Source organism: Trachinotus anak, unplaced genomic scaffold, assembly GCF_046630095.1.
Source record: "Trachinotus anak isolate AG129_WGS33_773 ecotype Australia unplaced genomic scaffold, CSIRO_AGI_Tana_v1 ptg000024l, whole genome shotgun sequence".
Lineage (NCBI taxonomy): Eukaryota > Metazoa > Chordata > Actinopteri > Carangiformes > Carangidae > Trachinotus > Trachinotus anak.
In genome coordinates this window covers 6,553,987-6,686,966 of record NW_027273875.1, presented here as the reverse complement: position 1 = coordinate 6,686,966, position 132,980 = coordinate 6,553,987, and the positions used below count along the sequence as shown (strand labels likewise).

The window sequence follows — 132,980 nt, the reverse complement described above, 5'->3', positions numbered from 1 at the left end:
TTGTGAAATTAGTTTTCCTGACAACTATGAGATGCAGATTTTGTTTTGTGGACACAAATTTATGTGAACATTGTGTTCATCTGCCATGAAAAGATTTTGTGACGATGCCATAAATTGAACTTTATGATAATAGTACATTTATAAGCTAAGGGCCAATCCAATTTTATTGACCATATAGGCTATAGCTGCTGTGACATGGATCATTGAATCTGTGCTGTACTGAGTAGTTTTCAGTGATGTCAGCATGAAGTTGGCTGCTGTGTGTGGAAGGTTCTTACTAATAATCCAGGATGTCTTGATGCCTCTCTACGGGAAAGAACAGAGTGGCTTTTAGGTCTCGATGTATTAACACAGTCAAAGATAAGTGATCATGGGCACATGACTTTAATTAAGTGCTTTGAGACTTCTAACTTCTAACAGAAAGGAAGGACTGACGTGAGAACAGGTTTCATACAGATGGATCATTCTCCACAGCTCCATCCAGCTGATGTCCTCACAGTTCAGTATCTGACCCTGCTTCGCTTAAGAGCCTGTGCTGACAAGCCTGGCTGCCCCCCCTCGTATTTGTTCCATCACCATTTCTTTTCCCCGATGGTCCTTTGGCCCATGTTGCACCTGCCCTACAACATCCCATCATGTCTGAGCTCTGACTGTGCCCGTTGGCTGCTGCTCTACAGTTTCATTTGCATCCCGCTGTAAAACTCCTGCAGCTCTGACTGTTAAATCTTTAGACTTTGACACTGTCAGTTTCATTTTACATTTTACCTTCACAGACTTTAAATTTTCAATTAGTTTGGATAGGTTTATCTCCCCTGCCAGTACAAAGCCACGCTAGGAAGGCTTTAACTTCTGAATCTGCTGTTTAGTATTTAAGGCTGTACTTTGTAATCTCCTTGAACGCTTCTGCAATGAAGACATCCAAATGACAGTGACAATCTAAATCTATTTAGACCTCTTCAGTTAGAAACTTGACTTATACACTGAGCGAGCAGGCAGCAAAACGTACATTTGATTACATTCATTGATTCTGAATTTACATTTAGTTTCCTCTGTGCTGAGTATGCGCTCTCTCTTTTTCTTCTTTTTTTACAAGAAACCAATCTGTCATACATACAAATTTGGTTTTTAGAAGTACTGGAGCTTTCTTTTTAAATTTTCTCTCCACATTTAGGCTGAGTGCTACATCCTTGGATTTTTATTGGTATGTCCACAATTTACCAAAAATAGTGGAATAGGATTGATCCTTTTATTTATTTGAACATTGCACCACCAGTGCTAAATGTCCAGTATGATAATGCTGCAAGTGCAGACCATGTTCTGGATTGGTCACTTCAGCAATATGGACAGCTGACAGGCATTAGTGCTCACATTGACTAAATAAGGACCAAATCTGTCCTCAACACTTCTGTCAAAATCAAATACCTCAGGTGACATTTTAGACACCACTGCTCTGATTTTGATGAGGGGCGAAGCATCATTAGAATCTGTGGTGTCCTTGTGAAGCCGCTCCAACTCAGTGAAGTGGGCCCTGGTCCCCTGACACATGCACACACACATACACACACACACACAATCCTGAATAACCAGTTCATTCAGTTATTCTCCTGTGTTGTTTATTTTGTGTGTGAACATAAAACAGCCAAGAGGCTTTTCACTAGCTCGCCCATTCAGCTGCTGTAACACAAAGGTTTTATAACAAATAAATGACATTATTACTTTATATTCTATGCAAAACGTAGAGCTCTCACTCCTGCCAAAGCAGCATAAACAGCTTTGAGCGAATCCATTAGCATTTCATGTTGAAGAAGCTATTATGAAATAATACAAAGGGGGAAAGGATTGAAACTTTTGTTTGATTTTAACAAACTGTTAGAAAACTAAATGATGTTGCAAGAGACAAAAGTTTTGGGAGTGACTATAGATGACGAATTATGCTGGAAAACACATGAAAATGATGTCCAAGAAAAAAATGTTAAAATCCATTGTAATCCTGTGTAGAGTTTAATATTTACTAAATCAAGATTCATTATACACTTTGTTTTGTTCGCTTACACTTCCATTTATTTGCTACTGTGTGGATGTAAGGGGTAAAACTAATACAAATGCAGTTTTTATACTTTATTATAAAGATAGATATATTAAATGGAGGATAAAGTTTTTATTCAGTCAAAAGCTCTATAATTCAGAATCCTGGTATATTAAAACTGTACAAATAAAAGAATTCCACTTTATACCCAATTTGTTCTGGGAAACATCTTCATTACATAACTCTTCTGGTAATGGCAATCATAAAATTTTATGAGAAAGAGCTTGTGCAGCAGATATAATCGCTCAGTTATGTTTGACACATTGCAAAACTGGTGCAAATAAGTTTAGACAGAATTTTTGCCACAAAACATAACTACATATATTTGGCCTTCAACAGTCTCCGCTGTGCACATTTTGTTACGATGACACTTTATTATTAGTGACATGTTTCCCGACCTAAGTTCAAATGTGGCTGGAGGATTGTCAAAGCAAAAATGTTAAAATCAATTCCAGTGATGCATAAAGTGAAGGATTTACTAAATCAAGATTCATTATACACATTGTTTCCAGTTATTGCTTACCCTGTGGATGTATAGGGTAAAATAATACAAATCCAGTTTTTAGACTATATTATAAAGATAGCTTCGTCAAATGTGAACAAAGCAGTTTTTATTAAATCCAAGACTATAATTCAGATAGTAAATATTAAAACCAATGTCAAGTACAGTACATATGCCAATGGAAAAGAAAGACATAGATCAGCAGAGAGGTGGTGATAAACTGATATAATGAACTGAAATATTAAACATACTTCAGTGAATTTTGATTTAGCTTGATGATTAGAGTGGTGCAAGGAGGAAAAGGTCTCGTCATCTGATGAGGGGGGTGGAGGTTTGCTATAGAAAAACAATTAGAGTTAGACTCTTAGAAGTAATCCAAGCTTTGAAGCTTGACCTGTTGCATTGACCACACTGAGGCGTTTGTATGCAAAAATGATAGCTGGGGGTAGAGGAAATCTCAGGGTACTAGGCAGAGAGAGGAAGAGAGAGAGGGGAGATGAGCCTCAGCCAAAACACAGCTGCTGGCTGAATAAGTAAAGCCACCTACAGGAGGAACAGAATGATGAGAGGAAGCAAGAGAGCGGAGCAATTCCCACAGACTCTATCAAACACAAAGACTGAAAAAAAAAAAAACAGGCGTATGGGAGAATGTGCGAAAGCTGCAACAGACACCATCGCTTTTTTTTTTCCCACAGTCACAGACTAAATTCAGGAGTTAGAAGCCAATGCACACAGGACAAGGGTAATCTAATGCCTTAGTTTATTTTCTGCCAAATACAGGCCGGTGATATTGCAAATCGTGTAGGCACAAAGCAAGAGGGAGAGGGATTGAGAGGACACGGAGTAGCAGCTTTTTGAGTGGGGGCGGGGTCGGGGTCGGGGAAATGTTTCAGTGAGAGAGCACATAGTGAGAGACATGAGGCAACAGATGGAGAGAAGAGGTCCACAGAGGCTGACAGCAGTGATACTCCAGAGAGAGAAGGTGGTGGGGGTTGAAGCCCTGCGTCCGATAAATAACTATCACAGCCTTATTAGGGAGAAGCAATAATGTGGTTCAAAATTAGACCTGAGCCAATCTATTGATATGCATGAGTCTATTAAGCTTGAGGTGGTGATTGCATGTGTGCTGGCACAGAAAGAATGATCATTTTCATTTAATATCCAAACAGCAATGGTAATTTTTTAAACCTATGATTGCATTTGCCCTTAGTACCAAGATAGTGTATGTCATTATGCCTCATCATCCAAATTGCACACTCCACAACAATGTACAGGCATAATATGTCCGCTTGTAGAGAGGGGAGATAGAGAGAGTGAGGGAGGAGGACAAGGAGGAGGAGGCGGAGGAGCACGAGGAGGAGGAGGAAGAAAATGAAGATGAAATGTTTGATGTATGTCTTGAGAGCAAGAGTGGCCTTAATGATAAAACACTGCCAATGAATAAGTCTGCCAGTGGACAGGGTGGGCCTGTCAGCGTAAGCATAAAAGGTGATGAGTGAGAGCTTTGCTCTGTTAAACCTTCATGCTCCAGGATGCACAAGGCTCAAGAAGAGGCCTGTGAATATAAAACATGGCTCTAGGCTAATTAAGTGCTGGCATAAAAGTGGCAGCACCCACTCTGTTTTGAAACAAATCAAAAAATAAAATAAAAAAGATACAACAAACATGATTTGCTCCTGAATCAGAAACCTCAGTTTGAGTAAATTGTTTGCAGCGTGCAGGATGTGACCAGAATCAAAGACTTCTTGACAAAGTCTGTCAACGAAAGTCAGCGTTTAATCTCTGTTCATCATTTTACCACATATATGAATTAACCTGTAAACAACCTGAAGGGCAACAAAAATAACTCAGGTGTAGACATGACTCAGCTGTATGGAGGTACACATAGCTATTTTTATTTTATTTGTTTTTTGTTTTTCTTTGTTTTGTTTTGTTTTTTTTTTTTTGCTTTACATGGGCCTTAATAAATCAGCATCAGAATCAGACATTGTTTCATGTATTAACTACAAAACCTCTTCAAACTGTCACTGCACATCAGTCTGTTTACAGGTCTTGCGGATAAGTGAAAAAAGTTGTATAAAGACTTTTGTGGCTCCAGAGGATGCTGTGTGACGTCTGATAGGTTGCCTCAAGTGATGTCACGTGAGTCAGTGTCTGTTGGGTCTGAAGACTTCATGTTTTAAAGATGAAAAAAAAAAAAAAAACATCTTGAGGTTAGCTAGAAGTGAGTTTACCAGACCTCAGAGATTTCATCTCTGCTTGAGGTTAGTGGCCAAAGTGTTGGCAGTGGAGTTTTGACAAGTGTGTTGAATAATAAAAGATGATATCTCTGATTCTGTTGAATTGATTTTGATCCTGTTCATCGTAAATAATCAGCAATTAGCAATTACAGCTCAGGCTGGACTAAGTCTTCAGGGAATGAATGTAAGTGAACTGAATGTCCTCAGGTGGTATATCATAGGTTCAGCAATCTACACTGACATTATAAACTACTCCGTCTTCAAAATTATATGACTCATGTTCACTACAACTAATCACCATCAGCTTGAAGCCACAATGTCATAAATAGTTCAAATCAAAAGTTGAACCACTGCTGATGAATGAGAATCTTCAGCCCCAAAAAAAAAAAAATTGTTTGCATGTACAGAATATTTCACACTCACATGATTTTTATTCTGCACCACTGTTGCCATATCTTCAAGTTATCAAAACAAGTTCCCCTTTTAGCCAACAGGCACTTTTATCAGATACCTGAAAACCTGCTTTGAATAGATTACCATGCATGATGAAGTCTGCATGATGAAGTCTGAAGATAACTTGTTTTGCATTTGGTCTTAAATTCATTTTCACTGCTTTGTAAACACCTGTTGGCAAAGAAAATCCCAAATTCAACCCAACAGGAGCACATCAGAATATCTCTGATATCTCAGTACAATTTTAATGAAAACAGAGTTTATGAAAAAAAAAAATCAAGGTTTTTGTTCATGTTTGTTTATCGTACACTTTGTACTTTTGCTGCTCCATCCAGGTACATACTTGAATTTATTATGTGTGATGTTAAAATAAAACTTGCTGTGCTGTCCAGTGAGGCTACTGAAGAGATTCTTAAAGTCTTGTGTCCTCTTTGTTCAATTGTGACAGTCACATTGTCATTGTGAGCGTGTTAGCATTTAGCTTAAAGCACGGCCTCACAGAGCTGCTAGTGCGGCTGTACTCTCACGTTGCTGTATTTCACCTTAAGGTTTAAAATCAACCTTGAGATTTGAGTTGCTTCTATCCATACACCATTTTACACACACGCATAAACATGCACACACATCAATGGACACACACGCGACACTGAAAAAACAAACACACTGCCACAATTACCCTTCCATACACACAAAATGCAACTGTTATGACATTATAAATGCCAGCCAGAGTGTGTGTCTCTGATGACATCACTGCACTTACTTCTGTTCGACCGACATGACAGCCCTTTGTTCTCCCAAATATATTGGCACAATTACTTCACAGTCGGATCCACAAAATCGTACTGTAAATAGGCGCAGCCAAGACACTTATCAACATGTCCATAAAAAAAAAACATTTAAAGAAATTTACATTTAAATGCATTTTTATTCATAGTGGTTTGTGATTTTCTCATTTAATATTATAAAAGTCACTTCAGGGCAGATGTCAGCTGATTTCCAACTGGCTTTTTAGCCCTTTGAGTAGAGCAGGGCCAGTGGTTGGACCTTTAAAGCCTACAGTCCGGTAGGGTGAGGTTTACACAAAAGCACTTCCTCTCTATTGAAACATGTACAATGGCAGAGGCCCTTTTTGAGACTTTTGCTTTGCGGGTAAATTATGCAACTTAATGGATTCATCTCCTGAGATGGATGGGATGGAGAGAACACAGCGATGTCTGGGAATGTGGAGAATTACAGGGGGATGAAGGGATATAAAATGGGGGCAAAAGAGAGGAAGGAAAAGGGGAGGTGGGATATCTCAGAGGTAAAGATATAACCAAGGGGTTTAAAGCTGTAAATCCTCCTTTCTTGAAGAGATGCGGTTTTTTATTCTTCCTTCTCCCACTTACTCGCCCCCGACCCCTGATCATACGGATATAAACAGAGACACAACATAAATGCACAAATGCACTCCCACAGACTTTAGACTGCACTATCCATAAAATCCAGCCATTTATATGGAATAGCCTGAAGTATAAGAACAGAAGAAAATATGCTCTCACACTGCAGACAAGTGAATGGTAGAGGGAACTCTGCTTTAACAACAGGAAATGATCATCTGAATTACCTGTGAGCTAGTGTCTTTCTCCTTCTGCATCATTCAATTTCCTCACTATTGATCTCCCTTCAGTGACAATGCTGCTTTCATTATAAATGCTAATTCAGACTGTTCCGGTCACTCAGAGAAAACTAATATTAATCTCCTCCAAACTGCATAAACGTGTTGCAACACTGTTCCCACTTGCAAAGCTGAAACACCCCCTGGCACTGTCAGGATAAGGCATTTTTATTTTCCAGTGTTAATATAATGTTTGCTCATTGCATTTTTTTACATTGTATTTTTCTAATATTTACAAGTCATGGATCTATGACCCATGCACGAGACCTGCAAGACATTTTTTACATATAAATCTTTATCTTCAGTCTGAAACCAAACAATACCTCCAAGTGTATCATATGCGACATTCATACAAGTGTGAGTGAGTGTAGTCAGAAACACCTTGCACAGAATTTTTAAGGTTTTACCAACACAGAAAGATGCAAGTAAGAAAGATGTGGCTGCTGAACCAGGAAAGAACATGACAGGGCAGTGCAACAGAAAATAGAAAACTTTCTTTCATGTACTTTGTGAAAAGGTCGCTTAAAATTCTTACTTTGTATATATGTACATAAATGTGAGGATTTTATTAATATGCAAATTAGCACATGACGTCATGTGCTAGCTGAACAGCCAATAGCTTATGTCATTGGACGACAGCTGGCAACTTCGTGAGAAACAGTCGAGGTGACAAAACTAATTTTCCACCATGAATAATATGAAAGTGAAATATTTCCAAAATAAACAAGCCAAGTAATCAACCTTAATGGCTGTAGTGACACTGAATATTAGACTAAATGATGTGCATGTAAATTAAGTGACACTGTGACTGTGCATTTTGGTTTGTGTTTACTATAAAATTTATGATCATATCCAGTAAAAATAGCAAGCAAAGGGAGGATTTCAGTGAACTTCCTAAAAAAAATAACCTTAAATCTGAAAGCTATACAAGCCAACATAAGGATAATGATTTTTATGTCTGGACAGAAGATGAAGACGTCTGCAACCAGTGTTTGAGAGACTGGAGGAGATGTGAAACTGTTGTGAGACAGTTGTTCAGTAGATAAAAACGCAGGAAAATGTGTCAGCCAAACATCAGTGATGTTGAAGCCTTCAGAGCAGAGATGAGGTGAAGAAAGTGGACGTCTCTACATGTGTGATGGAAAGACACAAGCTGCAGAAAAGAAGAGAAGTGATGGAAGAATGAGTGGTCAACCTGTCTCCTGTTTATTAAATGAAACTGGCATTGGATCAAGACGTTGGGTGAGAGCAGATAGAGGGAGTTGGAGAGGATTAAGAGTAGTATTAATTCTGACCCATAATCTCTCTGCCTCTGTAATTGAGGTCGCACATCAGGGGAGGCTGAGTTTGGATAGCGACCGGCTTCCTGCTTTACTAAGCTCCAAGGAGGGAGCAAACAGACACAGAAATGAACTGAGGTGATGTGATCCTTCCCAGACCTCCTGACTGTAGAGTTTGTGTTTAGAAACAAAGTGAAGGGAGACAGCCAGGGACACACAGAGGACGACCTCAGTAAAATCCTACACACCTAAAGTCTGGTCAAATTAAACACAAGACTAAGGTCTGGTCAGAGTGAAGTCTTATTTGAGATACAAAGATCAATATATATAGTGAATTTTAATGATTGTTATATGGTTAAAATGTTAGTTTGACTTTAACATAGACCACAAACCCCAAACATAATACTAGAAAAAGACAGCACCAGAAAAACAAAACAAAGCCATACAAACATTTCCCCCTGTGGAGAAAGCCACACTTTGCACTAACCCCTCCTGGTGAGCCACTTCCCATGACAAAGACCTCAGAACAAGAAAAAAAAAACCTGCCTGCCTCTATTATAGCTATACCAAACTTAGCTTAGAGTGCTTATATGTGGCCCCGACCCACTGATTCTTCTCGCTGCCTTTGCTTTTAGTTTCGCAGCCTAAGAAACTTCACTCCTCTATTCACTCTGTTCTTCTGCATCTGTCTGAGATCAATATTGTAATAACTGGAGAGGAGGCAGCCCCATCATAATCAATAAGAGCAATGTATAGCTAGGCAGAGGTAGACAGAGAGAAATCATTCTGCCCAGCAGCAGAGCTGAATGTTTCTGACACCTCATTCATTACACTATTGAATAATCCATTGGCTCTGTCACAGCCACAGAAGAACAGAATAAGCTCCGGTGCGAGCACATCTGCAGGCGCTCGCAGCGGGAAGAAACCTACAGAGAGCTTCATATTTCCTTTGATTACACAGAAGATTCATATGAGTTTAAGAACATATTAATGTATCCACAGGAGGCCGGAGCAAGTCTCAAACAAGTCTCAGGACTGTCAGAGCAAAGTCTCAAGTCAATTCCCAAGTCTAAACTGGAAGTCAATGCTGCAAGTAGGGTTCAGCATTTTAAAGCAGCTGATAAAGCTAGTGAGACACAACACATTGCTGTGCTGTCTTATTTATCGCTCACTGTTTGGGAATTTTACCTTGAGACTTCAATATTGCCTTACCTGCCTTTCCTAGACCTTCCAGTCTAGTATAAAGTAAGTCAAGTCTCAGAGCCATCATGTTCAATCAACCATTTCCTCTGACTGAAGTCTCAAATCTCAAGTTTACAGCTCCATAAAAAACCAACTCTAGAAAACTAGAGTTTAAAAATTTTTTATAGTTTCTTAATATATAGTATTAAAGTGGCACAATCAGAGATTTCCATTTAAATAAATGTACTAATTATCACTATCTATTGCACAATTACATAACACAATGGTGATTAAGCCCATGGCCCACTGATGAAAGCATTACAATATCTATGTGTTTTCAGTATTATGAACTGGGCATCTGTGGTGACATCCCCAGAAAAAAACCAAACATTTCCTGCTGCATCAGCTGCACATGAAACACATTCACCTGGAGAAAGTCAAGTTGATTTTTATCATGAAGTAGTCACAGCAAATGCAATGTGTTTGTCAGTGAGCTCAGCGCTTACAGCTATTGTTGCATCTACAAAACAAGACATCAGTCCCGTTCTGCATTTTCTGACAGCGGATTCGTTTTAGATATTACAGTGGTGATGGAACAAGAAGGAGAAGTCACAGTGAGCTGTTAGATGAAGAGCTGCACACCTCAAACTCAGCCAGGTAACCAGCTACTTTCACTGTGCCCTGCTGTTTGCAGACTCATGCTGTGTTCAGCATAAAATCAGATCATGCTTGCTCACAGAATGATGGCAAAAGGCCAATTATTGACTGATTTCTTTATTAAAACAACAATAAATTGTTTTGTTGCTCCCACAATTAAACCGTATTTACTGCTGTGATCAGTAGCTAAAGTCACTGCCAAATTAACTAGGACACAAAAACTTCTTGATGGCCACTTTAATATATGTGCGGGGTAGAATACTGCAAAACATGAAAACTAGTGCATTTTCTCTGTTTGGAGACTGTACACAATAAAGATAGTTCAAAATAGTGAGAGGACAGTACTATTGATTCTATATGTCCATTATGGCCATTATTAGGGTATTAATACCTCCTGGCATCTCTTCGCTCACATCTTTCAGGTATCATTCAGTGGCTGATTCTAATGAGGACCCCCTGGAAAATGAGAGGCAGCAAGCTTCTGTTAAACCCCCCCCGACAACAACTCTGCAGATATTTGCTGCAGTTCATCATTTCAGTCACCGCTCACAGCTTGAGACAGTGACAACATGCTGGGGAGTCAAGGTTTGGAGCCTCGACTTTCTAGATAGGTATTTCATTCTTTACAAGTTTATCCATTGACAGCGAAATCAGTTCACTAAACCCCGAGGAATGAAAAAATCCATGCACATTAGTGGCTTATTACTTGCCACCAAAACACTATAACCTGGGTCTATAGTTTCTGGGGACGAGAAGGACATTAACTGATGATGTGATGTTATCAAAGTGGCTCTGGGAACATTTTTTTTTTTTTTTTTTGCTTGATCCTCAGTTTTGATCAAAGTGGGTCTTGCTTGGGTCAAAATTGTTGCAGCTGCCACACATGCATCTGACAAAATCATTACACCTTGAGCACAGACGCCAAGGTCGGAGGAGAAACACACAAGATGCAAAGTCACCACCAGCTCTGACCGACACGTCTGACAGACAGAATGAAACACTTCTTAAGAATTGCTCTTGGAGAGCCTGTCAGTTGACTTTGGTGTGCTTTAAACTCGGGGCTAATAAGAATGTGCTGTTGGGAATTTGTGTGCATGACAGCTAAGCAGAAAGAGAGGCTTTGATTAGCTACGGGGCACATGCAAAGGAATCACAGCACAGAGACCAGTGGTAGACCTGAACTGAAGGGAAGAAAGGTTCAAATACTGCAGAGGTTCAAGAGGGTTTAAGCAAATTATAGTGTACAAGCGGCATCTTCTCTGACTAGTGCATTTTAAATGCATTTTAAGGTCAAAGGGACAGAAAATCTCAAAGTCAAAGATTTTACTCATGTATAGCTAACATGTCAGTGACAGTTGTAGCAAACACATCAGCAGTGTGATCGTGTCAAACACGGACAGATACCTTGATGACATTTCAGCCAATCAGAACATGTGAAATCAATTGAGGATGTCAAACAGGACTGTGGTGCAGAACGAAACGCAAGTGATTATTGTCGGAGTAACATGGGATCAGTGTGTACCTCTATCTGTAAACAAGCTTTGACAGTACAGAGGAGAATGTCCTCACTTATAAAAACAACCTTAACACATGAAATGTGGCAGAGAATGATTAGAAAACATCAGGGAGTCTCAATAGGGGTCCTGGTCTGGTCCGGTGGGTGTTGTTTTCAGTCTATTTCACACTAAGTGGAACTCATTAAGAGACTGCGATTCATTGTGATTGGTGGTTGCGAAAATTATACTGTGACCATTTGGGGAAAAAAAAAAAAAACCCAGCAATAACAGCAGTTCAGAGCTGAAATTATTTATCGGCTATCTGTAATCTATTCAGACATGAACACCATCGGTTTTAGAGTTAGTTTAGTTAATTGATACATGAACAATATTCCACAATATTCAGGCCACAAACACAGTGATGATTTTTTTGGCTTGTAACACATATTTCAGAGAAGTATAAACACACAGTATTGAATAAAACAATGAAAATGACACTTTCACTGAGTGAAAGTGTCATTTCAGAGCACTAATATCCCTGCAATTATCATGCCAGTAGCTTTGGTGGAGGAAAATGTTCTTATCTCTTTGTGTTTTCCTGAGCATGAAAATTGAGTTTATCATTTTTTTGCTCAGTCTGTCTCACTTGAAATGTTACAATTTCTTGCCATTTTCTTTGTCAATTTCTTTCTTTTTTCCAGGATTACATTGCATCTTAAGTAGTAATAAGTGCTAGTTTAGCATCTTCCATAGAGAAGCTGCTTTTGTCATTGTTTGCTACAAAAGCTGCTTTTCAGTGTTTGATTGAACTGGTTTCCTTTTACTAACTGACATAAACAGTCTTGACTTAGAAGATTACTAATGTGGCTCTATGTGAGTGAATACAGCACAGATGAATAATGTGATATGAGCGGAAGGAAACAACAAAATAACAGCGCTAGCATGCTGACTTTATTATGTGTAATTAAATATATAATAACATTAGAGAAACATGGTAATACATCAGACAGCAGTCACTCAGACCTCGCCTCTTTTATCCAGCTGAACTCCTTCTTCTGTGGATTCAACATGACTGACCTCAAGGGAGACTGGACTGCAGCCTCCTCCAATCACAGCACAGGACAGGAGGATGGCCTTCATCATGTCACACTCACTGGCTGGGAGCTCTGGGAATGTGCAGCCCAGCAGGAGGATGTGTTGACACAGACGCTCCAGCTGTTTGTTCACCCCAGATTCGTACTTGAGGGCGGCAGGTGACTGCATGCCTTAGTCGTGGGTGATTCTGAAGGCTCTGAAAACGTTTTCTTCAATCAGCTTCTTAGTATGTGCGATGGTGCCCTACTTGTTCACAACAACCAAAGTTTTGGTTCTTTCACGGAGATTCTTTTTTTTTTGTTCGTCCTGATTTAGCAACATTTGATTCAAATGTGAACTTTGGTTGATTGCTGATGTCGCCAGACAACTGTCAATCAAATCTGATGAAACCACATTCACATGGCCCTGCTGAAACAGATAAGCTGAGGTTTTGTGTGTTGAACTATAATGTGGTGCCATAACATTCAGCCACCAATACAGGATTATAGACACATCTTGTTTTATGGAGTTGGAAGTTTTCGCATATATTCATGAAAGCCTATAAATCATACAATACCAGTTCTTTGCCTTCTCCTCCATTCACTTCTCTATTTACATCAGATCATGTCCAGTCAAGTTAACATAATAAGTATTTCCTCTATCTTCCTGAAGTGCTTATATGGTTTCTTGAAAGCGCATATCTTAAAACAACTTTTATCCATTTAATCTGTCTAAGAACAACTAACACTGAATCTAACAAGAATAAAGTGTGGTTCCAAGATCTGGATGCAGCATTCATGCCTTATTAGACAGCGAGAAGAGGAGAGAGTGAGGACTTTTGGGAGAGAATTAGGGTGGAGACAGGTGTTATAAAGGTCATGTTTTGGATTTAAATCAATAGTTTGCACCTGGTTGATTTCTACCTTTTTCTTCTTCTTCTTTTTCTTCTTCTTCTTCCTCCTCCTCCTCACATCTGTGTCAATTAATCTTACTAAGGAAAAGGTAATTTGTTTTTGTTTTTTTTCTTTCATGCATGCAGTCTAGCGTGACTTAAGAGCTCCTGACAGAGCAAGTGACAAGATGACAGTCTGGGGAAGGAGCGGAAAGGCAGTGAGAGATTCTTCTGGACAGCTTCATATTACTTGTTATTCCCCTAATGCATAATGATTCTCAAACTGTTTACTCCCTGAGCCTTAATTGGCACAGCTCATGTAGATGTGCAATGATTTACAATAAGGATCAAGAATGCAAATAAAGTCAAATGGGGACATATTTCAAAAGCCACTTTGTTCCCCTGATTCCCCACCACAGCTACCAGTGCTGAAATTTCATTAAAACTAAAAGCATAGCATGCAATTTGAGTTTTGTAACACTGCTTTTATCACGTAGCAATAACGAATAACTGACTCTATTGTCATGGAAAATATATCTTTAAGCAGCAGTCAGTCAAAAATTCTTTCAGAGTCTTCCTGCCGCAACTGGTCTGTTACCTTAAAAACAGCTGAGAAACTTCAGTGTACTGCGGGGATGAAAAAAAGTCAGAGGATAGAGAAATTTAGAGAGCAGCTGTGATTTTGCCCCACAAAATTGTGGAGAAAATGTACAAATAATACAAGATCAGCCAGGCCAGTGAGTGCAGACAGATGGCAACATCTCAAGGCAAAGCAAAATGAGAGGAGGAAATATGAGTGCAAGTTCGCCAAAGAAAGATGATGCAATAAGAATCTGACACTACAGAGAAAGATGGAAGTAGAAGAAGGAGATGGATGGACAGAGGGTGAAATAAACTAGAAATCTGTGAAAAAAAATGTTTCCAAAAAAAAAAAAAAAAAAGCTGGGTGGCAGGCGGCCGTTCGTAACCGCGCGTTTACCGGAGATGGAAACATGGAGCAGCAGAAGAAGAGAAAGTAGGCGCAGAGAAGTGGGTGGGTGGCCATCAGTGCACAAGCCCGAAGCAATGAAACATTACGCCGGGATAATGAAGATGGTTCTGCTCGGTCACACTCCACATTAGCCCAGAGTCAGGCCGACCCCAAAGTGTCAACAAGTTAATAGACTGGGTATCACTGACTCTTTCGCACTGCTGCTCCCCACCACAAACTCCAATTATTTACAGGAATTTTGTGGATAAATAAACATAGATACCTCTACATGGAAATTGATACTACAGCCTCAGCCTGAGGTACAGTCAAGTGTGTGAGCATTAATGAGTCTGTAGAATTGTTTATTGCTGTGTGGAGTGTGTGGCCACTGGTGTGATGACACTATTAGTGTTTTGTGGTATTTCTGTGTAGGTGAAAGGCAAAGGAAGAGATGATGTTAGCTGTGGGTCCAGGTACATGTTTGTCAAACTGGGCAATAATTATTTGTTTATAGTCACAGTAGGAAGCACAGTATGAAAAAAAGCATGTTGTTATTTTGTTATGTTAATTTTATGTAAATTCTTCTGATGTTCAGGATGTTGGGATAGGAAATAAAGTTGTGAGTGATTATTCTAAAATGAAAATCAGTGGGTTGTCATGTGGTGATAGAAAGGCAATTTATATTGATGTATAAGTATGTGAAGCTTTGGAGCTGTCAAAAATCGGTTTGATTTTCTGATACTGGTGCTGCATGAACGCCAATCTAAAACACACAGTTTACAATGTAAAACATTTTGATATAGCATAGGTAGAATAGAATATAGATGTCTATAATAGAATATAGATTATATGTAACAAATATGGTGAAGAAGTCGCTTTTACATTTTATATGAGATTCACTGAAGCTGTCTTATTTTCTTATTGTTGTTTTTTTCTTTGCATAAATATACCAGCATTTGATATGGTGGAGCGCTGGCTAACTTAATTACCAAGTCAATTTATTTATCCATTAATTATTGAGTGTCCTTTCAAAATCTCTCTGGGATCTGTTAATTAATGTAGTTTTATGACATTTAAAACATTCAATAGTTTTCCTTCTACAAAAGCATCTTATAACAACAACAACAAACAAGGCAATCTACAGTCATGCTAGCAGCTCCATAGACAGTGTTGCTATTGCTACATAGCCAATATTAGCATAAACAGCTGTTTACTTAGCAGTCTAGAAGAAATGTTGTGAGTTCAGCATCAAACTTAATTCATTTGCTCAACATGACCTGTTTCCAGCTGTGAAAAGCAACGGTCTTGTTTTGCTTCTATTTCTATCACATCTTTTCATCTACTGAAGTTAGCATGCTAACCAGCTAGATCTGGCACAGTCAGCAGCATCCAATCTGCCCTGTGCATCATACCCACTTGTATTGAAAATGCAAGATGAAGCTGAAGCTCTTTGCAAGACTGGTGAGTAAACAGCTGTTAATGCTAATCTTCGCTATGTAGCAATAGCAAAACTTACTAACTTACTTTGCCCAACACTCAGTTAGTGTTGGACAAAGTGAAATTTTGATCTGATGGTGGTACTGTTTGGAGACTGTATCACCAAATTTTATAGGAACCTATTCAATAGTTTTCAAATGAACTTCAGTCAGTAGGATACATCCTATGTGAACCATGAATGTAGTTTAAAACAACTAATATGTAGTTCTGAATCTCAGTTTGTGAGCTGTTGGCGGAGGTAGACAAAGTCCACAGCTCCATTACTTGAGTCACTGTAAAGATACCCCCGGTCAAATATCACTCCAACACAAGTGAAAGTCAAATTCTTACTTGAGTTTAAGTCCTGAAATACTTGCTTTGAAAATATTTTTTGAAGCATTCAAAAGTACATTTTTTTTGTCAACACATTGTTGTATTGTTCCTCATTTAATTCAATTCAATTCAATTCAATTCAATTTTATTTGTATAGCGCCAAATCATAATATACATTATCTCAAGGCACTTTACAGGGTAAGGTCAAGACCTTACTTTGTTACAGAATAAACCCAACAGTTCCCACAAAGAGCAAGCGCTTGGCGACGGGGGAGGAAAAACTCCCTTTTAACAGGAAGAAACCTCCTCCATTTACAGAACCTAATGGCTCTGAAACAACTTCCTGAATGACTGGCTCACTGCAGAACCTGGAGAATAAACAGACTGTAGAATATCATAAAAAAATGATAAAAATAGACATAAAAATACAACTGATTCAACAACCTGGCAGCCACATTACTTTTGCTGTGTTTGTCTTTTAAGTGCAGTGGAGTAAAGTCATAACTTTCCAAAAAAATAATGCTCAGGTAAAGTACAGATACTGAAAAAATATAATGAAGTACAGTACTCAAGTGAACGTACTTCGTTACTGTCCCCCCTGGCTGTTGGTGACTCCAACCATGGAAGTGTGTGGTTAGAAGTCATTCATTGTTTTAGGCTGAACAGCACTTTCCTACCAATCTCCCATGATTCATTGCATGACTCTACACAATAAGAGCGATTTATCGTGATGCATTCCAATGACATTACGATGAAGACTAGCTAGACTAGCTCTGTCCTTTAAGGCACTTTTAACCCAAGGCCTTGAAGCCATGAATTTTAATTCAAATCACTGATGAATATACCATTCTTTTGGCCTAAATACTTTAGACATCACACAACCAACACTTGAACAGTGTGTGATCTTGAATAGAGCTGAGAGCTATGTAACATTCCTGTGGCATATTTATGAATCCTGAACTGATTCTTATCTTGACTCAGGAAGTGTTTCTGTAATGTTTAAGTAACATGTGCTGAAATACTGTCGAGATATGAAATTAAATCATAACAGCAAGTGAGTCTTGGGTGTACAAAACTAAGGCGCTCTAAATCTTTGTTTATTTCGGTTCACAGTACAGTAAACATTGAAAGGAGGCAGCCACAAACAAACCAAGCATCTCCAAGTTTTTATTTGAGCAAGATTAAGTAGAGGGGGAGCACTTAAAGACTATTTGCAACCCTCTATCTCAAGCAATTAGGTGAAGATGGGATTGACAGCAGCAGAAAGCAGATGCAGAAATGTGACAGGCAGCCAGGCGCTCTCCAGTGTGGTACACCCAATGCGCCTGATACTTTGGCTTGTAGATAACTTTACAGATCAGCTATGATTATGTTGCTTATTAATTCAATCAGTCAGCTCCGGCTGGCTGCTCTTTTATTAGTGCAGTCTTTTACTAATTTACTCTACAAAGGCAGATGTTGAGTGATGCAAGGAAAGGGAAAGAAAGAGAGGGAGAGAGAGAGAAAGAGGGAAGACAGAGGAGACCTTTGGCAAACTCTGCAGTAATTGCCTTGAGCCATTTAAAAAAGGGTTTTGAGGATGAAAAATTGATCCATAGATCTATTTAATCAAGAGCTGACTCAAGAGTTGTCCTTTAGAGCAGACAAGACTTAAATAAAATGGGACGCTAGGTTTTAGATTTTACAATTCTGACATTCAGAGTAGCTCCACATTAATTGACCATATCAGAGGCCTCTGCCTCTCTCAGCAGGTTTCTGAGGATTCAGCATCACCGTGTCATCAAGACCAAACACGTCCTCTGACAGCCACCAGAGACCCAGCTGAGTATTCCTTTTTTCTTTTCTTTTTAGGCATAACAGATTATGGTAAGAACCAGCTTCATCTTTTTTGCAATATCACACTTAAAGCCTTAATCTTAAAAAAAAAAAACTTAAATCCTAAAATCATTTTTACTGTGAATCGTAATTACATCAAATGACAAAAGCTTCATGAGGCTGTCATAGTGAGAATGGTTCAAGGCTTTTAAGGAAATGAATTTATTTATCACTTTGAGCTACATATTTCTTTTGCTTCTGACACATGAGAAAGACACTGTAATCACATCACAGTTGCATCAGAAAATGACATGCTGCACAAAACTGTATTTAGACTATGTTGTGGTGTGTGTGTGTGTGTGTGTGCAGATTTGCAACGCAGTGTGTTGCTATAATATTCTAGTGTGTTTTATTTTTACTGGTTTGTAAAACAAAAGCACTGTCAAATGTACTCACTTCCCAGTGTTTACACATGAACAATTGATTTCTTGTCCTCCTCCTCTCCCTCTCTCAGTCTCCCTTTGTAAGTGTGAATACATCATATTGACTTAAGGATGTTCTGCTATAATGCACATCAACTTAAATAACATAGACTGATTCATGGATTTGGCTGTTTTCTCACACACATAAAAGTTTTGCATCACTTCACTCTGTGGCCTCCATGAGATGTTTGGAAGACGCTGGGAAGCAGCTCTTCATTTTCCACTGGAGAATCAATTTTTAATCATTTCTTGACATTTTGATGGTAAAGAAATTCACATACAACACATGTTGCTTCATTCTTGTGGAATAATGTAACAATAGACACTGTAGCCCCAAAATCTGTTTCTGAATATGTGTGAGTGACAGGTACTGTATTAATAATTTAACTATTAAATTCAATACCTCTTTCTCTGTTCACCACCAGAGCCTGTAAGCCATTCATGTAAAACAATTAGATTAGAATTGAAAACAAAAGCTCAGTCATACGCTGTTGATTGAGCTTCAGTAACAATAACACATCCCAACCACAGAAAACAAAAACAGGAGAATAGGCATCCCCCCCTCTGAAGGTACAGCATATGTGGTCTATCTTACATAATAACCTTGAAAATATAAAACCCCATATTTATGAAGAATAGCTGTAGCTAGTTTTACCTTATCCAATATATAAAAATGTCACTCAAAATTAAAAATATCACTTGATATGCAGTCGTACGTTGCACAAAGCAATGAGTCTTTTTTGAAATTAGCTGTCTAACCATCTTAATGATTCTTTTGTCCTTGTTCAGCATCATTTTTTTAATTATTCTGCTTAGTTGTTAATTAATTTTGTTTCAAGGCCACTGTGTGTATTCAAAAGCTTGAAACAAAGACAGAGACAGAGAGAGAAGGAGGAAGGGAAGTTTTTTTGGTTTTCGAATGAATATATCTTCCTCAGCCTTTAAAAGCTCAAAGTGTTTTCGCCATGTACGAGCATGAATAACGCCAACAGCAGTCTGAATCGGGGGGATAAAATAGTGGCATAATGGGGACTCAGTGATGTTTCGCATTTCTTCAAGACTTGATTAGGTTTCCAACATGCTGCTTCTTCTGGGCCTTGATCTCAAAAAAGAGCAGTTCACTGTCAGCCGTTGAGATGGTGCACATATCTTCACACACAACGATGCACTGTGTGATGTCCTCGTGTCAGCGAGTTCATCAAAAGGGTCCCGAGCTGCTGCAAACATCACACTTGAAACACTCCCTGAGAGGAGCAGCACGACATGGTCATACAGCCCCAGCAGAGCCTGTAGAGGCAGGCGGTAAGCGTCAGTGTTTGACATGAAACTCTGCTCGGGTGTTTTGTCCACAGGGGCATGACATCTGTTGCTTGTTGTTCAGGACCTCAAAAAGCAGCTTGTTGTGGTAAATGGTACCAAACGCGGCAACAGTGCAAAGCGTGGGAACCTTCCATTGAGAAGGTGAGGTGATCATTTCACAAAAGAAGGCAGCTCTCTATCAGGATGTAAATATTGGTCGCAACAATGGAAATGAACTCTCCACAGACTAAGACTTGGACTCTGTGTGAGTCGCTGCTGAGGTGAACAAAACTGTTAAATGTTGCGGATGTGGAGATGTGGCACCAGCAGTGCATAACCATGAAGCAAGCAACCTCACCTTTACATTGAAAGGGTATTTCAGTTTGATCTATCAGCAAGAAAAATAGTGTGGTCTGGAGGGGTCATTTCAAGCTCTGGAACAGAGGAATATTTTTGGTCTGAAAGTTTGCAGGAATTTATTTTACAGCTGACTAGTTTGATATTTAAAACCTCTTAACATAGAATTTTGGTCCACTCTTGCTGCTCTCATAGTTTTTTGTTTTTTTTTTGGCTGTAGCAGACCACTGTATTCAGCAAAAACGGCTCTAAAACCCCACTGCACACTCCCTGCTCATCACCAAACAGCTGGTAGACACAGTTAGCAACTATCTGGTGAACACAGTGGTGCAGTTAGCAGCTAAAGTGTAAGATATTTCCCTTAGGAGTTGTGGAGGCCAAAAACAAAACTTATAAGCTTAAAAGGTGATGATATGTCCATTTTCTGGATGTTTTTGCATCATTTCATACACAATTCTTAATGTTCAGCCTCACATAGTTGGTGTTTTTAGAAACGCTGGGATCAAAACCAGAATTTGAAATAAGCATTTGAGCAATGTTTGGCTTCACAGTGTGGGTTTGTAATGACTGACCCAGCAGCAGATCAAACTAGCAGTGCCAGTTACTGAAGCTGGAGAGGTCAAAACTTTAACCTCAGTGTTGATTTTTAGAGGTCTGAACGCCTAAGGAGGGAGACAGCCTTAAAAAAAAAAGTCTATGCACGTTGTCACTGTTGTTTATGAGTTCCAAATAAACCAATATGAGAAGTTGGTTTTTATATCACATTTACATTGATCTTGGATATCATCATCACCGGTCTCTTTTCCAACAGTGGCCAAGAAACACTTTGTTTTCTGATACTTATAAAACATTTTTGCCAATTAATTTTGGGACCATTCCATTAAAAAATTATTCAACTTACAATACAAGATGAGGTGGAATGGGAGTAATGGCAACATTGTTGATCCCTTTGATTAATTGGCCTGAGAGCATCACACCTTTTGTTGGAGGGAGCAGAGAACATGTAGTCATATTATACATTTGTAACATTTCTCAGGAAAAAGAATTGATGCCAGAATTCATGTATAAAGTCATGAATCATAAAATATTAAATAATGTATTTACATTTCCTTGAGTGCAGCAACCTATCATCCACATCCACACTCTGTGCTGCCATTTCTGACCTGAATTACATCTGTTGATAATTAATGTTCGACTGGCTTATTACATGTTTAAATTCATCCGTGCAGCATAACTCCTGCAGTTGTCCAGGGACCCCGTGGTCTGAAATGATTAAAAAGCTGCACTCAGTGAAACCCAGGGGATTTTCATTTTTTTGTGTTTCAGTTTAAATGTGATGCAGTGCCTGCTTCAAATCAAGGGTGACTCCGACTGACTTAGTATAATTTGTTATGAGCAGCTGGCCACATGAGTGCTACCAGCAAAATCCATATTCCTCACAGAAAACCAAGAGTAAGAAGGGTATTATGTTACAGGAAATAATAACAGTGGTGTAAAAGCATATTGCTGACAGAGATTTTCCATATGAATTAGATAGTTACATGTTCCCAGTGTCCTGTGGAGTTGGGTATAGAGGGGTGGGGGTTCAGGAGGGGGATGGCAGGGGGTTGCATGTAACATTAGATTTATTGTGTCTGCTCCCGCTCCTTTCAGCACCTGTCCCAAAAGGCAAATTAATCCCTTACCTCTCTCCCCCTCAGTGCACAGACATGACACATCTGTCTCAGCCATTATCCACCGCCTGACATGTTTCTGGGACACATCACATGCCACCTTGACATGGAGGATGTGGTTACTGCACGGCTCTGCCCGACTGAGAACAACTTAAATGTAGTGCTTTTTTCTTTTTCTTTTCTTTCTTTCTTTCTTTTTTTGTTTATTGCAGATTCCCCCACCCTCTCTTCTTCTCCTCTCTCCTCATATAACCTCAATCAAAACACTTTCTTCATGGTAGAGAACAGACAACAGTAGAGTAGAAAAATGTCAGATTACCCTGCAGGGGACAGCCTATCTCTACACATTGAGGTGGAAAGGAAAGAGAAATTGCTTCAGCATCATGACTGAAGAGTATGCTTCCCTTTCTTTTAGGGGAATGTATATATTTTACTCTTTCATGATGATACAAAAAAGGCCATAAATAAGGCCATGAATATGATCCAGTACAGACCAGTGCATGACTGTGTCTCTGTGAAGGCAGTGTGGTGCAGTGCCCAGTGCTCAGGTGGTGGCTGCCCTGATGAGACATGGCTGTTGGCTGTTTGCAGTCCATGTAAACAACGTCATCAACAGCCAATCACAGGGTCATGCACTGGGCCCTGATCAAAACCACAGGGACAGGGCACGCCTGTAAAAGCTGCTTTTTCACGCTTATTTACACAAACGTAACAGATGTACAGAAATGTTTTTGCTATAAGGAGAGAATATTTTCTGCTTTTTTTTTTTTTTCTGAAACATGTTTTCTATTTCAGCCATTTTGTTATTTTCAAATTCTATGTTTCTATCTTCCCCAGCCATACCAGTGGACTCTAACCTCCTCTGCCATCTAATGCTGCTTTGATATACGGCTACAAAGAGAAATAAGAGGGGGGAAAAAAGAAGAAAAAAAAAAAACAGAAAGTAACAGTATCCAGGCTTCTTTTCTGATAATGAGAATGTCCTGAAACAGATAAAAACTCAACTACATTAAGCTCATTTAAACCTTTGATCTCTACCTTTGAAGAGATAAATTGAGCAGCTGCCTATTCGCTTTTATTATTTATACACAGAGAATCTGTACTCATCACATGCACAGACATTATTGGAATATTTTTGTAATAAAAAAACCAGCAAATCAAAATGACGTATATAATAGGTTATATAATTATGCATTATATTGATTTTTACAAACAGCTTTGAGTCGCAAAGTGAAACCGTATAGGCACACACACACACACACAGAAAAATACATACACACACACACACACACACACACACACACACACAAGCACATTGTTGGCACATTTTCCCTTTCAATTACACAGCTGTCTCAAAATACTGTCTCAGCAGCTCCATCACGCACTTTACTGCCCTATACCTGCAGGAGGTGTGTGTGTGTGTGTGTGTGTGTGTGTGTGTGTGTGTGTGTGTGTGTGTGTGTGTGTGTGTGTGTGTGTTTGAAATGTTTAAGTGAGGAACTACAGAGGCAAGGGAAAAAAGTCATCAGAAATGTGTGTCTGCGACTGTGTATGTGTAAGGAAGAGAGGAAGGGCTGAGTGAAAGGGATGGACTATATGGCCCATCTCTGCACCTCTTTCAACCTGCTCAGTGAGCCATGTGCTCAGCCTTGTAAACTGCATTGCTACTTGATTACTTTGTCAGTCTTCTTAAGTGGCTTTTGCTCTGTGGAGAAAAAAAGGGGGACATGTCTGACAGAGGATGTCCAACAAAGACATGGGGGGCGGTGAGTGGAGATGCTGCATCCAAATGAAGGGAAATTATATTCTGTTTTTTTTTTTTTTTTTTTTGTGAGAGAATATCATCAGGCATATCAAGTTTTTTGACATGGTGGATTTTATGTGTCGTATCAAACCAAACAACCAAAACTTCAGTATCAGGCAGCACTGCTGTAGAGGACCCGTCCTCTCTCTGCTGTGAACACACAGTGGAAAACTATTCTGTGTCATCCTCACTTCCTCTTAAGGAGACCCTGGGGGACCAGAGACAATTAATTTCTCCTACTAAATTCCCAGATCAGTTCTTTGGATAAAATTCAAGCAATTACGAAGGACATTTCAGACACCCTACTCCTAAGGTAACTTTGAAAGAAAGGGAAGGAAGGATGTTAATGGTCATTGTAGTCCAGCACTTTCAAGAAGACCACATTATCAAAATGTTTTGTTTTGTACAAATGATATGATCTACCAAATGATAGAAAGTTCTTAATAATAGTTTTTGATCTGTTATACTGTTCATGCATTGGACTACATATTTTCTTGCTTCTATCCTGGTGAATCCACTGACACAGTGCCACCTTGTGGCAATATTAGGTACTCGGGTTTTTGATACAATCCGTCCCCTTCTGCCAAATGTGTACTCACTGCTTATGCTTTCTGCTAAGTGACACCTTCTGCAGAGAAATGAAAAACAATAATACAGACAATTATGAAAGTCAACAATAAGAGGAAGTAAAGTTACGCTCCACATTCACTTAAAGAATGTGACTTAATTTCAGTTAATAAGACAGCTACTAAACGGCTCCATTTAATCCTGAAAAAAATACCATATTGTTTTCAAAGCTTTTTCTGTTTTATTATTATTCTACGGTATGAAAGAATAGATTGTATAACAACATCATTTCACACTAGATAATTGTAGTCTTAGTTTAATTATTTAAATGATGAGCTAAGACAGTAGTTTCCTCATGAATGTGCAAAGGAAGTTTTCGTAGGAAAATGCACTGCATTCTATTTCCTCTCAAATCTTACCAAGCTCATATGTCAGTGATTCATGAGAGCTGATGGATCTTTCATTGCCCACTTACATACCTTTTGTTCTGTTGCTCTAATGATGGATAATCCAACTGTGGACATCAGGTCGGTGATCAAAAAACACTTTGTGCTATCTGTGGTCTCTGTGTGTATGAAAGAGAGGACATGTTTCAAGTGAAACATCTTGGCTAAACAATACTTTAAGAATTTACGTTCTCTAGGATCAAAGTTCACTTAGCAGTTGTCATGTGGGTTTTAGTTCCAGCTCAGCATGTGAACACCTGTTAGTCTACTGTTTCAAGGGTGCGTGCTGGTCCTGGATTTATTTATCATTATCTTCACAAACATTTGAGCCTTTGGAAGTGTTGGGCTTATGGTTGAAAACTCCAAAGGGTGAACCTTATGCCATTTTCATTTCATGAAGGTCTACATTACTTTACCTAAATATGACATATACATTTTAATACTACACCAAGGGAAAAAGTGCAAATTTGAATTGTATCCCTAAAGAAGCATTTCTTCTACTTCTATGCAATGCTGCTGATTTTGACAGACAGGAACATGATGAGTCCTGTCAGCTCTGCGCCAGTGAAGCAGGGCCAAGCACAGAGGCCAGTGGCAGGAGCTGGGCAGGCAATCAACTAAGACACATTACTATACAAGAAAGGATCATAATGTCCCTGCTCTTTCACAACTCACTACTGAGTTAGGTATTGATAAAATAATTCACGGCCGTTTCTGTGCAAGCAAATGCAGATAATATTGACAGAACACTGGCTGGGTTTAGCAGAGCAATAAAGAGCCTTTCTAAAGACATAAATAATGACTGACTGACAGCTCTTAATATATGGTGCATTTTCGGACTTCAGGCTTACATCTTCAACAAGGCTTTAGTCATTAATTGTTGTTAAGAGGGTTGGATAGATATGGTATATTTGAACCATGGTGTATTCTGTTATATCGCCTTGCTTATATGCTTGTAATATTTCTTTTGTAACATTTCATACAACAAATATGATGATCTGAGAAGTTGCTGAAAGTGTTATTGTCTGTAAAGTACATCAAAATCAGATTAACCCCATTCTATCCTTTACAAACATATTGTTACGTCCCTTTGGTGGAGTCTAGGGGTGAACAGGGACAGTAAACAGGACAATCAAGGTTTTTTAATGAGCCAGAGGGTAGTTTGATTATTTATTGTACAAACGTAAAACTTTAACACAAAACGCCAAGCGGGGTTAACAAATGTGGGGGGAGAGAGGTGAAGGTGGTGTGCCAAAGGAATGAAAACCAATAAAACAGAATGAGGCCTACCCCTAACTGCTGACTGAAACAAAATACACAAAAGAAAACCTGTCAAATCTAATCTAAACCAAAAACACGGGGTGGCACCCACCACTAACCTAGTGTTTTTAGACAACACAAAACTACGTGGTGGAAATGTAAAGGGTACCCCCAACTTACCTATCCTTTCTCCCCCACACAAACCTTGAAATAACAATCGTAGTCAACACGACACAACACAGGCAGTCTGGTAGGGCAATCAAGGGAAAATGCGAGCGAGATCTCCTCATCCAGGCTCCCCTTTATGTCAACTCCCTGGCAGATGATTGGCCACTCAGACCGCAGACAGACAGGTTTGTGGTCTAATTATTCAACAGTATAAGATCAACAAAGAGAAATCTAAGAATAGATTGCAGGTTAAGATTTTTGTTTCTGTAAATACAGTAAGGGCATTTAGGGATCATCAGGAAGCATATGAAAAGTGGAAATCATTTTATTAGTGTGCAAATGCCATATACCTGCATGGTGACATGACTGAACTATAGTGGGGAGCAAAAGGAAGTTGGTAAATTTGTAGTAACAGCTCAAAAAATACATTCAACAAGGCTATTCACACTAACATGTTCAGAAAACTCAAACCACTTAACTTGGTCACACTATAGACACCTCACGATAATTTGATTGAACAATGAAAATCCTATTGGCTTGCTCTAACTCCATTCCACCACTTCAGTAATTTTAACCCTGGTCCTATGGGTATAACCTCAGAGACTCAGGGATAACCCTGGCCTGCAGCAGGGTTAAGCCCTGGGGTAATGGTGGGGATTTCCTACATTTGAAGTTATGAGTGTGAAATGACTGTAAGCTCAGGGCTAAAGGAGCTGTAAGCCCTGGGCAAACAGAAATCTCAGCCAAAAGCTAAATATAGAGGGAAAGCTCTGATGAAGTTTCATGTCTTTATGCAGTATAAGTATGCAGGTGAAGAAAACAAAGCAGTACTGTTGCTATTTTAAATGCATGCAACACTTTGCATTACCTACTGATCGTTTGTAACTCATTTGTTCTTATAACATTAAATTATTTTTTTTCCAAAACACATATTCTAACATAGATTTTTTTCGGTTTTTGTTGTTTTTATATGTCATTGTTTTATACTGAAAAGCTTGTTCTTCATTTTAGACCATTATGTCATGACGGATACAGAACTCACATAAACTGGGAACATCTGGCTGTGTTTTTCTGATCAAATATCTACGGTGAGTCTTTTATTTTGAGAGGAAGAGGAAGTGATGTCATTATTTGTGGGCGGGACTACCTCTTTGTAACATCCACCAATGACATACTTGCTTGATAAAATATGAAAATGGCGGCTCTCTGTAGTGAGTTTGGAGACCTGGTACAAATCAAGAAACAGCTAATATCGGTGATATCGCTTTGTAAAGAAAGAGGTCTTCTGCACAGCGCGAAGTGGTGAGACCGGCTGTGACTGATGTGCCATTAGCTGCCCGTGTTTCTGCTCTGTTACCTCAGTAACTGACATTAAACGTTAACGCCAAGTTACCTGTCTGTTAGCTACGTTAGCAGTGCTGTTGACAGGTCTGTTTTAATTTAGTTAGTGCTGTTTACTGAATATATTAATATATAACACAGACTATCGTCTGTCGTTAAATGATTACTTTCGTTATAAAGCCATTGTAGAAAGTCAAGTGTATCCAGGGAGCAAAACACTGAGCAGAAATGATGTGTTGCTTCGCTGCCAGTTTTCTGACTATGTTACATAGGTGTATAGTACCGGTGTTAACAATACACATAATGTATTATTCCTATAATGTTACTGGGCTCAACTAGTTGTTGTTAATTGCTGTTGATTAGCAGCCACATACTAGACGGAAGATGGATTACAATGAAAGCAATTCTTTTTCTTGTTGCAAGTAGTGTCCTGATGTCATGGCACAGAAACCCTCAATCTAAAAATGACCCTTACCATAATTGATATCAGTTATGTCACATGCTTCCTGTGTTTACACTTCAGGGCTTCTGAGTTGGCATTTGCCTTGGACCCTCTTCCCAAGGATGAATTACCCCCCTCAGCTCCATTTACTGAGGTTTGTACACTCTCATTATATCACTTTTAAGCCCCCATAAGTAGCTGAAGGGTTGAAAAATCATCTTAGTTTCTCTGTGTGTGTGGTACTATGCAAAACTTTTGGCACTAAAAATTAAGTGAGTTACTAATTCTTTGTGACAGGCTGTATGTTTGGGGTCATTGTCATGATGCAAAATGAATAATGATGATAATGGGAACAATCGCACACCTCGATGATTTGGCATGATCGAAAAGAATCTAAGCATCAAGTGGCTGAAACATTTGTGCGGTATATTCTCTTGTTCCACCTCTTTATTGAAGCTCTATGATGTGAGATACTTAAACCCAAGACTAGATGTTTTTTATGGCTCCATCATTCCATCACATGGAAAAATCTTTAATGGACTGTGCATTGTTTTATACACATTTTCCCCCAATTCAGCCTGGCCCCCCACCAATGTTCCCACAACCTCAGCTGAAGATGTGTATCTTTAAAAGTGGGTCACAAATATATACTGTCATTAAAAAAAAGAAAAAAGGCAAGTTAAGTAGCTTCCCCAAACGACTTGTAACCATAGCTTGTTGCAATCATTACTCAAACAGGAGTAAATGGTGCATTCATTTTCAGTCATGAAATAGGTGTGCTGGGATTGGCTCAAAATGAACAGTAGCCACTTTCATCATAATGAAGGGGGATGTTTGTGCTTGCTTGTGTAAATGCATCATGTGTGATAACTGTAATGAGTTTTTGACAACAATGCAAGTGCTTATCAGATATCATGCCTATACACCTATATCTCACTTTGGAAACACACTACTTTATATTAGGATCAATTTATTGTTGGTTTTGTGTATTATCATGGCATTTACTGACAGTAAAAAATTTGGAATATCACCAGACCATCCTCAAAAAATGTATTTGAACATTAATTAATGATTAATGTCTATATATTTAAAGTTACAGCACATTTTTATTACCTCTTAGGTTTGATTAACTAGTTAATTGCTAATTACTGAATGTATATTGCCCCTGTCCATAGTTTTCTATGTGGAGAGAAAAATGGCTGTTGACTGTATGTTGTGCACTGGCTCATTCAGTAACTAATTTATGAAAGCAGTTATATGCTTCTCTATTAGATCCACCTTTTTTTCTGGTATAGAAATTGATAAAGATGATTAGGATGACTTTTTATTTTCACTGTCTGTCCAAAATACAGGAAGATGCACAAGACCTGGATGCACTGACACTGGCTAAATCCTACTTTGACCTGAAAGAATATGACCGTGCTGCTTACTTTCTGAAAGGCTGCTGCAGTCAAAAGGCTTATTTCCTCTATATGTATTCTCGCTATCTGGTAAGTGTCTATAGATATCTGGCATGCTCATATTCATTCATATTCATGTTCATTCATCACTTTGAAAAACATCCTTCTTTGTCTTCAGTCAGGTGAGAAAAAGAAGGATGATGAGACGGTGGACAGCCTGGGTGAGGACTTGACTGTTTGGATCAATAAAAGAGAATAAAATGCTTTTGTTACGTTTTAATACTGAACTCGTATGTGTTTTTCTATGTGGGTGTAGGTCCTCTGGAGAAGGGTCAAGTTCGCAATGAGGCCTTGAGAGAACTGAGGGTTGAGCTCAGTAAGAAGCACAGTGCAGGAGAGTTGGACGCCTTCACCCTGTACCTGTAAGAACATTTCCTCCAATCTGTGCAAACATTCCCCAGATTATGCAGAGGAATAGGGAGAACACTGCTGATAAACATGTCCGTGTGTGTGTTTGTGTTTGTGTGTGTGTGGGAGCACAGGTATGGGGTGGTGCTACGAAAGCTGGATCTGCTGAAAGAGGCTGTGGATGTGTTTGTCGAGGCTATTCACGCACTTCCTCTTCACTGGGGAGCCTGGCTGGAGCTCAGCAACCTTGTCACCAATATTGAAATGGTAACAACCTTTCTTTTATCACAGTTTTAGAAATTTGTCATTGCTTTGATTTGCCCAGGTAACTGTTTAGACACAAGAACTGTCCTTGAAACACAGCGTCATTGCTTTTAAACGAAACTTTACATGTCAGAACAAACATGATACCATCTAACCTGTCCGCTTTGGTTTTCTCCCCAGCTCAAGTCGCTGTCTCTGCCAGACAGCTGGATTAAAGACTTCTTCATGGCCCACATGTACACAGAGCTGCAGATGATCAAAGAAGCGTTGCAGAAATACCAGAACCTCATTGAGGCCGGCTTCTCTAAGAGCACCTACATCATCTCCCAGATTGCTGTGGCCTACCACAACATCAGAGGTTTATCCTTTACCTCCTGAATAAGATTTTTGCCTGTCAGGAGAATGTTATGGGGTAAGTTTAGTGTTACAGCCTTCTGTCTCATTGCATTTCAGATATTGACCAAGCTCTGGCTCTGTTCAATGAGTTGAGGGACCAGGATCCATATCGCATTGACAACATGGACACATTCTCCAACCTCCTCTATGTTAAGGTGAGTTCACTGCTTGTAATGTGATACCTTAGCACAGAAGAAGTTGACAGTTGACTTATTCCTTCAGCTGTTTGACAGGATGCTTAGCAGTCTAAATATCATTGATAGGGACAAAGTGCCTTGCACAAGGACACTTGATGTTTTTATTTGACCTTTGAATTATGTCAGGGATTCACAAGTTTTCAGCCTAGGATCTATGTGAAAGGTTAGGTTAGATTTGTTTATTTGTCATTTGTCATTCCAGCCATATCTGAAAAAGCACATACAGAGGGACAAAATTGCGTTTCTAGGAACAGTGTGAAAAAAAAGACACAAATACAAACAAGGGACACACATACAAACAGCTAAAATACAGTACAAAGGAGAAAAGTACATATGCTCATAAAGTGCAAGCAGGTGCTTGAGTTAAAATACTCTATGATTTGTAAGAAATAACAGTGAAAAAAAAGTTAGTAGCATTGAAAGAAAGTCTGGTTCTGTGGCTGATGGTAATGTGTGCGTCCACAGAGCATGAAGCCAGAGTTGAGCTACTTGGCCCACAACCTGGTGGAGATCGACAAGTACAGAGTGGAGACCTGCTGCGTCATCGGTAAGCATTGAGCTAATCAGATCAAATGCTGCTGTTTACAAAAGTGCACTGTTATGGGAGTTATTTTTATTGAAGGGATGATTAGTTGAAATCACTTTATCCAGAAATTGTACTATAATTTAGATAGTTACCGTAATTGTTTCTAATTGATGTTTTAAGATATAAACATTTAGAGCTTTACAAGTGCTACTACAGTTTTTGTACTGTTTTTTTTTCTGTTTACATTTAATGATCAAAACAGACAACAATAGGGTTGCTCAAATTAAAAGGATTAAACTTTTTTTTTTTAAATTCTTCAGATATTGTGAATGAAACCAATTCCTGTACAAGTGCTGATAAATCATGTGTCTTTTTCACAGGTAACTATTACAGCTTACGCTCTCAGCATGAGAAAGCAGCTCTGTACTTCCAGCGAGCCCTCAAACTGAACCCTCGCTGCCTCGGTGCCTGGACCCTCATGGGCCATGAATACATGGAAATGAAGAACACTTCAGCTGCCATCCAGGCCTACAGGTCAGACTGAAGATGTAGAGCATAGAAAATCTTTATGTTTGGTGGATATCTCAGCATCTTGTTCAGTGTGTGAATGATGGAGTTTTCACTTATTACCCGACCTTTCACAAGCAGTTGTGTTTAAACCAGCTGAATTGATAATGTGAGCATTTTTTTCCTCATTTTTCTGTTTTTTGTTTGATGTTTGTTTTCCTATGTATCAGGCATGCTATTGAAGTGAACAAGCGGGACTACCGTGCCTGGTATGGCTTAGGACAGACGTACGAGATCCTCAAGATGCCTTTTTATTGTTTGTACTATTATCGAAAGGCTCACCAGCTCAGGTATGGACTTTGACTAAGTGAGAGGGCTTTGACAATGGTTTCAGAGAACCAAATGTATTTTTTGAAATAAAACTATAACATACTCTTGTAGGCCCAATGACTCGCGTATGTTGGTCGCACTGGGTGAAAGCTACGAAAAACTGTCACAGCAAGTTGAAGCCAAGAAGGTCTGTGTGTTACAACTGTTAGTGATTCCTAGTGTGTGTAATAAATTCACTAAGGTTTCTGGCTTGTTTGATTTAGACCATGACAGACGTTTTGTCTTTTTATCTAGTGCTACTGGAGGGCGTACTCTGTTGGAGATGTAGAGAAAATGGCTCTGCTCAAATTGGCAAAGTACGTGTCTACCACTGTCTCCTGAGTTTAACATTTGAAGAACAGTAAAACAGACCATGCGGTCTAAAACAGTTTGCATCACATTTTCTTTAATGTTTAAACACAAGATAAAGATCTGATCATGTTATTTGTGTGACCCAGGAATAGGTGGTAAATGTGAATTCTGCTTATTCCTTTGGTAGACTCCATGAACAGCTGAATGAGTCTGATGATGCTGCACAGTGTTACATGCTTTACATCCAGGACATTTTCTCGTGTGGGGTAAGCATTTTAAAGTCTCTGAAAATATATGTGTGTGTGTGTGTGTGTGTGTGTGTGTGTCAATTTTTGAGAACATTTCCCAAACATTCTGGCAGAAGTTTGGGGAAGACCCTGACATGTTTCAGCACGACAGATCTCCTGTGTACAAAGCCTAATTTAAAAAGGTTCATTTAAAAACTGGTTTGGTGTGGAAGAACTTGACTCACCTGCACAGACCCCCGACCCCATGTAACATCTTGGGGACAAATTGGAAAGACAACCGCGAGTCAGACCTTATCACCCAACTTAACAAATTCTTTTATGGCTGAATAGGAGTAAATCCCTGTAACAGCATGGAGGCTGTCATAGCAGCAGATTAATGCCTGTGGCTTTGGAATAAGATGACCAACAGTCAGAAATGGGTGTAATATCCATGTGTTGTATTTGTTTGGAGGAAATCAAATTCTAATAAAATGTTGTCATGACAGGAACAACTGGAACACGCTGAGGTGAGCACGGCGCTGCGATACCTGGGTCAGTACTATTTCAAGAACAAGCTCTACGATGAGGCGTCCCTCTGCGCTCAGCGCTGCTGTGACTACAATGATGTAAGTTTAACTTTATAATCTGAGCACCCTGTTCTAGTCGTTGTAGTAACACACTAACTGGTGTTGGTGTCACTCTGTTTGTAGGCTCGTGAAGAGGGAAAGGCTTTGTTGAGGCAGATCTCGCAGGTCAGAGATCAGATTGAGACGCCATCAGCAGATCTGTTCGCTCCGCTCTCAAACAACAACACTCCAGTGAGGAGGGTCTCTCCTCTGAACCTCATCTCCTTTACACCCTGACACCCAACCTGCTATTCACTGGCCTTGAAACGGACAATTTGTGTATCCTGTGACATTAAATGTCTTGGGGGTTTGACTTTGCCAAAAGACTATTGGAAAGATTTACTTGTGGATGTGTACAGAACTGTTTGACATTAAAGTGGCATTTGTTTGTAAAATTTGTAATCCTGATCTTTTTTGTCCAGGATCAGATCTATGCTGCAAACAAACAAGCAAAGCTCTTTAAATAAATGCTGTTGATTGCCCGATTTTGGGTTTTTGAATAGATTTTCAAATACACATGCAGCTTTTGTATAATTTAATGTATGAACGTAAGAATCACAAATGAAGAGAACCCTTCCGAGCACAGGCACTTAATACAAAGAAGAGACATCTTGAACCATTTACACACACACAACATATATAATCAAAAACAGCACAAACGCATCATGTTTTGACTGGCAGTCACGATTCATGCCTCAAATGCTATATATGTAAATAGTTAAAATAAAGCAAACCAGCTACGCAAAGATGTTTCTTTGTGTTTTGCGCAGGGCATGAAAACACTGTAGTGAATTAAATGTAGACATTAATACAGTAAAAAAATCCCTTTAAAATGTGAGTAATAAGCATTTTTTTCAATTAGTCAAAACAATACTGTGATTTTATTGTGGAAAACAAAAGTACTTACAGCAAAGGCATGTTGAGTTGCAGAGCAGGTTAATTGTACACTCATGCACTATTACCATACAGCCCATAAATATCCCACTGAGCAACTTTATTGCTTAAGAGCACCTCACTTACCTCAGTCATATACTGCAACATCATTTAAAGCATTAACTGTTCTACTGGCATGAATATTATAACTATTTGGCATAACAACAGAGTTAACTGCACAGCAAACAGTGAACAAATAAAAAACTAAAAATACTATAAAGTTACCGGCAGTATGACTTTGTATGTTTTTGCATAATATATATTGATAAGGACACAGTTCCTCTGAAGCTAGAAACAGTTCAGTACTTCCCCCTAAGACCACGAGGGGTGGGGACAGGGCTGGGAGGTGGAGACTGCTGACGAGACCGTAAGATCCGCGTGTAGGGGGTAACGTTCGCGTCTTCAACAGCTCGAGTGTTGTATTTACGTGTTGGGGTGCGTGTCGGGAACAGAGACTGGAAGAAGGGCCGTTTCTGTGGAGGCCGGTTTTCAGCATCACTTGCTGTGGCGGCCCCACAGCCCCTCTTCTTACAGGAACCCGGTGTGGTGGAGGCAGAAAAGCCAGACGGGGGCAGCTGGGGCCGGGTGGCCTGTATCTGGGCCAGGGTCTCTGCTTTCCGCCTCAAGTCAGCTTTGACCAGCATCAGGCTGTTGAGGAGCTCCACCAGGATCTGATCCTAAGAAGAAGTCAGTCAACAGGGTTAGACAAGACCACAGAGGGGGAAGTGAAGGTGAAGGATAAGGTTGGAGGTTTAGTGAGAGAGAGTGAGGCAAAATGCAGCTCTTTGGCACTGATCACCTGGTGAAGAGGTTAGAAACCCTGATTTAGTTTAAAAGCTGGCTGTGCATCAAGATTGTTAGTGAAGCGATTAGAGGGAGAGAAAAACAAGGTATTTTAAATTGAGATTTGCATTTTAAACAGATGCTGCATTAACATACCACTAATTACAGCTTCTCTAAAGTAAGAGCATCCATAATCAGCATCAAATTTAGGAGAAATATAATTACTCAAAATTAAATTAATCAAAGTTGCCCTGACTGAGATTTTACATGCAGGCACTACAGGGATTTAAAACTCCTTTGAGATACTATGACCTGGACAAATGAGAATATTCACAGGCCTACAGGGACAACTGTGTGTCGGGCTCAGTACTTTTATGTCTTCCAATTTTAAGACTGGTCTTATGCAACTAAATTTATCTTAAAATTATATAAATTCAAGTTATGGTGGGAGTTATTTAATTAAGTAAACTGAAAAAAATGATCACCAACAAAATAATTGAGCTTTAGAGCATTATTGCATTATTTCCCACATCATCACATCTATTGTTTGTGCAGAATTTTACACCATTTGTCATAGTTGAATGTTTTTAGATGCCTTCTCTCAGATCACAGAAGATAAAGCACCCTATGATATGATAAGCTTAGTTTATGAAATAATGTAAATTATATAGTTTTCTACCATTCATATGTGTAGTTGTACCTGTTTGGCAAGTGTCTCATCTGCAGCATTTAATGCCTGACGCAGCCGTTCCCCTCCTGTGTTGCGACAGCAGGCTCGTTCACCGGACTGCAGATCCATCCCGAGCCTCTGCAAATCCAGACGCAGCTGACGCAGGTTCTGTTAAGAAAGAGTCAGACTTTTAGTCTTTTTGAGGTTGGAGACTCACATGAAAAAACAAAACTGTAGCGCAGCAGTAACTGACCCTTTGACCTTCCTCGAGCTTGCGGTCAGCTGCAGCAGTGACGGTGCCTGTTGAACCTGGCACCTCCAGCTTCATCTTTAGCTTTGTCAGCTCTGTATAGGCAAAGACAACAAGACAGTCAGCTGCCATTGACAAAATCCTAACATGAACTCAAACTCAGAGCAGTTTTCCAGTCAGACTGTACCTTGTGTCTTTGTGAGCAGCTCGGCGCGGCACTGGTCGAGATCAGCACGCAGTCTGCAGAGATCTGTCTGAGCGGTGAGGCGCTGAGAACGTCGAAGCCCGTCATCCTGCGACTCTAACATGGAGACCGATTTCACTTCCTTGTTTTGTTCAAGGGCAGCAGACAAAGCTTCAATCTCCTGATCACGCTCCTGAGAGAAATGAAGAGAAATAAATTAGTGAAATAGCACTTAGATTCAAATATCTTAGCACAGATACAAGAGGAGCAATCATCATGAAATCTCACCTTCAGCTCCTGGCTGTAGAATTTTTTCAAATGTTTCTGCAGGTTAGTTATCTTGTCCTCGTACCTCTCTTCGATTAGAGCCCTCTCTGCCTCCAAGGTCTCACTATAAGGTAAAAAGACATCACGATTTAGTGACTATATTAATCTTAAAATCCAACATTTCTTTTATCATCTTAATGTTATGAAATCCTGTAAAGTGAACTTTTTAATAATATTTTCATTACAAATATAATTTTCTATTTCACTAAACCTCATAAAAACTTCTATCAAGGGTGAACTGTTAGATTCACATCTAAAACATTGCTAGAAATGCTTCTAATACATGTCCTCAATGCAACTTGGTTAGTATTAAAAAGGCATTTTAAAAACTGACACTTTGATTTAAACAACACACATGCATGTGCACACACACACACACACACACACACACACACACACACCTGAAGCCATCTTGCATCCCAGTGATGACCTCCATCATCTCAGAAACCACCTGCTCTCTCACATTGGCCTCAAGAACCTCTTTTTCTTCCCGCTGGCGCTGCACCTCTCTCTTCAGAACATCGATGGCCTGCAGCAAAGCCTAAAGAACACACAGTGAGCTGTAAGGAGCACTGGACGAGACGCACTCACTGTCTGAGCTGTTCCTGGCTTTAGATTCCCTTAAAGGTGTTATATTTAGGTGTCCATCTAAATATGAGGAACACTACTGTTGAAAGCATTAATGCAACATTATATGGCTGTTGTATAGATGACCATGTATTGGAAAGTAAAAGAACTGGTTCAGTGGTTTTGGAGATAGAATTAATAAATATTTAGCTGTCATGTTCTTTGGTAGAGGATGTTACCTCAGTATTTAACATGGTGATATCTCCATCTTCGACATCACTCTCATCCTCCTCCTCTTCCAGCACCGTGCTTTCGTTACCAGTCCCTGTTGGCTCGCGCAGGAGCGACAGGATGTAGGCCACTCTGGTCTTTGTGGAGGGGCCATGGACCAGCTGAAATGATATTTGGGATATTTTATGTCTTTGGTCTCATCCCTAGATCAGTCACTAAAAATCACGGAAGTTAGTACAACAGTGTTTCTTACTTGAGTAGCGATAGCAGAGAATTTGAGGGCTTGGAGGGTCTCGTCATAGATGGAGGCACATGGGTTGATGTTGACCACCATGCTGGAGGTTCCTCGGCCACAGAAGAAACCCTGCAGCACCCGGGTCAGTTTACTGTCCCTGAAGGGCACCACTTGAGGGGGTCGTGATCTGTGGATGCATGATAAAGTTTTCAAGATCTAGCTTTCTCTGAACAGCTCATTCAATTATATTATGCTCAAAAGAAAAACAAGTATTTGTGTGACAAAATAATCTCAACAGGTCCACTTACTAGCTTACCACCACATACATTTTTTTTAAAATGATCACTCATTCAGAGTTTTGGTGAAACACGTACTTGTTGTTCTGGTTGCTCCTCAGAGCAGCAATACAGCGGCCCAGGGTTAAAAGAGAGGTGTTGATGTTGTTGGCTTCCTTCATCCTCTCACCATTACGCTGCTCTTTACAGCGCTCAGACCCAGCTAGATCACACACAGTCAGTCTAAAAAGAAGACACACTTTGTTTTATCACTTTTACAAACTCAAAATTTACCAAAATCTAAATGAAACAGAACTGAAATCAGGGTGAAAGTGAAATATCTTACTCGCTGATGTGCATGGCCTGACCCGAATCTCCCTCTGGGGGGACGTGCAGGACACGGATGGAGAAGATGCTGTGGCTGTGTGGGTGATAAATTTATCATCAGAGAAGTCAAACAAGTCTGTTAAAATAAATCAAAACAAGGTTTTGAAAGGCAAAAGTTTAAAGTGCTCCTACCTGCGGCTGGAGTTATGGTTGAGATGAGTGCTAGCGAAGCTCTGGTTACGACGTCCAGCCCTCAGAATCCTCCACGCTTCCTCGGCACTGCGGACCTGGATCCAGGTGAGGTCTGACATAACAAGAGGAAGAAGCACAAAATTATATTCTTGCAACATGAAAAGCAGCAGCAGGCGCAGGATCAACAAAACATGTTTATGTGCTCCATTTCAAAACTTTAACAAAGCAAACATCTATTTCAGTTTTTTATAACATAATTTCTTGCTTAATAAAATGTAATATATATCAGATGAGAGGAGTTGCATAATAGGGATTGAGCTTCAGCAGGTTCAAACTTATATATACACACTATAATAATCAAACTCATTTAATGTACAATATATTGCACATGTGAACGAGTCAGTGTTACCTTTCACGTAGGGATTGCCCTGCTTGTCGTCACTAAGCCGCAGTGTGACTCTCTTTCTGGGCTGCAGGGAGGGTGAAGCATCCAGCAGATCATACAGGAACTCATTGTAGATCTCATAAAAGGACACCCAGATAGAAAACCGCACCCCTTCCTCCAGGTCGTCCCCCCCACTGTGTGAAAGGCTGTCCGGCTCCAGACAAACACTGTCGGTGTCTGCAGAGAGTCAAACATCAGTGTGTGTCATCCTGATTAAACACCTTTTAGGATCTGATCTGACAGTCGGTATACTGCAGTAACCACTTGTTCACGGGGCCAACATTGAATGGCTGTACTGCAATGTGAATTTAAATTTATGTCAAATATAGATTTGAATTTGGAGTATGTCCACCACAACACTGTCTGTCCCCCTCACCTTCCAGCTGGCTGGCAATGTTACTTGTAGAGGAGAGTCCTCCAATGCCACTGTCCCAGATTGTAGTGGTACCACCTCGACGAGATGTCGAATTCTCATCCTGTAATACACAAGAGGAGTACATCAGCCCCTATCTGTGCAAGGCAATACTCAAATTCTTTATGAGTTGTGTGGTTACCCAGATCGGCCAAAATAATATGAAAAGGACCCAGATATGAAATGTTGAAAGAAGTTGATGGGACAAATAATCATGATCAATAATCATAACTCATAATTGGATGCATTCACTACTTATTTTGTCGTTAGTGGTCTTTGCTTCCAGTCAGTTGTCATCTAAACACTTTCCATATGGCGCTGAATTGTCCAACACATCAGGCTCGGTGAATTCTAGCTTGATATTTTTCAGGTTTCAAACATAATCAAAGCTGAGCCCACTACAACTTCTAAATGATAAAGAATTATAAAGAATCTGTATCTACACCCAAGTCCAATATGAGTTGTTGAAAATTATGGAGGAAAAAAAAGAAAAGAAAAAAGCTTATGATACGAAAATATACAAAAGTTCATTATTAACATATATTTGGCACAAAGCCATAGAAACAGTCTGGGACACATTGTAACAACAAGGAAATTGCATTTTTCATTTCATAAGAAAAGTGGCTCTGTTTACCTCTTTGAGCAGAGAGTTTCTGCGGATTTCCTCCACCCTGACCTCACAAGGTTCAAGCTGTCTCACATCCTGGTACATGACAGGCTTCAGGTCCATAGCACCATAGAGACGACCCTGCAGTTTCCTGAACAGAGATGCTAAAGCTCGGGGCAGGAGGCCTGCCTGTTGACCACTGCCTGTAAGTCAAAGGACAAACACACTCATTTCATAAAGCTGCAAACACTAACATCACAATCAACTTGGGCTTTCTACTGATGTGTCCAAGTATTATTAGTACAAGAATAAAATCTTACCCTGAATAGTGTACGTCTTTCCAGAATTGGTGACACCATAAGTGTAGAGGAGTCTGTTTTCTCCTTGAAGCACGTCTTTCACCATCTTTTTCATCGTGCACTCATAAAACTGCTGCTGTGTGGTCTCTGGTCCAAAGATCTATGAAAGAAAGATAATGAGAAAAAATCAGTATGTGATACATAACTCAATTACACCAGCATCCTTCTTGTTTATTACTGACATTGGTTGCCATTTACACCCATCAGCCCATATTTACCATCAATATTTTCAGCACAATTAATAGAATACAGCCTGTTTGGAATTATTATTCATTATATTTTAAAACAAAATCAGCTTTATTTCGGGTTGAAAACCAATTATATCTACACTATGTAAACACTGAGCACAAGTGTACCTTAGAGAAACTGAACTTGTGCATGCTCTGGGTGATGCCCCTCTCTGCTGTCCTCATGTTCTGAGACTCCTTTGGTGCTTTGAGCAGCAGAGTCTCTTCATCCTGAACAGCCACACAACCCTAAAAGAAGAGTGAAAATTGAGCACAATGAACATGTCTACTAAAACCAACTAATGGTGACATCTGATCCTGCCACTTAAAGTCTTACCTGTTCTTCTCCTTTCTCTCTCTCCATCTCAGTAAGTGGCCGGATGCGCAAATACACCTTCACTCTCTCCATATTTGCTTCATCACCACTCCCTTGTCTCACCAATCCAGGTTTCACCGATTTTTTCTAGATAAAAAAAATTAAAACATTTTTAATGGCTCGTTCTGGCATGGAATAATTCAAATCATCATTTTCATGTGCTTATTCATTAAGCCAGTAAATAGGTGGAAGAAAATAGCAAGTCAATGTAAAAATTATAGGGTTCAAACATTTAATAAAGAGCTTTGCAAATGTTGACTGAGGTAGTAATTGAGTTTAACACGTTTAGTTTGATCGTCGGAATGTAAACAAACCTCCTTTATTTACAGTGGAAATGTCACTGTGTACACTGCTGAGACATTTGTACAAAGCATACGCCTATCTACTCTCACCGGTTCTGCAAGGAACGGCCGGGGTTCCAGGCCCGGGGAAATGACAGAAATCTCAGGTAGACGTGGTCTGGTCAGGCCTCCATGCTCTGCTGCTGTAGACTCAAACACAGCCAATTCCTCCTCCTCATCGGAGGGGCATCCACATGGAGAGGACAAAGACAGTGCCATGTTTACCTGTTGCAAGAAGACAAATTTTCATGAGTAGGACATAATCACAACATATTTTAAATTTAGCTGTGAGCCATTGAAATCCATGTAAAAAGCCACTTTGTAATGTCCGGTTGCATATTGCATTAGGATACCATGTGAAGAAAATTCAAACATAAATTCACATGAAAGAACTCAAGTGTTCAAGTAGCTTTAATACTCTTTTGGCAGCACCTCACTGCGTGAGAGGATTACTAAAAATAAGGGTGTGTCATGAGACAGGCTAAGAAAACACAGAAACTGAATGAAGCTTTGTTTGCCCTTCAGAGCCAAACACACGCTTGGGCAGTCAAACAGGAAAATTATCACCCAGGCTTTCACCTTTCCTGACAAGTTTAACACTGGTGCAAAAGTCTCATCACTGAAATCAAAAATGTTAATGAGCCTCTTTTAAAAAAAAATTGAAACAAGTTACAATTAGACGCATTTCCTTGAACATTTTTACAAATTATGTAGGGCCCTGAAAGTTTTCAAGATAACAAAGACAACTTTAATACATGTAGATGAACCTAGGCCATTTGTCCCTCAGCTACTTGGAACATATGAGAGGGAACACACACGTTTCAGTACATTAAATTAACGTTGTGCATGAACTTACACAGGACGCCGTAGTGTTATTCCACCAAAACTAAAAACAACACTAAATGAATAAAAAAAAAACCTTCGTATTATTATATTGTATTCACAGTTTTACTGTGACTAACAGCGTTATTGTTGTTTAGCAATGAGTGGCCAACATTTAAGCAAAGGTTAATTTAACTTACTTTGAAAGTCCGAAGTTTCCAGTGAATAAATGTTGTTAAGTTACTAAGAAAATCTTCAAAACTCAAGAACTTGACCGAAACTGGAGACACTTGGTTTAAAACCGTGTCAAATCCAGCTACCTGTGACTGACTACCTCTCTCAGCTGGGTTATTTCAGCCGACTACGTTTGGTTTTTGAACAATGCGCTTCCCCTGCAGGGCGAGTCACTGATTGGCTAAAGCGCCCTGCTGGCTGCCTTCTGATTGGCTAGTCTGGGTTAACATGGTGGGCTGTGTAAACTGTGCCTCCTTAAACTAGGACGCCTTTCATCAGTTCCTATCACGTGTTGTAAATAAATTTGACACTTAAGGAAAATGTGCTGTCAGTCGGTATGGGTTAACAACGACCTCAAAAACATAGGCAATAACAGAGAGAGAGAGAGAGAGAGAGAAATAAGTGGGGGCAAGCAGTGTTATTTTGGTGGAAAGTAGAAAGGGAGAAGTAACAGCAGGAAGAAGGTGGAGACTTGCTTATCCAAAATTGAAATGTCATGTTTATTTCGCATATCACAAAAATTCTTACATTTTACATGATAATATAAGGTGATACAACCACAACATCAGGCTACATTAGGTAATACAAGACATAATATATAATAATATTATATATAATAGAACCATGTCACCTATAAAGTCAACTTAAATACTATGATTTCATTTGGCCAAATGTTGTATATTGATTACACAATAATAAATTACACATTGCAAGAGCTCCAAGATATAAGCTAAATGCTTTCTTTTGGCACTTATACAAAGTCCAGACTATAAGAGGTACTTGAATAGTGGCACTATACCATTGAATAGTATTCTTTATAAAATCTTGTACACTCCAGGGCTGTAATGTAACTATATCACGAACTGAACCAGTAAAATAAAATCACAATATTGCATGAAGCCTTATGCAGGGATACTATATGTGTAAGTTATGTATATAATTGTGGGTCACTGACATTTTTTTAAATTAAAAAACCAAATGTAAAACAGTCCTTCCCAGTTATTCAATTTCACAGAAAACAAGAACAAAATATAGGCCAGAGATTGCGACTGAAATGCTTTTTTAACTTTCTGAACATAGCCACATTTTAATTAAAGCATTCTGCTTTGTGCCCACTTCATGTTTTTATCAGTCACACTGTCATATTGTTTAGCCACTGTCTTGTCCAGGTTCAATGTTTTGCACTATATTAGTGGTAATACTGTGAATACTGACTCGGTTGTGTGAATTCTGAAGCCTTTGTTTCTGCACACTGTGCTGAACACCGTAACAAAAGTAGATGATTAAACCTGTTGAAAGAAACATTGCATCATCTGTGGTTATGCTCAAATTATTCGATATTTTGGCACATTTTGTTTAAATGAAAATGCGTATTTTGTAGTGATATTGTTCACATACCTACTGCCATCCACACTGCATAGCGGATCCATGTGTCTGATCCAAGTTGAACCATAAGATAGACATTGACAAAGGTACTGAAAACAGGAAGCAATGGCACTAAAGGAACCTGAAAAAGTAGAAACACTGTGACAGGCAAAATCAAAACAAAGACATTTCCCCATTTAAAACTTTACAGTGGCAAGAAACACATGAAATCTTACTGGTTTGTTTTTTTCTGTTGAGAGTGATTTCCTACAGTTTGTAAAAGTTCATAACTTCAGTAATAATATTTCACTGGATGAAATAAATACACTATTTAATTATATGTATTCCCAGACAACCAGAACATAAGATAGATGAGGAATACCATGAAAGCAGCTTTTGTTGTACTTTGTGGTTGTCTCCAGATGATCAGGGTACTGAGGACCAGCATCAATGCGATCACAGAGACACAAAGTAAACTCCACCACTCAAGGGCCTGCAGGGAGTCTGCAGCCCTAGATATAAAGAGGCTTAGGATGATAGCTAAAAAGACTGAGGAGAACAAAGTAAGTTCCATTTATTATTAGTCATCTATATGCAATATAATACTTAAGAATAATGTTAAAAAGATCACTTACTTATAAAAACAGCTAAAACAGACACATTTTTTGATGTCCGTGTGGTGGCTTGTGAAAGAGGCCATAGTACTCCACTAACTGTAAAGGGCTCAGGTTTGCTGAAACTTGAATCCTCACCAGGGTCTGCTTGGTATCTGTAAAAGTGATATATAAATGTACCCAGGCATAGAGTTAATATAACATTCATTTCTATATATTAATATAACTGTGACTTCAACAGGTGGTGTTATTCTTGTTTCTTTGTTATTTCCAGGTTCACACAAAAATATGTGAATCCCTGTCTGTAATACAGTTTATGTGCTATTAATGTTTCCAACACACACGAGGCAAGAGTCATCTTATTTAACGATCTTTTGTAATTACTGTATCAGCCACTGAAGGCAGTTTATTGGAATTAATGTAAAGACTGCACAGTATAAGCTGTAATAATGACAGTTAAACTTTTGTGTAGCATTAGCTCATTAACTAGTAAATTTTGACAATAGCACAGAGAAATATCCAGTTTTGTTGGTAACCTCACCTCCCTTGACATAGTTTATTTGTTTTTGCAGGCATTTCCTACTCATATAAAAGTGCTTAAAACTGTCAAACAGCTTTTTAATTTCATTGTCCTCAGTTACCTTATATGATTATTATTACAACCAACATTTATACGCTACTGTAAGACTGTCAATAGGCATTGAATTATACACGAACAACAGCATTTTCTATTGTTGTTACTGTTTCACGCACAGATGCTATACAGCCCTGTACACATCATAGAGCCACAGCATCCACACTATTACTATTACTATAACTATTTATAGTAATAATATCATTATAGTACTTCTGATGTCCCATACCTTAATATGAGGATACATATGGCAACAAGTGTGTAGGCAAAGAGGGTTCCAATCGACATCATGTCAACCAGCGCCTTCAGGTCAAACAATAATGCCATTATAGCTGTGAAGACATGAATGACACACACACACACACACACACACAGTTCAGACATTATTTGCATATATTTTTCAGATCATCAGCTCATCAGTGTTCTAATCAGTAAAAACTATAACTTTTGGAGAATATACTGTATATGGTACTAAAATTTTGGACAGGGCTAATATATGAAAATAGGGATTCCAGAGAAAGTTTGAGATGGACGGTATGCTTGGAGTCATCAGTTGACATGTAGATGTTTATTCTGCAGAGTTACTCAGTCCTGTGCTATACAGCTCGAAAGGGAAAACATGTTACTTTTGCCAAATATTATCCCTCAACTAAATGAATACATTTAGACATTTAGAATCAGTTTGGTGTTACTGAACCATTTTAGCAGTGAGCATGAGGATGAACATCTAGGGTCAAATGGGGAAGGAGGGATTTTATAGCAAAATCAAAACAGGAACCAACTAAAACTTCCACAAAAATACAGAGAAAAGACTTAAAATTGTCATGATCTGTAATGGAAGCTTTACCTGCTACAACCCCTGAAGCCAGAGTTGCTATGACAGGACTTTGTCTGTCACTCATTTTACTGAGAGGTCTGAAGAGAAGCCCATCCCTGGCCATGGCGAAGAGAACACGGGGCATCGGGAACATTGATCCCAGTAGGCTGTGGAAAATAACTCCATCAATGACAAACGGGTTGTTTATTTCAACGATCTTCATTTACAGTATGACCTCTGTGTAGTCTACACATCAGCCAATGATAATGGAATGTTTTTGCTAATAAACATAAAATACAACTTATCTAACCCAGACTGAAAATTACATTTAAGTAAAATATTTGTGATTTGACTGGTGGAATAGAGTGGGATTTGTAAATGACACACTGTCTCGTACCTTGTTGATAGTGCACAGAGGGATCCCACAGCCACTGCATATTTTGCAGGGCCCCAACCGATGTATGTAAAGGCCACAGGCAGTGGGCTGTGAACACTGAGCAAATAGTACGGCATCATAAGAGTCAGGGCAGCAGACACACCGAAATAAGCCAAGAAGCAGATAAGAAGGGACGCCACAATGCCAAGCGGGATCGACTTCTGAGGGTTTTGAACTTCCTCTCCTAAAGAAAAAAGACATTTTAATTTATACTAAGTTATATCACAGCCTTCTATGCTCTCTCAGCAATTACAGTGTACTGCATTTGTGTAAATTCAATGTATAATCCAACAATGTATATTGTGTATAGGGTCTTTGCCTATACTATATTTTCTTTTTTGCATTTCTGTTATTTGCACCAAGCACCACACGAAATATATACTTTTGACATGTTTGTTTCAATTACATCCCACCCAACTGGGGTTTTAAGTCATTCTGATCCTTTATTTTTGGCTTTGCTTGTCTACAGTTGTCAACGTGTAACAAGAAATTGTCCTGCTGGACCTCCTTTAAATTACCTGTTGTAGCAATGCAGTCAAATCCAACAAACGCATAAAAGCAAGTGGCTGCTCCTGCTATTGTTCCCTCAAAGCCAAAAGGGAAAAATCCCCCGATGCCATATCTGGTGGTATCATTCAGTGCTGTGTGGTTTCTGCATAGAACAGACACATTGATGTTTGGGCATTCAATAATAATTGAAAAACTGATGGATAATTATATTAAACCAGGAAAGTCACTTAATATTTATTATTATTGAAATAACTATTTTATTAAACACACCAATCAAAAGACTGCATGGCACAAGATCAATAACACTAATGATACATTTCTTTGTTGTGTGGTATGCTGGGGAAAATGATAAATGATACACACTCATATCCACTCAGAAGGGAATCTTCACTGATGTACCAGTTGTTGATGTCCCCCTTTATGAAGCCAGAGAGGATAACAAACAGCAACACCAGGATGTTTACTGCTGTAAAAACCTTATTTACAATGGCTGACTCTTTGACACCAAATGCAAGAATCCCTAGAAAGAAAACACACCGAAAAAACATAAAGTTCATCATGACATCGAATGCAGTCAAAGTCATTTTGGCAAAAATAGAAAAATACTAAAAATACACCAAAAATATATTTCAAATTATCATTATCTACCCCCCCCCCCCCCCCCCCCCCCCGCCAAGAGCCAACTTGCCTGCCAAGAGCATTATGAGGCCAGCTGCAAAGAAGTCTGGGTAGGGAGCTAATCCCGGTAAATCCATCGCAGCATGTTTGCCCAGGGAGTTGGTAATAACATTTCCAATGAGGTCGTCGAAGGTGCCACTCCATGCTCTGGCTACACTCGATGTCCCTTAGAAACAGTTAACAAGAAGGAGTAATTTCTCATAGAGACTCATAAATGTTTTTCTTTTCTTCCTTTTCTTTATTTAAGACTTGTGACTGATAATATGAAAATAAAGTTTATGAGGAAAGAAAGTATTTTCTTCAAAATCTTTCCAGATTTTGACTGTTAACCATCCAGCACATCGTACAAATGCTCTCAGAGGGACATTATCTTCACCTATGACATAAGACAGCAGCAGGTTCCAGCCAGTGATAAAAGCCCATATCTCTCCGACAGTCACATAGCTGTAGAGATAGGCAGAGCCAGTCTTGGGAACACGAGCTCCAAATTCAGCATAACACAGTCCTGCAAAGACGGAGGCAACTGCGGCTATCAGGAAAGAGATTATGATACTCGGCCCGGCCACGGCTCTGGCCACTTCTCCCGACAGCACATACACACCGGCCCCCAGTGTGCTGCCGACCCCCAGAGCCACCAGGTCGAGGGTGGTCAGGCACCGCCGAAAGTTGGACACTTCGCCCTCAGGCTCCAGAGGTTTCCTGCGAGACAGACTCTGCAGGAACAGGAGAATCTTTGCACCAGACATCCTGTCAATCAAGACATTTTGTTGTTATTATATTATTATCCATCATTGTTAGGATTGCTCACGACAAAGCACACACAAATGGTATAGCTGAGTACTGACACAAGCACAGTCAACAGACAAACCAGAAAATGCAGTGTACAACCTGTGATTTCAAATAAAAACTCAGTACACATTATCTTATCCCCCATTAATAATCCCCAAAAATAACAAGAGACCCAACCAACCTCTCTTTAGAAAATGTAATATGTACATCTACAAACATTAGACACATATAAACTCTTTACAAGTCAAAAGTTATCCAGATCTGCAGCAGCTGTTTCATTCTTTTACATCAGAACTGCTTGCAGGAATCTTGAATTTAAGTTTGAGATACACACAGGTAAAGGTGATTTTCACACCGCGTCCATATGATTTTACTGCTTGTGATCAGGGTGCGAATTACACCAGGACAATCAGGGGGGTCAGCTTTTTCGGAGGGCGTCGGCGCACAGCATGAGAGGAGCAGCAGCAGCAGCAGCAGCATGGAATAAATGACAATAACAGCCGTGTGGATATTTCTTACTTTGCTCTGATGGTCTGAAGAACTCGCTACTGCTCTGTCTCGTCTGTTTGCGCCGTGAAATATTTTACCGAGTGTCTAATCGTGCTACTCGCACCCTTAGAGACCGAATGCACTAGGTTTTCTGGGAGACCAAAAATAAATAAATAAATAAATAAATAAATAAATAAATAAATAAAAAAATACAAGTGTGATATGATATTATGATTTTGGAGGAGACGGAGCTCAACTCCAACAGGCTCAGACCCAATTTCCCCGCCCTGTGCTCTGCTGATACAGTGAGGCAGGTAGAGCAGACGTTCAACTAACGTAATGGTGCGTTGTCCGCCCAGCAAGTCGAACCCTGCTTGTGATACAGAACTAATGCAGCTGCAGGTAGTTTTTGAGCCTTCAGATCACTGAGAAATGAACAAGATCACTTTTGATATCATATTCAGTAAACTACAAGGACGGGCACACACACACACACACACACACACATACACACACACACACACACACACACACACACTAACTCCTGTTTATAAATGACCCTTTATCACATAATGCAGTTCCTGCATGGAATGCAATCTCACACAATGTAAAATAGTACCAAATGTTACTTATCCTACATTGAGTATCACTTGTAATTATTTCATGTCATCTGTGGGCAATTTACTGTAAATACTTGTGCTTATTAAACAGGAAGAAATGATAGTAGGTGATAGCTTCATTGATGTAGGTTTATTATTTTTACTGTTTTCATGATGTATCTGTGATTCATCATGAGTCAGATCATAACTTTTTGTTTAAAAAGAAAAAAACAGAACAATAAGATGAACTTTATAAACCTTTTATGCTAACTGATCACAAGCATCAGATAATTTAGTCAGTTTAAGAAAGATATTCTTACCTTTTCAGCTGAGTGCAGCAGTGTATGTGGCTGTGTTTTGATCTCTCCCAGACCATACTATATGTGAGGATAAACCCATTCACCACAAACTCCTCACAGCTCAACATTTTTGACACATTATGTTACATTTCTGACATACGTGCTATTTCTGAAAAAGACATGATCTGAATGATTTGTTTGAGGACACTGCTGGCATATCAAACAATGTCATGAATTTGACAGAGCGACTGATAAAACACTCAGTTTGTCTGTTTCTTCATTTTTTTCAAAAACTCAAAAAAAAAAAACAGTCTTACATATTTTCTATGTCTTATTTGTGATATAGAAAGACAGCAAAATTAAACAGTGCACAAAATGAACCTTCCCTGTTATTCATTTTAACCAAATCTTCAGAAACCCATTGAGACCTGAATAAAGTATTGCTGTCACCTTGCGTCACCTTTAGTGTCATAAAATACGACTTATTTGTTGTGTGATTTACGATCACTTAACTTAACAAAAACACATTTACCAAGTCATTTCAACTGAATTTCACCATGAAGTTAAAATGATTTGGCCAAATAAAATTTGATTTATTTTATTTGTTTAAAAGATCAGTGCTGGATGAAAACATTAACTCGTCACAAAGTCTAACAAAGCTGAGGATTTCTAGTGTGAGTATACTTTTACTTAAGAGTATCATCACTTAATTACACTTTTTAACTCAAGATCCTGAAACTCTTTCAGATCTGGTCTATCCGTTTTTCGTTTTCTCCATAAACACCTCAAAATACTCTTGTAAAAAGAAAATAAATCTCTCTTCTTTATTTTTGGAGACTTTTCTTATAATCATAAAAAATTGTGTGTTTCAGTTTGAATTACATTAACTTTATAAAGAACAACAATATGGAAACTGCAATATCTGCAAATTTATTTCAGTAATATTTAATACATAAAATAAGTGTTTTATCTAAATACTGATTATTTGTTTGATTACTGACCTCAGCCTCCACAGGAGGGCAGTGTTTCCAGCTGTGTGGATACAAGTTCTGGAAACCTTTCACGGTCTCTGTATCTCATGTAGCTGATCAAACAGCTCTAACATACTGAGGTCTGCCTGTTGCATCACTTGGCTTTTCTTGATTTAATTGAACTCTTTTACTGCTCCAGAGTTTTCTGCTCTCTGTAAAACAGTTCAATGAGATAAATTAGAAAACTATAAAGGAAATTTAGAGCATAGACTTTTTATCCTTAACCTCTTAGGCTCTCTATGTGTCTGATGTCTTGTCAACACAGTGTTGGGTTGGGACACGGTAAGTCAACACGTTGTAAACCGAAATTGTTTTCACTGGAGACATTTGCTCAGCAACAAATTGAAGACTCGTTCATCAGAGCATAAGGAGACAACTAATTGTTTGAGGAACATAATGGTGCAGTCCATTGCTTCCAGGGGCTCCTGGTATCATGCTGAAGACCTGCTGGTAAAATTCAATGCCCGATTGAACCTGCCTGGAAAACTGAGCACTGGATGTCAAGCATATGCAGACACAGGCACCAAGAATGACTGAAGGTTAGAGGAAATTCTATGCGTGTCCCAAGAGTACTGAGAGATATGTCAAAAATGTTATTTGTTCATTGGTGAAAGGAACATAATTATATTCAACTGTGGCACTTTGGACCTAATTTGAGATGTGTTTGAAATGAGATGAGTATACCATTGTAAAAAAAATGTGTGCTTGAAGAAGAAATTATTGATATATTTGTATATGATAATGAAAGACCCAAACATCCAGCTATTCTGTTGTTTTCCTGTAATGTTGTAGTAACAGTAGAACATTCCAAATTAAATAAACCCTCCCAACTCATTCTCTGCCACTTTGTGATGACTTTGGTTCAGGAGGAGTGAACTGTGAGTAGACTTCATTAGCTGAAGGAAATGGACTACCCCTCTCTCTGTTAATGATTCATCTGCAGAAAGAGGTTCAGAAGCTAAAACCATTGTCCAGTAAATTCATTCGGCACCTTGGATATTTTGGGAAAAGGTTTTAAAAATCAGTGTATAGCTGCAGATGAGCTGCTTCAAATGTATTTGAAACACACTCCGGCTTACGGGTGGTAAGTTTGATCCTGTATTATTGTCCATGTTTGATGATTTAATAGTTTTACTTCGGGAGTTAAAAAGCACTGAATAACTGTTTTAGAGAATTAATATTCAGCTAATTTAGCTTATCAGGTAATTAAAACAGATGATAACATTACAATCTCTTTTGATTGTACTTTGCAATAAAACTGTGTAATGTATTTTTTATCAATTTCGAACAAGAGGAAATTATGTTATTTGTATTTTCATCGTTATTTCCAAAAAGAAGAATAAGGGTATATTGGACACTAACACTATGCATTGGATAATTGCATTATTTTATTCCACAATATAATTAAATCTGATTAATTCGTTTAGTGGAAAATATGATTTCTATCCAAAATACTGGTAACAATAAATTGAAATACATTTTATATGACTGTATGTTCAACTTCTAATGGTTAATGTGGCAAACAGTGGCTCTTAAAGGCATCAGTTACTTCATTATCACAGCTCTGCCCTAGCATTTTTCCAGCAGTATTAGCCAGATGCAGTAAGGCTACTATGGCTTTTCTCCATGGTGACTGGGTTCACTGGCCACAGCGTGAGACCGAGCATTTGCAGGAAGGAGGGTCATTAGAGTGTGACTTCACTCTCAGCTCATGCAAATCCTGCTTCTATTTTGGGTACAGGTGGATATTTCAAGCAACAACCTGTTACTGAGGTGTTAAATGTTCAAATTCATCTCTTTTTAGAAACAGGACTAGAGAAGTCAACTCGTTAGAACAAATCCAAACTCTTCAAAGACTTATATAACTGAGTACTCCTGCTAGGTATTAACGGCCTTAGGTCATGTTGGCTTCTAACACCATTCTGTCCTTGTTAATAAGGTACAGTGAGCTCAGTAATTGGTGGTTATTAGATGGTTAAACACACACAAGAATTATTTTATTCGGTTAGTTTATATCTTGCAGAATTACCAAGAAAATGAAAATAAGTCTTGATGATTTTTAGTTAAATAAAATTTCCTTTTGTACATTTCTATATATCTTCTGTGATTGTACCCATTCTGATTAGTCTTATAAAAAAGACATGACACGATTTTTGTTTTCAATTCTTCCAACAGACAGGCATTCTCATCGGTGCAAACATGAATAACACAAAACAGCGCAGCAGGCTGATTGGTGGGAGAAGATTATACTGAGAATATCTTCACTCTGAGAAGTTGAGGAAAATAATCCTATACCATTTGAAAAAAAGGAAAGATGAAACTACTTCTGTATTATCTGATACTCTTGGGGTCCGGTTATGTCATTTCAACTTATGGGCCCCATCAAAGAGCACAAATGACTGGTGATATTTTGCTTGGAGGTCTTTTTCCCATACACTTTGGTGTTTCATCCAAAGACCAAGACCTTGCAGCCCGACCAGAATCTACACAGTGTGTCAGGTAAAATTTGAGACTGGTTTTTATGTTGAAAAAAAGTGTTTTTGAAAACTGGCTGTGTTCAGCTCCATGCTGTGTTGTATTTGCAGGTTCAATTTCCGTGGTTTCCGTTGGCTCCAGGCCATGATTTTTGCCATTGATGAGATTAACAACAGCAGCACTCTCCTGCCCAACATCACTCTGGGCTACAGGATATTTGACACATGCAACACGGTGTCAAAAGCCCTGGAAGCTACCCTTAGTTTTGTGGCCCAAAATAAGATTGACTCCCTCAATTTAGATGAATTTTGCAATTGCACTGATCACATCCCATCAACCATTGCGGTAGTAGGAGCAGCTGGATCTGCGGTCTCCACAGCAGTTGCAAACCTACTGGGTCTTTTTTACATCCCTCAGGTGGGTAACTAAACAATGTCTCTATCAGTGGCCTTAAATCAGAGAAAATGTCATATATCCTGAAAATTATGCTTGCATACAATTAATTTGCAAAAGGGAAATTAACAGGAAACATAATACTTCCTGTATGATGTGTTTTACCAACAAAATGACAATTGATCAAAGAAAATTAACACCAATGAGAAGGACACAATGAAAACCGATTAACTGAAATCTTTCCCGTTTTAGATCAGCTATGCCTCTTCTAGTCGTTTACTGAGCAACAAGAATCAGTACAAGTCCTTCATGAGAACCATTCCCACAGATGAGTACCAGGCCACAGCCATGGCAGACATCATTGAGCACTTCCAGTGGAACTGGGTCATTGCTGTGGCCTCTGATGATGACTATGGACGCCCAGGGATTGAAAAGTTTGAGAAAGAAATGGAAGAGCGAGACATCTGCATTCACCTAAATGAACTTATTTCTCAGTACTTTGAGGATCATGAAATCCAAGCTCTGGCTGACAGGATTGAAAACTCCACAGCCAAAGTAATTGTTGTGTTTGCCAGTGGACCAGATATTGAGCCTTTAATCAAAGAGATGGTGAGAAGAAACATCACAGATCGCATTTGGTTAGCCAGCGAAGCCTGGGCAGGTTCCTCCCTTATTGCTAAACCAGAATATCTTGATGTTGTGGCAGGGACTATTGGCTTTGCGCTAAAGGCGGGGCAGATACCTGGCTTTCGAGAGTTCTTACAACACGTCCAACCAAAGAAAGACAGTCATAATGAATTTGTCAGGGAGTTTTGGGAAGAAACCTTCAACTGTTATTTGGAAGACAGCCCGAGATCACAAGAAAGTGACAGCACTAGCTTCAGGCCTTTGTGTACTGGTGAGGAAGACATCACAAGTGTTGAGACCCCGTACCTTGACTACACACACCTTCGTATCTCCTATAATGTGTATGTTGCAGTGTATTCCATTGCACAGGCCCTGCAGGACATACTCACCTGCACACCTGGACATGGACTTTTTGCCAACAATTCCTGTGCAGATATAAAGAAAATGGAAGCATGGCAGGTAAAATATTGCATTTCCCTATAACCAGAGCAATTAAATACCTAATTTCTTGATATGTGAATTCTCCAAATGTGTGTTTGTGCTTCACAGGTCCTGAAGCAGCTCAGACATTTGAACTACACCAACAGTATGGGGGAAAAGATGCACTTTGATGAGAACGCAGACCTGGCAGCGAACTACACCATTATAAACTGGCACAGGTCTGCTGAAGATGGCTCTGTGGTGTTTGAGGAGGTTGGATACTACAATATACATGCAAAGAGAGGAGCCAAACTGTTCATTGACAAGACAAAGATTCTGTGGAATGGGTACAGCTCAGAGGTCAGTGAAATTGTTTTTCAGTGCATTCCTGTGTTTCCTGTTTTTTCATTTTCCTGGCATGATATCCTTAGAATTTTCTGCAGGTAATCACAGCAATGAAGGACAACATTGAAACCTGCTGATAAAGTGAAGAATTTAGCAAACAAACATTATTAGAGTTTTTTGTTGCTTGATTTCTTTCTGGAAAGCATCTTACAGCTAAGCTGATCTTAATTCGTAGATTTGAGGTTGGAAATAAGATTGTTAACAGTATATTTGAGGGCTATAAAACCAATACTGTGAATTGGAAGATGCTAAAACACTAGAAAGAAATTGCAAAGTTGGGTGACACTTAGGGTTCATCACTATGAATGACCACATATGTGCATCTTTAAATTGCACATTTACATCCATTCTAACTTTATTTTCAGTTCTTTCTCATGCAACTTTTCTGTCAATTTCAATTCCTGTAGGTGCCATTCTCTAATTGCAGTGAGGACTGTGAACCTGGCACAAGAAAGGGGATTATAGATAGTATGCCCACATGCTGCTTTGAATGCACTGAGTGCTCAGATGGAGAGTACAGTAATAATAGAGGTATTAAGAAGTCAAACATTCACACTCATATTCTACTAATGTTACATCTTGTTACTATTACAGTTTTAACACACATGATTTTTCATTTATACAGATGCCAGCGTTTGCACCAAGTGTCCAAATAACTCCTGGTCCAGTGGGAACCACACATTCTGCTTCTTGAAGGAAATTGAGTTTCTCTCCTGGACAGAACCTTTTGGGATAGCTTTGGCCATATGTGCAGTCCTGGGTGTTGTCTTGACAGCCTTTGTGATGGCAGTCTTTGTCAAATTTCGCAACACCCCAATAGTAAAGGCCACAAATCGAGAACTGTCCTACGTCCTCCTGTTTTCACTTATCTGTTGCTTCTCCAGCTCTCTCATCTTCATTGGGGAGCCACAGGATTGGACATGCCGTTTACGCCAACCTGCCTTTGGGATCAGCTTTGTTCTCTGTATCTCTTGCATCCTTGTGAAAACTAACAGAGTACTTTTGGTATTTGAGGCCAAGATCCCCACAAGTCTCCATCGTAAATGGTGGGGATTAAACCTACAGTTCCTGTTAGTGTTTCTGTGCACATTTGTCCAAGTCATGATATGTGTGGTCTGGCTATACAATGCCCCTCCTTCCAGTTACAAGAATCATGACATCGATGAGATCATTTTTATCACCTGCAATGAGGGCTCTGTGATGGCTCTTGGGTTTCTTATTGGCTATACATGCCTCCTGGCAGCTATATGTTTCTTCTTTGCATTTAAATCACGGAAACTTCCAGAAAACTTCACAGAAGCCAAGTTCATCACATTTAGTATGCTTATATTCTTTATTGTTTGGATCTCTTTTATCCCTGCCTACTTTAGTACTTACGGCAAGTTTGTTTCAGCTGTGGAGGTCATTGCTATACTCGCATCCAGTTTTGGGATGCTGGCCTGTATCTTCTTCAACAAGGTCTACATCATTCTCTTCAAACCATCCAGGAACACCATTGAAGAGGTCAGATGCAGCACTGCAGCGCACGCTTTCAAAGTGGCTGCCAAAGCCACACTAAAACATAGCACAGCTTCAAGGAAAAAGTCGAGCAGCATTGGTGGATCTTCTGCCTCAACTCCATCTTCATCCATCAGCCTCAAGACCAATGGCAATGACTGTGACGCTACTTCAGGAAAGCATAGGCCAAGGGTGAGCTTTGGCAGTGGAACAGTTACTCTGTCCTTGAGCTTTGAGGAGTCGAGGAGGAGTTCTCTGATGTGATAGCATGTGCGTGGATGTGTCAAATTTCAGCTTCATCGGTCACATTAATAGGGTGTGTTTTGGACTTTATTTTGAAATGCATTTACATGTAAAACTTTTCATCTTCCAATTTTCTTAACATTTTGTCAGAAAGATGATGTTTCACTTCACAACATCAATACAGCTAATATACTGTAATATACCTGAATCCTGTGACTCACTAATGTAAACAATGTCTGCTAATAAGAAGAAAACATTTTGTACAATTAAAAACATTACATTAAATCCTTAAGTTGTTGTTTTTTGATGTGGTATCTTGTTTAGATTAGTGAAGTCTTATTTCACATAGAATATCTATCTATCTATCTAAATGGAAACACACAAGGCACTTTTACATGATAATACTCACTGTTATAGGGGCAGGGTTGCTGAAGAGCATTTACATAAACCAAAATCAAAAGCTTGATTAAGACAGCAGGCAACTCAGGTTCACTGACAAACTAAATGTGGAGGTAACTCTGTGTTCAGCACAAAGACCTGGCTGGTAACATGGAACAACATTAAACCAGTGGACAGCACAGGCTCTTCAATTGGATAAGGGAGACCACAGGATGCATGAGTCACACTGTAAACACACAATTACTGGATGTCGACAAAATGTTCCGTACTTGTGATTATGTTCTACTGTGTTCAATCACAAGACAACAAAAGAAATGGAAGCATAATCCCCCAACATAACACTGTGAAATCCATGCCACCTTATGCATCACATGTACAGTAAAAATAACTCTAATTCTCTCTGAAATATAAGGCTGAATAAAAGAAAAACCCACATTGAAAAACAAAAGAAAACAATTAACATACTGATGGATGTCTACTGGGCATTTTGGTGTAGAGCTTTCAGAGAATTTTCTTTGCTTGCTTTTCACAAGTCCCTAACAACTGTAAATAGTGCAGGCCTATCTCACATGTCAATGTCATTCTCGCTATAGGCCCACACCACACAATCATGTCCTCACAGCATGAGGGATGTATAGGAAGGCAGAAGGGGTAGTTTGGGGAAGGCATTGTTTACTCTATCCTTTGAAGCTTTACTGTGAAGCCATTAAGCTGTCATGTTCTGAAAAGACAGGTAAAGTGTTTGAATTTTACCAAGGGCTAGTGGTCAAAGCTTAGACATTTATTACTCAACAATGCCACCTGGCCTAGGAACTGTACCAAAGGAAATTTTACGCAGGAAAAATCTGTGGCGAAATCCACCACATGGATCTTTCCAAAAGGGAATGTCTCAGTATATGAAGGAAACTGTTAAAAAAAAAAAGAAAAAGTAGGTAAAAAGGCATTTGAGGACTGCAGCACCTCCCACATGGCTTAACAAGAATATGTCATGCTGAGACATTCAGGATCATGGCTGACAACCTGAGTAAGCTGGAGCAGCTGCACAACTACCTCCTCTGTTAGCAGGAAGAAGACCTTTATCCTCAGCCAGTGGAGCCCAGCAGAGAGACCAGCATGTTTTCTGTGTCTGAACTGCAGGGAGCAGTGAGACAGTATTTTGGAAGAAATGACCAGGAAGCATTGAGTGATGTGAATGTACAGCCCCAGTTGTGGTTAAGAAGAAAAAAAAAAAGACGAGAAGTTCATTTCAAACAAGGGCTCTGGCAATGTCCTAAAGCTCACAAGTGCTGCCAACAGCTTTGTTAAAATCTCATATTTATACAGTATGTCCTGTTTACATTAACATACAATATGTTTATAATACTGATAGTGATTAAAGGGATTTCACCAGCAAGGAGCCAGTGATAACTGTTGCAAAACATTTTAATATAAACTGGACTGAGCTATAATATGTATTAATGTTCTTTTGTTTTTTTGTCTGGTGATGTTTTCCCCACTGAGGATGTAGCAAATGGGATTTCCAGGAGTGGCAGCGATTATTTTGAAAACTACCCATCAGAAGTATTTTTACAACACATGCACATGGGTTGAGCTCAATCAAGCCACCTAAAAAAAAACCCCCAATTATTTCCTATTTATTGCCGCTGCCTTCAAAATAATAGCTAATGTATGTGACTCCTGGTTTCATTAGAAAAACAAAATAGATACACACACATCCGAATGTATTTGCTGAATGCTGAGAAAAATTTGTGAAGATCCTTTGAGGACTATTTTGAGGACTAGAAATATGGAGTATGCCTAAATAGGCTTTGCACCTGACCACTTTATATGTGGTCATATACTTTATATGTATTTAAATCTTATAAACAGGCTTGGTCCTGGTCAAAACGAGGCGCATACCACTTTATCTCTCCTCTGAGACATGTCAATCAAACAGGGACGCCCCCAAGGCCTAATATCTAATTAATTACAGGATTATTTTCAGATGGATCTCCAGAACACCAAGCAGGAGGAATGAAATTAGCCAATGACACAGCAATGAGTTGTGCAAACAATTTACTGACTATTTTCATATTTCATTAGAATAAGTTGAGGTTTCTTGAGCCACAGTTTTTTTGGAGCCAGCCCCCAGCGGCCCTTGGTGGTATTACACTTTAAGGCACTTCCGCATTGGCTTCACTACACAGAACCGCAGCCTACGTCCATGTTTATATACAGTCCATCGTTGACAACCTGGAGTATCAGCTTGTGTATGAGGTAAGCCCCACCACGCCTTTGTGTCTATAAAATAATACACTCGCTTGCGTTTCACTGAAACAAAGTCACGCTGTGTTTTTTTTTTTTTGGTGCTGTGGCTAATATTTAACTTTCACAGCATGATAACTTAACAGCGCCTTCAGCGAGCTAACCGCTAGGTTAAACACGGAGCTCATGTGGGCACATTCAGAGCCCGTTCACGGCACAAAGTGTGGACCGGACAGGACAGGATGGAGGAGGAGAAGAAGGAGCTGCCAGAGGTGTAAAGTGACTGTGTCTGCTCAGAAACATCAGCAGATATCACCGCGGTGGACAGCTAACGTTAGCATGCCACAGCCCCCACATTGATGCCAACGTACAGGGTGATGGAAATGTGAGAAAAAGAAAAATAGCAAAAAAAAAAAAAAAAGTCAAAGCTTCAAGGTTATTAAGGCAATTAAAAGTGCTAGATCAATGTAGGCTATATGCAATGTGTTTGTCTTTTTATTACTAAATAAGACTGTTAGCCCAGGTTTTCTTTTGTGGATATCATTGTTCATAGCCACAGCTGAGTGTTGTTGTTATGCAAATATTAATAACAGTGGTGAAACGATTTGCCTTTTGAGTAATCAGTACACTGAAAATCAGCTATCATTGGTTAATGGCTGAAAACAATGATTATCAATCATTCCTTTAGGGGATTGTGATAGACACTTTGTTTTCTGTTTTCACTATTTGTTTTTGATGAGCAATGAGTCATTTGTAACAATTGACAGATGGATTGGCAATAAAAAATAAATGTTAGCTACAACCAGGCATCAACTACCCTGTGAGATAACGGTAGTCACATGTGGAGGGTTCAGTCTCATTGTGGACAAGTGAGGGGAAAGGTGAGGCTAAGCAGGCCGGCAATGTGAGACTGCACTTTGTTAAGTAGAACAGAAGAAGACAGGTGCACAGTTTCTAAGTGTAAAATTACCTTTCAGGAAGCTCTTTCAATGGTGTGTAAGAGGATAAATGGCTTTGGACAGCAAAGTAAAGAAAAGTGAGACAGTTGAAAGAGGGACACTTAACCAGCATCTTTGTTTGGGTTTCGAGGGTAACATCTCATCTGGTGCTTTTTGTTGTTGCATGAAAAGTGATGGATACTAAAGGATGTATCTCTTTAAAACTATAACCTGTCCTGTCACGGTGTCGTTTTGCACAAGAGGACATGGTAGTATTACATTATGATGCAAATACATCCAAACATTCTCATTTGTAACATGTTTTCTCTTTAAATCAATTCACAGGTTTAAAAAAAAAAATACATCTTGGCTTAATCTCCTTAAACTGGATTTTGAGGTTTCAGCGATGGATTTCCACTGATAAGTTTTCATAACTTCACAGAGATCAATTTAATGATGGACTGTCTAGATCAGCAGCATGCTTCATCACCATGAGATGACTGGTCAGTGAGTCTGTGGCTGTCAGTGTTTTTGCTGAAATGTTCCATGCGGAGGAAATATCTTAAACTATAGCCAACAACGTCTACAGTTCAGCCACTTTCACTGTTTCACCATAACAAAGTCAAACAGCAATGTTCACCTTCTGTTCGCCTGTGTGCAAGATTTTGCGCAGGGGGAAATATTTTGTACTGCTGGTTCTCTCGCTGTCAATCCTGGCATGGATTGCAACTTTTTCAAGCGAAACACTGAAGTCCATTCAGGTTTCCTCCGTCACATCACAAACTCTTGTCAAAGAAGACAGTCTAAGGGATCAACTCAACTCTTGGACAGCAGGGCCTGATCATTTAAATACTCCACCACCAAAAGATGAATGCCCTCAGGAGTCACCATTGCTAAGTAAGTATGCACAAATGTGTACGTTTAAGAGGTGACAAAGTTATGGTGTATATGTTATATGATTTAACTGACTGAGTTAATTAAAAGAAAAATAGTAAACTTCTTATAGGTTAATTAAAACTGTCTTTGTGATTATAAATGGTGGGACACACCATTCAAAGGGTTAGAAATAGTATTTAATACTGGTAAACCATTTTTTTTTTTAAATGTGTTGTTTCTTGGCTGTTGTTTTTTTGTGCTAAAGATTTTGATTTGTAAGTAAAGCATGTTTTTCAAAATTGTGTTATGACTTATTCCTTGAAAATTGTATTTGCAGCTGCTACATATTGTCTGTCCTGAATGGGTTGAAAAGGGAGGAAAAGACATAGTTTATACAGTTGGAAAAATGTTTTACCTTTTTTTTTTTTTTTTTTTTTTTTAAAGCAAAGCCCCATTTAAAACAAGCACCGAAGACTGAATTTTCAGTTTAAATTTATTAACTCTCTTTCTACAGAGGGAGCTGTGAAGCTGTTCTTTGAGTCCTCTCTGAAACTGAAGGACGTGGAGAGTGAGAACAAAGGAGTGACTGATGGACAGTATGAGCCCAAAGACTGCACAGCGAGGCAGAGCGTGGCGATCCTCATCCCTCATCGCAACCGAGAGAGACACCTCCTCTACCTCCTGCACCACCTGCACCCCTTTCTGCAGAGGCAGCAACTACATTATGCCATTTATGTCATCCAGCAGGTATGACTCCACATCGAGCTCAGTTTGACGTCACACAGTTTTCATATTAAATGAAATGATCATGTCAGGGGGACTAATATGGAGTTCAATTCATTATCATTACAATTATTAGTATTAGTAATTGTTTTAGTTGAAGTAGTTGTAGTTCAGGTTTCTGCTGGTAAATATTTTACTTTTGTTTATACATTTACATATCCTAAATTTCCTCTGAACCAGTTTCCTGACCAAGAAGTAAATTGTCATCTTGTTCTTTGTAAACTATGAATGTTAGCCCAGATTAAGTCAATGAAAGAGATTTTAAAAAATGTTTAAACGAACAAATGTGGTGTAATAGCACCTGAGGGGCACAAGTAGGGGAAAATAGCAACTTTAAGTGAAGAAATATTATGTAAAATAAATGTGTAACTTTGTTGTGTTAGTTGAAAGTAATTTTTTTCAAATGACAAAATCTCAAATAAATAGTCAAGTCAATTTCTATTTATATGGCGCCAAATCACAACAGAAGTTATCTGAAGGCCCTTTGCATGTAGGGCAGGTCTAGACCGTGCTCTTGATAATACTGATTACAGAGACCACCATGAGTAAGGCCTCGGTGACTGTGGCATGGAAGAAAAACGTCCTTTTAAGAGGCAGAAAGCTCAAGCAGAGCCAAGCTCAGCATGGGCAGCCATCTGCCCCAACCCATTGGAGAGAGGTGACAGGAGAGAGAGAGCGAGCGAGAGAGAGAGAGAGAGAGAGCCAGAGAGAGAGCCAGCCTATGCTCATGTGCTTGGTGGTAGAATGGTAACAGGTACGCAGCCTGAAATTGTGAAACTGACTGAAAGTTAAGGCATAACTTACAAATTAAAGTTGCAAGCAAAAACAACTGGCTAGAGCATTTTTTTTCTTTCAATGATTGGAAAATCTGTTGGCCAGCTGTTTTTCACATGGGTGTGTTCCTGCTGGAGACATAAAACTTGTAGACTTCAAATGATGTAACAAGTCCCGTTCAGTTATGCACAAAGAAACTTTGCTTAACTGAAGCAAAACATACTCACATGCCAAAGACAAATCATCTGCAATCAAAACATATTCCCAGTACTCCAACAGGAAATGATTATCAGTAGGTTAACCACAGAACAGGTATATACAGAATTGTGTGTGTCTGTGTTGTACACAGAATATTATGATGCCCCTTCAACAATGAAAATGAATCAATCACTCCTACCCTGCTACCTATGGAAAATATTTGTATGTTTTTCAATGGATAAAGAAAAGTGACACATCAGATGCAAGAGAAGAACAGAAACATGGACACTAAGCATTAACCTGAACATAAATGACTGTAGAAGACTGTGATTTTATTGTTTTCTTTTTTTTAAAGGCTGGTAGTGCAACCTTTAACCGTGCCAAGTTACTGAATGTTGGGTACTTGGAGGCCCTGAAGGACTACAGTTGGGAGTGTTTCATTTTCCATGATGTGGACCTGGTTCCTGAAAATGATCACAATTTATATGTCTGTGACAAGCAGCCCAAACACTTGGTGGTGGGCCGCAATGCTACAGGATACAAGTGAGTATATGACTAAGACTAAATTCCTGTAAGTGTCAGCAGTTAAACTTTATATCGCCCTTGTGGATAAACAACAAGGCATTAACAAATGGCTGTGTTCTCAGGCATGATATGACCTTGAAAGGCCTGATATCATCTTTAAACAAAACACATTTTTTTTTCCCCCCAATCTTCAACTCTCAGGCTGCGTTACAAAGGCTACTTTGGAGGAGTCACAGCCATGACCAGAGAGCAGTTTCTTCAAGTGAATGGATTCTCTAACACTTACTGGGGTTGGGGGGGCGAAGACGATGACCTTCGCATCAGGTGAGACAAAAAAGTGAAAACTGTATTTGAATTGATTTGGTGTTTGACTGGTGGTGGTGCATATTCCTTCACTCATTCACTGATGCAGGCGGGTTGTTCACTGTGTCGCGCAGGGTCGAGCTGCAGAAAATGAAGATTGTGCGGCCACCTGCTGACGTAGCTCGCTATACTATGGTGTTTCACAAACGGGACAGCGGCAATGAAGTAAACAAGGACAGGTCAGTAAATTTAGAAACGGCGATAATGTGTTATGCATGTTACAGCATATTTTAGGCCAATTAAATGTGTGACTCCTGATATGTGTTGTAAGTTCAGTCTCTTCAATGAACTTCTTTGTTCTCAGGATGAGGTTACTGGGACGAACACCACAGGTATGGAGGAAGGACGGACTCAACAGCTGCTCGTATAAGACTTTGTCAGTTGAGAGGCTGCCTCTCTATGTGAATGTTACTGTGGATATTGGTAAGCCACAGAGATGAGATTTCAAACTGGAAACCCTGCTGTGACCAAAAAATATTTTCTGATATATTTTATACAGTATGCCAGGCCTCTGAGTTCAGAAAAGCCACTACATGTGTAAAACACAACATATGAAGCACACTAAATGCACATCGTTTTGATTAGTTTACATATTAAAATTATGTTCAGGTGACAACCACATTAGCTGGTACATCTTCCATTTCATATCATGCCTTATTTCTTCATATTATTACCTGACTTTCCTCATAATGTGTCTGAGCAGCAGCTTTCAAAAAATAAAACCAAACAGTTTTATTTTTCTGTCAAGGAATGATTGGCTTATATCATAAAGAAGTTGGATGTCAACCAATTTGGATGCCTGGTAATATTCCAGGTATTTAAAATATGTTGCTAAAACATACAGCTGTCAGACTATTTAAGCATATGCCTTATTATCTTATAATGTGATGGTGTCACTTATTTTTCCTAAGCAGAGGATTTATAAACCAGAGAACAGAGCACCGGTGTAGGTTTGCAGAGCCGATAAGAGTAAGTTAATGCTGAGGTTGCTTGGACTCAAGGCAATGAGGTGTTTGATTTTTGGCTTAGTAGAGATGTTTTATTGAAACTGACATATTCATTACAAAATGTAGACAATGAGCATTTTATTTTATTTTATTTTATTTTATTTATTTATTTGATAGGGACAATGCGATTTAACATAGTTCCAGAACAGATCATGAAACTAATGTGCTGCACAAAGAGTTTATAGCTATTGCTAATTCTCAACTCCTGTCCCTAGTTGGGCTTTTACATGTACAATTCAACCAAAACAGTCAGTTTTAACTATCATAAAACAGACCAACAGATATACAACTGGAATAAAACACCATATTGTAATTCATTGCTTGTGATCTTTAATCTAAGAGGAGACAACACATCTGATAATATTATACTATTAGCTAAAATATACAGATGTACAAGGTGTAAAAAGGGACAACAATGGCACCACAAGGAGACAAATAAACAAAACTGACTAACAATAGATACAGTTACCGGTACCTAGAAATGGTTACAGCTATTGGATTTTAGCCAGCATTTAATCTCTGTTGTAAAGGAATTTATATCTGGAGTTATTTTGACTTTAGGTGGTAATGTTTTCCAAAGTTAGCAGCCTTGTGTGGAGAAAGCTTGTTTGGTATTTTGCAGTTGCCATTCACTACACTCCTAGTTACTTTATTAGTGTTTTGCCTTGAATATATCTGGAGAGAGACTCTGGGGCTGAACTGTTGATACATTTATAAACTAATTTGAGAAAGCAAAGACAAATAAAGCTCTCAAAACTAGGTAGATTGTATCTTTTCGTTATATGACAGTGATGCCATCAGACAGGCTTTTTGTCCATTACTTTCAGTGCCTGATTGTACAGAGATGTGAGGGGTTTGACTGTAGATGGTGACGCTTGAGCCCATACTGTGATGCAATATGAAAAATGAGAGAAAATCATAGAGTGCATAAATAACTGTGCTGTGTAATCTTTTATATATATATCAACACTGGACCAGTTCATAAGAAAAATTTGCAGTAAAGCTATATATATTCATTTTTGACTTTTGTAAGCCAAAAAAAAAAAGAATAGCAATAGAGCAAAAGAAATTGAAAGTGATGCCATATAAACTTTTTGAGAATGTCATTTGGTGGATTTATTTTGAATGTTTTTATGTTGATTTTGGATCATGTCATATTTTGTGTTGAAGGGTGAACGTTGATCAAGACACAAGGAGATTATGTATTTCACTTCTAATATGATTATTTTCTTTTTAGAAGACATTTAATAAATAGTATTTTTTCTTATAAATTGTCTCATGGTTTTGTGTGTTCTAGGGGAAGAATCTACAGTTTTAGCTTATCTGATAACAAATGCACCTGAGTGTAAGTGTTTTATCTGTGTAGTCATCAGTGCAAAAGTAACTGACCAGTAGTACAAAATATCATTAAATCCTGATGATCTTTGAGGGGATTAAGCTTGTTTTTGTTGTGGCAGCTGGTAGTACATATATTTTGATTTTCCTTCGTGCTTGTGGCTTATTATAAGGTCCTCATCTGAATATTTGGTGGCCCTAAGTCATACCGCACTGAATGCATCTCATCAGCACCTTCACATGTGTTCTTGCACCAAGATGGCTTCAACATGAAATTAACCCCCTCTAAAAATCTTCTTGCTTATTTATTCTATGTATTATGTTGTATAACAAGCCCAGTCTCACCAAAATGGCAACACCCTGCAGTGCATAGATCTGACCAGTAGAGGGCCTTAAGAGCACAACCAGCTAATCCAAGATCTTGGATTAGTCTGATTAGTTCCTCACATTCCCTTTACGAGCAGTTTAGTCCCTCTGTGACACGTTGTTGATGATAGGAGAGATACTGGGTGTGAATATAGGTTAGTTTGTGTGTCTAAAATTTGATTCCACGTTTTTTGTGCAACTAATTAAAAATGAGCCAAATGTAATCAAAAGGAATTTTATTACTGATGCGCTAGCACAGTGTAGCTGTGCATGATCCACCAGTCTACACTGAATAAGTGTTAATTTTACATTTTAATGAGTTTGTCCATCTTGGAGTTGAGTTGTTCATACTCACAAATATTGATTAGACCGTCCTGCTCTATCTTGAGTATTTAAATGTATTATCTTTACCTCCAAGTCAACAACATCTTACATATAAGGAGGAGTATTTTGTTCATTTGCCTCATTTAATCATTTCCAGCTAAATTATGCTGCAGATCTACAAAGACATTGCATCATTTTGAGGACATGTTCTAAAAGTTAAGGACAAGAATAACCCCCCTTATTATTCAGATACAATGAAACGTCTTCTCAGCATGAACAGACTTTTTTTTTTTTTTTTTTTTAACCAGTGTGCAAAGAAAGAGCGGGATGGACAGAATGATGTCATCTCCTGTTCCTATGGTGCAGAAAGAACGCTTTGTCTTGTGGAGGCCAGGCCTAGTCACTAGCTCACATGTGACATTCACAAAACACTTTTAGCACAAAAATATCAACTCTGCAAGTCAGAACATTTCGATGTTAAAAGACTGCCAGTGGTGTTTATGATGTGTACTGTATTGTTCCTGCTTGTAAATATAGTAACCTTTGTATACCAGAGTGTAAGAATTCCCCAGCGGGGTGTTCATATCTATTTACAACAGCAAGGAGAATAATAATTTATGGAAAATTTTTGGATTAAAATATAAAATGAAGACTTGATTTCTATATCATGACAGATTAACTCACACGTTCTTGCGTGGAAAGTAAGCTATTTTTCAAAACTGCTTTAGGAACCATACCAGACAAGGTCAAATTGTTTCATTGCAGTATTTCAGGGTATCACTGCACAGCAACAAGGTCCAAGGATCCTTTCTCTGGGTGCTCCTGTTTTCTGCCACAGCTCAAAGACATGCAGGTCAGGTGAACTGAAAACTTTGTGTGTGTGCATGTTTTTTTTGTTTGTTTTTTTTTGTTTTTTGTTTTGTTTGTGTGTATGTGTCAGTTACTTTTCCTTTGAGTCACTGCATGCTTTTCCATTAACATTAGTAGGAATAACCAGATAAAGCAGATGGATGGATGCTGTGTCTAATCTCCAAGAAAACATTTTAAGAAAACCCTTAATTTAAATTCTTAACCAGTATACTTAAGGCTGCTGTAATTAATAAATATTTTTATATGAACATATGATTATTCACATCTGAATGGGGTCTCTTGTAGTGAAGAATCATCACCCAAATCTGCAGTTTTTCCCAGCTCCACTGATAGCTTCAGCGTCTGTCAGCTCATTGTTTTGGTTTTCCGGCCTGTGACTGCAGTGCTGTAGTTTGTCACTCACACGGCCCTCAGCAGCATTGTGTTTGGCCGCAGGAGAAAACTGAACAGTAGACGGACACAGTTAGCAACTAGCTGGTGAACATAGTGAAGCACTTTTCAGCAGGCGTTGGTAGAGACCAAAACAGAGCTAAATGAGAATGTGAATATTGGACTTAATTTATCAGATGGACTTGGACATGACTCAAAATGAATAGTGATGTTTCTCTGTAGCTGCTGGATGTGTAAAAACGCTAACATATGTACCAAATGTACCACATCAACTTGGTGGTTAAGCTGTTTCCATTTTTTTCCACTGCCCTAAATTGGCCAAAAAAACTATTATTTCAGGTTTCAGTATGCTAAGCCAGTTGTGCCTCATTTGAGTTTATAAGTAGGCCCTTATTTTGATGGACTGGGGATATTGTATGAAATCAGAAGCAACAAACCTACTGGCACCTGATTTTCACTTCTTGAGGGATAACTATATTTTGGCCTGTGGAAAACCTGGTTATGACGCCAGTTAGTGTTTTTGAGACTACAGTGCATCAACAAGTGCTTATGTGAATAACCGTAGGTGAATACCCAGCCCGGTTTAGTATTGTGTTACATTTGTGAGGCAGAATCTGTTGATGTCAAAAGTTGATGTTCACTCCAGAACCAAACTAGTTTTGCCATGGACATGTATAAGATAAACTAACAGGCTGTTTGATGGCTGCTTACAGTAGCTTTTCTGCCTACAGTTGTGGTGTTAAAGTGTAATTTGCTAAATGTTTACAACTCAGTAAATTTCAGTGGTGGTTTGACAGCAGTCCAGCAGGGTAGATATAGATATACTGATATTAATGATTAGGTATTACATTATATCCTCAGGGAAAGTTGGGTTAGGGTCTGTCATTTTCCATGGGAAACTGTTAAAAGGCTGCAAATATTAAGAATACATCACCACTACACAGGGAGTTTTACATGATCCTTCTCCAGCAGTGGACTTCACTGCAGAGATGCAAATGGATTGCATTTACTCAAACAGAGTAAAGATGTTTGAAGTACTGACTGAAAACACTGATTTACTTTATAAAATTAACATCAATGCTAAACATTGAATGCATTCACTAATTATATGTTTGTGATAAAGTTGCAGTGCAGTTTTAAGAAGAAAAAGATGACATGCATAGCAGTTAGTAACGAGAACCATGTGTTGTCCATCTCCTCACCCTTACCCCCCCAGTTTCCCCCCATTTCCCATCTGTGCCCTTCAGGCCCTCACTTCAGTCACCTCCCACTTCCCTCTTCCTTCAGAACCCGTCTGTTTTTGTTTTCGAACTCGGGCTCTTTGCACAGGAAATTGTATACATTGGGAGCATTCAGGAAGGCAGAGAGCAGCTTTCCCGTTAGCTCCGAGTTTGGGCACATGAAAAAAAAAAATGGATAAAAGAGGTCAGTAATTCCTAAAGTAGGAGAGAAACAGAAGTCAGCTGTTCTCCTCCCCTCACTTCACTTCCCTCCCCTTTACACAGTCTCAACATTTCAAAAATCCCTGCCACACCACTGCCACGAATCCAACTCTAAACGCAGAACATTTGTAAAATCTTAAAGGGAAATCAGAATAAAACTAACAACTAATGTTCCTGGGAGGGGGGGTTGCCTCTCTTGATACATGTATGCCTCCTCAGCCACAGAGAAACCCGTGAAAAGGGGAGACTGTGTGGAATGAAGGAAAAGAGGAGGAGATAAAAAAAGGAGCAGAGAGAGACTGGCTGGGGGTAAAAAAACAACAGGAAACCAACCGATTCTAATGCTGTTTCTGCAAATCTTTCAGAGATAAAGCAGCAGACTGCCACGTCCCAGCCAGGCAACAGTCACACCAGTTCTTTTCACAGATCTTCAATGGAAATAATGACAATCTAAAGGACTTAAAGTTTAAAACGTGACGTCACTTCTGCTCTCAGCCTCCAACAGTGTGGTTAGTCAGAATGTGAGCGGATGCAGAGTTTTGGGAGCTGATTGTTGGGATTTCTATGTGGCTGCTTTTTGACCCACTAACTCAACCTTTTTCTCGGGGTCATATGGATCAATCGCTGTGCTTTCAAGGATCGTTTTGTTTTAATCATCTGGACGACTAACTGGAGCCACATGAAGAATAAAGGGACTAAGCAGAAGACCAAAAAGAAAGGAAGTGAAAATGCGTTCGGCTGTGACCTGACAGAACATCTCCAGAATTCAGGACAAGATGGTAAACTTTTTCATTTCGCTGTCTTTGAATCTAACATATCTTTACAAGCAGCTATCAATAAACTACACATGATTTCTTTGATCAGTTACTGGGCTCATACACAGAGGATAACATTTGACGAAAATTGAGTTTTATTGGTCATTTCCTAGATTATCATGGTTATTATAACCTTTTTATTTGCATATTATGTGGTGAAATTAAAAAAAAGAAAGACAAAAAGTACCTTTATGTAACCAATACAGGGTTGTTCAAAGGTTACATATATGAGTTGTAGGTGTACATGTGTTTTACATTTAGGAAGGCCATTCATTCACTCATTGGCTTATTAAATGGTCATTTGTGACTTTGGGTGTGGCTCTTGCATTTTTTGTGTCAATTTCCTACAGTGACTATAGTTCCTATGACTATTTTAGTGTCTGACAAAAGACTGGGCGGTGCTGCTGCGTAAGGATGAGAGAAAAATAAGGAGCCAAGAGAAAAAACAAATAAAACATATTTTAAAAAATCCAAATATGTGGGCAGGTTTGTTTGAGAGCTTTCTAATCTTTTGTCCCTTGATCTCTTTTCTGTCTTCTGCTCGTATGCCTTGTTCTTTTCTCACAACCATCATCTGTGATTTTTTTTTGGGAGCACCATGATATGTAAGAAGGAAGAAAAAAAAAAAAGTGAACACAGGTCTCCCACGTGTAGAGGCATATGAATAGCTGTGCTGAGGATAACTTTAAGGATGACCCATTAGAGTGGACGCACACTTAAGGCGGAGCAATCAGCACAGGAAGTGAGGGAAGGGGTATGGGTCATACCCCTGCGTTATGGATGTCCACCAGAAATATTGGGGACTGCCTTTTAATGAGAGCAACTAAATGCCACTGGAAGCTTCTGACAAACTAAAAGGGAAGTAGATGTTAAATTTAGATAGACAAAAATTGTTATTTTAAAACTATATCTCTTAGCAGGGTATTTTAGTGTACCCGATGCCCTTGTGTTCTCCTCGTAGCTCTACTTTGGTGTGTTTACAGTTAGGGTTGGGATAGATCCAGCTTTAGCATCACAACCCGGCTGAAAATCCAACACAATAGAAATGAAATAGTAATCCTTTATTAGTCCTACAGTGTTGAAATTTGCAGTGTCACAGTAGCAAAGTGGACAGTACCAGAAACAAAAACTGCAAAATGTCAGTAACAAAATACTATTTACAAAAATGTACAATGTTATGCTGATAGATCTCCATACTAGTTTGTTTACCATTCAGGTTTGTGAAATTATTGTGAAATATCTCAAATATTAATTGGTGATTGAGACTGATGAATTTAAAGTCTATGTCAAAGTCAAAATCTGTGATGGACCTAAAAAAAGGTATGAACGCAGACATCCTGTCTCAAACAGACAAAAGTGATCATGACCATGTAGTTTAAAGTGCTTTGAGATAGCTTCTGTTGTGACATGGGGCTATATAAATAAAAACTGATTTGACTAGTGTGGTGGAAAAATCTATTCTGTAGGTTGTTGATAACATTTGTGTCATGTTGCCGTTTTAAAACTCAGCAGACATCCAGAAAAGTTCTGTCAGGATGAAGGAAGTTGTGGTGGTACAAAAAGGTTTCACTTCATCTGTTTGAAATAAACCTAAATGTTTATTTAAAGGTGCGTAGGTCAACATACAATGTTATACAAAATATACTTATAAAACAAATAACTAAATAACTTGGATCTGCTGACTCTGTGTCGATACTGAGTCATATTTTAACTTAAAATTATCCTCGCAATGCATCACACATTGATTTCATTTCATGTCTTACCTTATAATGTCTGTAAAAATCAGTAGAGAGACGAACTATATTTTGTTGCTACTATGAGACACAGAAATCTTCTCTCAGTGCAGAGACTGAGAGAGACTAAATGAAGGCTGCAGAGTTGTTCATCATCCAGCATCTGACCACAGGCATTTCACTGAAAGTCCAATTAAGTCAAATAGGTCAGTGTGTAAATGGAAGATTCTTGGTCTGCAGTGATGACTGAGAAACAGACCATTGCCATTCACACATTCATTTTTGTGAAGGATGGATTCTACTTTATTTGGTAGGATGATCACTTTTTTTACTTACCTACTAAATCTTACTAGGTCTACAAAAGAAGTATATAAATGAAAATGTAACTACCAATAGAAAAATTCATTATCCGTACGTCATGAAATCAATCAATGTTCATTCAGCAAGTCAAAAAATGTATAAACATAACAATCGTGCCTAGTTTAGAATTGAAACACTCACAAGATGTGAAAAAATGTGTTCCATATGTGACTGCCAAGTAAATGTCTTTAAACCCTCTCTGATACACAATTAATAACTCATTAATACCTTGTACTGTGCCCTGTTTAGAGGACAAAGATCAACTTGTTGGTCTTTGGAATTTCATGTTGTTCTTTATATTTGAACGACACTTAATTAACATTTGTACCAAGCCAAGATAAATCATCATTTTATTGCTCAAATACATGAGTCTGTAGCTTAAAGCCTGGTGATCTCATACTTTTGAAAAAAAAAAAAAAAAGTCCCAATGTAGTCACAAATACAACATCAGCTCTACATTTTTACAAAGGTCAGTTTGTGTGTCCAAGCATGTACGCATCAAAAACTGCAGAACATGATTCAAAGGGATCAGCTTTTTCAAAGTAAGCCCATTTGCAACCAATTGTTACTTTCAGTATTAGCTAAAGAGAAGTTGTGGTCAGACTGAATCAGAGCATGTGAGTTGAGAGACGCTGCTTAGCCACAGTTAAATCTGTTGAGATATGAAAATGTATGGCCAAACACAGTTGTGTACAGAAGGTGATGTACTGTAGCTAAGAAAGCTGTGTAGGTCAGCGGTAACATTTCAAAAGCCGTTTTCTATTAGAGGAAATGTCGTAAGTAATACCAGCTACAAGGACTGGGTGTGTCAACCTTCCTTTGAAACAAACAAACCATTTTTAACTTCCTGTCAATGTCCACCTACAATCAGTGGCCCTAAGGAATAGAAAAGAGCCATGGTGGAGAAACCCCATACCATGAAGTCAACCTTATGTGCATTGTTACCACTGGAACATTACATTTAAAAGTGTTTCCTTCTCCTGCTTTTAAGATTTAACGTGACCATCAAGTCCACTGTGCATATGTGCAGAGTAAATCAGGAGCAAATAAAAGTGTTTAAGATTCTCTGATATGTTTCTGAAGCAGACAATGACTAACACAATTTATTAACTCAAGTTCCTCAGGTTCTGAAGAAATGTGCAGAGTTTATTGAGGAACATGGGATTGTGGACGGGATCTACAGACTGTCGGGGGTCACCTCAAATATCCAGCGTCTCAGGTACTCATGCAACAATGCAACATCTATGTTTACAAAAATGCATTTCCTAAGCGTCACAAGAGTAAGAACTCCAGCTGCATGAGGTATCACCTCTGTACACATTCTCTAGAATTACTTGCATAAATCCTGTTCGGAGCTGCTCCAGTTATTACATAATTTTCATAAATTGATGCTACGCTAAATCAAATGCCCATAAAATTTGTTCCATCTAAATTTTTTACCCATGCAGCTGATGTCATGGGATATTCAATTTACATGATATTGTTTTCTCAGACTAGGATCGAGCCTGTTCAGCATCTTTATCGCTGTTTATTTCTTCATAACAATGTCAGTCAACCAGATAGACTTCAACACTCCAACAGTAGTTAGCAGGGGTGTTAAACAATCAAAGTATTCAGCTGTGTGTGTGTTTGTGTGTGTGTTGTGTGTGCAGGCAGGAATTCTGCTCTGAGGCGTGCCCTGACCTTACAAAGGAAGTGTACCTCCAGGACATCCACTGTGTGGGTTCCTTATGTAAGCTGTACTTCAGGGAGCTACCCAATCCTCTGCTCACATATGAGCTATACAGCAAATTCACGGTGAGCACTTTCAAATCACATTTGCGGTTTTGATGAAGTGTGAAAAAGTCATGCTTTACGAACAGCAATAAGTCACAGAGAGAATGACAACCCCAAGTCAACCAGCAGTATTTATTCCACATGACGCCCCATGGTATATTTGTGTCAGCACTATACAGACGTCATGAGTGTGGCCTCAGCTCTCTGGCTCACTATTGATCTGCTGTTTACATCTCTCCCCTGGAGAATTCACTACCATTAGCAGATGTCAACTGAACTGTAAGCAAAAAACATATTACATAAATACAAAAAAACATTCCTTCTACCACAGTATGATTTATCATCATTATCATCTTCATTATTTCAAGTGGTAGTTTTGCTGCCTTATAATCATGAAAAGATGACCCTGCACATACTGGATGACAAAGAGACTTGTGAGATTGAGAGAAGTGTTTATGATGTGTTTTAGCTTTTATGTGTGTTTTGTTTGTGTTTTTTGTGGGCTTCCCTGTTGCCAGACCACCCTGACAAATAACAGTTTTGATCTGATGCACTCTTTAACTGAAGAGCTTGAGTTAAAGATGAAAACAGTTTGGTTCCAGCCCTTCTGGATCACAGGGGGTGTTTAAGGTTTGTAAAACCAAGAGAAATGGCATTTTCTGGGTGAACTGCAGATCTGAAAGAGACTTTAGACAGGAGCAGGGGAGAGGGGGACAGGAATACCAAACTGTAAGACCTGGTTCATGCTCTCTGTGTAGCCGTCTGTGTACCTTGAAGGGCCATTTGCATACCTTGGCATTTATACATCTCTCACTGCACATGCCTGAAAACTCCAGTGGTTCAGCGTTTTAGGAAAAATCTGTTCCTCACATGGCTTAATATGATGAAAACCTTAACACTATTGCCCTATTGTAGAACTTTTTTTTTTTTTTTGTCTTGGTGAGAATGAACTCATTCTTAAGTTTTGGATGTGTTGCACACTCGGTGATGCTCATGTTTTCATTTCCTCATCTATTTGATCTCACACTTTGCTGTAGATTGTGGCCTTTTTGGACAATAGCACAAGACCACACAAGAGCACATTTGGATGACCTCACCTATGACTAACAAATGCAACAGCTGTTCAGGCCTCAGTCACATTAGCTTGACTGCACGCTTTCCAGCAGGTCTGTCTACGTTTGTTCAGCAGGGAAAACTGGGTTGGGAGGCTGGATGGAAGCCTGCAAGACTATGCAGAGCAATCATAGCTTTACCCCGCAGTTCATCAATACACCGTGGAATGGTAATCTTGGGGAAAACCAGCTGTTAGATGTTATGTTGGTGTAGGGCTATGTATGCGTGTTTTACAAACTAATTAAAGCTCATTATCAGAAGTTATTTCAAGAGAACTGGAGATACACTAAAAGCATGAGAATTCAGTTCATATCAGGGGTTAGGCAGCTATGGGAAGGAACATCCACTTCAGAATTCAAACAATTTCCTAAACTATAATCTTGAACTGGAAAGAAATAATTAACACAGTGGTGGCTAGGCAATCATCCAAACCTTTTTATTATTTTTAGCAACCCTAGACGCAAATTCTATTGACATGGATATCTGACTGTTTTACATGCAGGAAACCGTCTCAGTCCAGGGGGAACATGAGAGACTTTTATACATTCAGAAGGTCATCAAAGAACTGCCAACCCCGCACTTCAGGTGAACTTTTCACTTAAGCCCTTTTTATTCTCAGCAACTGTCCAACTGATTGTCCTATTTGCTTGTACTCACTAATAATGTTGTAATAAATGTTACGAGAAGTGTCTGTCATCTGTCCTCAGGACTTTGGAGTACCTCACGAAGCACTTGGCCCACCTCGCCACCTTAAGCACTCAGACAAACATGCATACGCGTAACCTGGCCTTGGTGTGGGCTCCAAATCTCTTACGGTGAGTTTGTTTCATGGGTGTGCTTAAAATACATCCCTCACATTAAAACAATCCTTCGTTCTCTCAGGTGATGTAGAAGGAAATGATTTCCAACCACTAAAATGGGATTTTGACTTTTTTGCTAATTTAGGTTCTTGTTCTTACTCAAAGCTCAAATGAAGTTCAGTGGCTGTCAGGGAAAATATGCAAATATAGAATATCAATATCTTCATCTCTTATTGTCTTAGATCGAAAAACATTGAAGCTTCATCTGGTAACGGAGACATGGCTTTCCAGGAGGTGCGGATACAACAGTCAGTGGTTGAGTTTATTTTAAACCACACAGCTCAGATCTTCAGCAGTGATTCAGTGCAAATCAAACCCAAAGAAGGTATGACATTCAAAAAATACAAACAAATTAATTTGTGGTAGATTTACTAACTTGCCATTGGAATAATTATTATAACTACATTTTCAAAATGGACTTGTTCTACTTCTCCAGGATCAAGTTTAATGTGTGGGGAGAAGTATGCCACACTCCCGATGAGTGGCCAGTGTGGGCCGATGAAACTGATGAGCCTGGAAGAAGCTCAGGCCCGTTCCTTAAGTCCAAACCATCCTGTTCATAAAGAACGTCAACGAGAAAACAGTCTTCCTGATACCAGCACTGCCACGCTCTACCACACCGTCATAGACATATCAGACAGCAAGTATGACAGATATGGTTTGAGTCTATTAAGTCACTTTGAGTATAATTTGCAAACAATGTGCTTGATGAGTGTGACTGATTGAGTATGCACATATCATTACTGTATTTATTACCATCAGAACGAGCTGCGGGATAGCTCTGGGCTCAATTATCTTTCTTTGACTTTTAGAAGAAAGTTTTCCGGAAAATCAAAGAAGTGGAAGTCCATCTTCAACCTGGGAAGGTCTGTGGACTCAAAGGGAAAACTGAGCCGGAACGGTAGCGTGTTCATAAGAGCACAGGGGATAACAGGTAAAGTTTCCAACAGGAGCAATCACCCATACACATTCAATATAAAAATAAATAGCTCCCAAACCAAACAACCGAGAGATTGACTTGCAACATCATGATGTAGAAAGCAAGAGAACATCATTAAAGGACAAGTAGGAATAATAATTAGTAGAGCATCTACGAGGATTTTCTGCAGGTACAGAAATAGCTGCATGCTTTAATGCAGGGCTCCTGATTGGAGTATTTTAGGGGGTAAAGGAATTTCTCCTGTGCTAGGAAACTACCTCTCAAAATTAAGTTTTTAATGGTTTTTTGTTAAATTAGCTTTTTCTTTTTCTCCTGAGAAATACTACATAGTGTCACCTCTTCAGGCCTGTCAAATTATTCAAATTCAACAACCTTAAAAAGAAAAATCATGTTTAGATTAAACTCTGCTCAAGACCATTTCCATATTATGCAGAATGTTTGGAAATTTGTAGTATCACACATTTCAAGGATATGTTTTTTCCACAGAAAAGGCAGCTCTGCGTCCATCTAGGAGCATGGAGTCATTGTGCTCCTTACCAACAGGTGGGGCTAAAACCTGGATATATTCATTTGCATGAAAATTGCATTTGCGTGAAAAGTGTAATTTTACAAACTATGAGCATTGCCTTTGCCTCGTTATAAAAAGATGTTGTTGCATCAACTACCGTGAGGTGATATTTTTACTTATTTAGCACCTCTGTTATTTTTACTGCACAGATGATGACAGAACAGGAAATAACAGTCCAGCTGGTGGACCTGGCAGCGTTTTTGTGCCAGATGTAAAATCCAGAACACTGGGATCTGACTCGCTCTATGACCTGAGCGAACATGACCAAAACTGGGAGTTTAAAGGGAAGAAAGATGGCGGGGCAGCAGGTGGCTGGAGTTCTAGCATGAACCAAAAGGGGTCACCAGGTGCCTCTGTGCCCCCACATAAAACACTGCCAGAGCAACTGAAGGTGTTCAAAGGTGATGACCTCAGCGGCTACAAGCCCACGTCGCCAAAAAACAGGAGGATGTTGTACTCGGGGTCCTCCCACAACAGCTCGTCTCGGCCCTCCTTCCCAGGAAGCTTCTTCCCACTGGAGTCCTCACCAAGGCATCAGCGGCGAGCTGTCAACATATCTGAGCCTTTTGCTGTGTCTGTTCCCCTGCGTGTGTCAGCCGTTATCAGCTCTAACAGCATGCCATGTAGGGGGCATACCAAGGACAAAGGAGCTGCTCTGAAACCCTGCAAAGAGACCTCAGAGCAGAGCAGCAACAATGGAAAGAGCAACACTCTCCCCGAATTGGAAGCAAAAAAGCAGGAAGGAATGGAGAGGAAAAATACAGAGGAGCCCGCCTCTAGAGCACCACCAGAGGGTGACTATATCTCCCTTTATCACATTTCAAAATGGGTTGTTCAGGCCACACATGTTATAAGATGCAAAGAAAACAATTTCAAAACATGCTATTTCCTCAGATACAACCAAAGAAGCTGTGCCAGAAGGTCAAGGAGGGGTGAATACTTCTGAACTGGAACTGCCGTCCCTTGCAAATGCAAGAGAAGGCAAAGATGCAGCGCCATCTCCTGGGAAAGAACTGCACAAGCAGCCCACACCTATACAACTGGTAAATGATGTTGTTGAAGCTGCTGCCAGAGCAGAATTAATATTTTTTTCAATGATAAAGAGCATAAAATACCTAAAATTAAGTTAGAAAGTAATGATGTCAAATCACAAAAAGTCCACATCAATATTTGGTCAGATTAGGTTGATGCCTTCAGATTTATCACTGGTCCGTCCAATTCTCAGAAAGTCAAATTAAGATGAATTACTACAGGTGAAAATAGTCCACTGAATCCCATTATTCCTGCTTTAACGTAGAAGGCACATTTTTTTATGCTTTTTGAATTGTAACTCCCAAATTTCCGAAAACCTTTCCCAAAAAATTTCTAGAAAGATAATGTGAGGGTGAATACTGCTCATATGTTTTGGCTACATATCTATGGCTTAGACCAGCACATAGGGATGATAATAGCTGTTAGTTTTAAAAATGAACAGTGGAATGATTTTGTTTATACTTAATCCTGTCTGTTTCTGTTTATCATTTATTCTTTCTCAGCACAAGGAATGTTCTACTGGGAAAGACCAATGGTCTGACCTCCACCAAGAACTGAAGATAACTGAACCTGAAATTGACCTGCTGGATGAGACTTTTAAACCAGTTTTCAGCACGAGGAGCACCTATGAGGGTGCAAAGTTAACAATGGATGTGAAGTCAAAGCGAAGCCGCAGCTCTCCGTCCCTGTCTTTGTTATGTAGGGAGCAGTCTTCAAATACCTCTCTGAGTGATCACGTAATCGCCACTGGATCAGACTCTGCAAAGAAACAACCCTCAGAGTCTGATATCTTATTTTCTCTTCACAAAAACTTCGCAATCGATGGCGGAAGCACAGAAAAAGCCTGCTCTCCTGACATAGTGGATGGGAAAGAGAAAAAACTGCATCAAAAATTCACACCCTCAAACAAAGATGAACCAGCTCTTACCAAGCGGTTCCAACTTGCTTTAAAGGAAACATGTTTAGATAAAGTCATGAATCCTTTGACAGCAGAGGAATCTCCAAGAATCGGAGGCTTCTCAGCAGCAGTTGATACAGGCAGATCACAGAAACACGAAATTTCTCAGGGCGCCAAAAAAATCTCCTGTGATGGAGCAAAGAAGAGTGTGATTCCTGAGGTGGAGGTTATTCAGAGGCTTTCAGTGTGTTTGGAGGAGAGACGTAAAACCTTGGAGCTGCCAAACTTTGATGATGACGATGGATGTGGGGGTCACTCAGAGGAGCTGGACTTGGTGGAGCCCTGGGAGGATCTTAGTTCCACCAAGCAGTGGGTTACCAGTCCTCTCCACTCACCTGACATAGAGGAGTTGTTTAACCAGCTGTCACCCTTCAGCTCTCGTGGGGAAACTTACAGCCCAGAGGAGGAAAAGATTTCAGTTTCTCCGTCAGTTGATAATAAACAATCTGCCATGAAGGGCACTGAACGTTTCTCGGGAAATTTTCCCCAAACGTCCAGTTGCAAACCTGAAAATAAATGGATGTATTTGCCATCAGTACCTACACGGGTCAATGTGAGCAGCAACAATGCAACACAAGCTCACACAGGAAAATGCAGTGCAACAAAACAGAAGAATACAGTGTCATCTCATAGGTTTTACAGACAGATGTCTTACGAGGCAGCTGCTCCAGAGAAAAGAGAGGAAAACTGCTTTTCTAAGCACCGGCCATATTCTCTTAATTTAGACCTGGGATATAGATGTATCAGAGACATTTCTAATCAGCAAAACTGTAATTCATCAGAGTTTTCACCTTGTCAGAGAGGATTGCTAACCTCGTCCGGGAGTGTAAACAACGGGGTGCCCTCAGAGTTGGAGTTGTTTCTGAATGATCGGCAGGCGCCTCTACGCCGAAATTCAGCCCCAGTCAGTGTGTCATCGGTGCGAACTGCCTTCATGATAAAAACATGCCAGGCCAAAGCTGTGCCAGTCATCCCTCCAAAGGTGCAGTACAGTCAGATACCTCACTCCAGACACGAGAAGGATGTTGATGCATTGAAGGAACAAGAAAAGGAATGTCCTAAAATGAGCGCAGAGAAAAGCAACGCTGCATCTCCGATGTCAGATCTAAAGGAGGAGCTTGAGAACAAAGAGCCTGCCCCCAAACACCAAAAACACCCAAATATCGAGAAATCAGCTGAGTCTGTGAAGACCACATCTACTCCAGAACTGCCAGTCATAACAAGGAGACACACTCCCAGTCTGGAAGTGTTTGTTGACTGTCCCAGACCCAACAGAGGGAACCTTCTACAAAGACCGTCCTTTAGGAACAGACAGAGACCTCAAAGTCTCATCCTGCTCAGCCCTCCTTTCCCTATCATGGACTACCCACCTTCAGGGGACGATGGCAAGCTCCTGTCATCCATCAAGAGCCTGAATGACACGTCAGCTGTGAATGTCTTTTCTAAAGATATGGCGGAGAATTTCAGGACGGCGGAAGGGATCACTCTTCAAAACAAAATGACTATTCCAAAAAGTGGACAGAGACTGGAAACATCAACCAGCTGCTTCTACCAGCCACAGAGGAGGTCGATGATATTTGACAGCAGGAGCCACAGGCAGATTGAGTGACTGGAGGTGCAGACAGTGATTATGAGACTGGTGTCGCTCAATGGATACAGTATATAAGGAAAGTTATTGTTGAAAGTGAAATGAAGGTGATGTGATAACCTCTTGTAAATCACAGGGTTTTGTTTGCTATGATTCACATGTTTCTTGAGGGATGAAGTCATAGCTGAAATACTGATTCCTTTTGCAAAAGTCATGACGTATTTAAGAAATATTTGGGGAAGCCATAGTCTATGTGAGAACCAATTAAAAAATCTAAATCTTTGCCATTTCCATTAATCTGCTGATTGTTTTCTTGATTAATAGAATCATTGTTTGGTCTATAAAATATCAAAAAATAGTCCAAAAAAAAAAAAAAAAAATGTCACAGTGCCCAAGCTGATGTGGTTGTTTTTGTCAAAAACAGCAGTCTAAACTTATTCAGTTTATTACAACAGAAGATAGATAGCGATTATAGAAGTTGGAACCAGTAACAGTTACATTTTTGCTCAAAATTGATTTAAACAATTACTTGATTATCAAAATTGTTGCCAATTAGTTTACTGTCAGTCGATGACTAATCGTTCCAGCACTACTGACACCCATGTGGGACAGGTTGTTAAAAGTGACCCACAGTGACAGATATTTAGTTTTATGCTCATGTCAAGTTAGAGTATATCTGAGATATGGAAATCAAAGTTTACCCTGTCATCTACAGTATGTGTTCGGCTACTACACAATCTCTAAATCTAGAGATTTTACCAACAAATTAACTGCTGCCATTTGTCACAGAAGAAACACAGGGATGTGGAGTGTAAAACATCATCTAAGTTTTTTTGACCTTGACAAAAAAAGAAAGACAGGAAAAATCTTCCTCAAAGCCTTACTCAACCCGCTTACTAGCTTTTTCCAGAGGTTTCAATCAGTGGTGGAAGAAGTATTCACATACTTCAGTAGAAGCACCAAAACAACAACCTAAAAATACTCAATTGCAAGTCAAAGTAGATACACATTATCAGCAACATGTGGTAAAATACTGATATATTATTTGTTTATTTATACTGATGCAAAAAAGTGTAAGTAGCATTTTACTAACATTTAACATTAACATTAATTTGTTTAACAGTCATTTCGATAATTTAGTCCATTGTTTTCCAATCTAAGGCTTGAGTACATCTACTTAGTTACTTTCCACCACTGGTTTCAACCATATCTCACATTTGTTCTCTCTGAATGGAGGTTACTCAGTTGTCATGGAGACAGACCATTGAGCAAGCTCCATTCACTGAGGAAGACTGTGAGATGCAGTTGAAATCTCCAGAAAAAGCTAAAAAAGTGATGAGTAAAAAGCTTAAGTTTAGGCTTTAAACTAAACCTGGTTGTTTTGATCACTTCATAAAGACTTGTTTTTTTTAAACCTATCAATAGCCAAGGTTCATATTGGATGTGATTGCAACCTCTTCACATAAATATCCATGTCTGAACTGAATTTATCTGTGAACATTAAGAACTCTAAACACATGAAGTGTACAGCAAAGGTTAGCGACAAATAAAACGGTAAACTCAAGAACTGACAATGACACTGTTAACAGTTTAACAGCCCTGCATTTGATCATGTAGATGAAGATGTGTTTATTTATATCAATTACTAAAGTAAACTTGATACCTATGACGCATTATACTGTATAGCTATTGGCTCTGTGATAAGCTGATGTCAACATATTTTTTAAACTAATATTTAAAAAGAAATTCCTCTTTCTGATTTAAATATACCGGAAGCTTAATTAATATTTACCCACAGAAGGACTTTAATGTGTCTCTTTATTTTCTGTAATTACTTTGTATTTTATGGCAGTTTTTGTTATTTTGTTGTTTTGTTTTTTTTTTGACAATAATGATAAACCAGCATTGTAGAAATGAGGAATGATGTTGTCAAAGATAAAATCCTGGAGCTGCTCATCTGACAATAAACTGGAGGCTGACTTGGTGCACTGACTGTATTCAGTGAGTTCAAACCTTGATGGTGCTTTGAGTCAAAGTCAGATGATGGGTGGTATCTCCAGGTTTTGTGTCTTTTCTTTGCATCTGATATAACTACCTTTTGTGCTATTTTTGGGTGAGCACCCATGTAACATAGCTGGGCTGTTAAAGGAGATTACAGTATTTTTTAAAGATGATTCGGATGTTGTTGAAGTTGCAGTGTGTTTTATACTGTAGTTTGGGTGGATTGGATGAATGATTACACCGTTAATCACAAAATGTTTGGATGTTAATGGAGATTTCGGTGTTTTTTATTTGTTTTGTACACTTGTTGATAGTGAAAATGATTGAGCAGTGTGTATTCATTGGAAAAACACAGAGAAGAGTTTTGCTTTTGATGGAAGTTTGTCCGAAGCAATGTACATAAGACACTTGAGTTTTCTTACAACAAAAAATTACAAGAATAAAAAGTTATGAAAGTCATTTTCTCTGTTAATGCATCACTTTCATGGTCGTGAATGATTGTACATGTCTGCCCTGTGATAGACAGGCGACCTGTCCAGGGTGGACCCCTGCCCTTGCCCACTGTCAGCTGGGACTCACTCCAGCCGCCACGCGAACCCAGAGGATGAGTGGTAGAGCTAATGAATGAATGAATGAATGTAAGATGTTGCCAGGGTCGCATCCATGAAAATAATTTCTACTGCTTGAATGCAGTTATCTGTCTAATTCTAGTAATGGCCTGAGTGATTGTCTGTCGGTTGGTCCAACTGTTGGAAACTGAAGTATTTAAGACACTCGATGAACGCACTCATTCTCTATTTTTCTTCAGAGAGCAGAGAATTTCAAATCTTCCATACAGTCCTTCAGAAAGCAGCTCACTGAGAGGGGCAAGATAAAAGAGGCCGTGGTGCTGCTGTGTGAATGAGGAGCATTCAAGGGGCCCCCGAGAGGGATGGGGCCCTTTGGAGATCAGATGAGGCTCTGCACCCAGTTGCATGTGTTAGGTTTGCCTATTGCAGCTATTTTGCTCTTACAAGGGATATTTAACAATACAAAAGTAATACTGTAGGCTGTAGAATTGACGTGTTATTCTCATCTTTAATAAAACAAGAAGTTGTACAAAGCATAGCTGTGCAGACCCATGCTGATCGACTGCCTCTGGTCTTTGCCACCAGATGACGCTCCTGCTCCACACTGCGGGATGAACAGGCAGACCTGCTGCAGACTGTGTGCTTCAGGTACGTGAAGCGCTCCTACTCCGCACACACTGTGGCCGAGAAGTGACAGTTAACCCGTGTTTATCTGTGGACGTTAACGCCAAAGCTCTCCGTACCATGCTGCTGTGGCTATGTGTTGTGTCTGTGTGCGTGTACTCTGCCCGTGGGCTGTGTACGCGCAGTGCGTGTACCTCCCCTGCGCCACAGAACTCGCACTTGCCTCTCTGTCGTCCGTGTCAAAATACATTTTTACTTTAAGCCGCATGTTCTCAGATTGCACAACCACAATGAAGCCCTTCGCCACCAGAGCAGAGCAGTTCTGCTGCAGGCCTGTATTCCAAATGGCCTGCACCACAGAGGGGCTGCACCACAGTACAATGGTTACTGCACACAGTAGGAAATCACAAGTCACAGTGCACAACACGCGTTTGTTTTAAAGAATCAACGCTAATACAGAGTGGAAGACATGGTGCAAGACGTGTAGCTTTAATTTTTATTACATATCCTAATTTTTTAAATGAAATTAAAGTGAGTTTTTTGGGTTTTTTTTTTTAACCTGCACGTTAAAGTATAAGGGATCACCGCCTGCTTCGTTGCTTCCACATATATTACAGCTGCCAGATAGCCCTCTGCCCAGGTTTCTAGTCACAGCTGAGGCCTGTTCACATGTGGGCTGGCTGCAGGTGACAGCAGCCAAAGGACGGTGGGAAAAGATCACTGTAGGCTAATTTTATCCAAATGTCACATGCAATATTTTGAGCAAATTCCCATTCAGAAGCATTCAGTTTGGGCCAGCCTGGCAGAGGCGCCTGGTGCTCGCAGAGGTTACTTCCATTTCTGCGCAGTTCATTATTTCTCGACCTTTGACACTGCTTGTGTATGGGCCGAGAATTAAAAAGGCGTATTCTCAGCGGCACACTGAAAAAGGCAAGCAGAGCACAGTGCGCGCGTTGAATATTCAATTAGAGGAGGGGGGGAACTGAGGAAGAGTGAAGCTGCGTGCCAGTCCTTCATCTTACATTACTGATTAGCTGTTAAACAGATTATATGCAGCTGAATGGGTTCAAATGTTGCAGCAGAAAACAGTCGCAGTTCAAGGCAATGACGAGTGGTTTCCTTCCCCGCCACTTGTGCAGGCTGAACACACTTTGTCACCATTAACAGCTCCATAATGAGACGTGTTGCTGGTCCATTTTCCCCACTTTAACCACAGCCATGAAAAAAAAAACAAAACACAAAACACACAGACTGAAACTGTTTCTCATGCAGGGTTGAGTTGTTAGGATGAATCTGTGCCAGAATGTAGAAGAAAATACCCGTCATACAAACTATGGGTATAATATTTAGCGACCTCACCGATGTTGATGCAAAATTAAAACGTTGCCATTTTCAAATCGCACACACATGCTGAGATTTATCCATAAACCATCTCTCTCCAACAGACTGTATAATGGCAAAAAAACAACAGCTAAACGCCACTACAAAAAAAAAAAAAAAAAAAACAAAGTCGTGAAATGTTAAGTTAAAAGTGCATTAAACCATTAAATGCTTATTAAAAATATCCTCTTGAAAAGTGAGAATAGTTTGCCCTTTTCCAACAACAGCACAGTACTCCACATGCACAGGCGAGGCTGGGAGCCTGGAGCAGCGGGCACTTGTCCTTCCGAAAAACGAGAAAACAAACATGTTATAAATGTGCTAAAAGTGTCTCAAAGTTTATAAGCTATTTTGTTTAAGTTGGTAGGTTGACATGTTGGGTTTATAACACGCACTTATTGAGCGGGATAAGTTTAAAGTCGTTGAATGTGCAGTGCCACAGCAAGCCACGCGGGTCCAAAAGAGCTCTCATTGAGAAGCCACGTGTCCGTTTCCAAAGCCTCTCCAACTTAACCACCTCCTTTGTACGACTAACCCACATCGGCAGCGTCCCTCCACATAAAGGGATTTGCAATTTCAAGATATTTCAGCTTAAATGTTTTTGACAGTTCCCTCGCTTTTACCTCGGCTTGGTTATTTTAACTGTGCCAAATGGGTCACCTTGGGTTGCTGTCTGCGCGCAAAGGGCTTTTGCGCGCATTCAGTCTGAATTTTTTCCAACTTTCCTTGACGGGGAAACCAGCTGCTGGTCGTGAAAAGACGGCTTATTAATTGTCCTTTGTCATGCAGAATTGCTTGATTTCTAAAGAAACGTACAAAGGCTCTTTTTCAGGATTCAAGTATTTTGTTTCGTGCGTATTTTCAAACCATCGAATCAGCTGCAGCGCCGCGCCGTCTACCAGACTCTCAGGTACTGACTGCCTGCTCCCTTTGTCCCCTTTTAATGCTGTTGTAAATCGTGCAGACTGATTTGTTACAAGCTGTTCTTTTAATCTGATAGATAAGAGACATGTCAAAGAAAAGCCGTAAATAAAAAATTAGCCAGAATAAAGACAAGGGCGAGTCTGCTAGATGGGCGCCTGTTGACTCAAGCGGCTCTCCAGCGTCAGGGGAGCCCTCTCCTCAGCTCCGTCAAGGTTACGTCCACAATTCCCTTTTCTTCTTTTTAAAAAGACACCGTAGTCCTTTTTGCTTCAATGAATTGATCGGCACAAAATTAAGAATAAATAAATTGAGCATTTGGAGCACCGAGCGTATAAGCTCCCCCAGGGCGCATACCCCCGGGCTATTGAATGGATAAAGGGCGCTTTGCAGAGGACGTTGTGAGCAAAATGGGGCTCTATGGTGCAATTAACAAAATAGTCTAATCCCATATCTTAACAAATGCAAATATTAGAGGTTTGTTAAAATGGTTAAGTGAACAATTAAATGAAAGTTTACAAGTGAAACTTCTCATCCAAAAAAAGGCACACTGATGCAGATAATGTGCTGTACGCAATTTAAGAACAGTTTTTACTCCCTTTAAAAAAGTCTAGAGATGCATTTCTAAGACGGGAAATATCATTTAAAGCCTGTTCAACATATTAAATATAATTTTGAGAGGCAAAGCTTTGGTCAGAAGCAGCTGTAGCGGTGCGTAAAATAGGCGAACAAAACTGAAACTATACTCTTAACTTATGGCTTGCTATTTTTGGAGATCTTTTAATAATCAGATGACATATTTTTTTAACTGCACTAAAATATAAATGTACACTCTTTTCAGACTAGTTTTACCCAGCGGAGCCTACAGAAGTGTTTTTGCCCCAGACTAAATTTATGTTTGAAAATACTGCCTGTTATTTGACTTGGCTTACGATTTAATTTTGTGGTTTAAATTATGTACCGTAAGAATCTTATTAAAGGCAATTGAATAATTATGTTTTTCTATCTTAAAATAACATTGGCTGAGTTGGAGAGGTTCGTATTAGGTCTAAAACACACCTGGAGCTCATAAAACCGACAATAAACTTGACCACACTGACGCGTTAACAACACGAACAATACGGGTCATGGACACCAGACTGTGTCTTTTCCTCATTTATTTTCATGTTAGATCGATATCTTAAGATATGCACACTCCTAGTGCACCATTATACACCCGCAGTGATTATTAACTCAGCCACACGAGACGGATCATTTCAGCTGGGATGGAGCTTGAAAAGAGCTCCAAAGGACCAGACAGCGATATCTGTGCTGAGTGTCCCCCAGGGAAAGCACATAAGAGGACCCCATAACAATGTCTTTATCACCTCTGAGTGATCAAGATTATTGAGCATTTGATTTACTCCTTCAGCGCATATATGGCCTAATGTGCCCCTTAGATGCACAAGCACATGTTGTTTGTCTGTGGCGTAGAGTGCAGGCTGGGTATTAAAAAATTACACAATTTCTTTTTGGCTCCTTCAGCTAAAATTATGAATCTCCGTTACTTTTCAGTCTTTTTTTTTCTCATAGCATAAACAATAGCTTTACCTTTATTTAAGAGAATGTTATGATATATATTTCAAATAGCAAAGACACTGAGTCTTAGGTCTGAATTCATCCACACGCGTTGCCACATAGACAGCGCAGCCGGGGACAGTTAAAATGTGTGGAGCTGTAATTCATGTTACCATTTTGACCAGACACTATCACACAGTATTTCCCATTATCTGATTGTCTTCTCACAACATAATTTCTTTAAAATGAATGTCCACACTACTAATTCTAACCTGAGTTTACGTGCGCAACAGTGCGCACTCTGTGCGCAAAGACCAAAATATTTAACTCACAGGACAACGTTGTCTGCTGCTCAGAAATATTTTTATTTAAGTATCAACATTTTTAAATAAATAAATATTTTTCAATTACACTGAAGATATAATTTCAGGGTGATCTCAGCAATGTGGGAATTTTTCTCCAGCTTTTCATATTTTAATTCACAGTTCCATCCACATAGAATGAATCTAACCAGTATTCATCATGTATACAAAATACTGTCTTCCCCAAAATACTAATAAACAATGTAGCTATTGTTTTTTTTTTAATCATTTGGGTTTCTCTTTACAAATATGCCTACCATACTCATCGGATTGGCAACAACAAATGGACCGTTTTCAGAAAAAAACTACATACAAAACGTACAACATGTATACAGCTATACAATAATTCAGGGGAATTCCCTGATTAAATATTCTCTGTTTATGTACAGACGTCTGAACACAAGCGGAACAGTCTTTTTTTTTTTTTTTTTTTGGCTGTATTCAAAATCATGAGGACCAAAATCTTTCAGCGGGGAGGCAGGGGCGAGTTCAGGGGGAGACGGACAGGTCCACATCCTCCTTTTCGGACGAGGACGGAGAAATGGGAATGTCATCCTCCTCTTCCTCCGAGCACCTCGCCGTTGACAGGGATGAGCATTTGCAGTTATGTGATCCAGTCCTTTGGCCGCTGCTCTTGCCCTCCTTTTTGTGCTTCACTCTGCGGTTCTGGAACCAGATTTTCACCTGTTTCTCGGACAAGTTCAGGTATGTGGCGATCTCGATGCGCCTCAGTCTGGAGAGGTACATGTTGGAGGTGAACTCGCGTTCCAGCTCCAAAAGTTGTGTGCTCGTAAAGGCGGTGCGCATGCGCTTACTGCTCTGAAGTTTGCCGTTGCTGTTTTCTGTGAAAATAAAGAGAAATTGTCAGCCACGTTGATTTTTAGGGACGACAGGTCAAACGTGGCTCTCTCCACTGAATCAAACGTGAAATCAGCCTCTACTTACCGATGGAGATGCAGTGGAACTGCCGCGGGTCTGGGACCGAGTACGCGGCTTGGTATATCCCCGGTGCGTGGCTGAGGTTGACGCTGTTGGACGAAGAGTGTTGCCTCGACAGAGCTGAGTGGCAGTACTGTGAGCTGAAGGGAGGAAAGGATGCCTTGAGGAGCGGCAGCGTCGGTGGGGACGGGTGGAGTTGGGACGCGGTCATGCACAGCGGACAGAAGCACAGCAGCCCGGCTTTCCTGGAGTGGCAGGAGCCCGGCAGCCCGTGCGGATGGTGCGGCGAGTGCACGGCGTACGGGAATAAAGGTGGGTTGTTCTCGTTGCCCTTGTCGTTGGCCTCCCTTAAAATCAAGGAATCCACGAGAAAAGACCTCGGCATGTTTGCAAACTTGTTGCTCGGTGTGGTTTCAGTGGAAGCCGGCGAGTCGTGTTTGGTCGTGGCAGCCTGCGCTCCTGGTGACTGTGGACAGCGAAGTGGTGCTGAAGGCGCAGCGCCGCTCCTTAAATAGCCGCCGTGGACTCGGTTCGGCCATGTGACGGTTACGCTGTAAGCGGCCGAGAGCTCTCAATAGGGTTTTGTGCCTTTCTCTCGGCATTCCCACTGCACGCTTCCCCATTATTTCACTTGTTAACTAAATGAACTGCATAATGTAGTCTATTCTTGTCAGCCCCACCCACGCCGCAAGAGGCGGCACTGCCCATTCTCCCTTTTATCATCACTCTCATTTTATCATAGAGCGCAGCTTAAATTTGCGAGAGAAAACGTTTCTGTCACATTCAGAAAGCCAGCGTATGCATTCAAGTTTTGTTTCAGACACGAAGCGGCCTCTTAGGTCTGCGTGTGTAGAAGTTATAGACTTAATTGTGTCTGCATGAGGGAGGCGAGAGGGAGAAATACTCCTGGAAACTTTTAGAAAGATGCACAACTGTTAATGTGCATGTACAGCAGGTTAAAGATTATTTTTTTAAATGCTATGCTCATTGTGAGAGGGCAGGACTGAATGTGGCCTTATTTTTTTTTTTTTTTCTTCTTCCTAAATAAACATGCAAATGCAAACCATTCTTATATTAGCCCAGTCGTTGTATGTATGTTGCTGTGTAGCCGTGTTTGATTTTCACCCCCCCCCCCCCCCAGCACATCGCAGCCTACGTGTTCGTGTGGCGACTCTCCCCACAGCGTTGGGCGCAAACGTAAACGCAACAGCTGAATTCAAAGTTAATGCACAGATCCACTTTAAGGTTAATGTGTCATTTCTGGGCACAAAACAGGGACAAGTCATTGCCTGAAGGCAGTGCTGTTAAAGAGCAGTGATTAATTCCTTTGCTCGGGCCCCTGCCGAGTCGAGGAGGGGAGGGGGGGGGGAGAGAGAATATGTAAAAATAACCAGGTTTTCACTCTGCGGCCCTTATTGAATGTCATTGTGGAGGGTTTTCAATGAGAGAGAAAGAGAGTCGAATTAAAGTGTGTGACAGCGGCGGATAGACGCAACAAAGGCGGCTCTGTCATGGAGGAGCCCCGCCTTGCGCTCTGATTGAATTAAGTAATAGGAAAACATTTTCTTTCACTTTAAGGCTTTCTGAACAAGACCTTCAAAGCGACGGGAGCCGTAATGTGTGAGTAAATAGTGGAATGTGATTTCTCTTCCTCCTCCTCCGAGTTTTCTTTCTTTCTTCTGTCTAAAGCAGACAAACACGGGAGCGGGTCTGTAAACAGGCATCTTAAAATGAGCCGACGTAAACAGGCCCAGCTGGGACGATGACAGTCAAATAAGTGCGAGTTCTCGCAAAGTTACTGCCTGTTTATGCTTTATTCTTTGATTGTACTACTCGGGCTTATTCGGTTACTGACAGAAACCAGCCCATACCCTGCTGCCTCGTCTGTTTGTGGCTTACATGCCACTCACCCTCGGCGTTATTTCCCAGAAATTGTCACCCTCAGCGAATTGGCCCCTCAGAACACGTCCACATGACGGTGTGATGCTATCCGTTTTTCTCCTCATAGAAGAGGCCCTAATGTGCTCAGCTTCACACCACTAATCTTCCATAAAGGCTAGACCTGTAATTAGCCAGCGCCATTAAAGTAGACACAAATTAGGAGCAGTTAAACCCTTTGACGAGATCTAGTTATTCGGACAAAAACCTGTTATATCTGCCAGAGCTATTTTCATGTTTTTTTTGTTTTTTTTTTTTCCATTTTTTTGTTTTGATTAGTCTACCCTTTCATTTCCTGCCAGGAATGAGCCATTAACTAGTCCGTCAATCTTGCCGCAATCTTGCTCCGAAACCTGTAAATACACATCTATCGCTTTTATTCAGATTCTTAATGAGGTAATAAGTTAATGACATGTTTTCCTCATACGTTAAAAGCACCATTATTCCTAGTGGGAGTTTGCTCTGAAGCCCGAAAAGAAATTAGGCAAAACCGTGTGTAGTTTCAGGCCTGAACGCTTCAGATTTAAAAACGAATTATGCCTCAAATACAGCGGCAGGCAGCCTGTATGCGGTGGCAGCTTGATGCATGGCTCAACATGAAGATGTTATCAAAGGCCCTAATTTTCAAATTATGTACAGCAGTCACCCTGTGGATAGGAATAGAGGTTTCATGGGTCGTCACGCAGGGAGGCTCATCCTAATTTGCAATCCCAACTGGAGACTGACAAATAGTTTTGACCTCCCTCTGGAGGCGCGGGCCAGAAGTGCAAAGAATCTCATTCTCCATAATCACTTGTTACTGAGATAAATAATCGAGGGAAATAGCCCACTCACATTATAACGACTCTATTACTTTTTCTTTTTTTTTTTGCACTAGTTCCAAGCTAAAAAAAAAAAAAAAAATAGACATCTATAGCCACTTATAGGTTCATGCATCATCACATCCATATCTGTGTTTTCCCTCACAAACCAATGACCCAGACTAATTCGGCATAGCTTCATGTGCTCAGTAACTAGCATACAGCTGTGGGTTGGCAAAGCTTCTTAACGTTACTGTTTGATAGGGGGGAAAGAAATGCCCCTGAAATAGTAAATTATTTATAAGATATTAAGTTGGAACAATTGCCATCACTCAAATTCATCCTGATGATAATGCTGACCAGTGCCTGCTGTGCTGTTGGAGAAGCACATTTTCAGGGGCTTTTACGCAATTATACCCAAAGATCTCGTGCCTGATGACATAAAGAGAGCAGTCTGTTTATGGAGATGTAGTCAATATCTCCTTTTCTTTTTGGTATGAATAATTCATAGTTTAAGACACTATCCCCCCTCACTTAATATGTACACACACTTAAACACCCACACATCTCTAATACAAATGATGGTTTTAGCTGACAGTGTAACAGGATTTAAGGTCCCAGTGGGGTTTGGCCCAGCCGTGGATGGGCGCTGTGACTGTCGACGTGACACAGAGGGCCGGCTGCCCCTCCTAATCTCCCCCTGAGGCAACATCACAGACTGCAGATCCCGCTGCACCTCTATGGACGCACAAAGGCCTGATTATCATTCATATGCTCACCAGAAACACCAGTCCAATAGATAACAGATGACACATAAGTACCAGCTGAATGGTGCAATATGTTTAGGCTGCTGGAGTCTATAGGGACTAATGAATCCTTAAGAGAGAGGGAGGCTGACAAAGAGATGCAGTCAGTTGAGGTACCATAATGTGACAGATATAGGGCTCAACAGGTGAATTTGGACTTGAGTGAACCAGAGGAGTTATATGCTCAACATTTGTTGTTACAGTTGGAAATAAAAGGAATTAAAGACACAATCTCTTCGCTGTCTTATATGTTTTATCATGCTGAACAGTAGCTGATAACATCTAGAGATTGGAGGTGTTTCACTCATTATTTTGGGATGAAGAGATATTCAAGTGATCATTTCAAAATGATAATTAAGTAAAAGTGGCTTAACACAGCCTCACAATTAACCTAATCAAACAGCATTTTTATTCTACCTGAAGTTACAAGAAACGTGTGGCATCAAGCAACTCAAAATTAGCCCACCAATTCTCAAGAAACTCTTTTCACATGTTCAGCTTTTTAGAATATTACTAGGTACTGTGTTTGAAAACGTCTCAAAAATGCTATCAGAAGATTTTCTATTATGTTTCCCTCCACTTCCCTCCCACTCTGTGGGCTGATGCAGGCCTGGGGTTTATTACCTTATTTTGGTTGACCTAAACTCGACAAACAAACCTGATGATTCTAGATCTATGAATCTTGATCCCAATGTCACTGCTGTCACACACTTATTTAGTAACATGAGTGCATAGAAAATGAAACAGTACAATTCAAAAAGTAGCTGAGGAAAAGCCCAAAGTTTTTACTATGTTTACACTGCGGTAGATTTGAGTCACTATTGATGCTGAGGTTTTTTTGTATTCAAAACTAAACTGTTTGAAAGCAGAAGCAATTTTATTTTGGGGTTTGCCATTTTCTGGCTTCTGCACAAAAAAGCAGATATTTGTCATGCAGTTGACTTACTGAAATGCACATAGAGTTGATATTTGATTTTAGACTGAACAGGAGTAAATCTCTTTAAAAGCTACAGAGCAGAGGATATGGTTTCTGTCTGATATGTAAAGTCTGAGATGACCAATTCGAGCTGCAATGTTTTTGTATGTCTCTGAAACTGCAGTTATCAAAATAAGATGCTCCACCAGAATGATGTTACAATTGAGAAAATATGACTTTGTAAATTCTTACTGCGGAACTTTTTCTCTACAGTGTCAAAGTTTGTTGCTGCAATAATTGGGAGAGCTAGTTGTCTCCTCGAAACAAAAATGGATGCAACAGCAAAAGCCTGATGTTAGATGGTATTGACTTTTTTTTTTCGATGCCTAAATTTGTTTATTTCAGTCCAATCCAGGTACAGTGATGATTATTCTGAGATCAACAAAGAGAAAACAAAAGAGAAGGAGAGCAATCTACAATGACAACATCGGCTAATGAGAGAGCTGAAAATACATATGTAGGTGGTTGTCATATCTGCGGTGGACAAAGTAAATTCATTATGGTTGACAAGGTTCACAAAATGCTTCAGTCATATGGAGAACTTTGTGTTCTTTTCTCTTTAAATTTCAGACAAGACGACTGAGGCACTGAGTGTCCTCCGGTTCCTCCACAAATGTTGGCAGCATGGAGAGTAAAGACAGGCGCCGAGAAAGTTTTAATAATTTTGGTAGGTTACAGAAAAACTTTCAAATGTAACATAACTCTCTGATAACGTTTTTGTGTGTGGATTTTTATGTGCTTTCTGATTCTCTCAACTGTGGCTATTTACACTAGGCTGCAACATTCATAAAACAAAGCAGAGCCACCCAATAATACGCCATCTAATCATCAGTGACTTGAGCACCATCATCCTCACCAGTTTGAATCTGCGGGACAGTATCTACATATACAGGAAGCCCGCACACAGGCTTCAGTACATTTCATTTGTAGGATTAATCCTATGGGGCATGTTATGTTTGAGACACACTGAGCACCTACTTCAACTTAAAAACACATCCGCTGAAAAGCAAGAGCTGCACCACTAAAACATCTCTGTGGCGTGTGAATATGACAAATGGCAAATCGTACGTCATGCTGACACAAGCCGGAGCTGTGATTCATTGAGGTGGATCCTGAAAATCTCCCAGTAACCTCCATCATGGAGGTCAGTTAGAGAGAATGAATCAAAGTCCTGCAGTGTGGAAGGATCATAGGTGTGAGCATATAAATATAAATACTGCAGTCAGTTGTGGTGGTAAAAATCACCTTAAACAAAAATGAAAGATATTTATTGAAAGATAATTACTGGACCTAAATTTAGTGTTTCAATTGAAAATAAATAAGAAAACTACCCAAACATGAATTACCGCTTTTTCACATTTTCAAGCAACTCGACATTCGTCAAATAAAACTGAATAAAAGTCACAAGCAGCATAGAGCATCATGCGTGGGAAAGCACGCAAAAAACATACAGACAGCATGAACGCATAGGCCTATATTTAAAAATCTGCACCTTGTTCACCTTTTCCTAATTAGGAGAAATGCCTAACAGGAAAATAATAAAAAAGGAGAGTGCTGATGTAACTGATATGTTTACAAGTTTGTTTTGTTTAAGAGATTTTCCCTCTTTGATTAGCATTTTACTTACTTTTCTCTTGATTTCCTCCATGATGGTGAATGTGGTTGCTGAATTAATGCCTCCCTCTGCCGTGTAGAGCCTCTCTGATGTGGTTGAGTCCAGGTCAAGTGCTGTTGCTAGGTGCATCCTCGCAGCTATGCCTGTCTCCACACAGCTGGCCACACTGACAGTCTCAGTACTGACACTCTCACCGAGGCTGTCAGGTCTGAAAACCAAAACAACTGAGTGCAGTCAATGAAGAACTAATAATCGAAAAAAAAAAAAAAAAAAAGATACAAAGGAGCTATGTTGTGGATGAAGATCTATTCAAACGGAGTCTGAGAGGGAAGAGTGGCTTTCAAAATAATGGCAAACTGTCAAGCTCATTTGGTGCTTGTTACTCCACTTTGAGTTGTAGTTTTTTCTTTGGCTAAACCATGAAGTTTGAACAGCTCAGCTTGAGGTCACTGCCAAAAGCAAATGAAAGACAATTATAATCTTTAGCTCTCATTTTAATTTAAACACCATGGATATAGTGTAAATAATAATATCTTAGGATCACAAAGTGCTTGGGTTTAAAGGTTACATTGCATTCACTAATTACATACATGAATGTGTAGATGAAGTGGACTGAGATGCATTTTGTGTCATCCCAAGGACACCATCTTTGGCTTATCATCCGTTACTGCTCTCTCACAAGAGCAAGGGGCAGGCCTCGGGGAACTGGGCAAAAATGAATAAAGAAAAAACCGAACCCAGTCTACAGCCTGAAAGCATATGGGGACAACCAACAGCCGAAATAATTCAAAGAGACTATGAGACCAAGTCAGTAACGTGAATAATCATGTGTTTATATTATTTTTAAATGTTGAACACATTTAGATGCAGCAAAAGTTGTTTTCAAAGAGCACCTGAAAAGCATCGTAATTGTCATAAAGTTCTGCACTTAAAAAATCCTCTTTACCTTGGAGTTACTTCGGCACCTTTTTACCTTCTGAATTACCCACTTACTCACTCTTACTTCTTTGATTAGCGGTTGTAAATTTTAATACACTTGACTTCACAAATAATTGGTCTGGTAATATGTGCATTCCCTTTTAAGCATTTGCGCTGCTATAAATTCAAATAAAAATCAGAATTCCTCCGCTTTACATTCGTACTTCAGCTGAAGAAATGCATGCTGTGGGCCCTGGCCTGCGTCTGACAAGAATAAATGGGAAATAGATGCAAACCTGATGAGCCTAATGAGCCTATTTACATCTAAATGTGATGCTGTTATGGGAACTAAAATGGTGAAGTACAATTTACCCTGAACTCTTCTAACGTCAGAGTAAGACAGAAAGCACAAACCAGCACTATTTACCATCCAGTGGCCTCCATACTAAAATAGAAAGCAGTCACTCATGAATGAATTTTTCAATGTTGCTGTTTGACATGAAACATTTCATCAACCTTTGCGCGTTCCTCATAAATGAAAAATAATTAGAAATTGGATTTTGCTCCAAATATTATTAGAATGACTCCACACAGCCATTAGAGGTCTAAATATCGTCAGATGATTTCAAATTCCCTTTTGATGTAAATCCATTGGTTCTGCCATAGATATATCTTAAACTTCCCCTTTGACCCTATTCATATAAAAGCCTTGAAATGCTCTTCAAAAGGGTTTGTTACCCTGCGGAGGTCAGTAGGCTATTACGTATGGCTGACTCACATTTTTCCAAATCAGCAGACTTTTAGCCCAGAAATAACAGGTCAAACCAATGAATTTAATGAACTCTCCCAGACACAATGAATGCCTCTTGCCATTTGAACCCTAATAAAGGGATATGGGCAGGTCAGCAAGCCCTTTCAAGGGGTTTGTACACAAATGTGACAGAATGCAGTTGCTTCAGTGTCTGCGCTGACAAGTTGTTCAAAGTACTGGGGATGTCAGTGATAGTGCCTTCATCCACACTGCCCCCTTTGTTCCCTAGTTTCTGTCTGTTGCTCTTTCATGAACAGTCCCACAAGTACAAAAGCGAAAGAATGCAAAGCGTCTTTTGCGATGTTCTGTTTGCCTCATTTCTCTCTGCCGAATGTTATGCTGCTGGCCAACATGTAGGAGAGTTTATTGTAGAGAAAACAAAGCAGAATTACGGCGGAGAACAACCTCTGATGGTGACTCGCTACTCCTCCCTCCTTTTAACCGCTTTACTTTTCTGATCCTCCCCTCTTTCCCTCCCCTCATTCACTCTTCCCTTCATTCATTGTCACTTTTCTTCTCTCAGATTTTTCATTTTCGATGCTCAGATGTCTCCAGCGGGTTTTCTTCGACAGTTAATTCAGAGAGGAAGGAAGGAAAAGCAGCTGAAGTTTCATCTCCAACTTTATGCAAAAGTATCTGCATCAAGTATGTTTCCTTGATGCAGCTGCCCAGTTGTGTTGTGCTCAGATGAGGAAAAAAAACCATCTTTAAGCATATGGTATTTGTGTGTTCACTTAATTGAATCAATTGGAGGCCCATGGGAAACCACCGAGGGGGGTAAGGGTTAGGGAGGAGGGAGGTCAGAGAGTTAGAGCAGGAGGGAGGGGTGAGATAAACACTCCAAAAACTCCTCATGTAACCATTACTTACTCGTTTTCAGCAGTTCATGATTACCTCATTCTCAGTGTGTTCCTATAAACAACAGGATGAGGATGAGCTTCAGGAAAAAGGCTTAAGAGGAAGCAGAGACTAAAAACCACTGTGATTCCCCAAAGTTTATGGTTTTCTCATTAATGACCTCCTGCAGTTTGGCCCATTTCCTCTCTATTCATCTCACATTAGCCTCTTTTCAGGAGTCACCATTGTTTCGGGATTGTTTTCATTTTTTAGGATTGAAACGTTTCACTGTCACCACAAAGTTTTTAGCATTTTGACATTTTAAAACAAAACCCTTCCCTTTTCAGCCAAATGGTGTAAAGAACTCTGAAGATACATTCTGATGAAAAGAAAAAGAAAAAAAAAAAAAAAAAAAAAAAAACTATTTCAGACATTGTACTTTTAAATGTTGAAGGAGGCTACATTTTTTCAAGTATTAACCCGCACCCACCCTTTAGGGCCTGACTGGAGTGTGTTTCCTGGGTGAAAGCAACACTCTCAGGGCAATGAGTGAGAAATTTAGGGACATTTGCATGAGTAAGACCAGACCCCCTGTATGATTTTCATAACCCAATATCCCCTTTTCTTCTCAAATTTCTATTGGAGGCATTGTGATTTGGAGTCAGCTTTTGTTTGATTTGTTTCCCCCCACTTTGTGGTTGTTGCATTTTACCCCCCCCCCCACCTCCCTCCTAATGACCTCTGCGACGGCTTTTTACTCCATCTCACACTCTGCTTTTGACAAAACAGGGAATATATGGCTCAGTCTCAACTTTCTCTCAAGAGTTATGACGTAAGCAGTGTGAAAAAGAGGTTTAGGCTAATTCAGTGTCTATATATGACCATATATGTGAGTCGGTGTGATGACGGGTCACTGCCCATCTCACAGGGTCCCCCAGTTTTCTGCAGATGCGCTCTATTGAGGAGGCGACACGCGGCGGGACGCTGCTGGGAGGTAGTTACTATTTCTCCATTACCATAGAAACTAACACACTGGCTTTCAGCTGGTCTAGGCCTGGGGTCCACTGACACCAACTTTCACATACTCCAAGTCCTGACAAAACCCTAAATGGATCTCAGCACTCTGAATAATACCCATTTGTACCCAGTCCACTAACAAAATGAGCTGCCAGCAAAATGCTATGACAGCCTGTCTGCACACATGACACCAAAACATAAAGAGGCCTCCTTTCTAGGACACTATTTGTAATGAACACATGATGGGAAAAACACTCACTGATATGGAGTGAAGCAGTCAAGTAAAAACTACCGCTACTCACTGCTTATACTGTCTGCTCCCAATGCAAAGTGTTGATGCAATGCCAGAAAATCTACAGGTTTGTCCAACCTTAAAGGAAAAGTTTGACATTTTTGTGACTCTACAACCAGCAGCTCATTAGCTTAGCTTAGCATAAAGACTGGAAACAAGGGGAGACAGCTAACCTGGTTCTGTCCAGGAAGTAACAAAATTCACCAGCACCTTTAAAGCTCACAGGTTATATTGTCTATGTTTAATCTGTGCAAAAACTGAAGTATAAAAAAAGGTTGTGGCTTTACAGGTGATCATGTACTGCACTATTGACTCGGCATATTAAAAGTACAGACAATAGATTATAGACTGTAGATTCGTGATTATCTTGTCAATGGGAGAAAAGTGCAGATTGCACTGTTAACTTTTCTTTCTCTGGTAGTCGGGGTCCTGAACTTGCTTCCAACTTGTGCAGAGTGTTTCTGCAGCTGCACAGCTATGTGACTTTAATGCCAAAATGCATTTTTTTTCATTGCAATCATTAATATATGATATACATTTCACATGGTATGGGTAACAATGGGTGGAAGGTACAGGAACAAGTCTACTTAAAAAAGTCACAGGGTACTGATGTGAGTGAGGCAGTCAAGTAAAAACTAAAGCAGTTTACATGTTATCATGCAGCAACAGGTTAGCAATATCTAACTGAGTGTTTATCTTGTCTAATGGAGAAAACAGTGTAGGTTTAATTTGTCCCTCTGCTAGCCTCAGTTCATGTTTACCTCTCACTTTCTCCCCACTTGTGAAAACGGTTTCTGCAGCTGCTCAACTATCAATGCCAGAAAGTTGAATTTTTTTTAATGTATGATGTATATATTACATGGTATTGGTAATAATTGGGCATTGTGGAAGGTACAAGGTCAGAGTTCACAATTGATCCCCTCACCCCTGGCAGGTGCAGCTCACAGGAGTGAGGGGAGGCGGCCCCTCATCTCTCCCACCTCTTCACGCTGCTCAGTGAGAGAAAGGGAGGAGTGTAAATGAGTGCTCTCCAGAAAGCCATCACCTGCTCCCTCCACCCTAAAATCCCCACTAACTCTGCCAGACAGAGATATCCTACAACCCCAGCTAGCATTTCTCCAACTCCGATTAATGAGAGAGACAGAGAGAGATGAACAGGGAGAGGGAGAGAAAGGAGGGAGCAACAGAAGGGGAGTTAAAAATTTTAACTATTAGCATCCATGCCGTGATTTTGTTTTTCGTCCGTTCTGTTGTTTTGAGTATGAACACATTCATCGGCAGCAAAATGTACATTTGTCATGCCTATAGAGGGAACTGAATTGGACTGGAAGGGGCATTGAGTTTGTGCGCACAGAGAGCCCAAGGGTGAGGTTGTGTATTGATGGGTGCCCCTCCCAGCTTCTCCCAGATTCCCCCTCTATTGTGACTTTGAGTGAATGTATCCTCTTGCTAAGGGCACTGGAATGTGTCTTCTCAACTCATGTGATGGATGGGGCCTTGTTTTGCACTCCTCCGCCCCTCCCTCTGAATCTCTCCCTCAGCCTTTGACTCTTTCATCACATCCTTTTATTTGGCACCAATAAAAGTCAGTGATTCTTCATCAGCCGTTGTGCAGATCTGAGGGCTGCTGTTATTTTTCATCAGGAGTGTGTCACACATCACCATTCAGCCCCTCCGTCACACAAATTCAGACACTGGCACAGAGGCAGAAGCAGGTGGAGATACACCATCAATGAATTATTCAAATGAGACACTGGGCATATCCTTTAAATTTAATTTAAATACTTGGTTAATGTTGTTTAGTGGCTCTCCTTTGCCATTTATGCACAAGGGTGATATACTGTTTTAGCCTGAGCGAGTTATAATCATAGTAACACTCTTAGCAAACAAAATACTAAACCGATACTTCTATTACTAGTTGTTCTGCTACTACTACTAACAGATTTTTTTATTACCTTCAAACAATAGAAAACAGCTTTCTATTTATGTATAAAGTTAACACAGAACACTGGACATGTTCTTATTATTAGATTATTATTATAAAATCCAAATCATCATATAAAAACATTGAATCATACATGCTCTTTGTTCTGTAGTTAATGTTTAACCAAAAAGTTATTTATTTTCTATTCTATTTGTAATTACCAGAGAAGTAAAAATAAATAAATAAATAAAATAAATACGTACAATGAATGTACACTACATGTAAGGGGAACATGCAGATCACATCACTTTCTATTTAAGACAAGAAATCTCACTCATTTGTACAAATGAACAAACATAACCAGCACAGCATATTACTCAGCTGATTCCCCTATTTGGTGTTTAAGGTACTGACTGTTTGGTTCTCACCAGTTTTATTCTTCCCAGGGAATTTTTTTTTTTTTTTTGCACCACCCTCCTTGTCTCTCTTGTTGTTGACTCCAAATAAATTTTAAAAAAAAAGTATAGAATACAACAATTTTTACTACAGTTTCCTCAGAAGCATTTACTTGAAAAAAACATAATGTTTAGAACAAAGTTCATTGTTCTGCAAATTTCTGTTGCCCAAATGAAGGATAGGATCGTCACAATATGATTCTGCTGACAGTCAATAAGGATTTTGTTTAGTCATTGCCTGTCCCTTCTCTCATGCTGCTCCACAACCACAGGTTTAAATGCACTGATTTCATGTACGGTAACTGAGGCAGAGAAAGGCCTTTATTTCTACCATACTGTAGGCTCCTTTGGAAGCAGAAGGTAAAAAGAAACCATTCAAAAACTGTCTAAAAATGTTTTTGTTGAGTTCCAGGAGCAAAGCTCAGGTTGTCATTACATTAAAAATATGTCTTACAACCTGTTTAGGGGCAATAAAATAACAATTTTGCATCTCTCAATAAATCTGTTATTGGGGAATATTTTCAGTGTGAACATCTTTTTTTTCTTAAGTCCCCCCCCCCCCCCCATATGATTGGATCATGTGACCTGTACAGTACAACACCACAAACCAGGATAATTACCTGACAAGGAAATATGAGCATACAAAGTTACTTTAGATAGTTCTTAGAGGATGTTTTCTAATCTTCTGCTTCATTTCACAGTATTTAAAATATTTTGTGTGCAGGTTTATACATTACACCTCAGCACATCCCATTTAATCACTGCAAATTCACTCACAATTCACCATAAAAGTTCAGAGGACCAAATCTTTGCATAAATATTTTTTTTTAAATGCATCCAATATGTCATAGTGCATTTTAAGTTTATATTTTTGCATCCCTCATCCCCATTATTGTCCCCCTTTTTTTCCGAGTTTGCTTTGTAACATCCTAAGATACCTCACACTCAGACACCATTTCCCATCAGCAGCCTTGTGGAAAGAAAGAGTGTCTCTATTTAAAAAGTATTATTCAACAGAGTGTTACATAAAAGCTCCAAGCAGGAGTCAGGCCTCGCAAATGACTCATCAGCTCAGTCATCATGTCAAACAACGATCCTCTGGCACTTACAGCACTTTATGACATTTTCTACAATCCAAAAAGACTCATACACACCTAAATACAGACAGAAGTATCACTTAGATGAATATTAACGCATTTTACTTTCAGCGTTAGTGTTTGGACACAGAAATGTCAACACGAACGGCAGTAATTGTAAGCAACCTATTGCAGCTGATGTAGAAGAAAAATGTATCAGGTTTAGCTTCAGCTGTGGTACGCTGATCCAGGTTACGCATTTAACTACTTCAAAGGCAGGTCAGAGGACTAAATATTAACAGAGCGAAAAAATGTCCAAATCATTGTCACGACATATTAAAGATAACAGACAAATAAATTCTGTTACTGTTACTTGTGAAGATAATATAATTTGGAAAAACTTCACATCAGTTGGAAAAAGATACCAGAACTATTTGTCAGTTTCCTGACTAATTGGTTAGATTAAAACAAAACTACGTAAAAGAGTTATTAGTTATTGATAAAAATGTTTTGTTTTTTTATTGACAGATTTTGTAATGTAATTCATACAGTAAATTTACATTACAGATTATGGACAGAACTGCACAGTTTTGTTGCATCTGTTCACATTTTGGACTCTGGACCAGTGCAACCAACCAGCTGTTTGAGAGGCAAGTTGCTGCATGAAATGCTGCCATCTACTTTTATCTAAATACGCCTGTGAGATCTTCCAGTGCCACTCCAGCAGATGCCATGGAAAACTTAACTGCAGTGACTTACCAGTTTATTAGGTACACCTGAATTAACTTTGTGCTTATTTTGTCGTCGGTCACTGGTACTGAATCGTTTGTTTCTAAAGTTTTGTCCACAATCATTTACATGCAAAATATTATAAACATTTGTCATGTAGTCCAAAAAATATAATAAAGAAATCAACTGAAGTCCAGCTCAGGAAAAAAGGGGAGTCCTTCTGACCAATGGATTTATCTTAATCTGTGTCATTTCAACCTGAACTTTAAAAGGTTAATGATACTAGATTATTGGTGATGATGATTAGACCACAAAGCCGCATGTGTCTTGACCTGACTTGTCTCATGAAACAGAACTCTGTAAGAATTTGGTGAGAATTAATACATTATTTAAGTATAAAGTCTTTTAATGATTATAAAAGCTGCAGTCAGCAGTACAGTGCTTGTTAGGATGAAAAGCAGCCACATCTCCAGGTGCAATAAAAACAGGCCTGGTGACAGAGCTGTCTTAAAGAATAGATGAAGTTATGTGGCCAATACATGTGGTTATAAACTTTTTACAAGTTTGCAAGTTTTTGCATACAAAAAAGCCGCAGCAGGGCAACCCAATAGCTGAGTGGTTAGGGCATGGTTCAATTCCTGACTGGCCTGTCTCTTTCCTGCATGTCATTCCCCCTCTGTCTGCCCCTTTCCTGTCACTCTCTAGTCACTCTCCAGTGTCCTATCAAACTTCTTGAAAAGAAAAAAAAAGCCACAGCACTGCTGGTGCAAAACATTCACACATCAAGCATGGAACCATTGTTCAATAAGAAGAATAAGAATCTGCATCCTCATATCGTTACATTTATAAGAAAATCAAGGCCCAGATTGCCTCAGATGGTCATAAACCACACTCACATGAAGCCCAGAGTCACACTGGCAGATACTGCAGGTCAAAAACAGGAGACATCTATGGAGACATGCTCAGAAATTACACAAGTATCATCTTAATGGTTAATTAAAGTCTACTAAAAATGAAACGTTGAGTTTTTAATCTTTGTACACAGACAAGGTGACTGGGATTTCAAATTGCTGTGCGGCAAGTGAGTGGCGAACAACAGCTGGATCCTGTCTTTGGGATTTGTCAGTGTGATCATTTACAAAGGTACATTCAAAAAATAATTAACTACAAAACACGTTTAATAATACAGCCAATATCCACAGAAAACAATTATTAAAGGTCCCATTAGTCATTTTCTGACAGCATAAATAAGAGGTATTTTCACATGAGACTTTGACCTTTAGATCTTTCCCATCCAATCGTAACGGCACATGGACAATACTCTTCACTTACTGGAAATATTTGGGTTCTCCAAGTCACAAGCTAAGTACTTCATTGTATCATAGACTGTATCTATTGTACATATCTATTCATGAAAGCTTATGAGAAAGTGAAAGAATTTCACTTGAAGCAGTCAATTTATTTTAATTAGAACAATGACGAGTGAAATCTAGTAATCTATCAGCTCACTACTCACTCTTTTACTTTATTATTTTGCACTTGGAAAGTCCTGTATACTGATCTTTGGGCGTCTGGTTTGCAAAAAAAAAGCAAGAACAAAAATATGTTTGAAAGTAAGACTTTATTAACAGCTATAACATAAAAGAAGCTTTACTATGATCATTTTTCACTGGAGAAATACATGAATTGTTAAATTCTTCAGTATTTTAACATTTTACCATCATTTATTTTATTAGTTATTTATACACTTCTTCAACTGTCTGATAAGACAACATGACACAATTTGTACAATGAAGTCATTGTGGACCAACACTTAAAATAGCTTTCATTAGTATGCCATTTCATTTTTACCAGCGCCCTCTGCAGGCTGTTACATCACCAATGACAGGACTTTTTAACACACTGAGCAGTGTCACCTATACATTGGAAATAATTTTAACTTCCTCACTACTAATGAAGTAATAAATACTTCATTAGTAGTGAGGAAGTTAAAATTAGGTTATCTAAGAAACAACACTTAGAGAAACATTTGAAATTTTGTTCAGTGATATATGAATGATCAGTGGAGGAATGACAAATAAGACTTGTGGTCAGTAAAATTCATTCATTTAAATGAGTTCAAATATAATAAGTGTATGCATTCTTTTAAAAAAAAAAAAAGCACATCAGAATTATCAATCTCTTCTGTACATTTTCATCACTAACAAGCCTACAGCTATGGTTTAATTTTATTTCCTCAAATAGCATTTCTAAGAATAATGTTTCCATCCTGGTGTCTTGGTGTCTTTTCTTTTACATTTGTTGAAAGCACACATCGGTATTAAAGAAGAAGATCCAGGCAATGAACTCATATCAATTTTGTGTTTATTGTGCTGTCATTCTCTTCTACCTCCTCCCTCCACAACGCTTCGCTGTCTGTCAGAGGTATGATGGAAGGAAAGGGATGAGAAACTGCGCATCTTGCCATCTCCATTTCATTCACAGAGGATGCTTATTTTGTGCACAAGTTCAGGACATTTGGTGTTGTTTTGTCCCAGTGATGCTGGAGGTTCACACGCAGGCAGGGAGCCATCAACAGAGGCAGATTCAGTATTGCCTCCCAGCAGCTGCCTCTGTTGCCTGCAGCTGTATCAGGAGTCCCACTCATCAAACTTGAAACATTTTCTTTTGGTGTTTTATTGCAAGCTTTGCAGTATTTAAATAATTTTATGGGACAATCTGGCAAAAAAAAAAAAAAAAAAAAATATCTGTCTAATTTTCAAAATACAACAGGACATACACTTGTACATATACATATGATTTAATTGACTTAAGTTTTGATTTATTTTTCCTTCTCCCTCCTTCTTTTTATTGTTCACATGTTCTTACATTTGTTTTACAATCTTAAAATGTTATCATAAATCATAAATTTTACTCAATTGAATTATTATGTACTCCACTTTTATATGGCTCATCTCAAAAAACCCTTGCTGTCAGTGTGTTTTACCAATAATAAAGACAAATACAAAATTTAAATGTAAATTAAAAAAACAAAGACTGAGTGGCTGAATAGTTATTTAATAGTTATTACAATATGACTTAAAGGTGCTTTAAAATATCCATGAATTTTTGGATAGTAACTTCTTAGTCTGCTATTTGATTTTTTCAGTGATTGTAATCTTTATTCATCACAAAACATACATTTTTGAAAGTTGATTACATAGTTAGCTTTTTTTTACTGATAATTTATAATAAATATTTTTAACTGAAGTTCTTTCACTGTAGTATCTTCCATTTCATCTCTGCAAGGTTAAAGGTTGTGAATATTTAAATCTATATTGTTAGATATTTATTTCAAAATCTATAGTCTTATCTGTCAAAACTTAAAAATTAAATCATTAAATAAGCACTATCGAAACTATCATCTTTAGAGGAATATTAATATATGAAAAATAATTGAGTGTATGTGGTATTACCACTTATACTCATTATATACTCTTTAACATTAAACACAAATTCATATAGCTGAGTTACGACTAAAGATCGTCTAAAATGTTAAATGAAACCGAGAAGCAGATTTTACAGATTATTTACTATTTTGTAATTTAGAGCAGATATTATCAGTGAATTACAGAATGAATGTAACCTTGTTCTAACAAACTGAATTGATATTTCAGATTTAACAGACACTTCAGTTGTTCAGGAGGAGGATTGATGGCAGGCATATCTTACAGATGTTTTAAATGATGTGCATGTGTTTATGTGAGTGCACGTGTGTGTGTGTGTGTATGAGGCAAAAGTCTAAATGTGCATGTTTTTAATCAGTCCTGGTCTAACCTCTTGAAGCACAGAAAAATGGCAGAGGCATTAAAAACATAAAAGGGAAAAAGGGCAGTAATGAATTTAGAGGAAAATGGACATTAATGGTATTAGCATTACTCATGTTCCATATAACAAATTATTGGAAATTTGACAAGCACACCAAATTATCTCCTCATGCCTGACGGGAGTGTGGTGAAGTCCTCTCTACCTGCTGAGGAAAGACAATTTCTGCTCATTTTACTATTTTTAACAATAGAACCAACCCATTAAGACAAATTAATGTCATTATCAAGTCTCTATGAAAATGACAAATACCACCGTTTCGAGCAGCTTTAGAGGCTATTGACAATAATGAAATTCGCTGTACAGGTACTGAAAAGAAACACTCCAAGTAATTATTTTCTAGTAGCTTGTTTGTCTGCCATCCGTTCATTTGCTTTCAGCTCAATTATCTGACTCTGTGAGCATGTGGAGGCGCATAGTGCTCTGCGGCCCACAGAGCGAGGGCCCTAATTGGGCAATTACCGTTCTGTTTCGGGGCTTTTAGCTCCAGTGTAGAGTGGAGGGAGACCGCGGTGTGTAAAACCATGAGGACCTTACATGCACAAAAACCACACATATACACTGTTTAAACAAAAACAAAACCCCACGTCCTCTATACACATAACACAGACCTATATGGTGCAGCTTTAGTGCAGCTCGTGCAACAAACACTAAAAACAACAAAAGAGACAGGAGCTACAGGCCAAAACACAGTCATTTCAGTGACACATAATGCAGGTGCAACACTGAATTATGTGTATTGTAACTTTTCAAACATGTGATTATGTCATTGCAGGGTAAGCTATCTCATGTGCATATGCATTCTTCCAGGTTTCCCTTTAAACACCATCTCATCTGAGTAACCAGTGGCTATAAATAGCTGAGAGTACTTACTGTATAACCCTGCTGAGTTTTGGGGGGTGGGCTGAGGTAGCAGGGTTGCAGATGGCGTATAGTGACTACAGGGTCAACAGAAGGTACTACTTCAAAGTGTTGTGCATCATCAGAAAGCTGGAAACTAGAGGATTAATTTTGCAGCAATGCATCTGCTGTTTGCAGTCATTTCAAGTGGAGGTAAAAAGTCAAGGAAGTTTGTGATGGATTCCTCTGTGACCATGTCAATCCTATACAACCTTATGGACGCTAGAGAACAAGAGAGAAACAAATGAAAGGAAAAACCACAATAAATGAGCAGTGAAACAAAACTAACGGGCACTTCCATACAGTTGAGGGTAAGGGGGGTGAGTAAATGGGTTGACGAGTATGAAAATGATGTGAATCATATGCTGTGGGCTTCACAGTCACCAGATCTAAACCCAACTGAATACCTATGGTAGACTTAAGCCCAGTTTGTATGCACTCTCCAGCACCATCATCATCATCAAAATACCTAATGAGAGAATATCTTCTGGGAGAAAATACCATTCATCCCTCCAGTAGTGATCCACAGACACAATGACACATTGTGACTCATACTGGGCAAACACCTTAATAAGTCGACTGCTTTCAGTCTGTCATACACCAGTATGAGCATCTTTGACCTATTCATTGAAAGTGAGATACTTTTCAGTATTGTTTTCAGTGCTTCCAGTAGGATTGGTGCTGCATTTGTTTATTCCTTTGCAAAAACAGTCAAACAGAGCATTGCAGATGGGAAAAATGCATTGCCAGAGCCAGAAAAATGGCCTCAAAAACCAGCCAACGCAACCTGACTACAAGTTGTAAGTTAACTTATAGAAGTAAAAACTCTAAAATATGCATATTTCTTTGACTGACGTAAAAAACATTAGTATCCATGTTGACCAGAAATGATGTTTCCTTGACTGATGCGGCTAACAGGAAAGACAACAATGATCCAACCCGCTCAGACGAGAGATTCTGTAGATTCATTTGTTCATAATTTCAAACATAATCAAGTGGAAAATTAATCAGCAGCTCCTGAGCTGTTTTGGAGGGAAATGGAAAAAAAAAACTTTAACAGATTTCAAGTTCCCTTTATTATAAAATCTTATATATACGCACAAGTATATATATACACTATAAATATGCAGTTTGATAATTGCGTCTTTGCTCCATTTATACAGATGTTGCTGATGTTTGGGATGCAGACGCTCCTGCATCTGAAGTAATGTGCAAAAACAGGAGCTAATTCTAGACTTTAAACCTGTGAAATAAAAGTTGGCAGCCCCTTCTCTTCCCTTCCCTTCCCCTTCCCTTCCCATCTCACCCTCCTCCTCACTAATTTTCATATTATCCCTGCGCTGTGTGCTCTCCCCCTCACTTTAACATTCTGTCACGCGCTCCCCGGATCATGTAGCTTGTGTTAATTAAACCCTCTTTCAGATCATTTTCTTGCTCAAGTGGCCTCAGTGCAGCACCCATTAGGCAGAAAGCTCTGTTATCTGAATTTCCAAATGTAGCTCAACATTTATTAAAGTGAAATTCATCCAGTAATTGCCCGCCTCGGTATGCCCCATGTCTCCCTCTTACCTCCAGGGCCACCTGCTCAGAGACACCTCCAACTATTTACCAGCATGACGCAGGGTAATTAGACCTCTCTGACCCCGTCCACTAAGAGCCCCATAATTGCGTTAATAAAAAAATTAACAGCAGCAGCATGAGGATCATTATGTAAAAATACCCAGTAATGAAGCATTAGCCTTGATTTTATTTGGATTAAAAACAGCTATAGGTATTTAAAGGTTACAGCGTCTGCTAAAACAATATTAGAGGAGAAAGTTTTTTTTCTTTTCACTAAATCCTGTTAGAACTACGGGACATATGGTCATTTTCCTGCATCCGCTCCACACAGCTCCACACAGACGGTAAGAACAACTACAGAACAACAACCCTGAAGTGTCAGTACCTTCCTCAACTCACTTCAGCAGGACATGTCTTCAGCCACACATTTCCATATTTTCCTACAGTTGTTGCTTCCTCTTTCTGCTATACTAACACGCAGGGAGACCTTTTTTTTTTTTTTTTTTTACAAGACCTTGAATGCAACATCAAGCCCAAGCTGAACAGCTCTGACAGCAGATGTAACACATCATATGATAACCCTACCAGGCTCATGTTTTTAACAGCTACAGGTGGAGAAGGCGGAGAATTATATAGTTCTCATCAAAACCTCCAAATAAAGGCAGAGATAAATATAACACACAATACACAATAACTGATTCAAAGTGTTTGGAAGTCAACCCTTCATATCTAACCTCACCTTGCCAATGACATAATATATGAATGGAGCTGAAAGAGGAGGAATGAGAAAGAGACGCAACGGCACTACAGAGTCTGTGAGGAAAAAATGTGAACAGCAGTGAGGCTGAACAATCAAGAAAGTCTGAGGGGTGAAAAGACTTGATTTATAGGCTATAACCACCCCTGATGTTCACTTAAGTTGATAACAAGAATAATATAATTTGAACATGATCCAACTTTGGGTGCTGGATACATTCTTTCCTGAAATGTATCATTTGTGTAGATGCGTTTGCATGTTAAAACAGTTGGGCCAACTCTGTTTCCCTTTTCCAAGCAATGCTTCATCTCCCATGGCTGCAGAAAGTATCTTATCCCTTTAATACCTGAGCTCTTAAAGGGGTGGGTCAGATATTCCAACACATGAAGCCACGGGTTACCAAGTGATAGTGATGCTGAAGCAGCCAGTGGACAAAAATGAATTCTCCTGATGCTGTTGCATCCGGAGAGTGCAACAGCATCAGGAGGAGTCAGAGGATGAAGAGATTCATTCATATTAGATGTGACGATGGAGACCATTCCTGCACTGGAAGAGTCTTTGCAGGGTGCATCTCTAAACACAGTTTGGTTTTCAGTAGCCTGCACTTTATTCTCTAGAGGAAATCTTATCTGCACCACACTTCTTTACAAAAACTTCAAGTGTCAACAGCCCATTTTTTACAATGACTTCATCTAAAGTCCCGTCAGTGCCAAACTGTGCCAGCAGCTTCATGTCCACTCACACCAGTGAAAGTTCGGCATCCCTCAGTTTAGTTGTCATGGACTCAAAAATGTGTTTATTTCCTCTTGTTTTCTTGATAAAAGAATAAAGGAGCGCAATTAGAATAAGTGCTATTTGCTATTCTCATTATATTGTTTATTTTGAGAGCAAACTTTGACTGATATAACAGTGGGTTTATTGATGTATGTATTCAGATGTGTGTTATGTGTCTGGTTATTTCCCTGTGCTCTGATGGATGATGATCTGTTGTGCATTTGAGTTATTTTCTAGAGCTGAAATGAGTGACTATTATTCAACAAATCTATCTATTTTGATAATTATTAATAATTTTAGTGATATTAAAATCAAACACTAAGTTCCAGCTTCTCAAATGGCAGGATTTGATCAGGTCAGACAAAACATTGGAAGATATCACTTTTGATGCCGAGAAGTTCTGATTGACATTTACTCACTTGTTTTTACTTGATTCACCATAACCTAATTTTATTTATTTATTTATTTATCTATTATGTGTGCCTATTTATTTATGTAGTTTTAGGACATTTCACACATTAAACAATTAATCAAGTCGAAAGATTAATTGAAAATAATTTCTAGTGTCAGTTTTTGACTATTTTGTCTTTCATTCATTCATTTATAAATTTATGAGTTGAGACCAGATGGAGTCAAATAATCAATACATCCTGACTTAGTGAGATCTTATCAAGTTTGATGAGGACCATATTAACTTGCTAAATATGCCACTACATGCTTTAAGATAATCATATATACAGTGACATCCTATGGGCAAATAGTGCAACTGCAGTGATTTCAGTTAGACAACGTGCTGACAGCCTGTTAAACTATTAACCTCATAAGTCTGCAATGATGATTTGATCTGCAGAGACTGCTGCCTGAAATGTTACATTGTTAACTGCACTTCTAATCTGTTGTTACCATCTTAGAGCAACAAAAATCACTATAGAGTTCTGTAAAATCTACTGTACCCCAGCATTTCAAGAAGACGAACTGTAGCCAACTTTATCAGAATAAGCCGTTGGTTTACAAGTTTGTTTGTTTGTTTTGTTTTAACAAGCTGTGGTAGAAAGCTCCTCTTTGAATGTGTACTCGCTACATTAAGCTCAGTCTTGACAAGACTAAGCTGCATGTCCTCCTGGTTAAATCCTGTTGTCTGCATGACCATCTAAGCTCCCTCTGGGTTTCTCTCTAAGAGGTTCAGCTGGGACAGGACCAACTTTGACTTGCATTTTATTTAACGTAATGAAATGAAAAATACCTGTAGCTACTGTAAACACATATGGCTGTTTTATTTTAATCCAGATCAATATCAAGAATCACGCCTCACATAAAAGTATTTGTACATAATGATCCTCACGCTTCATTTAACATCAGTCCTGCAGATCAGCACAGGCTGCCCGTGGCTCTCTCACAAACTGCAAACACCTACACTCACCACCTCTCCTATCCCAGAAAGTCATCCTTTATTTAAAAAAAAAAAAAAAGAAAATCTGTACTTTTGTTTCGGCTTTGTGGATAGTTTACAGAGAGAAAAAAAGGGGCTGAATTCAAATATTTTTCCCCAGTGTTGTTTCTCTTATACGCTGTTGTTGTGAAATAAGGAACAATCATGTTGTTGCCCTTTTTGCCCTCACTTTGCACCTTCCTCTCTCATACTCATCATGGTGAGTGGAACCAAGTAGACAGTAAAACAGAGGGAAAGTTCACAAACATCAATTTTTTTTCACCGGTCGCCTGTCAGTTGTATACTAATGATGAAACTATTTTAATAGTTTATAAAACACTTAATGTTCTTGCAGCAGCCTACTTGTGTGCATTCTAGGAACAAGGACAGCACCAATCTACCAAGCGTCCCAAAGTGTGAGACAAAAACTAGTTTTTATGCTCCAAGCCAGAGGAGTAGTCGGCCTGAGGGTCTGAGGGTCCTCTTTAATTTGGCTTTTGATTAGAATGTAATGATTTATGACCATTATATTTAATTTGTTGTTTTAAATGTTTTTATCGTCATTTATCTATCTTAATTTCATCTATATTAGTTATATTATTTCACTTTTATCATTTTTTTATTTTTTATTTTTTGCACTAATCCCAAATTAATTGACAGTTAATAATTGTCCTGCTCTATTATCAACTTGTCACTCACCTGTACAGCACTTTGACTTGCACTAACCTGTATGAAATGTGCAAATAATTTGAATTGACTGACATTTTGTCCAGTCTATCAGTAGGACACGGTGGCTCTGAATATGTTAGGTTTTGTTGTTGTTACGGTTGTTGTTTTAGACAGCTGTGGAAAATGTGTCAAGCTTATCTGTAACATGTCATTAAGTATCAGGTGATGACTGCGTATAAATCAGAGATTACTTTGCTGCAGTAGCAAAGTTGAAAGGCACAAATGATCATCAAGCCCACAAAACCACTAAAATAGCTATAAAGATGAATTATCCAGTATGTTTATACAGAATCACATTTACCATTTGCAACTGGCCTTCTACCCTTGATAACTTTTTATTTCTTACTTTTAATGCCTGAATATTGAAAAAAAACCGAGCTGTCTGCATTTTAAATATTTATCATGATGGGGTTGTCTGCCTTCAGAAAATCACACAAAGTGCCAGCAGCTGAAGGTACGGACAAGATTAATGTGAGATCAATAACAATCAGTTTCTCATTATGTCTGTTGTAAATGTATCTCTCTTTGTTTGTGTCTTTGTTCAGGAACAACACTGTTCTCTGTTCAGCTTCTTTGGTTAAAGGCTTGAATAGAGAGCTGGGCCGTGGCCTCACTCATTACCAACTGGTCCTGTTAGTATTTACAGCATCATGGTGGGTTGACCTCACAGTATTCATAGCTTCACACCTCACACCCATTCACTGTTAGAAAATAAACACGGCTGCACCGGCCCCCCAAAAAGGAACCGTCTCCTCTGAAAAGATACAGAAGGTTTTTGTGGCTTAACACAACTTTTTTGTCGGTTTGTTGCTACAATGCGGGATGCTGCACAAGGAAGCAGAATCCCATCGCTAATGAGGAAATGAGGAACATCGCCTTTCCCATCCTGAATGCTCTTTCGGGCATCTTTTTATTTCTGATCAGTCAACCATGCACAATCATCCACCTGCTACCTCTAAATGATGGACGTTTTGTGTTCAAATTCTTCCTAAAAGAATTTAAATGTGTTTTCAATCATGTGCACTTTGTTCCCGACAACATGGAAAGCACTGGCAGGCCACTGGGGTGCTGGATTGTTGTGTTTGGCAGCCTACAAAAACTCTGCTGTGTAAATAATTTAGTGAGTGTCTTTAACATAAAGCTGCTTTATTGAGCAAAATAAAAGCTTTTAGAATTATACTAAACCAGTCTAGACAACTTGGAAGAGATACACAGCATGAAATAAATGCATCATTTATTTCATGCTGTCTTACAAGTCTTACATTTAAAAAAAAACAAAAATATGTATGCTTTGATTCTCATACACTGCTGAGTCAACAGATAAAGAGAGAATTGGAAAGGAATCTGTGCATCATGTTGAGAATTTTGAGTTTTAAGCTTTGAGCTTTAATGAGAGCAAAAGAAAATCTGACGCTGATCTGAGCTTCAAACCAAACTTCTCTACATGCTTCAACCTGCATTTTCATCCAAACGATGGTGCAAACATGTGAGATGCAGCTCAGTGAGCGGACACCTGTGCTACGAGCAGGTGATGACGCTTTATTTAAAACAGTTGTTTTAAACACTCCACTTCATTGCCTGATGCTGAGGTTAAAGCCACAGAAGAAAGCAAAGATTAGACCCTCTTTATGCTGATCGGCATTAAACATATTAATCTTTTGCTGTTCATTTGACTGTGAAATCTCTGGAATCACCGTTTCTAAAGACCAATGAGTGAAGTTTCTCACTGAACCCGCCTCATGGAAAGTTTACCAACATATGGAGTTTAACCAATGCGACAAAAAAAATTTAAACTCTGTGTTTTAAGATCAACTTTAAATTAATAAATAAGGAATGATAAATGATAAATGATTTTTCCATATTTTGAAACATCTAAGTTAAGCTAACGACAATAGGCTCTTCATTCAAGCCTCTAAAAGGGGCTTTTCCTTTGATGGCCAGGCTGAGAGAAACAATTCTGTCAGACCCCCAGCCTCAGCAAAGGCCTACAAAGGGCCATTTCTGAAAGGACGAGGAGTCCTGAGAAATAATAGAAAAGCAAATGTTGAGAAATGAGAGCTTAGAAGACTAGAAAATTTTATAGAATGTGTAAGGATAGTATTAAATGCAATTCCCAGGAGAGAACATGAAAACAAAGGCCAGCAGAGAGGGGTATCGGCTGAGGTCAAATTGTGTCAACCTGAGTTATGTTCAGATGAGTGCACTGGAGCTGACCTGTGTACCAAGTGTAAGCCTGCACCGGCCTGTTTAAAAAGCCCGCTTTCATTCCAGTTCCTTGATGTCATTATATCTCCAGTGGGCCATGTGCCTTTAGTTGACAGCCTCCTGGTTTGACGACATTATTTTTTCACAGCCACCCATCGGTGAAAGCATCCTGAAATCGGCCGCATTTGTGAAATGGCACATTTGTGATCTGGCAACAAATTAGGCTATTCATAAATTCAGGACAATGACAAGAATTCCAGTATTCAGAGTATAACTTTCAAAAGCCCGCTTCGCTGAAGCAGCACAGGCATAAATGACTGTGACCTCTCAGGGCTTGAAATTGTTTAGATTATTACTACAACTTGTTAATATGATCAAAAAATTAACATTGCATTGAGGTGCTTTATAAAACTGAATTCTCTCAATTACAAAGAGCGTTTTCCATTTGAAGGTGTAGCTCAAACTAATTTTTTGGTCAAGCAAGTGTTAAAAAAAACCCTTCCAGTCTGTACCGAATTTAAACATCAGCGCAGAATTTGAGTGAATGAAAAGGACTTTGCTCAGCAACAGATACATTTTAGATTCATGTTTGTATTAAAACAAACGTCATGGTCCTGCTACTGTTAATAGCACGTCCCTGTAATTACAGCTTCAGCTCAGTCACCTGATCATGGAGACAGCTGATTCATGATACTCGTGTGTTTGAGAAATACATCAAGATTTCAGCACAAATACTGATCAACCACAAAGATATTAGTAGAATAAAATAAAAAAGTAGAGTACTGAGTATTGGAAAACTATATGCCCATACAAGTCATCCTTTGTTATGGTGAATGTAAATTTAAGGGTGCAGTCTTTGTCCTAAGGTGGCCTTAAGCCTAAAGATTCAAGAATGAGTTCTGAGTGTCATCAGTGAATGACAGCATGTACACTGGTCGACTGACAGTGTTGGGGTCTGACTCTTAAACATATTTACTGTGTATATCCTTTAGGTTGAAATGAAACACAGTTCACAAATCATCACAACTAAGTCTAAAAGGATTCTTGGACAAAAGAGACTAAATATAAAGAGTATAAATAAGACTATATGGTAAAAGAAGTAAAAAGAAAACTATACTATTACCATTGCAGGTTTCTGAACAATAAGAGAACACTACAGTAAAGTAAATCAGTTCTTACAAGAATCTAAGAAGTGACTGCATAAAAAAAGAGAAACCTTTCCACCTGGTAATGATGCACATTTGGTTTAGTTAGATATCCACCTTGTGGTAAGAAAGTAGTACTGCATCTTTCACTGTTTCAATGAGGCTGCAAGTGTCAGTATGTTGATCAGTTTTGCAATAACTTCATCACTCTAACAGATTATATATTATTAGAGTTGGAGACCTGCTGCGACTATTTATTATTGGTAAATATTACCAACAAAACATGTAATTTGGTAAATAGGTGTTACACATCAGAGGAGCAGAGACTCACACAGCATTAAAAACAAATTTAAGTAGACAGTCCCTTAGTTTGATGTGTATCAGTTAATTATTTGTCAGATTTGCTTTGGTGCTGTTTTTATTGGCGCCGTTTAGAATTAGTGAGCCACAACACGCCTGTGAACGTTGTGATTACTATTGTCTTTGGCTACAAAAAGCCTTGAGGTGTTGCTTCTAGCGGGGAAACATTTAATTTAGGACTGCTCCGCATTAAAATTTTGGCTCTAGAGCTCAGGAAACAAATGATTTCACACGCAGTCTGAAAATAGGAGAAGCTGCTCTAGATTCCTTAAGTTGACATTTTGATCGGATGATGTGAATACAGCTAACATTTACCTGGCCGGAGCAATCAATCAAATAAAGTTGCCTACTCATTTTCTCCTCTTTATATCTCTATTTGAATTGAAGTACTTGAAAATCTTCACGGCCTCACGTGAGATCTGCACCGATGATGGACGTTTTGTTTTTTTTTTCCTTCTTCTTCTTTTTTCAGGCTGCACTTCATGGCCTCGTCTTTTTTGCACAGATATCGTCCTTTCTTCCTGCCACCCAACACACACGATGAGATTCCTCAGCGCACACAGTCACACAGGCTTTTAGACACTCATTAGCCCCTACTAATACAATAAGTGTCACCTTCCATTACATGGTGTGGGGCTGGATATCAGGATTGGAAACCCACCAAATCTCCTCACAAGGGGCACTACCCCCTCATGCACGGCATTGTCTTTCAACTACAATGTCGAATTGTTTTCTCTTTGCTCTTTCACCACAATATAAAATATAAATGTATCCATTAAATATAGATAAATGTGAATGCTTTGAGTTTTCTCTGGCATGCAACCCGTATTACAGACTATCTTTGAAGGTATAACTGAAATGACACATTCCTTCATCGTGTGGATCTTCGTGTTAACTTTGGGGTTTGTTTCAGAGCAGGCAGCTGTTTACAGATCCACCACACCCCGCCCTATTCAAGCCTGTTGTCTCGCATATGAACAGCACATGCAGAGTTGTGAAAAATCTTAATTAAGACTCCTAATTCTCCGTGCTGTCGCCCGACGAAGACTGTGTGCTCACGTGAAGCTCTGCTGAACACAGCATGAGGGTAGATGTTGGTCGGATAGGGACTGTTGTGTTGTTTGCTTTCAGATATAATCTTTAAATGTAAAACCGGTTTAAATCGGTAAAGCTAGTATTTTATTTTCTACACAGATATTTGACTCTGAGTAATATTATGTTGGTTTCTACAAACTCTACATGTAAAGGTCTGTTTCAGAGCAGCTCAAATTGTGTTTTTTTTTCCTTTTTAAGAAAATACAGATTGTGAGTATATGTGATGATAGCTTATTTTCCGATTTTTAGCTTGTTGTGATGAATTTCTCGAAAAAAACCAAACAGGATCTTTCACTTATTCAGTTCTCAGCTTTGCAAAGAGCTGGTTTGTTCACAGTGTACATGCACATGTTAATTAATCTTCCCTGTTATGCAGAGAAGCTACAGTATGCTGTACATCAGCACACGCAGATAAAAATATGAAGTGACAAGTGTTTGCCACTGTAAAGGTGATTTCAGCCTGGGGTTTTATATGCAGCCCTTTGGTCCCGAGGCTTCTCCCTCTGAGCGGTGGCAAAGGGCATGTGGTCCTCTGCATGCAGCAGATGCCCCCAAGAAGACTCGCGACAGATGAGTCGAAAATGAGCGTGACATGTGTTAAACAGGCGAAGCCCCACAACACTGACATTTGACAAGATGATGGGCGTAGGCAATCATTATTGTCTCCACTTAAGCAAGCAGTAAATATTCAGTGCAGAATGCTTTGAAAGCAAAAGCCATAATACAAATCAGCCTGAACAGATTTTCATTAATGGCTGAGGTGTCTGGAGAGACTGAGCACAACAGACCGGCAAAGGGAGACCTGGCTTCTGAACGTGCAAACTGTGGGTTAATATTTAAGATTTCAAGACAAGACTTAATCTAATGTTAAATGTATTTTTAAGAATAACTCTAAAGTTGAAGTTGCAGGTGTCAGAGTCTATGGGTTCTTTCCTCAGCCACTTGTACTTGTCCCCACACCCTAACAGACCTTCGACCTCAGTCCTTCCTGCCTGACAAAGGTGCCAATGATGGTGAGTCAGGCATGGGGAGGAACATGCCAAGGAGGTGCCCCCCTCCTCCCCTCCCCCCTTCCCTCCCCTCTACCCAACCTCCAGAACCATTTGGACCACAGGGAATGGGTTAATCACATTAGAGGCCCAGAAGAGAGATGGGAAGTAGACAGTACCGTGACAGCCGGGGTAGCACTGGCACGACTAATCCCGTTAGGCCAAGGAAAAAGGGGGACGCCATCGCGCCTACAAGGCTGAGAAAGAAAAAAACATTTTCCCAGGAATGAGTTCACCTGTATGGTAACACAGAGAAGTTGGTCTGTTGATGCCTATTAGAAGAAACAATTGCACTTGGCACATACAAATGTTTTTTTTCATGCTGGGCACCACTTTATTGTCAGTGCCTGAAAAAAAATCAGCAGCAGACAGTGGCATTGCATGAGATCCTCTTTCATGCCACGGTGAAGCAGCCCCTTTCAACCCAGTGCTATCAGTCTCCCAAACAGTGAGAAGATGGGGAGGGGTGCTGTAAGAAGGATAGAGCTTACTTCATCTGCCATTGTAAGTGCACCCGAGTTCAACCTTAATGTAAACCTTTGCAGGCAGGATATGAATAGGATGCTCTCTATAAAAATATATCCTGCTGGGTAATCCGGCAGATGGCCACAGCAGCGGACACTACAAGCGCGGCTGGCCACTGCGGGGATAACGGAGAACGTCCGATCAGCAGCCACTCTCCAGCCTGGGAGATGTGGAATCAAGATTCTTAACTCCCCCTGGCAACGCTGGGAAACAGAGCCGTCAGTTTAGATCCATCAAGTTTCTACTTAATCTCGCCCACCATTTTTTTCTCTCCATTTTCTCTTTTTTGTATCTTCCCCTTTTGTTGTGGGGATTAAGCCAAGTGGTAAAACAGTGATTTAATGATCTTTCCATGGCTATATGCACCACTTAAACCATGAGACAAACAAGCTGAGGCATTCTAAGAGTCACCCCCTCTAAAGGCGGCTGCTCAGGAACTGTGAGGCTTTTGATACAGCATTAAGCTCCGGCTGATTATTTTTCCCACTGTCGTGTGATGTGCTGCACTTTGCTATGGGAAAATTTAAGGTTTTGTGTTTTGTAAAGACCCATTGTAAACAAGAGGAGAAGAAAACAGTTGGATAATCACTTTGTGATAGCTTTATAATGATGAGGTAAGGTAAATTTTAATGATTTGTTAATGCAGAAAATAGTTCGTAACTGCTACTGTACACAATCGTTTGAAAATTAGATATAAACTACAACTGCTTTTAGAGCCACTGATGAAATTCACTTATCAACAAACAACCAAACAAACCCAAATGATAGATGTGGAATCTTCACGAGTATCTATAAATTATTCAGGCCTTTCAAAAGTTGATCTTTTACCTGGGGTTGCCTCAGCTCAGGCGAAGAGTTGCACTCAACAGGTAACTCAAGCGCTGCTCCTCAACTTCCTCTTCATCGTTCTCAGAGTTGATCAGCAGCAGGATCTAATCAATAAATGAAATACATTAATTTAAACATATTTCTCTCTGTGCAAGACTCATCATTCATTCCTCATTTCTTGATCATTTTTCCGCAAACAGTTATAAAAAGTCAATAAAGTGCAGACATCACATACGCTGATCGAGCAGCCCCAGTAAAAATTGAATACACAGTGGTAGGAATATGAATCCTGTTGTCTGCAGATCAAGACAGATTACAAATCTCTTGAGCGATAGATTTTGAAATTCTTAAAATCAACTAAAAGAACAGATATTTTCACCCACAGATTAACAGCTCATTCACTTGTGATACCAACAATAACCAACAGATGGCACCAAGTGAAAAGTGAAAGTGAATAGGCATCAGGGGACATCATTACATATTGTACACATGTATGGAAAAAATGTGATTTCATTTCTTAAACTTGTTGAAAATTAAAGCACTATAGGTTTGCCATCTAAAAGGTTACAGATGAATTGACAAGTTAGAGCAGTATGTTATTTTCCCCCTAATTTCCCTTTTCAGTTAACTTTAAAAGGGGCAGTCTGGCAATTTAGTATTTCACTTCCATAAAGTTGGGGGGGGGTCACAAAAAAAAAACTTCACGTGTAAAATTGGAGCGACTCTTTAATACTAGAATTACTGCCTTGTGGTCATACACCCCCCCCAACCAGCCAAGTTGCAGGAAATACGGTCACAATCGCCTCTTCCTGAGAGACAAAACATGTTTTGTGAGGTCAGAGTGACTTTGACCTTTGGCCACCACAATCTCATCAGTTCATCCTTGAGTCCAATGTTTGTGCCAAATTTAAAGAAAAGAATGGGATGGACGGAAATATAAACAGATGGACAGACAACCCGAAAACATGATGCCCTGGTGCCCCCGGTGCCTTCAGCCCTGGCTGTCACTGGTGCAGAGGCATAAAAACAGTGGTACAGTGTTACAGAGACTTAACTCTAAAGTCTCCATAGAGTTTCCAACACACTGAATGAAGCATTGAAATGTTTTGTGACTCTGCCAGGATCCTGATACACTTCTTTACCTGTGGTTGCTTGGCTGATCATTCTGCTACTTCACATTTATCTTAATCAAATCATATGATCAAATGTACCTTAGCATTTCATGAGCACCAGGTTCATTTTATTGAAAGCTGTAGTCACAACTGGGTGGAGAAAATGAGCCTTGAACTACAATAATGTGCCCTTTTAAAGACTTTCTGTTGATGTGGTCAGACAGTGTTGAAAAAGATAACAATTCTGACTTCAAATAAGATGAGACAACTAAACAGAGGAGGGGGAACTAAATGTTAAATCATACACTGATGCTCACAACACAGTGTGCGTACGTGCGCGCGCGCGCGCGTGTGTGTGTGTGTGTGTGTGTGTGTGTGTGTCTGGGTGGGTGGTACTCACTCTCACTGGGTAATAACTGGCAAGGCATTGGCAGTGATCAATAAAGAGCAGGACTAGAAAGGCATAATAGGAGGACAAATATCAAGGGAGAGGCAGTCTGGGTGTCAGTGTGTAATGGATGATGGAGGTGTTAGTGTTTGGGTCGGTGTGAGCAGTAAGTGGGTAAGCTGGTGGTTGGCTACATTGTGTGGAACCGGCAGGGTTAATGATGGCGATAATGGGGAGGGTAAGTACTGTATTGGGGTTAATACTTCTGAGCTGGCCAAGAGATTATGGCACTGTCTACAATGTGGAAGACCCCTCAGTGAAATGCTTTTAAATTACACATTAAAAAGCCGGACCGAAAAAAATCTTGGATGCTTATTTAAAAAATGTGGTGGGGATTATGAACAACAGCTTCTTCAGCATGAATCTGGTAAATTCCTTAATTATCTGACAGACAATCCGACGGGCCTTGATTCGTTATTTACAAGACTCTGAAGTTTTGATTTGTTGAAAGTGTCTGGTATTGTGATGTTGCCGCTTACCCTGTATCTGTATTTTCCTCACTGTACCATTGTTTTCTGGTCAGTCGAATCTATTAAACCTTGTGCATTATGTTTAAATACACTAATTTATTTTTTATGTGGCATTTCTTCTTAATTTTTTTGACAATACATGTTGTGTGTCTTCAATGAATCAGTTTTGTGCCAATAATTATGAATTATAGTGTAATTGTTTTCTGTCGTGTCAGCCATTTGCCTGCTTCAGACAATGCAGCTTTAGAGCCACAGTATGATTCAATGTGTGAGACTCTACTGTTTCTTTCCCTGAATTTACTGTCGGCCTGCCATCCTGCACCTGCATTAATATAGGATGGGATATACAGTACGTCCCACTAACCTTCTGCACCCTGATTAAAAACACAAGATAGAAATGGCAATAGAAACTCATCTCCGGTTTTGTCTCCTCTCCATTGCTCCCTGTCACTTTTAGGACTGATTTAATAGCCTCTGAAATACAAGACTTTACATGGTCCGGCCTTTCTGTACTAGTATAACACTTTAGTTGTTTTGTTGCTGAGAGCAAAACGATTGATACCTCTCTCATGCCTATATGCTAGATAGGAAGCTAGCACCAGGAAGCAGTTAGCTTAGCACAAAGGATAAAAACAAAAATAAATTTTCCAGCAGCCCTAAAGCTCAATAATTAATACAATGTTTTGTTTATTTAACCACGCAAAAACAAACATTTAAAAATGACATGTGGTTTTATGAGGGTTAAATGAGGTGGACATGAAGTTACTTTGTGGAGTCTCTAATCTGAAAACAAGACTCCAGCTGTTTTATTTGCCTTTATGCTAAGCTAACAGCTTCCTACACTCATAATGATCTCATTTAACTCTCAGCAAGAAAACCAATAAGTGTATTTCCTCAAAAGTCAAAATGTTCCACATTTAAACTTAAACATTTTGATTTTATAACTTTGATTCAGTGGATATTGTGATATATATTGTCCCCCCTGTCTTTATCTTGCTCTTTCCTCTTTTCTCCTGAAGGGTTGCATTCTTTTGTAATATTCACACTTGGTACTCATGAAAAAAAAAAGAGGAGTTAACTTGTCCTTTAAACCCATCATGAGTTTTAGAGTCATGACGTGCTACTTATCAAGATTTAAGCCCCATATCTGGGTTACACTACTCCCACCCACAATCCAGATGATGCCATCTGTGAGAAAAGAGCAGTGTGTGTGTGTGTGTGTGTTTGTGTGTGTGTGCGCGTGTGTGTAATCCAGGTCGTCCCCAGTGAGTGGTAATAGACCGACTGAGACAGACATGCTGCTATTTATGCAAAAATGCACACACACACATTTTTGAGGAATCATCAGTGCATGGAAGAAATTAAAAGGATGATGAACAAGGTGTACTTATTGACCGAAGAAGAACGTTTTGATTTAATTTTAGTGCTGAAACTTTTATCGTTTTGCAGGAAATTAAGCAAGAAATGTGTTATTGTCACTAAAAAAAGCTAAACATTTAGTGTTTACTGCTTCTCCATACATGAGGATTTGCTTTTTTCTGTTCTATATCTATACTGTAAATTGAATATTTTTCAGTTTTGGACTCATGACCAAAAGAGAGCCCAAAACAAGTCATTTTAAGACTTCACATTGGGCTGTGTGATGAGCATGTCCACTATTCTTTGCGATTAATCGAGAAGAACAGGCCCTAATCATCAAATTAATCAATAATGAAAGCATTCATTGGTTGCATCCTTGATTTGATTAGCTGTTACTATTAATAATTAGAAATTGACATGGTTCACAGAAGGCAGCTAATGACTTATAGTCCATGCAAACAGGACTAACACATCCTGAAATGAAACACTGGCATGACGACTGTGATTGGACAAGAGGAGTAAATCTGCTGACCAAATCCCCTCATGGCCCAAGCTGTGATTTGAGACCAGAGAGATTTGTTTCCAGAGTCAATTCTGCCCCTCAGAGATGACTACTGTCACTGCCCAACACAGGACTGCAGCAGGCCAACAGAGAGTTTGTTTAATTCGGATCTGACAGCCTGGACTCGACTGTCACCGCTCCTTCCCAGCGTACTGATGTGAAAATACAAAAACGTACATTGGAACCAAGGAAGAAGCACACCCAACGGCAACTTCATGGTAGGAAAAATATGCAGCAGTGTTTTTAAGCATCTACTGGTACAGCTGACATATTGTGTTTTGTGTATTGTATTAGTATTGAAGAAGTTACTTGCTGTTAAAGGACTGAGGTGCTGCCCTAAAGACAAAACAGATTTTTTTTCTGTGCTGACAAATAATAAATTCATACACTCAAATAAGGCTTACTTGTGCACATCTCTGATTTTCTTTTTTATAAGTGCTTATTTGTCAGTCATTTTACTGTTTTCTCAACAAACTTTTTGTTGTGTTAATACCGTCACATTAAAGAATAGGTTCATAATTTTTTTAATTCCATTTTAAAACAACTTTGAAAGGGTTGTATGGTCACTGTAATTGTTCCTCCTGTCTACACTTTGTGCAAATACATCCAGCCCTTTTTTTCAAGTTAAAATCCATAGTGATTGTTCTGCAAAAATTAGTAATTAAGTTCATCTGAAGCTAATAGGAGGCTTCAGCAGCTGAGTCCAAAACCCAGACATTTACATTTTAATATATGACAAAGAGCAAGCAGCAAATCCTGTCATCTGAGAAACTAGAACTTGAGAATGCGTTGAATTATTTAATGGATTATCAAAATAGTTGCAGATCACTTTTCTGTTGATCAACTCATCACATAACTGACTACTCGTTTCAGCTGTACAAGTGAGTATATTCCATGTTAGTTTCATAAATTCCTCTTTGAGCTCCAAGAGACAACGTTTCCTTGTTGAACCTCCGCAGAATGACAGTAATACAAAGTGGGAATTTGGTGATAAAAACATACTCCATTCCTTTTTAGACAGCTGATCCTTTTAATTTCACATGTCGAGCTTCAGGCTTTGGCTGTATGTACTGTATTTCTCAGGTACTTGTTTTGCTTGTAACCAGAAGCACAATAACAAACCGAGTACAGAACAAATGACACTAACACACTAAGACAGGTGAAAACTGTCTGTCGTGGTACGCTGATGAGTCGGCCAAACAATGTCAACTTACTGCTTTTCTAGAAACCAAAGAATGAACCACTGAATTTGTGGATTCATACCCTGGTCTATACAAGATATGTATTTGTTAAAAGTACTAGAACGTGAGCTTCATTTTGTTGTTCCAGCTGCAAACATCGAATTTCTCTCTGAATTGTTTGCCTGTGAGCGTCAAATCTGAAAATGGTGGTAGTTATTGTAAGTTGATCCTCTTATTGTTACTGGTGTGCTGGCTCATTCCCTACTTATAATTACTGCCTCTCTCTCAATCCCTTGCTTCAAGTCCATTTGATAACACAGTGCAAAGTGACTTGTGAATTCACTTTAAAATTGCCCTCTTTTAACACAATAAGTTTGCTGAATAAAACAGCTGTTGTTAAAAAAAAAAAAACCCCATAATACACAATAGGTGTACCACTTTGACAGCTGGTGGTAAAGTGTGACATTCAATAGCAAATGGCCCAATATACAAGAGCAGCAAATATAACAAAATCATGAAAAGGTTTCCTTTTGATTTTGATCACATCCATTACGCACTTTTTAAACTTTTTAAACTAAGAACCTTAGGCCTACCAATACCTACTTAAATGTTAAATATAGTATAGATAAAACAAACAATTGACATTCTTTTAAATATACTATCTATTAGTATTCATCTTTATCTGACACCTGTGAAATTAACTTACAGAAAGTACAGTAATACTGGAATATATTCTAGTTATTTGTAAGAAAATCAGTGACAGTACAGTACTGCATTAACCTGGGATATGCTTGATGTACAGGTTAGTGTAAGCTACACATTTAGACGCCATGCTTGATTACCACTGATGTTGCCTTATGAATATGGATTACTGTGCTGGTAGTTGTATCCTGCATCTTGTTGCAGAGTGCAGTGAGTTGACAGCGCTGTCCTCTGTCTCCCAGCAGGTACCAAGGCCGAGATGTGAGAAGGGGTCATGCCTCTGGTCAAGAGAAACATTGAGCCTCGACACCTGTGCCACAGTACAGTGCCTGATGGAGTTGGCAACGAGCTGGAATGCGTAACCAACAACACGCTGTCGGCCATCATCCGCCAGCTCAGCAGTCTGAGTAAGATCACGGTCGCTTATATTCGGGATGTTTGTATCCTCGCATGTTGAGATTTTTCTGTCAATTTCCCAGTAACTGTCACTACTAATGTAAGACTGAATTTACCGAATGGTCCCTGTCCTATTTCTTAACTTGTTTAACATGCGGCATCATGTCAACTAATGCTTCGGGAGATTTGCGCAAGCACAAAACAAAAAACCCAGCACCAGTTTTTTGTTCACCATAAGTTATGGAATAAACACAGCAGCCGATCAGAATGTGCGTGGGCTTTCAGATGATTTGAACACGACATATTGACTTACATCTACTTTGCATTAGGAGTGCTTACATTTTCTTAATCCTTCAAAAGGTGATTATCTGAACAACAATCAAATATCCCAGTGTCACGTCACTGGTAGGCTTTTAACAAGCCATGGAGCACTTAAAAAACAAACCAATTATCCCCCAAGTTTCAGAGTTAGTGTACATCATTATCTGTCATTGTAGTCAGTATTAACATCTTTTCATTATATACTCTAACCAGCCAATTTGTACAGAAGCAGGGTGGTTTAAAGTGTTTGTTTAATGTGACAATGTCTGTATAAGCATTTTTGTTGTGTAGGTATTACAGTTGAAATATCTCTGAAATATCAGAGACAGAGAGAAAAATGGAGAGGGTGAGACTATTTTTGGAAGCAAATTTACTCCTGGACATCTGGCCCATGGATACTCTGATTAGTGTGTGTGTGTGTGTGTGTGTGTGTGTGTGTGTGTGCGCGTGCATACGTGCGTATGGATTTAGTGAAGTTACAGGAGCTTAGAGCTTACCATGAGGCTTTGTATCGCAGGCAGATAAGATGGAGAGTGAGTGGGCGGAGACACAAACACACGCAGTCTAATGAGAGCTTCCACATTAAGTGGATCTGAGCCGTTTGACGTGGGCCATTCATGCTGTTATGTGCGGGGACCAAACACTTAATGCTAGTGTATAATCCAGATAAATGTAATGGCTTCAGAAATGCACGAATAAAGAATCTCCACGTTATGAGATAGTTGAGTATTTATATGCAAAAATGTACAGTTATATACATAAAGTTGTTGTTTTGCACTCAGACAATAAGGCTCCACTTTATTAGAAAACACTAGACACGTGTCTAAAATTAGTATAATGAAACGCTACATGTGAAAACTGATCTTGTGTTTTCCTCCTCTGTTTATTTTAATATTTCCTGTGTAATGCAATATGCTACTATTCTTTTTTTACCTTAGAAGTTTGAAACATACTTATTAACAGCTCTGTTTCTTCCTTCCTCTCCTTTTTTATTTCTACTTTTTGCAGGCAAACATGCAGAAAATGTGTTTGGGGAGCTTTTCAATGAAGCTAACACCTTTTATGTGCGTGCAAACTCTCTCCAGGACCGTATCGACCGCTTGGCCGTCAAGGTCACCCAGCTGGACTCCAGCGTGGAGGAGGGTGAGTTCACTGGAAATCCTCTCCCTCTTGATTTAATATCTTATTTTCTGCCCTGTCATTCATTCTCCCGTGCTTCATATTAAACTTAAAACCTCTGCCCTGCTGTTTTGCAGTCTCTCTTCAGGACATAAACATGAGGAAGGCATTCAAAAGCTCTGCTTGCCAGGATCAGCAGGTTTTGTCCAAAGGCAGCACGCCGAACTCGGTGGCTGACATGTACAACAGCAGTGACAGGCCTCCTCCCCTCAGCACCCTCACTGCCTACAGGTACTGCATGTAATGTAAGAAGTGATCAGGTTTCATGTTCAGTTGATTTCATGTGGAGAATTGTTTTTCTTTTTAAAATACAGAGAGGATTCCACTGACGCGATGAAATTCTACTCAGACCCATCGTACTTTTTCGACTTGTGGAAGGAGAGAATGCTTCAGGACACAGAGGACAAGAGGAAAGAAAGAAGGAGGCAAAGGGTGAGCGCACACTTTGCCCACTTATTTGCTTTTATGCATTTATTTAGCAAATAGTTTTTCATTCTCACGTTCATGTTCCCTCCATCCACCTCCCCCAGGAGCAGAAGCGGTGTGTGGAGAGCAGCGCCCTTCAACGTGAGGTGAAGAAGGTGAGAAAGGCTCGAAACCGTAGGCAAGAGTGGAACATGATGGCATTTGATAAAGAGCTTCGCCCAGACCACCGCCATCCCCAGACTCTCCGGAGAGGGGCATCATCTGAGGGCTCCCTCTCCCCAGATGGCAGGTTAGTGCTGTTTGTTTTGGCCTTCTTTTTATATTCTCAAGAAAATCAGGAACAGTGTGTTCACAAAGAAAAATATTAGGATAATATATATAAACTCCAAAAACAAAATATCACAAGGTATGTCTTTGTCCATTCATTTTCTGTCACTCCTTACTTTTAAATATCTAAAAAAGGCTACATTTATCTTTAAGGCTCACTTTTAAAAAGATTGCACAACTGTATTACATGCGGAAGTATGACACTCAACACAAAATGTAGATTTCTGAAAACATTGGCAAAAATTTAAGGGAAAGAAAATAAAGGGGAAAAAAGCAAAAAAGAACAGAATCTAAACAGGACTTTAGAGCCCATTTTCACGAAAAGCATCTAGTAACTCAAATAGCCAGCAATATCTCTGTTGTATAGCTTCAGTTTTGATTTGCAAAAAGAAATCCACCATCTGGATATGTGTAGGCATCCGCATGAGAAACACTCTGTCTTTCATTGTTTACCCAGGCCTGACCTCCCTGACTACCCCGTCCCTCCACTGCCTGCCCACGCCGCTTGTAACTATGCCAAGTCTCGTGATTACGTCCCTGGGAACGCACACCCCTCACCACCTGTGGAGCATGAATACCACAGCATTGACGTCAACTACAAGAGAGTAACCTATGCCACTGCAGAGTCTCACACTGCAGACCGAATGAACGGTTCAATACGTCCACCTGCAGATTACAAGTATGTTTGTTTGTTTTATTTGCATAATCAGAGAAAGAATTCAACACGATATCACTTTCTCAACATAATCCTCTTTCTTTCGCTGTCGACCAGTTGTGCCCCTCCACCTCCTGCCCAGGGCCCCCCCATCCCGTCTGCACAAACAGCCTTTGGTTTTCCTCTGGGTGCACTACCACCAACACCACATAATGGAGTTTCGCATGTAGGCCCAGGCTACACGCTCCCACCTGTGCCTCCTCCCGGACCTCGCATGGTCCCTCCTCCCCCAGGTCCACCACCTCCACCTCTCCCTCCCCCACCTGCACCCTCACACCTACCAGGACACGGTGAAGGCAGCAGAGCTGAGACTAAACCTGTGAGAGATGCGAGAAGTGACCTGCTGTCCGCCATCCGCATGGGTGAGTCGGGTTATCTGCGCGGTCAGACGCATTATTTGGCCATTACTTCTGTTGGCCAGCTAGAGCTACTATATCCTGTTTTGTCCACAAAACAACCCTGTCCACGTCAGGTGTACAATATGCGATCTTATTTTGATATAGTATATCTGTGCCCTCATTAGGCATCCAGCTGAAGAAAGTCCAAGAGCAGCAGGAGCAGCAGAACAAGCGGCAGCCAGTGGGGTACGATGTGGCCACCATCCTGTCCAGACGCATTGCTGTGGAGTACAGTGACTCCGATGATGACTCCGAGCTGGATGGAAACGAGTGGTCAGACTGACCGAGCACAAGGTGTAGCATGCGGTGAAAGTTCAGCTTTTTTTGGATCTTCAGTGCAAATGAAGCAAAATTGTCAATCACTCTTTGGCTCCATCTTGTGGACTCTACACACCGAGTCACTGCTGCCAGAGTACTATTAATTCCGTCTTGTGCTATTAATACTGTGCTGTCACATTAATTTTTCATCAGGAAAACTTATAAATGAGCAGCTGGTATATGGTTTTCAAAACCAGATTAATCATATTATAAATTAATGTTTAGTTTTCTACCACTGATGAAATGCGAGCCAGCATTAAAGTTAACAGTAACCCCTGTGCTTTTCCAGCTAAGTCAAAATGTATTTGGAAAAAGGCCTATTATTTATGAATAAATGTACCATTATAAAATAAAACTTGGTATTTATTTTAATCGTTTTATGAAATTACGTATTCCTGATAAATTCTCAGACTAATTGTACCCCTCCCTATATTATTTGAGTGTTTCATGAATAATTCGAATAGATATATTGTCATTTCTACCTCAATTTGTGACATTACACTGTCCCACGGTATGTGTGTTAGGAAATTATATTTTTGTTCTGTCATTAAATTGTTTTTTGTCATGTGTCTTTAACATTTTTGACATGCAGTTATTATTAGTAGTAATTTTTGGGATTGGACTGAGAATCATGTTGGTAGTGTCTCTTCCTTTACCATCTTTTGTTCCTCCTCCTCATCTTCATTTTTAGCTTAAACTCTTAGATCCTGAGCACCATAAATCCTCTAGCAGCTACGGTCAGGCCAGGATTAAAAATGCAGAGGTCCCTGGGCACAAAATCTTGGAAACCCCCCTCAAAACACTCCGAATACAGGTTTTAAAATATAGGTTTTCAGCAGAGGCTACTATCTGTTGGAAACACCCGTAGTTTATAGAGGACTTACACTGACAGTCAACAGCCTATGATCACGAACTGAAAGACAATATCAACACCTATAGATATATTCTATCATACAGGATTTACACCACATGGTTTCTACAATACTTTCCTGGCCAGCAGCAACAATATCAATTCATTAGTCTACAGTATGCAGCTAAATGACATAGGCAAACACATACTGCCCCATCTCCAGCAGTACAGTTGTGATTAAGAGCATTAATATCTCTCACTCACTCACACGCACAATGCTGGATTCATATTGTTCTGCGTAGGTAGACCTATACCAAATAACATGTATAACCTCTTTCATACAGGATTTAGAGATGCGATGCTCCAAAACACAACCAACATTAGATACTTCTCACACTTTGGGAGTATATATCTTAAATTTGGATGTTCTGTTTGTTAATAATAATAGTAATAATAATATGAGAGAAAGCCTACCCCGTACAACGGTCTTCTTTCTGGCCTTTGTCCTCGGATATCGTTACAGTCCAGTTCTCGGGCAACTTCCGACTTTATTGTCAGTGCTGATATAAAGTTCAAGCATTGTTGGCTCATACTTGTTCTCAGTTCACTTTTAATCTTCGCTATGTGGGAAAAATGAGCGCTCCCCTTCGCGGTTTACCACAGGCAAAGAGACAAACACCCTCAAGGCTACATACATGTTCAGGAAGGAGGATTACAGGCCAAGTTCCTACATGGCGTTCAGCATCTTTGTTGGTGACTTGCCTTGTTCCCTCACGAAATGACATGAACTGTATAAGTGCGTTAGCTATCATGACATTTACATCCCCTTTCCCGGGCTATTTGCTAAAGCTAGCAACCCGACTGCTGAAAAAAGTCGAGCTATATCGTATGTTTTTCCGAAGTTCAGGTTCTCTGATATCCTTTTGAGTTTATCTTTCTCTTTCTCGCTCCACTGCTCCAATGTTTGTTTTCCAGGATGTACGGAAGCGTCCCTCTCACTCGGCTGGTTTTGCCGCGAAATTCCCACAGCCCCCTGACCTTACCTGACCTTACCTGACCTGGCATGTGACTCATCATCATCATGATCGTGACATAGATTCTTATTCGCAAATAAAGTAACTCTGCATCGATTGGTTTTTATTTCAACAGACAGGCACCCAGTTAATTTGAGTTGACTAAAAATAATAATAAATAAAATTTAAAAAAAAAAAAAAAGCAAAGCTAGCAGGAGGCCAGTTGGTGGGGTGTTGGAGGGCCCCCTGGAGGTCGGAGGCCCACGCTCACCGCCCAGCAAACCGGTAACTTGTAGGAACGTTCCCTAATGGTTGTCTTAAGGTTACACTTTTTCTAAAGGTTAGACCTTTAGAGAACGTTCTAAGAACGTTCGTTAAAGGTTACATTTTTACATTTTTACGCAACTTTTACCGAACGTTCCAGGAGTTTACGGTGTTTCACCACCTGGAACGTTCCTGCAATGTTCCCTCAAGGATCTCTGATGGTTCTCTGATGGTCCAACAAACATAACCGCCCAGAAACCGTTCTGGAACGTTCTCAAAAGAATTATTTGTGT

General features: G+C 39.4%; 8 protein-coding genes and 1 long non-coding RNA gene across 11 annotated transcripts; 6 read left to right on the top strand and 3 right to left on the bottom strand.

Moving 5' to 3' along the window:
• Positions 1-27,313: 27,313 nt before the first annotated feature.
• cdc23 (CDC23 (cell division cycle 23, yeast, homolog)) lies at positions 27,314-33,669 on the top strand. 2 transcript variants are annotated; one of them, XM_071461127.1, is made up of 16 exons: positions 27,314-27,471; positions 28,034-28,106; positions 29,305-29,442; positions 29,531-29,573; positions 29,669-29,774; positions 29,895-30,027; positions 30,205-30,382; positions 30,478-30,575; positions 31,083-31,164; positions 31,524-31,677; positions 31,881-32,000; positions 32,092-32,167; positions 32,275-32,336; positions 32,519-32,597; positions 33,065-33,184; positions 33,269-33,669. In XM_071461127.1, the coding sequence occupies exons 1-16, from the start codon at positions 27,359-27,361 to the stop codon at positions 33,419-33,421; spliced, it is 1,728 nt and encodes a 575-aa protein (XP_071317228.1). In that variant the 5' UTR covers positions 27,314-27,358; the 3' UTR covers positions 33,422-33,669. The 2 variants fall into 2 exon arrangements, with proteins under 2 accessions (XP_071317228.1, XP_071317229.1); XM_071461128.1 differs by lacking the exons at positions 33,065-33,184; positions 33,269-33,669 and adding an exon at positions 32,949-32,991 and having other exon boundaries at positions 32,519-32,611.
• A 33-nt stretch (positions 33,670-33,702) lies between these two features.
• kif20a (kinesin family member 20A) lies at positions 33,703-42,100 on the bottom strand. Its single transcript, XM_071461126.1, has 19 exons — positions 41,948-42,100; positions 40,977-41,150; positions 40,546-40,671; positions 40,338-40,457; positions 39,943-40,081; positions 39,650-39,825; positions 38,980-39,079; positions 38,568-38,780; positions 38,159-38,270; positions 37,986-38,060; positions 37,739-37,882; positions 37,383-37,551; positions 37,138-37,290; positions 36,733-36,872; positions 36,293-36,395; positions 36,008-36,197; positions 35,824-35,915; positions 35,601-35,738; positions 33,703-34,794 (listed from the first exon to the last, which is right to left on the bottom strand). The coding sequence occupies exons 2-19, from the start codon at positions 41,142-41,144 to the stop codon at positions 34,417-34,419; spliced, it is 2,736 nt and encodes a 911-aa protein (XP_071317227.1). The 5' UTR covers positions 41,145-41,150; positions 41,948-42,100; the 3' UTR covers positions 33,703-34,416.
• Positions 42,101-42,483: 383 nt separating this feature from the next.
• On the bottom strand, positions 42,484-48,467 carry LOC139607691 (cationic amino acid transporter 2). The gene is made up of 12 exons (XM_071460795.1): positions 48,344-48,467; positions 47,412-47,782; positions 47,046-47,201; positions 46,721-46,877; positions 46,366-46,499; positions 45,809-46,031; positions 45,442-45,578; positions 44,824-44,926; positions 43,982-44,115; positions 43,729-43,895; positions 43,380-43,488; positions 42,484-43,270 (listed from the first exon to the last, which is right to left on the bottom strand). The coding sequence occupies exons 2-12, from the start codon at positions 47,779-47,781 to the stop codon at positions 43,131-43,133; spliced, it is 1,830 nt and encodes a 609-aa protein (XP_071316896.1). The 5' UTR covers position 47,782; positions 48,344-48,467; the 3' UTR covers positions 42,484-43,130.
• A 3,761-nt stretch (positions 48,468-52,228) lies between these two features.
• On the top strand, positions 52,229-56,527 carry casr (calcium-sensing receptor). Its single transcript, XM_071460981.1, has 6 exons — positions 52,229-52,741; positions 52,828-53,134; positions 53,363-54,196; positions 54,287-54,517; positions 54,970-55,093; positions 55,188-56,527. The coding sequence occupies exons 1-6, from the start codon at positions 52,557-52,559 to the stop codon at positions 56,321-56,323; spliced, it is 2,817 nt and encodes a 938-aa protein (XP_071317082.1). The 5' UTR covers positions 52,229-52,556; the 3' UTR covers positions 56,324-56,527.
• Positions 56,528-58,826: 2,299 nt separating this feature from the next.
• Positions 58,827-65,680, top strand: b4galt4 (UDP-Gal:betaGlcNAc beta 1,4- galactosyltransferase, polypeptide 4). Of its 2 annotated transcripts, none has more exons than XM_071461021.1 (7): positions 58,827-58,957; positions 59,076-60,780; positions 61,274-61,506; positions 62,870-63,057; positions 63,241-63,363; positions 63,477-63,581; positions 63,707-65,680. In XM_071461021.1, exons 2-7 carry the CDS (start codon positions 60,516-60,518, stop codon positions 63,840-63,842), a joined length of 1,050 nt encoding a protein of 349 aa, XP_071317122.1. In that variant the 5' UTR covers positions 58,827-58,957; positions 59,076-60,515; the 3' UTR covers positions 63,843-65,680. The 2 variants fall into 2 exon arrangements, with proteins under 2 accessions (XP_071317122.1, XP_071317120.1); XM_071461019.1 differs by having other exon boundaries at positions 58,854-58,957; positions 60,229-60,780.
• A 3,979-nt stretch (positions 65,681-69,659) lies between these two features.
• arhgap31 (Rho GTPase activating protein 31) lies at positions 69,660-83,339 on the top strand. The gene is made up of 12 exons (XM_071460853.1): positions 69,660-69,915; positions 73,161-73,263; positions 73,697-73,841; positions 75,436-75,518; positions 75,641-75,748; positions 75,976-76,118; positions 76,230-76,437; positions 76,606-76,727; positions 77,220-77,276; positions 77,451-78,095; positions 78,196-78,344; positions 78,837-83,339. The coding sequence occupies exons 1-12, from the start codon at positions 69,816-69,818 to the stop codon at positions 80,898-80,900; spliced, it is 3,927 nt and encodes a 1,308-aa protein (XP_071316954.1). The 5' UTR covers positions 69,660-69,815; the 3' UTR covers positions 80,901-83,339.
• Positions 83,340-88,278: 4,939 nt separating this feature from the next.
• gsx1 (GS homeobox 1) lies at positions 88,279-89,877 on the bottom strand. Its single transcript, XM_071460963.1, has 2 exons — positions 89,239-89,877; positions 88,279-89,135 (listed from the first exon to the last, which is right to left on the bottom strand). The coding sequence occupies exons 1-2, from the start codon at positions 89,615-89,617 to the stop codon at positions 88,783-88,785; spliced, it is 732 nt and encodes a 243-aa protein (XP_071317064.1). The 5' UTR covers positions 89,618-89,877; the 3' UTR covers positions 88,279-88,782.
• Positions 89,878-90,697: 820 nt separating this feature from the next.
• On the top strand, positions 90,698-101,247 carry LOC139607914 (uncharacterized). The gene is made up of 4 exons (XR_011684920.1): positions 90,698-90,852; positions 94,098-94,209; positions 94,323-94,419; positions 100,177-101,247. It is a non-coding gene; the product is annotated as an uncharacterized lncRNA (long non-coding RNA).
• Positions 101,248-124,619: 23,372 nt separating this feature from the next.
• Positions 124,620-131,127, top strand: LOC139608018 (actin-binding protein WASF3-like). The gene is made up of 9 exons (XM_071461435.1): positions 124,620-124,815; positions 126,723-126,887; positions 128,206-128,340; positions 128,454-128,607; positions 128,691-128,808; positions 128,907-129,091; positions 129,587-129,808; positions 129,902-130,206; positions 130,368-131,127. The coding sequence occupies exons 2-9, from the start codon at positions 126,755-126,757 to the stop codon at positions 130,523-130,525; spliced, it is 1,410 nt and encodes a 469-aa protein (XP_071317536.1). The 5' UTR covers positions 124,620-124,815; positions 126,723-126,754; the 3' UTR covers positions 130,526-131,127.
• Positions 131,128-132,980: the final 1,853 nt, after the last annotated feature.

Bases quoted from the DNA above. Each gene is read 5' to 3' on its own strand.
- arhgap31 (XM_071460853.1), top strand. From the start codon at position 69,816: ATGAAGAATAAAGGGACTAAGCAGAAGACCAAAAAGAAAGGAAGTGAA. The intron at 78,096-78,195 runs GTGACTATATCT...CTATTTCCTCAG, and splicing joins CTCTAGAGCACCACCAGAGG to ATACAACCAAAGAAGCTGTG. The intron at 78,345-78,836 runs GTAAATGATGTT...ATTCTTTCTCAG, and splicing joins AGCCCACACCTATACAACTG to CACAAGGAATGTTCTACTGG.
- b4galt4 (XM_071461021.1), top strand. From the start codon at position 60,516: ATGTTCACCTTCTGTTCGCCTGTGTGCAAGATTTTGCGCAGGGGGAAA. The intron at 63,364-63,476 runs GTGAGACAAAAA...TGTGTCGCGCAG, and splicing joins GACGATGACCTTCGCATCAG to GGTCGAGCTGCAGAAAATGA. The intron at 63,582-63,706 runs GTCAGTAAATTT...CTTTGTTCTCAG, and splicing joins AATGAAGTAAACAAGGACAG to GATGAGGTTACTGGGACGAA.
- LOC139607691 (XM_071460795.1), bottom strand. From the start codon at position 47,781: ATGTCTGGTGCAAAGATTCTCCTGTTCCTGCAGAGTCTGTCTCGCAGG. The intron at 47,202-47,411 runs GTGAAGATAATG...ACTGTTTCTAAG, and splicing joins GCTGCTGTCTTATGTCATAG to GGACATCGAGTGTAGCCAGA. The intron at 46,878-47,045 runs GCAAGTTGGCTC...TTTTCTTTCTAG, and splicing joins CCTCATAATGCTCTTGGCAG to GGATTCTTGCATTTGGTGTC.
- gsx1 (XM_071460963.1), bottom strand. From the start codon at position 89,617: ATGCCGAGGTCTTTTCTCGTGGATTCCTTGATTTTAAGGGAGGCCAAC. The intron at 89,136-89,238 runs GTAAGTAGAGGC...TTATTTTCACAG, and splicing joins GTTCCACTGCATCTCCATCG to AAAACAGCAACGGCAAACTT.
- cdc23 (XM_071461127.1), top strand. From the start codon at position 27,359: ATGAAAATGGCGGCTCTCTGTAGTGAGTTTGGAGACCTGGTACAAATC. The intron at 28,107-29,304 runs GTTTGTACACTC...TCCAAAATACAG, and splicing joins CCTCAGCTCCATTTACTGAG to GAAGATGCACAAGACCTGGA. The intron at 32,168-32,274 runs GTCTGTGTGTTA...CTTTTTATCTAG, and splicing joins AGCAAGTTGAAGCCAAGAAG to TGCTACTGGAGGGCGTACTC.
- kif20a (XM_071461126.1), bottom strand. From the start codon at position 41,144: ATGGCACTGTCTTTGTCCTCTCCATGTGGATGCCCCTCCGATGAGGAG. The intron at 40,458-40,545 runs GTAAGACTTTAA...CTCTTCTTTTAG, and splicing joins GAGAGAAAGGAGAAGAACAG to GGTTGTGTGGCTGTTCAGGA. The intron at 37,552-37,738 runs GTACGTGTTTCA...ATGCATCCACAG, and splicing joins AGGAGCAACCAGAACAACAA to ATCACGACCCCCTCAAGTGG.
- LOC139608018 (XM_071461435.1), top strand. From the start codon at position 126,755: ATGCCTCTGGTCAAGAGAAACATTGAGCCTCGACACCTGTGCCACAGT. The intron at 128,341-128,453 runs GTGAGTTCACTG...GCTGTTTTGCAG, and splicing joins GGACTCCAGCGTGGAGGAGG to TCTCTCTTCAGGACATAAAC. The intron at 128,608-128,690 runs GTACTGCATGTA...TTTAAAATACAG, and splicing joins AGCACCCTCACTGCCTACAG to AGAGGATTCCACTGACGCGA.
- casr (XM_071460981.1), top strand. From the start codon at position 52,557: ATGAAACTACTTCTGTATTATCTGATACTCTTGGGGTCCGGTTATGTC. The intron at 53,135-53,362 runs GTGGGTAACTAA...TTCCCGTTTTAG, and splicing joins GTCTTTTTTACATCCCTCAG to ATCAGCTATGCCTCTTCTAG. The intron at 55,094-55,187 runs GTATTAAGAAGT...TCATTTATACAG, and splicing joins AGAGTACAGTAATAATAGAG to ATGCCAGCGTTTGCACCAAG.